This window comes from Lepisma saccharinum, chromosome 17, assembly GCF_977018435.1.
Source record: "Lepisma saccharinum chromosome 17, izLepSacc3.1, whole genome shotgun sequence".
In the NCBI taxonomy this organism is placed as follows: Eukaryota; Metazoa; Arthropoda; class Insecta; order Zygentoma; family Lepismatidae; genus Lepisma; species Lepisma saccharinum.
Window position 1 is genome coordinate 16213044 of NC_139245.1, and position 125404 is coordinate 16338447.

Genomic DNA, 125404 nt, shown 5'->3' on the forward strand with positions numbered 1-125404 from the left:
ACAAGAACATAAATGAAACTGCAAAAGTACATGTATTTTTCACTCCTCACAATATATGGAGACGAATATATTAAGCAATAATGTAATTCTTATAGCTGGAAAGAGGCAAAGGTTGCCTGATAATAATTCTTCCTCATACAGGATGTTCTAACTCATATTAGCAAAGAAAAATAAAATTCCCATCACACTTCAAGTTGAACATTGCATAATGCATTTTCAGGTTATCGTTTTTGCTATTATAAATGCAGCCAGTCTCAAAAATTATGAAGAAGCTATGAAGAGCATGATATAAATGACATATAGCTTCAAATATATATAAAAAAAATCAGAGGACTTGGAACTACAGTTGACTGGTTTTGATTGATAGAGTTGGTGTTGTAAGTCCACTTTAAGCACAGTAAACTCTGAACCACTAATTGCCTCCACCAGGTATCGCACCCAGGACCCTTTGATTACAAGGCGACGACGTGACTACTGCAACATCGGGGAGGCCCTACAGTTGACTGGTGATGATATCATCTCCTCATTTGTAATATATCCATGCCTTGCCCTGGGGTTGAATCAGGGACCTTTGGCTTTGTAGATTGTTACAATGACCACTCTGCCATGGAGGCCTGCTGGACTGTGGTGATTGGCATACTCGCCAGTTTTCACAAAGAATAAAATTGTCGGCAGTGCCAATCTGTAGTTTCATAAAGGTGCCAGAGCAACTAAATTATGTATATGCTCACACATTACTCTTGTGTTACCTTGCAGTCTTATATTTTTTGTTGATTAATTGTATTGAATTCTACATGGCGTACACTTACACTTGGGGAAGTTGCAAAATATTGTTCGTATCTGTGAATGAACACCAGTGTATACTTTAAATACAGATTTATTTAATATGTAATACACTGAAGTTCAAGCATGTGTGTAATAGCATTGCCACCATAACATTCCTAGGTTGTTTGCAGTGGCGTAGCATTATTGAACGCCAATACACCCGGCGTTCTCGGATTTGAAATGGGTAAATAATGTGTGAATGCTGTAAATAAAAGTAAAACATTACTAATTATATGTGTTTGAGCTATATGGCATTATAATAAGATATTTATCACGGTACGCCTACAACGCTCCAATAAACAGCTCTCCTTATTCCATTTTTCTAATGCCGTTGATGGCCGGATGCTGGGGAGGTTTGGCGTACAGGACTCTGCCTGCCTGGAGGGAAGTCTTGGATCTCTACAGCACACGTGAAATGCTCTCTCACAAGGAATACAGGCTCCCTTGTACGCTGGATTGGTTCTAGGGCTCATGTGACCCTCTTCCTGCTCTCCGATGCAGACGACAAACCTATCCGGTTCTTTCTGCTCTTGCTCTGTGATGCTACAATATGCAATATGACTCACACAACTTAACTAAACTCGAATGTATATAACTTATTTGTGCAATTTATCGCACGAACAGCGATGAGCATTAGAAAGTAAAAAAACAACACAGTTTTCATCAGTTTTTTCAGTCCTCGTGGTATGAAAGGTTAGAAACACAATTATTTATTCATGGGTGAAGTTCAGCCTATGGCTGCTTTGTCACTTAACCTGCAAGACTAATGTATCATTAAGAAAGTCTATTTGTTTGTTAATGTCTAAATCCTTTATATTTAATCAATGGAAATGTTTAGCGTTCGTTGCAAAACTCGTAACATCGAATGATCTCTGGACGGAATAATTTTAAAATGGTTACCAGTTTTTATATGTCGCAATGTGATGTATGCCAGACAGCAGTCTGAATTGCTAATCTGCACTGTTATGTCAGTAGAGTGTACTATTGGTGGATCATCCGATGACCTCTCTGGCCGGAGTGTTAGCATGGGTATTCTTTGTGTGTCTCTTCAACTTCATCAATATCACCACTTATAATATTAATCTTCGTGATTAGCCAAAAGTGGCAGAAAAGCGAAGTAAAATAAACCAAATCAATCAATAGTTACATCATCCACAATAATAATGTCCGCAGTATTGTTCTAGAAGCGCTTATGGTTATGGTAGGGTTTTTTTTAATGACTTCCGTCATGCTGAAAAATTTCCTTGGCTAGCAGGATATGCTGAGAGAAACCAAATATAGTTTTGCTACACATGTACAATGTTTTGGGCAAAAGACTCCGAATGGCATAAGGTGTTCTGAGTTGAACAACCTAATTATACAACAGCTATAAAATGCCAGTCTTCCAAACCTTTGTTGCTTAGTGAGTCATCTTATTTGCTAGCTTTTAAATATGCATAGAACATGAAGTCAGCCGACTTCAGGTAACAAAACAAAATCAAATTGTACTTTTAAATAGACAATACTTACATCTAATAATCCCATAAGTAATCTATTAATAAAAAAGGGCAAAGCCTTCCCCTGGACTAGGCGTTCCCACCCAAAATGCCCATGATACGCCACTGGTTGTTTGTAATGTAGACTCCTTCATTGTTTACTAAAGGTTTTGCAACAGTTCTGATTTGTGTGTTGCATAAAAATAGCAGTTGTTTGTTCCTCTTAACATTTAATATTTGCATGTGAACAGCAGTGCAACATATACAGAGCATTCCCTGACATTCGCTACGAGACTCAGCAGCAAGCGGCCCGGAGTCAGCGCTTGTCTTTTCCAGTGAACGGGGTCCACGACAGTTGCTAGAGTCGGCTATTAAAATTACAATTTTCATATTGTGTACTAACCTTGACTACAGGTGTTGAAAATGATGTCCCTCTGCTGCAACACATTCCTGGCATCTCCAAAGGAAATTGGCACTTACACGTGCAAGTCCGTCTACTGTAATTCTCCCAATTTCTCGTACAATACTGTTTTTTAACTCACGGATGGTGGCAGATTGTCTTTGTATACTTTAATTTTTAGATTTCCCCCTAAATAAAAATCGCAGGCTGACAAAGCAGGGGACCTAGAGGGCCATAATCCTCTTATTTCCGAGGGAGGATTATACTGGCATCGGTCTGCAACGTCAACAGAAAGGGAAAGAAAGTGAAGGCAGGGAGAGCGAAAAAACAGACTGTAGCGTGCGGCTGTCTCGGACCTGTTCACCGGGAAGCTTGCTGCCGAGTCTCGTAGTGAATGTCAGGGAATACTCTGTACAAGGGTAGTCTTCTGCAGCAGAACTGGAAGCGTGGAAGTTATTTTTTCAGAAATTATACTGACAGCATGTGGAATTGTAGGCAAATTCTCCATTGCCAATACAGGGTGTCTACCAAAATAACAAATCCAAAATTCTTGACCTTTTCATGACTTGTTCTGAACCTTTCTTTCATTTTTTCTTGAGCTTTATTCTTACTTAGGTAAGAAAATTAGTCTGAAATTAAGAAAATAGATATTTTTATTCAATGAAAAACCACCACCATAAGGCCAGTTAAGATGAATTGATTGATTGATTTGGTGCTTTAAGTCCACTTTATGCACAGTAAGGCTAATTGGGACTGGACCTACAGTTTAAAGTGGGATCCAAACCACTATGAGCCTCCACCAGGTATCAAACCCGTGGCAGTTAAGATGAAAACTGAAGCTGTACTTTAATAAAGACTTAAACCTGGATGGGGAATGGCCACATTACTTTATTTAATATTTTTACAAAACTTTACGCATACAATAATGTGATTCTTAAGAAACAAAGTGAACAAATCTTAACCACAAACAAATGTAATTTCCAAATTTATCAAATCCCAGTACAGCTATATTGTACTTCTTGACTTTCTTCACATTCTTGACTGGTAGACACCCTGCAATAACTTTCTGTTTCTAGTGGTATGTAAGGGCAAGAATTGTACTGATGGTGAAACAGGTTGTTGTCTGTTTCATTAATGCTTTTACTTTATTTCTAAAACTACCAGTGCATGAACCAAAGAAACTAAACTATAGGGGAAATTGCCGATAATGACGTCAACAAATGGTCATAAAATTGTTCTGAGCATCGAAAATTTCCTTATCATTGTTTCATATTACTTATTTTTATGCTGCATCTCTATATTAATTGCAATGATTGATTTGGTTTATTTGCTGTTGCTTTTTGGCCACTTACGCCTACTCCCGAGGATGCAGAACTGCCCCCACCCCGAGGATATGAAGATGATTGTTGATTTTGTACAGCTGATAAAATAAAATAAAAGATGGAAGTTAGTCCTATAAACTTCCATGTCCTTCACAATTTCATGATTTATACTTTGCAATACCATCACCTTTCAAGGTAACAGCCACCTTCATATTAACTGTGGGAAAAGTCTTCGTCAAACAAGATGAATTTGCAACATCTTCACTTTTCTTGTTCTGATCTATTTTTTTACAACCTTGATCTTCAAGATCATACATATTATTCATACATTATCAAATATTTCATGTTTGTACCACAAGAAAAATTACATTTCTTTGTACACATTATTCTTATTGTTCTAGACACATTTGAAAGAACTAGTTCATCAGATTTACAATAAACTCAGTAAATATATATATATGGAGAGCTTTATTAAAAGAAGCTTTACAAACTCGGTCAATGTCTTATTTAAGTACATATGAAACGTTTAATGGCAATCAAAGTAGAATTTTAACATGAGATAAAGCATTTCACCAACTCCAAATTGTCACTATTATGTGATCTTGCAAACAAAGCCTGCAGAAATTATGTAGCTTGTTGAACGTTTGATGATTACCTCAAAATGAATAAGTTAAATAGTTCGATTCTTCCCTACATCCTAAAAAGAAGAAACAATGAAGAAGTCCAGCATGAATAAATAACACCGATCTTTGGTTTTGCTGCAAGGCAATCTCTGGAATATATACACATCACTTGGATATTACTACTCCAAAGGCAAATTACTCGTAGCTACTTCTATGTTGATTTACACTCCAAGAGTTGCAAGGGCTCTCCAGCTTTTATCAGTAAAATTTCTAAAAGCTATGTCATTAAAAGATGGAAACAACGGTAATATCTAATTCAAGAATCCAAAATACTTATCAACTATGAAACTACTTCAAATGTCAAGTTTGAGTACATTCTACATCAAAACCTTTGGTTGCAACTCCATTGCTACGTAACTTGAAGTATGTTTCAAGCAATATGGTGTAGGTGCGAATGCTTGTTATGAAACAGATAACAAATATGCTTCAGCACAAAACCAGTCTTCAGGTTAAAACAGACCATCTGACACATCTGCGTGGTAATATTTATTTATTCCTTGATCTGCTTGAAATGTTTCAGTAAGGTATGAGTTGGGTGGACAACCTGACAAATTTCAGAGCATGCTACCAAGCTTACTACCTTGCAGTGTCTCAGTGTGTAATCTTGTAAACTGACAACATTGTTACGATTTTTTTATACAAACATAATACACATTACATCAATATCTCATGAATAGAAATACATGAATAAAACTTATTACACATAAGAAATTCATCTTAATGAAACTTCTTCTTGATTAGGTTGTGATGACACCAGACTTATCCTAGGGGAAAAGCTATACGCTTATGTAGGTCCTAATCCCAAATGGGTAACCATAATCGCTACAGCTTTTCCCGCCAGGACAAATCCAAATGCTGCTGTTCCTCTAGTTGGATTCTTTCTCTGCCACTTGAATATATCGCATCAACCACATTCTTCCTTTTATGAAGTAAACATTTCTCAAATTATAGATATACAATGGAAGATCTAACTCTGAAAATGTATGTGCGTGTGTATGTATTCTGCAATGATTACAAGTGTAAGGAGACTGACATGTAAAAGGATGTTGCTTCGAAATGCAACAAACTAAAATACAGCACATACTATAAACCTATAATCAGGTATGGAGTATAGGCTTGAACAATGAAGAGAGACAGGATTTAGATGGCAGAAGTGGAAATAACATTCGTAAGGGTTATAGGAGGTAGGATCAATAGAGGCATAATAAGGAATGAGGAGATTCAATGCAAAAGTGAGGGCAGTAAAGCTGCACCATAAATTAGATCAGGCACAGTTAAGATGGAAGACCAGGAGACTGGAAAAAGTGAACGATGATAATAGCCTTGGTCAGCAAATTATTTCCATTACAGAAAAAATTCCAATTATACCATGTTACAACAATATTTGGTAGATTCTCCATACAATTATACCTAGTACGAAGGGCATACCAAAAGTAATGAGCAACAATTTAAAAAAAAAAATCAGAATCCATCAATACATAAAAATGAAGTAAATCATTGTAAAATACAGACTTTATTGAACACGTAGAGATAGTGTGGTGTGATATCATTCATTAGCTTCGATCACGTGATCGCAGGCGGTTGTTTCAAAATGCCTGCAAGTTGTTTTGTATCATCAACATGCTGCGACTGAATTCCTTGTTAAAGAGGAAATTCCTACTGCTGAAATTCACAATATATTTCAGCATGCACATGGAGATGTATGCATGGGTGCTATGTGTTGGAAGATGGTTAAAACATTTTAAAGATGGAAACGTGAGCAATCAAAGATCAGCCTCGGAGCGCAGGACAACATGGAAAGAGTTATCATCATTAAAGAAGACAGACGGGTGGGTCACTGTGGATACAACTGCTGCAAACCTCGAGACAGGACACAGTGCAGAGCAGGAAATGATTGCAAGATGAGGCTATTGATTTTTTTTGATGGCAGACCACAAAGTGCAGCAAAAAATCACCCTCAAGAAATTCTTCAGATATATCGCAATAAAGGCAATGCTTTTTTATTGAGTACTGTGACCGGTGATGAAAGCTGGATCCATCTTTATGAACCAGAAACAAAGCAGCAGAGCATGGAATGGTACCCTTTCACGTCACCGGCAACAAAGAAAGCAAAGACAGTGCCATCTGCTGGCAAAGTTATGGGCACCATCTTCTGGTATGCATATGGGTGCAGTGCATTGTGGATGAATTTCTTGAACCTGGGGTAACCATAAATGCTCTCCGTTATATCGAAACACTTCACAAGATCCATCGTGCATTGCGGGATAAACATCCTGGAAAGAAAATCATCCTTCAACATGATAATGCATGCCTGCAGTCTGCTAATTTCACCATTGATGAACTTGGGAAAAATTGTGTGGGAACTTTTGTTTCACCCTCCAAACAATCACAACATTGCACCTTCTGATTAGGTTTTGCGAGGACATACAAAAAGCAGTGTGTCAGTGTCTGCGAGCAGCTGGAATGGATTTCTACCATTAGGGTATCTTCAAGCTTTCGTAAATGTTGTAAAAATATGTGCCAAGAAGTGGATAATTTGTTGAAAAGTAAAAAAGTCTGTAAATTATGATGTAGTATGCTTTCTTAAATAAAACCAAAACTCATTCCATGAAAAGTTCTTGGGCCCGTTGACCAACTGCAACCCCTCGAGAATCATGACTTTTATTTTTTTTTATTTTAATAAACAGATTTCAATGTTGTATGTAATATAAAAGTGGTTCCAGCATCAAGGAAGCACAAATAATGGAGATATTTGATCCCACAGAATGGCCCACGTAAGTTAAAACCTGAATATCAGAGTACTTTCACCACTTTTTGTTAGTAAAACTGTTTGTATGCACACTAAAACAGAAAAAGAACACGTCGAAAATAACTATCAGTACCAAACCTAGCAATCCTAACCTAACTATGCAAAATTATAGCTGCTATTGCGGAAAGTCGTTTTGGGTGCTATATTCATTTGCACGAAGCCTTCAGGGTGTTCTGCTACACGGTGAAGTAACACGCTGAGCAAAAATCAACTGCAAACTTTCATAAACAACAAATTCTTATAAACCATGCAAAATATTTCACTTTTTCCAGGGGGTCAAGGGTACAAAATTGTTGATCATTACTTTTAGTATGCCCTCGTATATTCTGAGAAATAAATAAATATCATAAATTTGAACATTTTGGTGACACCAACAGTTCTTTTGCATAACTACAAGATTGACCATTTTAAGATTTCATATAAGAATTACTCTCTTAAAATTCAACCATCCAACATTTTGAGCAAAAAAAAAATTGTCAAAGCATTATTGCAAGTCCTCCTCCTCCTACAAGCTACAACAATAACACCAAGAACTATACTATATAATAAAGGTACAAGTTACAAATTCTGAATGGAATTGAATACAATGAAAAAATTTCCTCTACTTACTATGCTATATTATTATGCCTCTTCACGCTACATACTGGTATGCCACATTCTGAGACCTGAAAAGAAAGAACGTATTGATAATGGTCTACTTCGCAGTCCAAAACTATAAGCATCCAAGCACTGATCAGCATAACCTCATTATATTGTACTTTCAGATACTACTTAGTGCACAAAGCAAGACAAATAATTGAAATCACCTCTTGAAGTGACATAGAGGCGACCACACAGAATTAACAATAATGGATATGTGCTTTTAGGGGGCTTTAGAGAAAGTGACTTCCTCTACATCTCAATACATACTTTCTATTTCTTTTTTGGAGAAAAAAAGAGATGTGAGCATGCATTAAAAACGCTTGTTATTAATCACTGTGCCTAGACAGAGAATCTGCCGAGATTTACACAGTAACTAATCAGTAACAGGCTACAATACAAGTTTTAAAAGCTGTTATATAAGTACTTTAACTATGGTTGTTAATAATCATAAATTCATAATTCAATTGTATTATATGTGCTCTTAGATTTTATAATTCCGTTAATGACATGTAACATGAAAAAAAATGATTTTATTAGGAGTAAACTGTTTGTTTGAAAAGGAGAAAAAGTGTTATGTAACATGAATTTGTTTTTCAATTAAACAAAAGATACACTTGCACAGATGGTATTTCTAAACTCTGTATTTCATTATAAATTACTACTCTTCATGGATGCAATAAATACTACTACTGCAAATGCATCTTATTACAATACTTCATACTGTAATTTTACATACATAATATATTTTAACAAAGACTAAGTTTTCTTGCAGTTTAAAACAAACAGTCAGGTAGCTAATTGTTCATATGAAACTAGGACCTCATTTGTTCTAATGATAGGTTAACTCAAAAAAATTTAGGACTCACCAGACAACAAATGTGGATACTACTTACACCACAAGTGAGAAAAATCTGTGTGTGTTCTGGGGAGAGGGGAGCCGGAACTGTAATATGCATGGTTTACCTTAGTTACATAATGTACTTAATAAGATGTGATTTATGATAATCTGAGTGATGAAAAGGAATTATAAAAATGATTAAACAGCCATGCATCAAATCAGCATTAAGGACAAACACTAAAAGTTGACCATCAGTTGATCAGCAATATAGGCCTATTTATGACTAATGAAATACTTGCCTAGTTAAATTACTCAAAGACAAAGTAACCACAGGGTGATACAATGAAGTAAACTACTAAACAAGGCAATTTAACAGCCATTTACAACATACCTGAAAATACACAACTCTAATTTGAACAAAGTATACATAATAAATTGCATACCCCACATTATATGAACAGTAAAAATGTCTTAAATTATACCTATGTGAAAGTGTTTACATATACAAAGTATTTTTCACAATACAAGAACTAAAAGCACCCACTAATATTAAACTCCAGTGCTGTGTTCTCACAAATTGTCCCAAGTAACAGAGTAATTTAAGTAAACAAACAATATCATTAAGCAAATCAACACATTAAAAAAGTGTAAGTCATAACATCTTGTACTTGCTTATGGCATCATACTGAGGGAATTGCAACGTACTTTACATTGGCAGCACCAAATCTCGAAAGGAAAACATTGTGAGCTTTACACCCGATTCATTAGTATAAATTACATTACATATCTGCGTGCAATTCTATTTTGTTCCGTAAAACTTAAATATTTGCATTCACATACAAAAATGCGCTACGTCACATTACCCGTACATAATCGTAACTACAAACTAGTAAATCGTGATAGCAAAAGGGCGATTGTCAAAATCGTACAGCTCGAGAGATATAGACACGGCATCTCGTCACTTTTGTTCCTAGTGCACATCACACTCTACAAAAATGTCGTCTTCTTATTCTACTAACCCATTAACTTCAATAATAGGAGTTAGTACGAACACAATTTCACTCTAACCTCACGCCGTGAAATGTATGTGTATGTGTGTGTGCGTGAAAAAAAATCGCTTCATCGATAAAACTGAACACTAGTATTTCGAGTTGTAATACTTACGAATTAACTACCAACAAATAGTATATATCACACATGCGATACCTCTATACTTCACTGCGAAATATGTTTTGAAGAAAATTATCACTTACAGAAATACTACGGTTGAGAGAACAATGAACTTTGTGAACGCCATTCGAAGTGTCCCCTTTCGGCTTCGTTGCCTCGATGTGTTCTATCACTTGTGCTGTGAACTACCTTCACATAAAGTTGAATATGTCGGAAATTTAGCACTATGCACACGTGCACACAAAGATTATTAATACCTTATGAAATCAATACTCACCTAAATCTATTCCAGACCTTTACAATTCCAAATTTATTGAGATCCTACATCTATCCACATATCGTACGGTATCGTGTAAAATGTTCGAAACCCTTCTGGTTCCAACAATGTAATTGGTTAGAATAATACGTACAGGGCTCACTTACCGAGAAACGGGAACCAATAGAATTTCGTCTTACAACGACACTACAGAAATGTGTCGCAGTCAACAACCAATGGTGCAGTTGCATTTGCCGAAGTACCCGGATAGCAATATTTTCAATCGTATTGTGTTCTTTAATGCCGAAATGAATGTTCCCACAGATAAAAGTAAACCGCAATCTTACTACTATCGTAAAAATGATTTCTCCGCAAAATGATAAATCTCAGTAGATAATGTATTTTCTTCCAAAATATCGGTACTGAGACCAAACTACGAGTAGTAGTCTTAAAAAAAATAACACATAATGGTGCCCCAGCATCCAACTGTGTAATTGAATCCGCGTCGAGCTATGGATTGGGTTGTACATGTGGTCTATTTATCAAGGAGGTAATTTATCGAAGCAATATTATATTCAGAATCAAACTGATTATTACATGAAGTTAAACCAAAATTTTGATTTCTAAAATCCGATTGTGAATCTTTTTTTACCTCTTAATTAATCTTCATCACCACGATTATCATACGAACTAATGAAATTATTAATGGAACAAATGCAATGATACATCCATGCAGGGGGTCCGAAGGGCTGCTTGCGCACCCGTTAGTTTTCTACCGCGGAACCCCTTTCAGCAAGGGTGCCCATCCTCCCCAAGGCCAATGGCGCATCTCCCCAAATCATATCATTCGCGCCCTCAAATCATATCGTATGTAATCCCCACAAAGTATTTAATTACGACAGCGTGTCTACCGAAAGTGACTTTCTTCTTAGCTTTACTGAACACTATACATGATCTGCCCCTCCTCCCTAAGCAGGGGTGCCCATCACACAAGGCCGCCCCTAAAATCGTTCATAACCCCCAAAATAGTTTGGATGAATACATAATTGATGTCTATTCGAATGAAATACCATGTTGAACTGTCCACATTTTTTAATTGTTTGATTTTCGAAAAAACTTAAAACTACACATTTATTGGTTAAATGTAGTAAATTAAATTATGCATATAAATAGTGTGTGTGAGTGGCAGGCGCGGCTCGTGCATAATTTTCCTGGGGTTTCACCAAAATTATGCAAAGTGGACTTATCTAAACCTTTTGAGACACTACACGCTTTTGTTCGTAGAGATAGTACTGGGAAAATTATCAAATTTTGGCCGGTAGATTACTGACAAAGTTAATTTGCTTTATGTTCAGATAACAGTGACAGCACCAAGGAGTGTGTGTGTAGGGGGCGATCATTTTAATTTAAGATTTTCGTATGGTATTGTATTTAGGGGTATCTCAGAATTCAGAAAATATTCTCGCCTCAATTTTGCCTCTTCCACTCTTGCCAACTCTTTTCTGGTCCCACCACTGCCAAATAGACTATATTATTGGAACTGGATCCTGAACCTACAGTTAAAAAATACAAATCTCTGCCTGCTAAAATGAGTATGTATCAGTAATCGAACCCAAGACCCCCTGATTACAAGATAATTCTTATATAACTATTCGAAAGTATATCGCTAAATCAAAGCGATTAGATTCTATTCTATGCAATATGTTAACTTCTCGCACAGCAACAACTACACTCCTTCCAATACACAATCCACCTCACTTCACTCAACGTATCACCAGAGCTCTGGTATCACTATGCCATATATATTTCAATCACCAGCCATGCACTTCAAAACAAACTAACAAGTATGGAGACAATGACACGTAACAAAGTTAAATGCGCGCGTCCCTTCGAACACCCTCTCGCGCTAGAGTATAACTGATCGCACGAAACCCAAACAACTTTTTGGTCGTCTTCTTGTGCGAAATGCCTTCATTGTTAGGTTAGGCTTGAATAAATAGCAAATATTACATTTTTGGTCAAGCACGGTAAGCCCCGAAAATTGAGTGTATATATTCTAAGACAACTAAACCTAAAAAGCCTAACATGTCAACGAAAGCATTTAGTCTGACGTAAGAAGACCAAAAGGTTGTTTAAGTCCTGTCCGATAAGCAACCCCTCGCCCTCGCGCTATTTTTGACTTTTCGGATCCTTCCACCTGAAGTGTTTCCATGATGAAAACTCTGAATGTGTAGGCAAGTTGTTTTCTATCATATTTATCTTATTTGTCCCATCATCTTTACTTCTAGCTTTCGTTCGGTGTTACCTCTATATTTATATTACACCCTCTTCATTAATCTAATAAGTCTTGTAAAATATAAAAATACAAAGAGAATGCCAAATGAATTCAAATTGAAACACATAGTGCAACACTGGAAGAGAGAAGAGCGTGATTCACTCCAGCTCGCTGGTGATCCTACGAACTGCGCATGTCCGTTTTGACGAGACGGCCTTCCTCCAGTCTCAGACTGCATGTATTTTCGCCATATGTACGCGTCGAGCTTCTGCTAGCTCTTTCAGGGGCAAGCATTTGCTCGCAACTGCACCGTTTGAGGGGCAGTGGTTAGTTGCAATAACCACATATATTGGATTTTTGTTCGGCTACATGCAGATGTGGTTAGCTGTGCTGGCCACAGATTTACTTCGTATACTTGCCGGTAGATCGCAGCACAAGAAAGTTATTGCATTCTAAAAAGATTACCGTGAATAGACAGCGGTCTTGTGGCTGGTATTGTTGGCTGTTTTCGCATGTTTGCGCCATTTATTAACTTTGATGAATTGATCAGTGGCAAGGAAAGTTTTGTTGTACATTTAGTGTCCGGTTCGTCTTTCATCACGCACTATTGATGACAGTAATAAGTATATAATGCTTTGTTGCGTGTTGTTTGTTGAAATGCTATATTTTTGCATGTGGTTAGCAGCGATAACCACGGCACATACAAGGTACATTGCTTTGTGGTAGGCAGAAATGGCATCCAGTAATATTAATAAAACTACGATAGAAAATATTCTATTTGAAGACATTCCTTCGGACCCTGAAAGTGAACTGGATGATTGTACAGATTCAGATGACGATCCAACTTATAAACCAAATAACACTACGTGTATGACAGCAGGAGAAAGTGACAGTGATAGTGTGAGTGAGGAGTCCGAGCCTGTTCGGAATCAAAGTGTTCCCGTTCCTTCGTCCCACATTTCAGTTCGTTAGTTGTGCCACAAACTCCGACATGGACTCAGACTGCTTCCGTGCCTGACGATTCTAACTTTATCGGAGATGGAGGAGTTTCGCAACATATTCACGACCTGCAGAATCCTATGCCATATTATTTGTTCCAGAAACTGTTTACGGACGATTTGGTAGATCACATTGCTTCTGCTCCGGATTTGCATATTTACTACATTTCATTCCTTATGACACTCAAATGCTTCAGTTTTTTTTTTTATTGAGCCATTTACATGTAAATAACAACAATTTGAAGAAGGGGAAACACAATTTTGATAAACTGTACAAAGTATGACCTTTGCAAGATTCGATAGAAGAATCATTTGCAAGGTCATACAAACCTCATCAAGAAGTTGATGTAGATGAGTCAATGGTGAAGTGAAATTCAAAGGGAGGAACGTAATGAAACAGTACATGTGTAATAAACTCACTAAAAGAGGGATGCTGTGCGGTGACTTATATTATAATTTGCGATTCCAAGTGTATACTGGAAAAGTAGGCAATAAGCCTGAAAAGGAACTTGGTGCACGCGTAGTTACAGATTTATGTCAAGAATTACATGCCAAGAATCACATTATCTACATGGACAACTACCGTTCCTCCTTCAGTTTATTCGTATTACTGAAAGCACAGCAAATTTATGCAGTGGTACAATAAATCCAAGCAGAAGACATTTACCAGAATTGAAAGCAGAGAGGACAATGAAGAGGGGTGAATTTGATGTGAGAGTAAGTCATGAGGAAATTGCTGTGTATCTTTGGAAGGATAAACGAGCTGTGATCCTCCTCTCATCTGTTCACGGCCCCACCAATGTTATATTCAAAGAAGAGACCTCTGTCAGTGTTTCATGCCCTGCAGTATTGGATGATTACAACAGACTCATGAACTTTGTAGATAACTTCGATCGTCTCAAAGGACACTACGAGACTGACAGAAAGAGCAGAAAATGGTGGCTGTTTTTCCACTTTGTTGATTGCTGTGTTGTGAATGCTTTTATCATTAATAAGGAGTTGGAAATGGAACAGTACAGTCACAAAGACTTCCGAAGAGCAGTTTATCAGGGACGTCTGAGTAGAAAGATAGTGTCATCAAGGAAATCTGATAGTCCACGATCGCAGAACACAGGAATTGTAGCCTTGAAGAAATTCAAGCCATTGGCGGATGCCGCAATCCGATTGACGGAGAATGCTAATCAGCCAAAGAAGTCAACATCAAGAAGATGTGCTTACTGCCACACTAGATAAAACCTGTGCGAAACACCTGGTCGTTTAGTACATGCCAAGTACCCTTATGTATGAACATCAAGACCTGCTTTCAAGATTTTCATTCCAAGTAAGAGATGAGTTCATCAGCAAATATCAGCATATCTCATCATAAGAAAATTTATGTCAAGATTTCATTTCACATGCAAAAGTTCTTACATCTTTTGCTATACAATTTTTTGTATAATTGTCATACAAATTACCTATATTAATTCTTGTGAACTAAGTGAAACAATATTAAAATTCAGAATTTCATCTCCATCTGTGAAGTAATTACCATAATTTGTTTGAGCACTAACTAAATGCTACAAATAAAATACATTTTCTTGTCTCTCTATGCTTTGCTTGCATTTTGTGCATCTCTGTATATGCAAATTTGTGTGCGCAGTGGTTAGCATCAGAAACCACATTTGATGACGTCATATCTAGACAAACAATGATCACAGTTTGATGTTATTTATAGAAATGATATTACAATTAGTATAAGAATTACCATTAGCATTATTTTCAAAATTGAAGTGCAATTTCTATTTGTGCCCCTCAAAGGGTAAGAAAAAACGTGGTTACCACAGGAAACCACCACCCTTCAAAGAGCTAGTCGTCCTAAGCTTTTAGCATGGTAGGTGTTGGCTTGCGGAGGTTCAGCGGAGACTTTGCACGAAACGGAACTAGAGGGGAGCTGAGTGGCTCTGGCCCGCGGTTTCTCCTTCTCACTAAGAGAATTTGCCACTCTACGCTTATGAACTTCTCAGTTATTGTTTATTTTGTATATTACTGGGGGTTCACTGAACATTTGCGATATCCAGCCAACCGCGCCTGGTGAGTGGGTTTATAAAACTCTCAATTTGAGTATTTAACACAAATTGTTACACAACTTAAGATAAAGATAGAAAATTCAACCTTGGCAAACCAAATAACATGCTCCAGCCATATGACCGATTCAATTATTGTTTCACAAGACATTACAGAACCCTAGCTAGAAATTATTTAGCTCAGGCCAATAATTACGGTTTCTCTTTCAATTAACTCATCCTCCTCCGTTTTCTTTGGGGTAAATAAAGGGTGACAAGAAATAACCCGTACTAATGTTTGTGATCATAAATTTATTAAACCGAAACAATTGAGCAAAACAACACTGAAGAACAATAACATGGGACCTTAGGAACAAGATGTTCAGCCGGTTTCGAAGTGCCTCCCTGGGCGGCGATACAGAGGTCCAAACGGGCTTTGAAATTTTGGGCGATGTGCCGCAGATCCTCGGGCGACAATCGGTTCCACTCATGACGCAGCGGTTGCTTCAGTGACTCCAAACTGTGGTGGCGTTTAGCACATACCCTGGCCTCCAAAATCGACCAGACACTTGTAGTCCATTGGGTTGAGATCCGACGAGTAGGGCGGCCTTTCCGTCGATGCGATGAAGTCCGGAAAATGGGTTCTGCACCACGCTTGCGTAATTTTCGCCCTGTGAGCCGTAGAGGAGTCTTGCTGGAATGTCCATTGCGTATCGCCGAAGTGCTGCTGGGCCCACGGAAGGACGACGTTCTCGAGAATGTCGCGGCGGTACACATCTTGGTTGATTTTGACCCCTTGATCCACGAAAACCAGGGGCGTCTTGCCGCTTGCGCAAATTCCGCCCCACACCATGACCGACTGCGGATTTTGGCGGTGTTCGACGATGGCTGAGATACCGGGAGCCTCTGCAGACCAGGTCCTGTCGTTTTGGTGGTTGTGCGCCTGCTCCACGGAGAACAGCTTCTCGTCTGTGAAGAGAATGCGCTCCCATCGCTGACCTGCGGCCCGGCGCTTCAGAGGGCGGCATCTTTTGAGTCGCAGGCGCTTGTTTTCGTACGTGAGAAGCTGAACTTTTTGGAGCTTGTACGCCTTGAGGTTGAGGGTTCTTTTTTCGCCATTTGCCGCACCGATTCGCGGTTGATCCCGATCTCACGGGCGGCTTTTCTCATGGAGACCCTCGGTTTTCGCTGAATGCGCTTTTTGATGATCCTGCGGTTCTGGGACGTGTTGACGGTAGGCTTTCTTCCTCTTCCGGGACGGTCGCCTTCATGGCCGAGCTCCTTGAATCCCCAAACTGCGTCTGAGACTGTCATTTTTGGAACGCCCAGCAAACGAACAATTTCACATTGACGCTTTCCTTGACGCCACAGTTCCAAAATCGCACTGCGTTTGGTTGACATTCTGAAACACAAAGAAAGTAATCGTTATGAAGCCGAAACAACAGGTACAGTTACAAAAGACTAAGGAGAATCCAATAACACAACAATTATTTGGCTACGGTACACTACATTCTTGGCAGGATACGCCAAACTTTGTACGGGTTATTTCTTGTCACCCGATATAATTATTTTAGTAACTCATAACAATAATTACGTGGATTTTATCTTCAGTGCAAATTCAACTTGTTAAAGTAAAATTTTCCTGTGACAAGAAGTTAGAAATGCGTATTCGATATATTTTTGTTCCAAATGATGGACCTACTCTAAATTAAGTAGTAGGCCTACATCAACACTAAGCATTAGAAGAAATGGTGTTATCGAGTTTAATGGTTCATGTCTTGTAATGCAGCTATAGTATAAAACTTCACACTCACCCCTGAAACCCCAAACACGCACTTTTGGAACAAATCAAAGCCAGCGAAGCGAGTAAGAAAATTGTTACATCTATTTCTTTGCACGCTTTCAAGAATATTAATTAGCCTTGTAATCAAGGGGTCCCGGGTTCGATTCCCGGAGGAGGCACATTGTGGTTCGGATCCCACTTTAAACTGTAGGTCCAGTCCCGATTAGCTTTACTGTGCATAAAGTGGACTTAAAACAACAAATCAATCCAATCAATCAAATCAAGAATATTAATTTAAAGGGGTATCAACACTTTCTTAGGATCCCGAGATATTTATACTTTTGCAGCTTCTTTTTTGGCACGTTATAGGGGTCAAAAACGTGTGGATGCCATATCGCTAAATACAGTCTCAAAAATGTAATGTTCGAACTCTCTCTCTAATACAGAAATAACTTAGCCTTCAAATTGAATACTCAATCCTACCACCAAAATTTCCATGCCAATTTTAGACTTACTGTTGATATTGAAGAGTGAATATTGCCTCCTCGAAAAAATTATTTCTCAGTCTCTACACCAGAATTTCCGCAACAGTCTAAGACAATAGTAATACACAAGAATTGGATACTCCCTCAATTTTATGCTCAATCCCCCTCTAACTAAAATACCCACTATAATCTGAGACCTAGAGTTGGATACTGCCCCCCCCCAAACGTTTAATTCAGAATCCCTCCAGAACCGACGTGATAATTAAGGCCTACTATGTAACAGTTGGATATTTCTCCCCCCTCCCCCTTCAATAATACCCTTAAACACTTTATTTTATTCATCTAATGGGTTAAATATATGGTGCCTTTAAGGTGTAAAATTTTTACATATATTTTTGGAGAAATATATAGTAAATGTTGAATTTTATGTTATTTGAATGTAAACAATCCCCCCCCCCAAAATCTCGATGGCGCAACCTGCGCCATAATCCCCGGCACCCCATTTTCAAAACCTTTATTCAGGGTGCGAAATCCCGGGGGGGGGGACGGGGAGGAATTCCCCCACCAACGATCTTATCCTGAAATTTCTCCAGCACCAAATTCTTCCAGGGGGGAGAGTTTTTGTTTTAACAACAAATATGAACAATTAGTTTGAGATTCGAATATACATGACTGGAATAATATCGAGAACATACAAAAAGAACGGACAACAAAGAGCCTCACCTCTAAGGACACTGAACCCAGCAATCTTCAGAAAACAGGAATTGGACCGACTTGTTATTTCTTCTCCATTTCTCATCGCCTTTCGTTAGCATATAGATATATTAATAAAACACGTAATATCATTTATATGTGAATTTTATACAGGAAACTATTATCTTCTTAATATCTCTTCATTTTTGTCCCTCCTCCCTTATGCAAATCCTTGTTCATCAATTTGCAATAAATTTTGAATGAAAGACAGTCGATATAATATATTGTATATTTTATAATATAATTTGATTACTTAATAATTGACACAAGGGATGCAATTGGTTTACTGAGGACCATTGGGGAAAGATATTTAGAGAAAGGAAAGGAGGTGTTTGTAGTATTTGTAGACCTGGAGAAAGCCTTTGATAGAGTGAATTGGGTTAAACTTTTAGAAATTCTGAAGAAAATTGGTGTAGATTGGAAAGAGAGGAGACTTCTAAGCAACTTGCACATGAATCAACGAGTTAAAGTGAGAACAGGAGACGAAATGACAGAAGGCTGTGAAATTGGAAGAGGAGTTGCCTATCGCCTACTTTGTTTAATATCTATTTAGAAGATATAGTGAAAACTTGTTTCCAGGGCACAGAAGGTGTCAAATTGGGAGGAAGAAGAATAAACTGCATAAGATTTGCTGATGACATGGCATTATTCGATGAGGATGAAATAACCATAAATAGTATGTTAGAAGAGTTAAACAGCAGCTGTGAGCAGTATGGGATGAAGATTAATGTAAAGAAGACAAAGGCAATGATTATAGGACGGAAACCAAGGAATATTAATGTGAGAGCAAACAGTGAAAGAATCCAGCAAGTGGATAGCTTCAAGTACCTCGGATGCACTATAAGCAGTGACATGAGCTGCAACCAAGAAGTGAAAATGAGAATCGCAATAGCAAAAGAAGCTTTCAATAGAAGAAAAAATGTTTTTTGTGGACCCATGGACATAGGTCTAAGGAAGAGATTAGTGAAATGTTTTGTGTGGAGTGTAGCACTATATGGTGCAGAAACCTGGACGTTGAGAAGAAATGAAGAGAAACGACTCGAAGCTTTTGAAATGTGGACATGGCGAAAAATGGAGCGTGTAAAATGGACGGACAAGGTAAGAAACGAAACCGTACTGAAAAGAGTTGGTGAAAAAAGATCTATACTAGAGACAGGCACGTATCCAGGAATTCCTTTCGGGGGGGGCTGAACATCATATTTTTAAGGGGTATATATAGAACCTCACAATTGTATGTTTAAGGCCTGCGGTAGCGATTGGGTTCCAAAACGGGGGGGGGGGGGGGGTGCAAGGAAAGTTTACTTTCTCTTGGTAGACAAGGCCTAGGATTAAGAGGCAAAACAATGGGGAGCAACTATCCCCTAAATGGTTGCCACTGTTTAAGGCTGCCATTTTAATCAGAACGTGAAATCGGAACGTTTTTTACCACTCGACTCCCCTGTTTCCATGCATTAACATTGTCTGCCAGAACCATCTGAGTGTGCGTTTGTCCTTTTCTTCTCATCAGGCATCAACACATCTATGGTGTCTGAGTGTTTTTACGAAGCCGTTACACATGCACGGGATGGACAATCCACTCGACAACACGAGATTGAAACTGTGGGCTGCGAGGTGGACGCAGACAATTTTCGAATATTTCTCTGATTCGAGCCTGAACACCACTACTGTGTCTTTTCCTCCCATGTTTGCAGCTCTTGTAAAAGCCGAAACCCACTAAATTGTTCATATTCAGGCCTCTGAAAACCCTTCCGTTCCCAACACATCTAATGTTTCGTATCCCAATATGATCAAATGCTTACTTATTTATTTCTAGTGACGTGCCCAAGGGATGATTGGTGGGGTCACAACCCCATTTGATCCAGTATTCCTTAAAAAAGGAACGTGAACGACAGGAAAAGATGGTAAAATGAGGACTGACTACCAAAAATAGTATTCGTAACCCGTCTCCCTACTGATAATCCTGGGCACTCCATTCTTTATCTCGGACACATTTTTTTTTAAATCAACTCACCAGAAGTTTTTTATCATTTCGTATTCGAGACTTAGGTAAAGTGCGTTCTTCCTGCAGGTTTGGATATTATCCTTTAGGGTGCTTTTGCCTGCCTTCGCACCTAACCTTAACAAAGCCCTAATTTTCCATCCTTGAGACTTGGATCTTCAAGACTTAAGTAGATTTCAGACTGAAGGAATACGCGGTACATGACGTATGGAACGAGCCAATCAACAAAAACGTTTCACACCGTCGCGACACAAAAAGCCTGACAAACCAACGTTCGACTTGTGAAATCCTCAGGCAACACAGTGTGAAATCTCCCTTAGTAGGCCACTGTCATCGGCACCTTGAAGAGGCAGCTCGTATTGACCACCGAAGAAAAATGTCTCCTCAACCGGTGGGAATGCCCCTCAGATTTCTTCTTTCTCCTTTATTTTCTGTGCTTGTTAATAAAACTGGTAACATCTTACAATTTGACATACACAGAACATGTACTATGTAGCCTATACATTTTAGCGCAAACTCAGTCGAAGTCAATGGTGGCTCGGTGGCTCAGTTGGTAGAGCAATGGCATGGTATGCCAGAGCCCTGATTTGGGTCCTGGTAGAACCTGCAATTTCCTTTAAAATAACTACATATGCAACATCTTCTTGCTTTCTCTTCTCGACATTCATAAAATTTTCGACTGTCCCTTCATGGTAGTTAAGTATTTGTGTGTGTGCGAACCTAGTAGGCTTAAACAAAATTATTTCTTTTATGCAATGAAATTCTCGGACTGCATACATGAAATTTTGTTCGGGCACAACTAAATCATCACTTAAAACTTACATTTTCAGTTGATCTGTGAAGCTTATTTCTGTTTTAATAAACCGCTGAAATATTCACTTTAGAGAGAGAGACCTTGGATCTCTTCGGCCCTCGACCTGAACTAGCTGCACTACACTGAGGCTCCGGAAGTTCCACTGTCGTCAATGTCTTCAGCTTTGGACCCGAACTAGTAGACTTCATTACTTTACGATATTCAGTCCATTTTATTTTAGAATCACTAGATCTTACAAAGCAAGCAATGGACACTCACAGATCACTAATCGACTGTAGGAATTGCCATACTCTGAAAATTCTGAAGTCTCAATAACCGATTCTGTTGTACAGATCAATCGGTAAATTGAAGCCGCATATTTATATCCTCATTATATTCTAGAACGTTCCGCAGATAAAACGATTCGTTAATATTGCCAGTAGTTCGACTCCTTCTCTTTTTCAAGAACGTTCCCTCTCGCGCTATCCAGAGATTATAAATTACAAGGAATCGTCCTACTTGTGGCGCTACCTTTGTTGTGCAGTTTCCAAAAAGGTTCGCCGCGACAACACCGAAAGCGCAAGAAAAGTTTACGTGCAATATTATCAACAACAGGGTTAGATAGAACATTCTCCGTCTTTATAATTATGAATCTCCTTAAATTATCGTCACAGTATTCAAGAAGACAAAAACATAATTTTATGTAGTTTAAACTGAAAATTTCCTTATTGTGTGTGTGTGTGTGTGTGTTGGGGGGGGGGCTCAAGCACCCCGATCCCCACCTTGGATACATGATATTGACAATAACAGGGTTATAAAACATTCTCCGTATTCTCTTTATAATTATGTATTTCCTTAAATTATCGTCACATTATTCAAGAAGACAAAAACATAATTTTTTGAAGTGTAAACTAAAAAAATTCCTGAAGGGGGCTCGAGTTTCCTGATCTCCATCTTGGATACGTGCTATTAACAATAACAAGTTTATAGAACATTCTCCGTCTTGCCTTGATAATTATTTTTCTCCTTAAATTATCGTCACATTATTCAAGAAGCCAATAGCCTAATTTTATCTAGTGTAAACTGAAAAATGTCCTGGGGAGGGGGGGGCTCGAACCCCTCATCCCCACCTTGGATACGCGCTATTAACAATAACAGGGTTATAGAACATTCCCCATTTTGCCTCGATAATGATTTCTCTCCTTAAATAATTGTCACATTATGCAAACAGCCCAAAAAATTTAATTTTATCTAGTGTAAACTGAAAAATTTCCTTGGGAAAGGAGCTCGATCCTCCTGATTCCCAACTTGGATACGTGCTATTATCAATAATAGGGTTACAGAACATTCTCCGTCTTTCCTCGATAATTATTGCTCTCCTTAAATTATCCTCATTTTATTTTATTTCACACAACAAGGAACCAAAAACCTCATTTTATCTAGTGTAAACTGAAAACTTTCGGGGGGGGCTCGAGCCCCCTAAGCCCCCCCCCCCTTGGATACGTGCCTGACTAGAGACCATCAAGAAGAGGAAAAGAAACTGGTTAGGACACTGTCTAAGAAGGAACTGCCTGCTAAGAGATGCCTTGGAGGGAATGGTTGAAGGAAGAAAAGTCCGTGGAAGAAAGATATATCAGCTTATGGATGATATTAAATTAACTGGGTTGTATGCTATTACGAAGGGTAAGGCGGAGAATAGGGAAAGCTGGAGATTGCAGTGAAAAACCTGCCAATTAGGCAGAAAACAATGAATGAATAAATGAATGAATATATATATATATATATATATATATATATATATATATATATATATATATATATATATATATATATATATATATATATATATATATATATATTATGTGTGTGTCTGTCTGTTTGTCTGTCTGCTCCTCCCCCCACCAATCTGCAGTGATTTCGCACCCTGCCTTTATTCAACCGAAATGCCATGTCATCATATTCATTGATTTTTAAGAAAAGCTTATATGATTCAGTTAAAAGATATAAATAATATAATATATTAGTCGAGTTCGGAATACCTAAGAAGCTTGTTACAATGATAAAAGTTTGAAATAATCAAACAGAAAATAAAAATCGTGTGGGTATTAATATGTCTGACAAATTTACAATTGATGATAGATTTAAACAAGAAGATGCATTATTTCCATTTATCTTTAAATTTTGCCTTAGAATATGCTGTTAGGAACATAAAATAAACTAATGGACTAAAATAAAACGGTCTGATTCAGTTGTTAGCATTCAGATGATAGACTTACTAGGGGTTAATGTAAATGCAATTAATAATAATGCTAAAATATTTTTAAAAGCAGCCAAAGAGATAGGTTTGGAAGTTAGCAGAGAGAAAACTAAATATATGCTCACAGGCCGAAACTAAGTGTTAAGTAATAATCAAAATGTAATTATTGATAACAACTCGTTTGAATCAGTTTCCAAATTCAAGTACTAACAAATGAAAATGATATTAAAGAGGAAATAAAAAACAAACTTAATTCAGGAAATGCGTGTTATTTTTCTCTTCGTAAACTTTTATCTTCTCGTATACTATGTAAGAAACTAAAAGAAAAAACAAAACAGTAATTTGACCTGTAGTATTATATGGATGTGAATGTGAAACTTGGTCCCTTACATTAAAGGGGAACATAAATTAAGAGTATTTGAAAATAAAATACTTAGGATAATATTTGGACCTAAAAGGGATGAGGAGACAGGTGAGTGGAGAAGGTTACATAATTTAGAATTGCATAATATGTATCCAGATATTATTAGAATGATTAAATCAAGAAGACTTAGGTGTGCAGGCCATGTCGCACGAATGGGAGAGGAAAGAATAGTTTACAACATTCTTGTTGGGAAACCTGATGGTAAGATACCTTTAAGAAGGGGGCCTCCCCGATAGCGCAGTGGTACCCTCATCGCCTTGTAACCAAGGGCTCCCGGGTTCGATACCCGGTGGAGGCACAAAGTCCAGTCCCGATTAGCCTTTCTGTGCATAAAGTGTACTTAAAACAACAATTCAAATCAAACCTTTAGGAAGGCCAAGACGAAGATGGAGGAATAAAGTTGAGATGGACCTAATGGAAATCGGTAAGGATGGAAAAGATTGCCCGGGATAGGGAGAGATGGAAGGCTTGTGTTGTTGCAGCCATAAACCTTCGGGTTTAACAGACTAGAGAGCATAGGCGTGCGCAGATCCTTTGATTACGGGGCAAAAAAGCCTTGATGAAAGTTCAGTCGGAGAAAGAAAATCCTCATCTCATCTCACTGTTTTATTGTATTGATTGGCATGGAACGGTGATGTATGTAGTGTGTGTTTGGACCCGCCGAAAATCACTGTATTAGAGTTGACGAGTTTTATCTTTGCGGGTGAACCTTGACCACGACTGGCTGCGCAGTAGCAAAGGGAGGAGCTACCGGCTGCCTTAGCCTATGGGTGTCATTCTCCTCTAACGTTGTAAGAGCTGTCGACCACTCAACGGCTAGTAAGTAGCATCTACGGACATGTATCTGCGCGAATTTGTCAAGGTCACCCGCAGAGATACAGCTCATCAACTCTAGTAGAATTCAAACGGCCGTGGCACCAATGTTTTTGCCCCTCCCCCTTTATTGCCCCTCTATGTAGTTCAGAGACTAATTTAGCCTACATATAAACATGCACAGCAGATTCAAATCAACTGCACAAAATTTATTCATTTTCACCAGTGATGGATATTAGGGGAAGTGGGGGGTAACCTCTTACTTCTTGCCACTACACTCAATGCTAAGTCTTGTCTACCGAGAAAAAGTAAATTGTCCTTGCCCCTCCCCAGTTTTGGCACCCAATTGTCGCTACTGATTACCAATGTATGAACAATTTATTCTGCAAACACATAGAGCTAACATAACTAACGAATAAAGTGTGTTGGAGTGTTAATAACAAGAAATTTGGTAGAGAATGAGGGTGAATAGTTCAATTAGGCTACTAGGAAATAATGCTTTCCTTCCGTAGTTGGAACTTAATTTTTATGAGAGCATAATATTGTTTAATAACGGTGATAAAATTCCTCTGCACTAAATTTCTAATTGAGGGTATTAGAGAGGGCAACTGTCCTCTCTTGCCCCTCCCCCCGTGCGAACGCCTATGAACCTAAACCTCCCACGAGTCGATCGGGGACCATCTGCACTTATTTTTTTAAGACACAACAAAACACTACAGATCTCAAGAAGCTCTCGAACAGGATTAAAGAACGAAACGACCCAACATACGCATTTTAGTATTCGATACGAAAGTACTTGTGAAACACCAGAAGTCTGAAAAAATACCGAATACATGGCTTCTAAAAGACAGACAGCAAGGTCGCCAATTTTTGAAAAACATTGAATGAGCTCAAAAACACTTGAATTATAAGTTCACAAAAAAAAAACAACATAAATTATTGAATGGGCTCGGTCCCCACGGACCCATATGTCACTGTACACAGTCGACATAATTTGCATAACGAAATTTTTGAGTGTAACTATGGTGCAGTAAATTTAATTGAATTCAATTGGAACACCAAAAGTACGATATAGTTTACTCCGTGGCGGAGTGCTTAGCACATCGCGCTACGACGCCAGGGGTCCCGGGTTCGAATCCTGTCCTTGGCATGGATCTTTCTGTGTGTCCATTCATCAATTTCATCATATCATCACTCCTTCCCATCTTCGCAAATTAGCCAAAAGTGGCACAAAAAAGCGAAGTAAAATAAAACAAATCAGTCAATCAATCAACAAGTGGGTTGTGGAAATAATGATCCCCGGTTGATATGTGTCATTCATAGAGCCCGGAAGTTCAGGCATTTATTTTCGTTAAAATAGGCAGGCAAAAAGGCATTTATAATGTGGAAAATAGGCACTAAAAATGAAAAAAAGGCAAAATAAACCGAAAAAACGCACATTTGGAAGTCGCTTACTTTTATCCATAATTTCTGGCAAAATGTTAAAATCTAAATTGGGAAGAGCATTTGAATTTTTTCCGTCTTGATTGCACATAACTACAAGGTGCTTTTTAAGTTCTCAACATTCATTGCTAGTCGTCTGTCAGAGAGAATGTTTTTCATAATAGAAAATGATCTTTCACGAATTGAAGCCGCTTCATTTTCTGGAAGAGCATCGATCACCTCACTGATTTTTTGAAGGTTGTTAGCATAATATATAGCTGCCCATCTCGTCAAGACTGGTTGTGGAGGTAAACTAAGCTCAATCACAACTTCCTAGAATTTTCGTGTTTGAGAGGGAGATTTCAGAAATATCTTCTTTGTGTTCGAAATCAACCAGTCCACTTCAGCAGTCAATCATGCACAAGAAATGTTAACCGAAAGGCAATATCCTGACTCAGCATGAAATACCTTTTTCTCACACTTTTCTCCTTCAGCAATGTTGAAACATGCGTGAGTTCAATATTACTTAAATAAGGCGAAAATTATTCACATAATAAACGGAAGAAAAATAAATGCCAACAACGTTTTTGGGAGAAAAATAATTTATATACACATTTTTTTAAAAAAAATTGTCATATTTCATTGAAAAAGGCAAAAAAAAGGCATTATAATTAAAAATAGGCAGTGGGGTCCCAAATAGGCAAAATAGGCAAAATGAAAAAGGCTTCCAAAACATTCGAAACAACATAAGAAACGTATATCCAGAAAAATTTTATCAATATATGCAGTAGATAAAAAGAGGCATTTTGCCAAACTTCCGGCTCTAGTCATTCATAACCAGAGATTTGATGGTTCAAAACAGGAAGAGGGGGGGAGGAGAATCTCTCTTATTGCGCCTTCAAAAGTATCCTGCACTGTTTATCCAAGTATCCTGTTTATGCACTATCCAAGTTCCCAGTGATACTCAAGATGGAATTAGTTTTAATATATTTCTTGCATTTTTCTTCCAGACGACCAAGAGCCCCTGCAATTGCTCCCCCCTTCGATTTCAAATATTATGCAAATAAAAATACGTTTCGTATATATATATTTTTTTTTATTATTTTTTTTGCTCGCTTCGCTCACAGTGCTTGCTTTTCTTGCAGTCTCATCAAGTTTCGAGCCGTAGTTAGGGGGTGGCAGAAGTCGGACCGAATTGAACGATCTGAACGAAAAAAGTTGTAAAAGAGAGAATGTCATGGCGCCCCATGAAATTATTTGCGCCCTATAAATCAATATTGTTTTCAGCTTGCAAAAATTGGATCTAAAACTTTTCTTGCTCGCAATATCATTCTTTTCTGCAATGCATACTAAATTACTAGAGAGAGAAGTTGATTGATTGATTGATTTGTAGTTTTAAGTCCACTTTATATACAGTAGGCTAATCGGAACTGGACCTACAGTTTAAAGTGGGATCCGAACAGCCTCCAATGAGGTGGATGAAATTATTATGTAATGTATATATATAATATATATGTAGCCTATTAAAGAAACATTGAATACGTGCGCAATTTAGTGTTAACATGTTGCATATTTATTTTCTTATTTTACGTCGCTCCATGTTGCATATGTGTAAAACATATGTTCTACATGAAAGTGACACATGCCATATGTACAAAAATATTTATATTCATTTTTATCTTTCAAAAATACATTTTGTATGCCTGTTTTCCATTATTAGGTAATGTGAACTTGAACGTGTTGAAAAAAATACCTAGAAAAATGTCAATAATAATAATACCATTATTTTTATTATTTCTATTATTATTATTATTATTGGCATGTTTATCCTCCTGTTACTTGCTCCCCCCGACAAAAAATCGTGGTTGCGCTGCTTTTAGAGCAACAAATGATAAACGAAACTCTCTTTGCACACAACTATGCCGCCACTGGAGACGTTTGGCAAAGAAATGCCCCATTTTTGAAAGAAGTGAGATGAGAAGGGCTCTCAGGAATTTTATTACTATACCTATAAAGATCAAATCATTAACTACCAAAATATTTCTGGTAGATTTCAGTTCATTTGGTGAAGGGAGGAGAGAGAGAGAGAGAGAGTTGCATCATCTACTCAGGCCAACAGTTGTGTAACAGGTAAGACTATATAACTTGCCAATTAGAAGTTGATATAATCGTTTCCAGCGGTTTCCATCTATAATCACATTTCATACTTCACAACTCCGTTGAGAACAGTCTCGTCTCTCGTGAATTGGAAACAAAGTAAGAAATTAATATGAAACATAATAGGGTAGGGTCTACGTAGTAGGAGTGTGCGGAAAAGTGGGTTGGGTACCCGTTCCGATCCCCAGTTCCGGAAATAATTTTCCGACTCTTCGCGATCCGGAATAGGGATGGCCAAACGGATCCGGATCCGAAAATTCCAGATCCGGATCCGGGTCTGAAAGTTTCGGATCTGGATCCGGATCCGAAAGTTCCGGATCTGGATCCGGATCCGGGTCTGAAAGTTTCGGATCTGGATCCGGATCCGAAAGTTCCTGATCTGGATCCGGATCCGATATTTCCGGATCTGGATCCGAATCCGAAAATCCGGATCCGAGAGTTTCGTATCTCAATCCCATTATAATATTACCACACCTTAAAAGGTATTATGATCTTCGATTACAAAGAAATTTTTCGTTAGTCCTACAAGAATTTTTTCAAGTGTTGTTCCTAAAATACTTTGCTACGCATCGGCTAATACTCTCGTGCACATATGTCAGAGGTGAGAGGTGACTTTGTAAATGCCACTGAAACGAATATGTATTCATTCGAATGTATTGGAAATGAAAACACACATAAATGTGAGACATTCCATTCCAGGATGAAACCTTTAACACATAACAAGATAGAAATGTTATACAAAAATTATACAATTGTTCTACAGTTACAGTTCTACAAATTAAAATAAAACATTATAATATATGCAGTGTTAAATAATTACAAAGTGTAAGACTAACAAGGGAGGTTATCTAAGTATCCCCCTCCGATTTCCATGAAACGTGGCAGGTGTATAGAGAGGCCCAAAGGAAGAATTACGTGTTTTTTTGTTTCAGCTAAAAACTGTTTTAGGGGGCAAAATCCCCTCAAATGTCAAGATGAGGACAAATTGAAGTAAGGATCTGACCCCTGTGTCCCCCTCCGATTTTCATGAGAGGTGTTTGCCCCCTAGAACAAATTTTTGCCGAAACAAAAAAAAAAAACACGTGTTTCTTCATTTGGGCCCTGCAAGTTTCATGGAAATCGGAGGGGGAGACTTAGACCTCATTTGTAAGTGTATTAATTAATTACAAATCGCGCACGCGCACACACACACTATATATATATGTGTGTGTATGTATATTATATATATATATGTATATTAGCAGGTAACAATATGTTATAAGCACATTCTTACTTTCCAAAGAAGCGCATGTGGGATGGCAAAACGGATCCGGATCCGAAAATTCCGGATCCGGATTCGGAAGTTCTAGATCCGGATCCGAACGTTCTGGATCCGGATTCGAAAATTCTGGATCCGGATCCGAAAGTTCTGGATCCGGATCCGAAAAATTTTAGGATCCGGAACCAACCGGATCCGGATCTGGCCATCCCTAATCCGGAAGACGCGAGGTGAAAGATTAGTTTGAAGTGGCAAGTGTTTACACTAGTAAATCGAAGTGTATTGAAATTACAGCGTCTTTTTCAGAGGTGAAGAAATCAACACATGGGGGGATTAGTTTTTAGAATGGGAGATTTTTACATTGTCGGAAATCTTCGCACATATCAAAGACGAATTTTCCACGTGCTGAAAGTAAATATTTTGGCCTATCATTCGGAGGGGAAAATAATCGCTATTTCCAGACTATTGGGAATCTTTTGACACGAAGTAGGCCTAGTGCTTTCGGAAGAGAAATTCTCTAAAGGCTGGTTTACATTGGTCGAGTGAGCGGGAGAGTTACTGGCCCGTCTGCTCGACTCGACCCTTCTATGGCGAGTAGCTGTTTACACACTTTCTACTTGACTCCAGCAAAGTGGGATAGTAGCTGCAGCTGTTTGGCGCTCTTTTCACAGAATGAATCCATCGACGTCGTTGCCGATTTAAAAATAAGTTCTGAAACGGTTTACACACTTTTTTCACCAGAAATAAATACAATAATGCACGAGGACATGTCTGGAAAGAAAACTTTATGCTAGGCTATTTCCTCTTCATGTGACTATTTTTACATTTTTTAAAAACAGAAACGGACATTTACAATATATCACATACATTTATAGTGCGGCAAGAATAAGGAATTAACAATCTTAAAATATGTCATTTTGTAATTTTCGAAAGTCGAGTTTTGTACGGGATGACCAGTGCCAGTGCTGACTTTTCGGGATCAGGAATCGGATTAAAGATGGCCGATCCGGCGCAACAGCGTTTGTCAGCGAATCTCAACACAGAATACGCTCAGTGATCAACATTGCTCGAATACCAACGTTTGAGCATGATGTCAGTTACGATTCTGGGACTCTGTTGCAACTCTTTGCGAATGTTGAACTGCATTGGTTATGCTCCGTCTTTCCCTCTTTAGACATCGTGATTGCATTTACAGCCTTGGCCACGGAAGGGACGTTTTGACCAAGGTTATTAGAAGTATAGGTTGGGCCAATCCGTTGTTTACTCGTAATGACGAAACGACGGTAAGAGGTGAATTTATCCATGATATGAATTCCAAATCTATGCGCTAGTGTTGCACTATGCAGATAGGAAACCATGCCAGAAACTGAACACACGAAATCGAGTAAAATGAGCATTTCCACCCATTTACATTTTGTGGCTTCAGACAAATTGAAAATAAATATAGATAGGTATTTATTGTTATGCGGACAGAATATTTTTGATCGGAACGGGATTTTTTTCTAAATCCCGACATTCGGGACGGGAAATATTCGCAATTTCTCGACTAGTCGGAAATCTCAAATTCTCATTTTCACCTTAAGTGATTTTCTTTGCATTTCTGGAATGAAAACTAACAATTTCCGATAAGTTCCAGACACTTGCAATGTAGAAAACGTCAAGAATTAATACCGTTTTAAAATGACCATTCGGTATTTCCCGACTGCTCGGGATCCAGAAATTTAGGGAAGTCATTTGCTGAAGTCGTGATAGGGACGGAATTTTTCTTTCCTATCCCGGTCCCGACTTTCCGAGATACCGCACACCACATGTTATTATTATTTATTTTAGTTCAGCACAAGATACATCTTTCAAGTACGTTGAACATAATATATACGTTATATACGTTTTTCAAAAGGATTCTTCGGTCACCGAGCTTTGGATTCGTGTGGAAACGCTAACGTGAATCATGCTAATGCTAGAATCTGCAGTGCGCATTTCTGCCCAGAAGATTATGTACGTAACCTGAAAAGTCAACTTTTAGGTTTACATCGAAGAAAGATCCTTAAGCAAGATACCTTCGACTCCTTATTATGAGCAGGAATGTAGGGAGTATAATCCTGGTAAATACTTCGCCTACCATTTCTTTGCTATTGGTGTACAATTCTCTCTCGCTTTTTCCCTACATATTCACATAAAGCAATAAAAATACAAACTGCTAACTTTTCATTCCATTTTGGTTATTTATTAAACGCTACGTGTTTGTATTTATATTTGATAAATTTACTTTGCTCTTCCGGCCATTTAAGTCAATTGAGATGATGAAGAAGTGATAAAATAGATGAATGGCCAATCACAGCTCCCCTTACTTACAAGAGCGACCACAAGAAAAAGAACCTTCCTCCTCTTCCGTTCAACTCGGACTATAAGAGAGCATGCTCCACTCTTCCCCTTCCCTCCACACTGGAGTACGGTGCACAGGAGTCGCGAGTCTGCGCAGGTTTCTTTGCTTGTGGTTCCACTATAATAGCAATATAAAATTGTACACTCACCTCACTTAGTTTTCCGGCAGTTTGTTTCTTTATACATCATATTTGGAGAAGATACAATTCAATCTATAGTTGTACGTACACTGTATATAACGCACCTTATTACTGACTTCCTTGACCCTGTACATCCAGGGTCAAGGAAAACAAAGAAATGAGCATAATTTTATCTTCGGTGAAGATGTTGTACCTAAACCAAAAAAAAACAACTCAAATAGTGAATTCGACAATGTAAATTGATGAGATTTAGTAAATCATTTGATGAAGTGAACTAATTCTGAGTGGACTAATCGCAAAGGACATAATCAGCTCAGATCCTATTACTTCTTCATGGTATGTGACGTAAAGTTCCCGCCCTACCGTTTGACGGCGTAAGTGGTTATCGCATCTCCTTTTTCATAGCTTGTAGTACACATCATCATCTAGACATTGTTCTTCTTCTGGTGTTTAATATCTGCATACTGCAACACTGTCGTTTTGTCATTTCACGTGACTTCACATTGAAGTGATGCATTCACTTGGCCGGTCACACGTCATCGCACGCAAAAACTTCAACCGTTACCATGGTTTTGGGCCAGGGCTGGTTTTGACTGCAACGAAACGATAGGCAAGTGTGTGTATGGCAGTTCGCTGTTAATTTTGACGTTATGTGCTTGTTGAGGGTGAAAGGGAGAAGATAAATTATGTTTTGGTTTGTCTAATGTGTAGAAGGTGTGTTTATGCATTAATCACGAACCATACATACAATATATTATTCAAAGTTCATTACGTTAGTGAAGCTTTTTTGGTAATGTTTGTTCATGTGGTTGCTGTAAGAAATTGCAGATTTCCCATTAATGCGAGTTGTGAAACAAAAATAATGCCATCATATAAGAACTGTGCTCTGGATGGGTGAAGCTTTTGATACACGAGTTTATCGGTTGTAGTTTATTAGTACATGTGTCGATATCCCAAAATGACATTCTACCGGCGTTTTTGATATCTTGTATGGGCCTTGATTTTCTGCAGTTTACTGTAAAATTACAATGACTTAATGTTTTCTTCTTATTTCTGATTTTAAATATATGCAAGGTAAAATACGTAAGTTTCAGTACATTACGAATTAAAATTTCGGTAACCACCAAACGTCTCTAATTCCCTTATTTTCGTATTTTTCACATTGATACTTACATATTCTGCATTCGTAAAGATTCTTCTATTTCGCGTTTCGTTTTTTGCACGCAAATAATCTCAATTTTCGAAATATCGAGTATTTTTATTTTGTTCGCTTTCGCTTGCGTTGCACACGATATGGCGGAGAAATCTTGACTAGCGTAGTCCATGATCAGTGGTTATGCAGTGTTGCAACCTCCTTCATAGAAAAATACCTACTTTCGTGTTACTGATTTTGTATTTTATTCCAGGTTCGAAAACTCCACGAACCATGCACGGATAGACCCACGAACCATTCATAAATATTAGCCCCACGAACCATGCACGGCAAGGTTAGGTTAGGAAACATAGCTGAATTTGTTTTTCAATTTTTTTTTTTTTCGGGTTCGAAAACCCCACGAACCATTCACGGATAACCCCACAAACCATTCACGGATAGCCCCACGAACCATTCATGGATAGCCCCACGAACCATTCATGGATAGCCCCACGAACCATTCACGGATAGCCCCACAAACCATTCAGAAATATCCCCACGAACCATTCACGGATAGCCCCACAAACCATTCACGGATAGCCCCACGAACCATTCACGGATAGCCCCACGAACCATTCATAAATAGCCCCACGAACCATGCACGGCAAGGTTAGGTTAGGAAAGATAGTTAAATTTGTTTTTCAAAATTAGAAATTTTTTACGAACCATTCACGGATAGCCCCACGAACCATTCACGGATAGCCCCACGAACCATTCACGTATAGCCCCACGAACCATTCACGTATAGCCCCACGAACCATTCATATATAGCCCCATGAACCATTGACGGATAGCCCCACAAACCATTCATAAATAGGCCCACGAACCATTGACGGATAGCCCCACGAACCATTCATAAATAGCCCCACGAACCATTCACGGGTAGCTCCACAAACCATTCATAAATAGCCCCACGAACCATTCACGGGTAGCTCCACAAACCATTCATAAATAGCCCCACGAACCATTCATAAATAGCCCCACGAACCATTCATAAATAGCCTTAGAGATACTGGGCAAAACGGGGGGGGGTTATAACCCCCATCAACCTCACATTGAGCACGCCACTGATCCTGTGCACGTCATGTTGTCGCAAGTTCGTAATCAGAAATGATGAACAGTAACTCACGTTTATTTACGTTCTAGAACTGTTACACAGTTACAAAACCGCGCATTTGGAAACACTGACCGGTTGTTACGTCATGAAACGCTCGCAAATATTTGGTTCACGTAGTAGACGGACATCAAGGGAACAGCTTTCGTGCATCGGAGTGACATTAATGTCGAAAATTACATGATTTATCGGCAAAAAAATTTCAACGAGGTGAAAGCAAACTTCCAAGACCTTCCTAAAGTATAAATAAACCCATTTCGGTAAGTACTTTATCCTGTAAAATTGAAGAAATACGTTTTGGGGATACGAAAATTTTACCGCTCCTGCTACAAACCGATGTTCTCCGTATATGCTAAATTGAACGAAAGGAGTGCTAATGGAACCTAACCGGTAAATTTCTCGTATCGGACAAACGGCTGAAATTTGCTAGTTCATTTAATTTGAATATTCGTACTTACTTATTCTGCATTGAGAAACATTGCTGAAAGTGGCATTTCGCTTATTTCACGTCAATAAGCTCTATTTGCGACATATCAAGTAAGTTTTCTTCGTTTCTTTTTGCCTTCGGTAACACGCAAAATGGCGGTCACAGTTTCACTACCGTACTCGGCATGCAGTGTTTCCACCCCACTGCACCCAAAAATACCTACGTAGCCCCACAAACCATTCACGCATAGGCCCACGAACCATTCATACATAGCCCCACGAACCATTTCCGGTAAGGTTAGGTTAGGTAGGGTAACTATAGGTTACAATAGTTAAAAATTGGTTTCGAAAAAAATATGCATAGCCCCACACACCATTCTCGCATAGCCCCACGAACCATTGACGCATAGCCCCACAAACCATTGACACATAGCCCCACAAACCATTGACACATAACCCCACAAACCATTTGCGGAAATGTACCTTTTTCAGTTACAAAAACACGTGTTTGGAAACACTGACCGGGATTACGTCATCACACACAGGCTACATCCACCTGGAAGTAAATGGATGCAAGAGCTTTCGTGCATCGGTCACACATTTATATCGAAAAATGGATGATTTACCGGCAAAATTCAATGAACGATGCGAGAAAGCACTTCCCCGAACTTCCACAAGTCTAAAGAAACTGCATTCGGTAAGTAATTTCTCCTGTAAATTTGAAGAAATCTGTTTGTCCGATACGAGAAATTTACCACCTAACATAACAGACCTAACCTAGTAAGCATACCTCATCCCCGTGATGGGTCGTGGGGCTATCGTGAATTTTTGGGCTAACGTCAATGGCTTTTGGGGCTACCCGTGGATGGTTTGTGGGAAATAAGGAACAACAGTAAGTACTCGTTAATGTAAGAAATAGACATTATTTTTGTTAGAAATTCATTATTTCACCTAAATAAGTGTTCCGGAATGCAGAATAGTACGTTAGCAATGTAAAAAAGTGCGAAAGAAATGATTCCCAGGTGTCTCAGGTATAGTAAAGTAGTACCGCAGGAGCAATAGCGCGTCGGAAATAGATTTTCGTAGAAAACAACATGCATTTGCATTAAAATGGATCAAAACTACATCCGAACATCAACAACGGGGCACTTGTTTACTATCCTTCGTACACATTTATTTATTTTTACAGAAGAAACTACTTACCGTAATAAGTGCCTGTAGCATTGTCGAACATCGGGAAGGTGTTTTGTGTGATGTGGGAATGTTTCATAGCTGAAACTCATGTTGTTTGTTGAAAATTAATTCTCCGACGGAGAATAGCTAGCCCCACGAACCATTGGCGCGTTGATAGATTAGTACTGTTAGGTTAGGAAACATAGTTAAAATTTGGTGTCGTGTTAGTATCAGGATCTAGAAATTGGAAATAATGCGAACCATTGGCGCTAGCCCCATGAACCATTGGCACGTGGTTAGGTTAGGAAACATAGTTAAAATTTGGTGTCGTGTTAGTATCAGGATCTAGAAATAGGAAATAATTGCGAACCATTGGCGCTAGCCCCACGAACCATTGGCACGTGGTTAGGTTAGTTCGTCTCAGGCAAGCGAAAAGGGCTATCAGAAAGACGTACTAGTAATGTGAAAAATTGCAATTAATTTCATCAAAACAACGTTGATACACCTTCAGGAATGTTCCGCGAAGCAGATACGTAAGTACAAATGTCAAAAATTGACGAAACGAAAAAATTAGAGGTGTCCGAAGGATAGTAAATTTTTACCACTTACGGAATTGAGTTTCTGTATTTTCGGAAGGTCGTAGAAGTGTTTCAATTTTTTTGGCCGCTAATTCATGTATTTTTCTATAATAATGTCCGTCCGATGCACGAAAGCTGTTGCTTGAACCGGATGTTGCAAGCATCTGATGACGTAATCCCCGGTAAGTGTTTCCAAACACACAGGTTTTTCACTATATTGCCCAACCTAACCTAACCTTACCATGATGGTGCGTGGGGCTATCGTGAATGGTTTTTGGGGCTATTCGTGGATGGTTATAAGATCCAGAATGGTTTTTGGGGCTATGCATGAATGGTTTTTGGGGCTGTGCAGGAATGATTTTCGGGGCTATGCGAAAATGTTTCTGTTAATAAGGTTGAAACACTGCTTTGCCGTTTGAAACACAACGCTAGTCAAGATTTGCCCGCCATTTTGCATGTTCAGGAAGCAAGAAAAGAAGAAACAATAATTACTCGATATTTCGACAATAGATAGTAATTTCGTTAAAAAAAGAGAAATCCCTTGCAGAATAAGTAAGTACGAATGTAAACAATTACAGAATAAATGAGTTACAGACGATTCACGGCTTTAACAGTTTTATCTTTTCTTCTTTTTCACATTGGTACATACGTATTCTGCGTTCCTAAGGATTCTTGAAGGTGCCATTTCGTTGTTTTCACGCAAATAATCTCAATTTTCGACATATCGAGTAATTCTTGTTTGTTCGGGTAACAGTTCCGTATATCGGAGACACATTTCTTAATTTTTACAGAAGAAACCACTTACGGAAATGAATTTCTCTAAGGTTTCAAACGTTTGTGGAAATATTTTCTTTCATCGTGGAATCTATTTGACCGAGAAATCATGTATTTTTGAAGAGAAATATCTCACCGACTCACAAGTGCCATTGCTTTCGCTACGTGAACTCAATGCTGCATACGTTTGATGACGTAACTCCCTGTCAATGTTTCCATCCCCCCCTTTTTTTAACTTTGCTTGCCTAACCAAACCTAACCTAACCTTATTTTAAATGGTTCGTGGGTTTATCTGTCAGCTACCCGTGCATAATGTACAATTTGCACTCGTGACAAACAAGATAGTAGCTATTTTTCGGTGAAGAAGGTTGGAAACACTACATATCCTTTACAGTAGTCAAGATGTGTCTGCCATATTGTGTGTTAAGGAAGCGAGAAAAGGAATAACAAAAACTACTCTCTATGTGAAAATTGGTTTGTTTTTGTGTAAAAAGCATAATGGCACCTTGAACTATGTTCCACAATACACAATTGGTAAGTACGAACCATGCGAAACACAAAATATTCAATTTTAATGTGTCGCCGATATACGGAACTGTTACCCTATGTTTACGATCACCCTTAATTTTAACTATGCTTGCCTAACCTTACCGTGAATGGTAAGTTAGTGGGGCAAACATTATTTTCCACTTTTACGCAAGATGCCATTTACACATGGCAGAGTGGTGCAGCAGAATCGCTCCGTAAACAAGTTAAATTTGTAAATGATTTCAAATGTTATAAATGTCTGAAAGTAGTTAAGAATGGCATATATTTTGTGATTGTGATTCATGGTATCACTTTGACAAGTGTTGTGATATTAATGAAGACAACATTCCAATGAATGATTGGATTTGTGAAAAGTGTACCGCCATTTTGGTGACTGAATCAGACCTATATATTTCGGATCCAACAGGTGGCCTTAATGTAAATCAAATTCCTCCATCTAAGATTAAAGATGAAATAGTCAATCTCAAGAAAATAGTGGAACTTTTAACAGAAGATTTGGAAAATATGAAGGCTGAAAATAATAAACTCAAAATCAAGCTATTAAACCATGAGGACATTGGACACGTAAACGAAAGTAATAACGCAAATGAGTTTACTTGGAGCAAAGTTGTTCAAGGGAGGGCAAATTGACACAAGAAACTAGAAACAAAAAAGGACCTAACTTCAAATAACCTCTTTGATCTCTTGGAAGTGGAAGAAAATAAATTAGATATTTCAAAAACTGATCATGTGCCTTTGATAAATAGGATATCTAAAAATCCTTCATCACGGTCTAGATGTGCAGTGAATGGCAAAAAGTCTAGTGGTAAAGTGAACCTAATTAGTGATGGTCATGGAAAAAACTTAGCAGGTATAATCAAGGACAATCTAAAGGACATGCATGTGACTGGAATGGTAAAATCAGGGACAAACCTAAATCAGGTTATGAAAACATTGACCAATCAAGTAGAAGAATGAACCCGAATGACTTTACAGTGATAATTGGGGGGAGCAATGATGTCTCAAAGAATTTAGGAGATGATGCTACAAAAACTCTCCAAAAAAAATCTGGCAAAGCTAACCAACACAAATATAGTAGTGGTCAACTTACCATACAGATTATATTTACCTGAATGTTCTGTAGTTAATTATGGAATAAGTTGAGTAAATGAGAATTACAAGACCATCTGTAAGCATTTTAAAAATGTATCAGTCATAGATTATAGAACTCCTGACAGCAATATTAATGTCTTTTTTCATAATTTTATAAAAGTCATGGATTATCTGACAAAAAAGAATCATAAATTAATTATATGTGGAAATTTAAATATTGATTTTTTAGTTAAGCATACCCATACTAAAAAAAATGAATAACTTATTAAAACAATTCAATTTAAATGCTATAATTGACAAACCAACGATTACAATTACTTTTCAAACATGTATAGATCAAATAATCACTAATATTACTAAAAGTGATTGCATACGAGGGTCACTATTTATATTTTGAGCCTAACAATGAAAAAAACAGGAATTTGGCATTGAAAACTGCTTTATTGTTTTTTGAAGTATTCTCCTTTATGGTCAATACACTTTTGCATTCGTTCGAACCATTTGTCAAAGCAGTTTTTCCAATCTTCTTGAGACACCCCCATAATATGGTTTTTGAACGCATCAACGGCATCTTCCGCCGACGAAAATCGTTGTCCACGCAATTTATTCTTGACATTCAGGAACAAGAAGTCATTGGGTGCCAAATCAAGTCTGTACAGCGGATGACCCATCAATTCGATTTTTTGACTGTTCATAAACTCTGTTGTTAGACTAGATGTGTGACAGCTGGCATTGTCTTGATGAAGAATGATCCGACGGCGTTTGTTTGTTTTCTGTATTTGACCGAAGACCTCTGGCAAACAAATTGTTGTGTACCATTCAGAGTTGCCCGTTCTACATTCCTCTAAAGGCACAGTTGCCACATGACCAGTTTTCCCGAAAAAACAGGCGACCATTTGTTTCGATGTGCTTCGAGCGCGAACAACTTTTGTTGGATTGGGTTCATCTTGAAACACCCATACAGTCGACTGCTGTTTACGTTCCGGCTCATATGCATTTATCCATGATTCGTCACCTGTTACAATCTTATATACGTCTTTTGAAGCACCACAATTGTATTTATTGAGCATTTGTTTGCACCAATTGACGCGAGCGTCTTTTTGAGTTTTTGTCAAATTGTGTGGGATCCAACGAGAACATGCCTTTCTCACAGCTAAATGATCATGTAATATTTTATATATGCTGGTGGAACTAATGCCTATGGTTGCCTCAATCTCACAGTATGTCACATGACGATCTTGCTGTATTAGGTTTTGCACAGCATCAATGTTTTCTTGAACAACAACTGATTTTGGACGACCTTCGCGAATCTCGTCGGTGAGCGAATGGCGGCCACGATTAAATTTGTTATACCAGCATTTCACAGTGGCAAAGGATGGGACTTCATCGCCAAATGTGGAAGTAAGTTGATCGATGCACTCTTGTCTTGATAATCCACGTCGAAAATCGTAAAAAATCATCACACGAAAATGTTTACGAGTTAATTCCATTTTATTGTTGTCGCACAATCTCCAAGGCAACATAACACAAATGAAGCTATTGACAAAACATTTGAAGTACGTTATGGTCAATAATGCCAGACGATTCCGTGCAAACGTCAAATCGCGCCTAACTTCAATCAGTGTTGCCAAGGCTCAAAATATAAATAGTGACCCTTGTATCAAGTATAGGTGAAGCTGGACTGTCTGACCATTCGTATCAGAAACTTGAAATTAATAATCTTAACTTAAAAACTCACAAAAATAAAATCAATAAGGATGCTATATATACCAATAAAAGAAATTTAGTATAGAATATATTAATTATTTTAACTTAAAATCTGAAACGTGGGAAGATGTGTACAGAGCTCAGTCTGTCAATGACATATTTAATGCCTTCATAAATATATTCCAGCACAACTTTGAATGAGCCTTTCCTGCCAAACCATATAGAAATACAATCTCCAATTAAAAATGGATAACGCAAGGAATTAGAATATCATGTGAAAAGAAAAAAAAATGTTGTATAGGCTTAGTAAAGTAAATGCCGACCCTTATTTTAAAGAGTATTTTAGATCCTATAAGAAAACTTACAAACAGGTAATTGCTGCTGCAAATAAATATGAATATGATAAATTAATTGCAACTTCAAATAATAAAAGTAGAGCTATGTGGAATATTATTAAACAAGAATCTGGAACGATATATGATAAACCTGCAATTAATAAAATACTAGTGGCAAATGAAGAAATAACTCAACCCAAAAAAAAAATAGCCGAAAACTTCAATTCCTTCTTTATAAATCAAATTGATGAATGAATCCAAAAACTCCCTGCACATAAAAATAGATATCAAGAAAATAAAACTAATAATCACTCTATGTTCATATATCCCGTAACTGAACACGAACTTGATTCTCTCATAAATGCCCGCATGAGGAAGAAAAGTGCAGGTTATGATGGGATACCAGATGCTATAATTAAAAAATGTTCCCCCAATATCTTAAAAGTGCTTACCTTTTTATGTAATGAATCTTTTAGAGCTGGAGTTTTCACAGATAAGCTTAAATTATCAAGAGTTATGCCTATTTATAAAAAGGGTAACACCTCAAGTATTGATAATTATAGACCAATATCTCTATTATCATGGTTAGATAAAATCCTAGGAGGACTAATGCATAAAGGATTGAAAGACTTGCTTACAAAATTTAATATAATTACGTCTAGTCAGCATGGATTCATAGAAAATAAGTCTACAGAAACTGCACTTTATGAATTTATTTCTAACATTTTACATTCAATGGATTCAAAATTAAATACTGTAAATATTTTCTGTCAGCTTTCAAAAGCCTTTGACTGTGTTAACCATAAAATACTAATTGAGAAATTATATAAGTTTGGGATTATAGGCATAGCCAATGATTGGTTTAAATCATTTCTATCAAAAGAATGCAGTATGTTGAAGTTACTCATAATTAGAGCCTGGAAGTTTGGCAAAATGCCTCTTTTTATCTACTGCATATATTGATAAAATTTTTCCGGATATACGTTTCTTATGTTGTTTCGAATGTTTTGGAAGCCTTTTAATTTTGCCTATTTGGGACCCCACTGCCTATTTTTAATTATAATGCCTTTTTTTGCCTTTTTCCATGAAATTTGACATTTTTTAAAAAAATAATGTGTATATAAATTATTTTTCTCCCAAAAACGTTGTTGGCATTTATTTTTCTTCCGTTTATTATGTGAATAATTTTCGCCTTATTTAAGTAATATTGAACTCACGCATGTTTCAACATTGCTGAAGGAGAAAAGTGTGAGAAAAAGGTATTTCATGCTGAGTCAGGATATTGCCTTTCGGTTAACATTTCTTGTGCATGATTGACTGCTGGACAGTGGACAGGTTGATTTCGAACACAAAGAAAATATTTCTGAAATCTCCCTCTCGAACCTGAAAATTTCAGGAAGTTGCGATTGAGCTTAGTTTATCTCAGCAACCAGTCTTGACGAGATAGGGAACCTGGATATCAGCAGCTATATATTATGCTAACAACCTTCAAAAAATCAGTGAGGTGATCGATGCCCTTCCAGAAAATGAAGCGGCTTCAATTCGTGAAGTGAAAAAACTCCTGTGCTATTCAAGTTTACTTTTGCACATTATGGTGCATTGCCAGAGACAATTACAATTATAGCATCCATGAAAATCTTCGTGGAATCTATGCAGCAGATGATGAAGTGCCAGGAGAAAAGGGGTGAGCTGTTGCGGAAAAGTGCTAACGGGTAGTGGGTGCAAATGAGGACTTGAAACAATTGAAAACAATTTGTGATATTCTAAAAGGTGAAAATGCTGTTACCAAAATGAGTCCAGCTACATTAGCTTGTTATATGTATGCTCCAATAACTTCTGTCGAAGTAGAAAGATCATTTTCTATTATGAAAAACATTCTCTCTGACAGACTACTATCAATGAATGTTGAGAACTTAAAAAGCACCTTGTAGTTATGGGCAATCAAGACGGAGAAAATTGAAATGCTCTTCCCAATTTAGATTTTAACATTTTGCCAGAAATTATAGATAAAAGTAAGCGACTTCTAAATGTGCCTTTTTTCGGTTTATTTTGCCTTTTTTTTTCATTTTTAGTGCCTATTTACCACATTAGAAATGCCTTTTTGCCTGCCTATTTTAACGAAAATAAATGCCTGAACTTCCGGGCTCTACTCATAATGCTAGTCATTATCATTCAAATGTTTTGCCTTTAAAACATGGTGTACCCCATGGTTCCATTTTGGGACACTTAGTTTTTCTTATCTTTATTAATGATCTTCCAGCTAATATTAACAACTCCAATATAATTCTCTTTGCTGACGATACTAATATCATAACTAAGCATGGTGACATGTGCCAATTGGAAATTATAACTAATAAAGTACTAACCGACTTGACACAATGGTGTATTGAAAATAAGCTAATTTTGAATAGATCAAAAACTGCCTATATACTATTCCACAATCTACAAAAGATAAATTGTCCCAAACCTATACTAAAAATAAATAAATGATATTATTAATTGTGTACAACATACAAAATTTTTAGGTGGTGTTGTTGATGAAAATATGAAATGGAATACTCATACTGATGTATTACTCTCCAAACTAAGCTCAGTCTTTTATGGACTTAAGGTATTAAGCAAAATATGTAGTAAAGAAACCGTTCTAACGGCTTATCATGCAAATTTTCGCTTAAGATTAAGATGTGGGATTATGTTTTGGGGAAATACACCTTGTGCCAAACAGTTGTTTATCTTACAAAAAAGAGTCGTTAGAATAATAATCTGTGCCAATTATCGTGAATCGTGTAGGCAGGGGTTTAGAAGCCTAAAGATTTTAAAATTGCCATGTTTGTATATATATGAAGCATTAATATTTCTGAAGAAAAATATTTTCAACCTTAAACCAAGTAGTAGTGTACATTCGTATGGAATGAGGAAGAAAGATGACATTCATTATGAAAGCCACAGGACATCTAATTTTAATAAGAGTGTTACTTTCATGGATATAAATTGTACAACCATTTGCCTAAGAAATTAAAAGACTGAACATATTTAAAAATCAACTTAAAAGTATGCTTATATATCATTGTTTTTATTCGGCTGTGGAATTTTTTCAAATCAAATTTGATTAATTATCAATTGTTATCTACATTTTGTATTAGTAATGTATAATACATTGAAATGTTATATGACGTTTCCTATACCAATCTTGTAATTAGTGTCACATGTATAGTTCTTACAGGAAATAAATCTATCTAAATCAACGCTCTCACTTATTGCACAACACTTGAGCAACATTGGCAGCAAGACTGTTGTGCGGGAAGGAAGACTTCTTCATATCATTTCCATGTTAGTTTATGGAGAAGCATAGCGATAATTGAGAAGGTGATTTTGCGATTTCTAGACGTGACACCCCAATTTTAACTGCAGATTCGTGATTAAGAGGCCAAAATTAGTGACTATGCCAAATTTGAAAGTAATTGGAGATACTTCTGGTATTGTCAATTTATACCCAAAAGAATGCCCCACGTAAGTTAAAACCTGCAATTTTGGAGTACTTTCACAGCTTTTTGTTAGTAAAAACTATGGTAAGATTTTACAATACCGGATAATTCCCCGATTTAGTTCATATTTCGGATACTCAATAATTTAGGGCTCCTAATCACGAATCTGCACTTATTATTTGGCGGTCATGTGTGGAATTTAAAAAAGAAAGGGGGGGTCCATGATAGCAACCGACAATGCACGATTGTTCATTATTTTGCATAACCTCACAAACCAAACAAAATCTTTCTGTAAATAATGAGCAATCATACATTGTCGGTTGCAATCATGGACCCCCTTGCATTTGACCGTCAAATATTAACTGCAGTTTCGTGATTAGGAACCCTAAATTATTGAGTATACGAAATATGAACGAAATCGGGGAATTATCCGGTATTGTAAAATTGCTCCAAAAAAGGGGGTCCATGATAGCAACCGACAATGCATGATTGTTCATTATTTTGCATAATCTCACAAACCAAACAAAATCTTTCGGTAAATAATGAGCAATCATACATTGTCGGTTGCAAACATGGACCCCCTTGCATTTGACCGTCAAATATTAACTGCAGTTTCGTGATTAGGAACCCTAAATTATTGAGTATACGAAATATGAACGAAATCGGGGAATTATCCGGTATTGTAAAATTGCTCCAAATCTGTTTGTATGTACACTAGAATAGCGAAAAACACGCCGAAAATAACTATCAGTATCAATCCTAACCTAACTACATAAAATTACAGCTGCTGTTGTGGAAAGTCATTGTGGGTGCTTTATTTACTTGTGCAAAGCCTTTGGGCTGTTCCTTCACAGTGAAGTAACATGCTAAGGTAACAGACATACTTTACTTCGCAATAAGACATTTCCGAGAGCCGATATCAACTGTAAACTTTCCTAAATTGGAGGGAGAGAAATAAAAAAGTCTCGAGACTTCGACACAACAGTGCCTTTGTTTCCATTTTCTTTTCTGCAGCTTTTGTGTGGAACAATGTGTTTAAACTTTCTATTTCTCTCTCCTCCCATATACTTAAACAATGAATAGTCTTTAACGAGTCTTCGAAATAATATTGTGAAATTGTTTGGTGTGCAGTAACTATTTTCTTCACTTGGCAAATGAATACTAAAAGATGATGATAAGGAATATTCTGTGAAATAACAAAGTTTGTCTGGGAGACTCCCAGCCGGTGTAATTCTCTGTAGGTCTGTGTTGTGTCCTTATTTGTGCTTGGCACCCCTTTATTGCCTCAGCTTTTAGCCTAGGTAAGAAGATTTTAGTCCTCAAAGACAAATGGTGATTTTAATTTGTGTGTGGACCTTTATGCCATGTAATGCAATGGGTGTAAATAGCCTAACTGCTAATGCACCCACAATTTTAGTTTCAACGTATCATCCTGACATCCTACAAAGTTCGTAATTTTGCCTTTACCAATTAACACACATACTGGCTTTCCTACAAGGATTCTGAAAGAATTTGTGTCAAATGTCTTGACAGGGTACCATTCGAACAAGTGTTCTCGGGTTACCAGCCAGGTTAAATTGGAGTTAGCTTTCAATGTTTCGAGGGTATACATTGCTCTTATCTTCAGGGAATGTAGAAATGGAGACCAGTGTAGGTTAATATACGTGACTATAATGTGAATGAGTTTGGACTCTTCCTATTGGCCACATTCCTCTGCCACATTATAGTCGTGTATATTAACCTACACTGGTCTCCATTTCTACATTCCCTGAAGATGAGAGCAATGTATACCCTCAAAAAGTTGGAAGCTAACTCCAATTTAACCTGGCTGGTAACCTGAGAACACTTGTTCGAATCACGTAGCCAGGAAAGCTACAGTTCCTGCGGTAACATTATTTTTTTTTGGATTGATTTGGTGTTTGAAGTCCACTTTATGTACAGTAAAGCTAATCCGGACTGGACATACAGTTTAAAGTGGGATCCGAACCGCTATGTGCCTGCACTGGGAGGTAACATTATTTTGTTAGTATGTGGAGGTGTCGGTGACGTTCACACTTTCATCCAGTTTGGATGAAGAGGCACACCTAGTATATTTAAGAGTTTAAAAAAAAGGTAAAGTGCTCCCCTGTGCTTAGCACCAAGGCATGAAGGTGTATAGGGGGTGTGGGGGTAACGCCCCACACTTTCTTGATCCGGTCATGAGTGGGGGTGATGTGGTGAGCATCATGCCCCTGACTGCCTTTACCCCCCCTCCCCCCCAGGGTTTCCCCCAGGTACCCATGTCATTCGTCGCTGGTTGGGCGCCGGGGCCACTTCCAACGTTAGAAAAGTTCCCAGATTTGAACCGGTCTGGGATCGAACCCAGGACCTTGAGCATGGTTGTCAGACACGTTACCGACTGAGCCACCGTGACCACTTTATGCACAGAGTGAATATTTAAAATAAGTTTAGATTTGTGAAATTGTTTGTCATGGGTCTGATTGAGTATTGATATTTACAAGTTGTGCAACAGTATAAGGAATGCTTCTAGAACATTGGAAAAGTGAGTTTGAAGTTTGGAGAAAATAATTTGTGCACTTTATATAGAAAGTGTTAATTTGTGAGAAATTATAGAAGAAAAGTATGTTGAGCAAGTTTATACTTGTAGTGTTGTATTTGTAAGTCTGAAGTGTCTGAAGCATCCATTTTCACTTGGAAAATGCTGTACAGACATGAGAGAGGTGAAGGAAATGGAAAAATATTAAGGCAATCTAACTTACTGAAACATAAATGGTAACAACGTATGCATATGTAAGAACATAATTAGATTGCTAGGAACATCAAATGTGACTTTGCTAACTTACTCCCATAAAAATGCAAAAATGTGATTGGAAAAGTATTCTGGACAAAAAGAAGTAAGTACTTAGAACGTCTCTTGAGTATGGGCTTAGACATGTAGGAAGTGCTCTGTATAATTATGATAAGAGTTATGTAATTGATTTAGCTTACCACACCCCCAATGTTGTGTAAAAGCTTTCAGGATTGTAAGAATGAATGAATTAAAATTTTTGTGTGCGTCGGCACTTAACCCATTGACGTCATGTTTAAATACCTTCAGAGTTGACCAAGAAATCGTATTTAAATTCCGTAGTGTGGCAGTTTGGAACACAAAAATAAATTAAAATAAATTGCCTATATAAAATCAACTGATTATTATTCTTACTTTTTTTAAATGTTGCATACATGGTATTGAAAGCCTTATCTTACCAATTTGTTATTCCTAATAGGATTGTTGAGTGTGGTAGACCTCAAAACATTCTTCTAAGTGAAGAGCAACACCACACTTTTTGCACTGCCAAGCATTTTCGCTCCTTTTACCTCTACTGTAGCATACAACAGACCTTTTGGTTACATTTTTTTCTGTGTGTGTGTGTGTGGGGGGGCATTGGAAAGTGGGACCATGCTTTTGCTTGCAATCTCATGGGGGTGTTGCTGGCTGAAGGTCGACCTCGAAGAGCGTACTCTGGCAACTGTACATTCTCCAAGAGCTGCTTTGCAATGCTGATTCTGAATTCACTGTAGCCTGTCTTCTTTGCAGTAATTTTGTGGTACACAATGAAGGAGTTGAAAAGACACATATCTAGAAGGTAGAAAAATATCTTTCTATACCCCTTCACTGTCCTTCTCATGATGGGAAACAAGGCTGTCACTTAGTCTTGCAAATATACAACTCCCATCCCTTTCTGGTATTCAAGGGCACACTTGGATTTTGTGACCTCTTCTCTTGATGTTCGACCCCTAACAATGGTTCACACATGTTAAGTACTACATCGGTACTTGCTGGAAGGCTTGGATCTGTCACATCATCACCCACATACATTTTGAAATACAGGCAATAGCCTGAATTGGATTCACAAAATAATTTGATTCCAAACCTTGAACCTTTAGACCTATTGCACTGTACATACGAAAGACGACCCCTGAATTTAATGAGACTTTCATGGAAAGCTATATCCTCAGAAGGGAAATATAACTCAGAAAATTGGGCAGAGAAGTGTTGTATGATAGGCCTAATTTTTTTTAGTTTGTTATTTTGATCAGTATTTCTGTCATGGGTGATATGTAAGAATCGTGAAATAGTTTGAACCTTTCCCTACTCATTGTTTCCCGAAAAATGGGCATGTCAATACACCTATTTTTGCTGCAATACAACTGAATGTTTGATTTTCTCACCTGAGACATGAGAATAACTAATGCAAAATATGCCTTTATTTCATCTGCTGAAGTGTCAAACCATTTGTCATCATCTTTCAAACTTTTTCTGTTGGGATTGTTCAATTGTTTTCTTGCATAAGTATTTGTCTCGTTGGCAATAATAAAGGTCGAAATAAAGGTTCAATGTATTCCAAAAATATTGAATGTTCAGTTGGCAACTCTGTCTCATATTTCTGCAACAAGTCTTCACAAACTCCAAATAAGTAGACAACAGGATTATCAGTTTTTGCCCAAGTCCAGTCGCTCTGTTTTTTCTGTGTTGTAGCACGAACACGTTTTGATGAAGGGCCGGGCAAGTCACAACTATTCATGTCACATTCTCCACTACTTTCACCATCAGAATTACTAAGATGTAGCACCAAAACTTACTTCAGACTCGGTTCCATCATCACACACATCACTGTCCTCCGAAGAACTATCTAAAACACTGTGTAGAAGGTTTCTAAGTCCCTCTTCATCATCAACAAACGATCGTTTTGATGCTGTAATGGCAGCTGAGGAGAGCTGCATACAATAAAGAAATGTTTTGTTTTTTTTCCTTACTGAACACAAACACACAGAATGGCGCCACACTGAGGGAATTTCAAACATCACATTCATACGACTTATGTGTCATAACAGGTTCATGTGAGTCCTGCTCGTCATATGATGCAAATGGGTTAAGGCTATTTTGCACCCTTCAATATATTCGGTGAAATATCCCCTTACCTAAAAGGTGTTGTAAGAAAAATAGTTGGAAAAAAATTGTCACAATTTTTTGACATTCATGTGTAGCAGATTTGATATTTATCGTAATGATAATATGTTAGGTTTCCATATAGAATATAGAATGATATATGTATATCTTTTTTTCATTACAGGTGGACTTCAGGAACTTAATCATGCAGTCAGTTGGGAAAAATGCTAAACTTGTGCCACATTCCCAAGTACTGTGAGTACGCCTTGCAAGTTTTTGATACTTCTCGTCTGATAATGCCCTTAAAATGTCCACTGCTAATTTTATGTAATATTCATGTGAATCAGTTTATACCAGAAGAAAACAAAAAAGCTGGTGTTCATTTATTGAAGATCAAATGTCTGGCTCTTTCTTAAAATTACAAGGTGTTCTCTATAGAGGTTGATTCATCTGGATTCTGTTATATGGAGACTTCTGACTTTTTGATCTATAACAGTGTTGTAATTGTACCTCTTGGATGCAGTTAAATTACTAATTTTTCTTGGTCAGCCTTAATAGGGGGTTGGGGCCTACTTTGGGACTGTTTCTATCAGATTTGTGAGCCTGCTTCATTTGTTGCCCCACAAAAATTCCAGGGGGGGGGGGCACAAGGGGGTGCTTGCGCACCCATTAATTTTCTTCCGCACCCCCTTCAGCAACCCCTGCGTTCAACTAAAAACACTAACCCTTAGAGTGTAATATTATGTCATGTCGTCATATTGAGCGCCGAATGTTAAGTACTGAAGTAAGACCGTTATTATTGCAACAGGCAAGCACTGAAAGAGATGCCGATACACATACTTTCCTAAACTGGTGGCAACCTCTATAAAGAGCAGCGGCCCTTTCGTCAGCATTATTGTTATGAATATTCCTTCGTTTGTTTCTTCAAGAGGTCTGTTTAGTTTTCGATAATTGTCTATAGCTTAATGTGAGTTGTTTATTTTCCTGCTGCTTGTTCTTCCTCGCACTGAAGCAAAAATTTCAGCTGCTTTCAAAGGTAAGGTATCGGGAAATTGTAGTTAATGCGAGTTGTAATGTGAAGGGTGGTTTTCTTGTTAACACGTTCTATGTATTTGCTCCACGTAACATGTCTAGTAAACGTACCAGTTCAGGCTTTTTTTTATTTTTTTTTTTAACAAAAACTGTTTGGAAGATGCCCAATGTTCACGAAGAAATTTTACAGTTCGTTTTTGGGGGATAGTGCGGCAGAAGGGATTTTAACGAAGAAGAAGTTGCTGTGCACTTCGCGTTTTGTCCTGAAGTAGCAGACGGAAGGTACTATGTATTTTGTAGTATCTCTGTAGTCTCCCAGCTTTTTGCTATTTTTGCCCCCGCACTATGCTAAACCTTATCTACCAAGGGAAAGTAAGCTGTCCTTGCCTCCCATCCCCAGTGTTGGCACCTTGCTTCCCCAGTTTTGAAAGGTTGCATGTGTGTTTCATGTTTTCTTTATTTTCAGCATCGCACCCCCTAAATTTCTTTCCCCACCCCCTCAGCACCCCTAGATGATTAATCCTGGCGCCGCCGCTGCTTCTTGATATGTCAAAGCTAGAGGCAAGTATAGTACACGTGTGACATGTTGGCACAAGGTGTGATGTATGGTCCATAAATTTGGTTTCCCTATGTAATTTGACAGATCTATGTTTAGAATGCACATTTATCTAAACTAAGATTGTGTTACCTTTATTTTGATGCTGTCAGTAATAGTCCAATCTAGTTCACTGCACTTTTTGACACTATGTGTAGTGCAGGTGCATCCTAGTGTCAGAAATTGTGTTATACCAAGTAGACACTGTGCCCAAGATTAGTGATATTCAAGTTCAGAAGATTCTGCAAATGTCTACCTGCTGCTTTCAACGTTCATTGATTGGGTAGGATGCACTACATGACCATACACCACACTGTACATCTCTCCAGAACGTAGTGCAGATACGCTACTTGTTACCAATTCAGTGAAATAGATGACTCATTGCGGCACTTTGTAACAAGCTAGATGTGTGAGTGCAAAGAGAGTCAAAAAGTGCAAACAGTCTGATTCTTTTCACCCTCCTCAGTATGATAATCAATGTTACCTGGGTTTGATTCTCGTTGCTTACACATTTCAGACATTTGTATCGTTCTTTAAACTGCAGGTTCAGTCCATGATCAGGCTCACTGTGGGTTTAAAACAAATGTTGCTATTCTTTCTTTGGTTATACATACACACTGTTGTATAAACATCGTACACCCTCTGATTAACCTTCCTCATTGGCAGGGAACTGATTTATATGTAGTAAAAGTGTGCTAAATATATAAATTAGGGATGGACCGATATGAAATTTTGACCGATACCGATAAAGTACAGATATAAAATTTACCGATAACCGATATTCTACCGATCTGATATAAAATTAGAAATGGTCCTTGAAGAACCTGAAAGGTTCATTGACCTCCTTAATAAATGTGTGTTTCAAGGTGACTGCAGTGAAAAAGAAATTGCATATTTAGACATTTACTTTTTTAGAAAGTACGGCACGGAGATTATCCATAAAAATTACAACAAAAAAGCAGAATTTTGCACTAAATTATCATATATTTATCGATATATCGGATCGGTAAAATAATCGGTAATTTTACCGATAAACTGATACACCGATATGCCTATATCGGCTGATACCGATAGAGTACCGATTAATCTGTCCCATCCCTAATATAAATACATATTTAGTTATTTTCATCAAAATATGGAGTTAAATATGGACTTAAAATTGTAAAGATTTACCTTTTTATTAATGTAAGACTCTACACAAGCTACAGAAACTAGTCTATGCATTGTAACTATTACTATGACTGTCTTGAAGAGAAACCAGAAGCGAATCCGTACGTCTGCTACAAAATTGTTGCTTCTGGCGCTGTTGTCGGATTAGCAACGGCTGCTCAGCGTGGGACTCTCTTCCAATGTTGCCAAAATAACGTAATAACATTTGTAACAAGCAAGAGCTGATGCTTGAGCCCTCAATCTCCATTGACAATTGCAAATAAACAGTTATTTCAAGTATTTTACAATAGCAAAAGCAGACACAGTTGGGGAGTGTAAAATTGAAAAAAAAAATGTTATTGCTCGGATGACAGAAAACTTGTATTTGTTTGTTTAACATCGCTTCAGACTTTGTCAGTTTTTTCGCAAGAAATTAACCAAACTCTTTCGGTCAAACTGGGACGTGTATAGTTATTGCGCGAATGTGGAGTATATGTTGAGAAATATGGAAGTAATATGTAAAACTAATGAAAATATGTAAACTATGAAGCAAAGAAACATAATATGGAAAATAAAACTGAATTTTTGAGTCTACATGCCATGATACGCAAAGATAATACCAAAAATAATTGGTTACTGCTTCACACACAAATATGTATTTACAAATAAATCCGTTCTCTGCTCATTAGATGCATATGCCTTCTACTTTCGTTTCGTTCTTATGCCATTGGGCTTATTACGGTCAAGTACTTCTGGTTTCATGTAATCGGGAACAGAATGTTGAGAAGGTCCACCAGTTGATCAGTTTTAGCCTCAGAAATATGTGGAGATGTGACTGCAAATGCTAATAAATGAAGAGTATATGCAAAACATTCTAGTGACAAATGTGGCGACATAACAAATGAGGCATTTCAGAGTATTTTTCAGTAGACATGTAGAAACGGCCACAGAAGAAAACAATATCGACAAGAAAATAAAATACAATGCTGTACTGTAGCCTCTAAAATACTATTTTATCTTTTACATTTAAATGCAATCATGAAAGTTTCATGGCTTTTATTTTAAAGATAGCGTGTGTAATTGTATCTAAAGATATCCGTTATGCAGAGAGAGGTAGTCCACTACCAGTTTTGAGTATATCATCAGAATTCTATTATCAATGGCTTTTTTTTTTTTGTACAGTTTAAGTGATTATATATTTGATGAACACTATATTCTGTGAAAATTTTGGGACTATAGCATTGTGTATATGTGTGTATGTGTGAATAATGTCTTTTACAAAGCTAAATTACTTACGTAAACATTATTTTATGTGCAGTCAGTTCAGAGATGCTGATGACAATAGCAGTTTCGAGGTTCACTGTACGGATGTGAAAATCCTTCCGAGGTCTGGTAACCACACCACCGGAAGTTCAAAAGTCAAATTGAAGAACATTGTGGACTTCGGCTGGGAGCATAGAGTCTACCTGGGCCATCTTGTTGCTGTGCATATTTCGGGAAAGTATCTTGCCTATGGCATTAAAGGTTAGTGATTACTACAATTTCAGTGTATCCCACATGCATTAACACTTGAGCTGCCATGTATATCAAATTGATACACACCCCTTTTGTGTGTGTGAGCCCCTAGCCTCCCGGAAATGCAAAATTCGGCCTTGCATTTAGTGTTAAAGAAGCTTGTAAGTAATTATGATTTTTAATAACATTTATGTTATTTTACATCAGAGCAGTACAGAAACAATTACTTGTACCACTTAATATTACATCAGTAATATATTATAATTTTGGTCGTTCTCCATGGTGTAGTGATAACATGGTCACCTTGTAATCAATTTTGTCCTGGGTTTGATACCTGCTGGAGGCACATGTCACAGTGGTTTGGATCCAACTTTAAACTGTAGGACCAGATTGTATTAGCCATTCTGTACATTAAGTGCACTTAAACAAGCAATAACTATGTTATATTGTTACATTATTTAATTATTTCTCGTGTAGTTTACGGCTGTTGCAAGCAAAGAAGCATAGTTTGTGTTGTGACATTTCAGAACACGCTCTCTTCATCAGACATTCATTGTTTAGTATTGGCATTTTGTGAATTGTACGAGTATTCTCGACCAGCCTAGCCCTAGTTAATGTACATAGTATTTCTACTCCTCTTGCTTGATCATGAATACGGAGAGATGAATGACGAATTAATGAAGTAGTTGGAGGATACAAACGCTACAAACATTATGCCTTACCCAGGAGGGGTGTGGTAGCGTTGTCGCCTTGTAATCAAGGGGTCTCGGGTTCGATTTCCGGTGGAGGCACATAGTGGTTCGGATCCCACTTTAAACTGTAGGTCCAGTCCCGATTAGCCTTACAGTGCATAAAGTGGACTTAAAATACACCAAATCAAACCAGGAGGGGTGTAAGGACTGACCTTTTTGTTGAAAGCATTCAAATGTCAATCTCTCTTCCACGTAGTACATGCAGGGTTGCATTTTCGCAAGGTAATGTAAAAAGAAACAAAATCAATCAAGGTGTTTACTTGACCCTAGTGACATTGCATTTTTGTGGAACCCGAGAGACAACTGGATTCTTGAATTTGAATATTCTGATTGCGTATCATGTAAGAGAATTTGAGATTCTTCCATATTGCACTTCCATCACTAATTTGTTAAAGTGAAATTTAAACAATGTGTCTTGCTTAACCTTTCAACCAATAAACATTGGTTTTCTTAATTTAGAGTGAAGCTGATTGTCAATAAAACTTTCACTGCAAATGATGGTGACTAACTTTTCTTCTTGTTACTTTTTTAATCTTTACCATGTGATTTTTACCTGTAGAATTTTCTACTACTTCGCAAGACCAATGTTTATTGGTTGAAACAATGAATGATTACAAACACCATTGCAATATATATTACTGTTTGTTTATTTTCACAAATAAGGGAATATAATAATATTTGGAAGCAAGAGCTTGGTGTGTCAAAATGGAATATTTTGCCATGTGGTACATCTTAACATTATATAATAATTTTGAACTACAGTAGTTGCGATGATCTGCCTTTTTACAGCAATGGCTTATACCAGTGAAATTATGATTGTTTCAAATATATGCTTATTTAGTACTTTTTTACATATAAAATATATCTGAATTGGAAATATGTGTTTATTTTTAAACTTAAGGTAAGCATCCTAATCACACTGAGGGTTGCAAGTATTATATAGGCCTACATTATGACTTGGGATCTGCGGGAAAATCTTGAAACACTAAGGGTGGCATGAAACGGACCAGTTTGGGAACTCCTGCTAATACTATTGGTATCAACTAGCTCGTACTTTTTAACAGAATATGAATTGGTTAAAGAAGCAGCAGATACTACTACAGTACCAAATTTGTAGGTTTTTATTTGAAATACATATTTACATTGTGGATGTATTTTTATATAATTTGTTTTTCTCTCTCTGTAATGGACATACTTTCGTGATTATTTAGCTGGGAAGAATCCAGCAGGAATGGTTCGCGTGGTTAACAGGGAGACTGAAGACAGAGCCCTCATTCGTGGGATGCAAGGCATGATTCAAGATTTGGCCTTTGCGCATATACCTACACAGGTGATACTCGCATGTGTGGACGAGTTAGGAAACCTGTTTGTACATGAGGTGGAAGTTGCTGCAAACAAGTTAGTGTATCCTTTCCAGAAGCAGTCTTTCTGTGTGTTTTGCGTTTTATTTACAATGTACTATAGTTTATTTTCTAGTAACATCATTTTGATGGGCACCAAAAGGTACAGATCTTTTTTCGTGTTTATTAGGCCAGTAGCATTGTTACAGTAATTCGAGTAAATGTCTTCAAATTAGACTATTTAAATTACTTATAGAATGGATTTACAGGGATTTTTATACATTGAATTTCATGAACTATTTAAACAAAGAAAGAAAAAAACCAATATGCTGACCAAGGCAGAAATTTATTTTATTCTAAAACAAACTAAAAGTTACGTTTCAACCTTCTAGCAAGGTCTTCTTCAGACTCTGTACCAAATACAAATGAAATAAGGTACGTACAAAACAGGAAGATATATATACACAAAAATAACTCCCCCACACAAGAATATTAGAAAGTTGATTATCTGGAACATTCCTTTCCAGGTGTTCCAGCAGGTGGCCATCTCCTGTCAACTGTTGTTTCACCTGACAGGCGATTTAGATAAACATTTCCTTTCATCTGGAACGTGGTTGGACTCCTTATCTCACGCTCTTTTTTCTTATCCTTCCTTCTCCTCTCCTCCTTCGCTCTTGTTCTTTCCACTCTTTCTAACACCTTCTTCCATTCTTTGTTTAACTTCAGTCCCCCATTGCAGTTCATTGTCTTCTTCCCCTTTCGTCTCTATTTTCTACTTATATATATATATATATATATATATATATATATATATATATAATGGATAAAAGCAAGGAGGGCCAAAAGGGCTAAGTAAAAATCAAATAAGGTAAAAGGAAACACTCACCGGACAGTAGAAAAATTCAAAATTTTCGCTAATTTATAGCATCATCAGTGTGAGAAGAAACAGAAGACTCTGTTTCTTCTCACACCGATGATGCTATAAATTAGCGAAAATTTTGAATTTTTCTACTGTCCGGTGAGTGTTTCCTTTTACCTTATTTGATTTTTATATATATATATATATAGACACGCACGCACGCACACTCACACATATATCACCCCCCTCCAATCGCATATTCAGTGCCAACTTTGCGATTCTGTTTGCCAAAGTATATGGGGAAGGAGTTTATTCATTCTTCAAGTGGTTCGGATCCCAGTTTAAACTGTAGGTCCAGTCCCGATTAGCCTTAATGTGCATAAAGTGGACTTAATACCTAAGATCAGTCAATCCATCAATCAATGAAGCATTCTGCTGGACTAGGATAACACTATTTCCGAAAGATTTTTTTGCATCATTTTCAGTAATTGCAACAGCACTATTTCTGTCTTGCTTATTCTTATTGCGTGTTTTTCCTTCTCGTTATTTAGTGTTGCTTTTCTTCCATTTTCGGGTACTTGCGACTATGAAGAGAGACTCAAAAAGAACACCCATGCTCAGGCTAAATTCAAACTCGGGGCCCTCGCATTCTAACGAATTGTGATAACTACTTTGTCACGAACGTCAAAAACGCATTTGTTTTTAAATTAAATTTCAGGAATATTTCACATTTACATTAATTTTATTGTAGACGTGGAAATTCCAGTTAATTAATATTTACGCTGCAATCTTTCTGTTAGGCCTTTTCTTTGAGTCTGAGAGACACAAAATTCCCTGCATATGGTTAAATTGATTGATAGTAAGCAACACTGCTGCTTTCCGAACACTTACTTCGGCTGTACTTCCGACCACGAATCTGGACTTCAACTCAAACAGGAACGGGAGTGATGTTTAGGTAAAATAATTGTAGTTACTGATTAATTCTGTTTGTGTCTGATAATAACATCTAGAATCTGCGCACATCTTGACTTTACAATTTGGACCAGGCTTTTTTCTTTCCCATCTGAAAATAACTCTTAAGGTGCGAGCATTCATCGAGTGGGTCACTTGTAAATATCTATCTATCTATAAAATGAGGAGAGTGACACGTGAATGACGGAACATCTTAAAATACATCTGCTGATGTTCCTCACAACTTACTCATTTAATTTCAGTGATTTTCTTCTTGAGAATATTTACAGTGTGTTTTATCACACAACAATTTTCAATTTTAGCACTTGTAAATATCGAGGCTTAGCAGCAACAAAAAATCTCAATTTCAAGGAGTCTCGAGTAACAGTCACGTTCTCTGAACGAGTAATAGTTTCAATACATATTTTCTTATTGGCATGCAAAGAATAACAAAGTTTCAGGCTGCAATTGGTTTGACGAGAATTAAATACATTATGTAGCACCCATTTGGTAAGAAAAATATTTTGGAGTCACGGGGATTCGAACCTAGGATTTCAGCTTACAAAGCCACAAGCCACAATGAAGAAACCAAGCTATTTGAATAATTTATCCATAAGATTGAATCTTTTCCTGTCCAGCTCGAAACATTTGATGTCGCTTCTCGCTAATTACATTAATTTGAAAGCAATACGCATCAGATAGGGTTCATATGCTGTACACATTGCTGACAGAATACAAGTGAAGCTTGTGCATGAAAATTAATGAAGACGTTGGGAAGTCTTACTTTTGTGGAAGGTTAGTGTATCCAACCCTAAATCATTACTGTTCTCTAGTTCCCGTCAATATAGCAGATTCTGCTATGTGACGACGAATCTCCTTAACCAACCGCACATAAATTATATTATTTTAAACTATTTATATCAAAATGAAGTCATTATTCTGAAATCTACGGAGGCATTTATTCATTTGGTAAGAATTTTACGAGAGTCACAATTCTATTTTTGTGCTCCATTACGAAACCAATGTGCACGTGTAAAAAAAGTAAAGCCCGACAATTTTTATTTTACAAAAATCCATTTGCTGTTAAAGTTAAATGAAAGGACAACCATTGACTTATTTTTAATAGCTTGGATGACTGATGTGGGGGGTACCTCCTCTATTTCTATTATTTTTCCCATCGCATATTCAGTGCCAACTTTGCGATTCTGTTTGCCAAAGTGTATGGGAAAGGAGTTTATTTATTCAAGCCTTCTCCTGGACTAGGATAACATCATCATTTTCAGGAATTGCAACAGCACCATTTCTGTCTCGCTTATTCTTAACTGCGTTTTTTCCTTTTTGTTATTTAGTGATGCTTTTCTTCCATTTTCGGCTACTCGCGAAGATAAAAACACTAAAGCTCAGGTCAAATTCGTACCCAGGGCTCTCGCATTGTAACAAATTGTGATAACTACTTTGTCACGAACGTCAGAAACGCGGTTCTTTTTAAAATTTCAGGAATATTTCACATTTACATTACTTTGATTGAAAACGTGGAAAATCCAGTTCATTAATATTTACGCTGCAATCTTTCCGTTAGCCCTTTTCTTTGAGTCTGAGAGACATAAAATTCCCTGCATATGGTTAAATTGATTGATAGTAAGCAACACTGCTGCTTTCCGAACACTTACTTCGGCTGTACTTCTGGCCACGAAGCTGGACTTCAACTAAAACGAGTGTGCCACTTTTTGTGAACAGAAGTGTACATTGTAAGATTTGTTACCCCAAATTTCTCCAAGTTTGCTTGGTTTCTTCAGGTATAAATTATGAAACGAAGCATTTTCATGTCTGAGACTGCAGCATGAAAAACATAAAAGTAGGTATCCATAGTCCATGGGAAGGTTAAAATGGTTGTAATGCTGCATGTAGTAGTTGTGCCTACAATTTATGTACATGTTGTCCTGTGAATCTGGAGCGAAAACAAGTCTTCTGTGCAAGCAATGACTTGAGAGGGCTCAAGCAGTGATCGCAAGGAGAATGCTGCAACTGCCAGCAGTTTGCAGCAGCATACACTCCTTTCTCCACTTCTCTACCATCATGTGTAGCCTTGCTTCACATATTCCCTAGACAGAGTGTAGGAACAATATGTTTTAACCTTCACATTGCAAAGAATTGTTGGAATTTTAAATTTAGTGTAGTCAACCAATCAGTTATAAAATAGATGTAGAGTTTTTTTTTCTACACTTTCATGTTGACTCTTTGAGATAAAATTTAGGAGGTTGATTGAAGCACTTGTCTTTCACCAAAAAAGTAAGTTGATGAAAAATAATATATGATATGCAATTGGATCTGAAGTGATTTAGGAATAATTAAATTGATATTACTGTCCTTACTTGAATTACATGAAATATTGTATGTATTTAGAGCATTGCAATAAATATATTTTGTAGTAGTTCCTTGACAGTTGCTACGCTAAATAATATGATTTTTATCATTCATCACAGATCAATTTACATTACACTATTTTACTATATATGAATATATTATGTATTTGATGTGAACTGTTGACATTGCTGAAATTTTGTTGCTGATTATTATTAGAATGGACATAAATTTACATAAAGACCTAAGGTGTGGGAATTGTGCTGAATGCAGTTCAATCCCTGGTTGAATCAAAGTTTTCACATCAGTTTTATAAAAGTGAAAATGACAAAATTTTCCAATGAAATCTGGTTATTTACACATATCGTCATCATCCTTGCCATTTTTTTTGCCTCTGACCGGGTTGGCATAGAAGTGAAGCCTCTCCATTTTTTTCTGGTCTTCCACCACTCCTCTCTTTCCATGGTGTTCCAATCTTGTCCTCTTCTAACATTCTCCACTATCTGCTCTTTCAACCGACATCTTGGTCTCACCTTTGGCCTTATTCCCACTCCTTGTGCATTGTAAGCTCTTACTGGCAGTCTTTCTGCATCCATCCTTTTCATGTGTCTGAGCCATCTCATCTGTGCCTGATTTATCCTGTCTTCACCACCCCCACAGTCTGTCGGATCTCCTCATTCCATATTCTATCCCTTCTAGTCTTCCCCAATATACTCCTTAAAAGTTTCATCTCCACTGCCTGCATCTTTCTTCTGTCTCCCTCTCCATACGTAATTATTGGCACATAGTATGTGTTATATATTACCTTCTTCGATTTCATAGGAAACTGTTCCATATTAATCTCCGAACGCTTTGATATAGTCCACCAACCATTTGTCCTATTCTGTTTACCTCCTCATCTATTCTACTTCTCTCAATTATGCTTCCTAGATATTTGAAACTCTCCACTACCCTCAACTCTTCCATGTCCATCTTTATTCCTGGTACATTACTGGCTCTGTTTCTTGTTGTTATTAGCACCTCGCTCTTTTCTGCACTGAATTTAATTCCTGTTCTTGTAATTTCCTCATTCCAACTATCAAGCTGTGTCTGTACGTCTTCTTCCCTGTTTCCCCATATTACTAAGTCATCAACAAGCAGTTTTTACATTGATTTAAAATGTCCATGTTCCATAAGCTACTACACATATTTGTTTCTTTGCTAAAAAGTGTCTTGCTTTACAATTATATTGTCCTTGATTCAATAAGATATATATTTGAATATTTTTTCCTTAATAACAACCAGCTGTAACTTGCTGCTTCATGTAATGCAAGATACCAATGCAACTCCTAGCACCAACCACAGAGTGATATTTTGCCCTTTTATACCTGAAGACGACAGCGAAAGTGCAGATGCTGCATCCTCCGATGATGTTGCCAAGTTACTAGTTTTAACTCATGACGAAAAGGTAAGTTTCCTTGAAATGTGAGATGCCTTGTACAGAAAAGTACTTAATCTGACAGGTGTTTAAATTAAGGTAAAGGCTGAGTGAATAGAATGGAGACAAATAATCGTATTTTCCTATTTTCTTCAGTACAATTACGTCATCCTTTTTTTGATGAATAATAAACAACACATTCAAAATGTAGAAAAATAAAAGGGTTGAATTTTTATAATTTTTATAATTATTAATCCTTTTTAACTTACTTTCTTATGGCTCTTTCGAAGTTTCTTCATCCCAAAAATGACTAGAGTTTTAAGAAAATCTTTGGCTCTGAAAACAATAAAAATATCTTCATTCACTTTCTTAACGATATCTTAGGCTTTTCTAGTTGTGATCAAATAAAGGAAATTGAATTCCTTGTACTATCATGTCGAGTGCAAGTTCTTCCATGTACCAGACTATGGAGAAAAGAATATGACCAGATTTGAGTCACATGCAAAAGTGTATAATTGACAAACAGATTAACACAATGTGTATAAACAACTTACATCATGGTATAGACACTAGACGTCCTTTCTTTGTCACGAAACAGCATACATGATGGAAACGAGACAATAGACTAACGTTAAACAACATATAATAATGTGGTCTGGCACACTGATGACACAGATCAGGTCTGGCATAGATGTTCAGTTGGTGTACTACAGTACAAGTTCCTTTGAAGATTGTTTATCAACTTAGGTTAAATTACAATTATTTTAAGGTTGGATATTTCTCTGGGTTATTTGTTTATTATTACAATTTGAAATTGTGAAAATATATGTCTGCACCTACCAAAAGTCACTGTATAAGTATTTCCACTTTCTAGGAAATCCTGGAAAAGTCAGGGAAATTAACTGTGTGTGAAAGTCCGGAAATTGTGAAAATGGACCCTAAACCTTGAAAATCAATTTTTCTTATACTTGGTAGGATTTGGTAATAAAGATTTTTTTTTTTTGCACCAGCTTCCCAATGGGAGATATTTGTATTTATATTTTTTGTCTCACCTTGAAACAGGGTACAGCATAAACATAACTAACAACACTAAAACCAAGTGGGTCAAGTTAATCTGCCACTGATTCTCACTGCAGATCTGACTTTTTTCCTATAAATTCATAATTGTACTTCTTTCCTGTTGTTAAATTATTTTTGACACAATGCCCCCCCCCCCCCCCCAGTCAAGAAGTCATTTGTGACTGGCATTGAAGTTTCACCCCTCCCTTATGCTTTTCTGCTTTTTATGTTTCCCACATTTTACGTTTCTTATTTACGGACCCGTAAAATTGTAGTTCTACTTTTTGAATTTTTTTTCCAAATGTTCAACATTAAAAATACAAATGGATGTCTATGTTAATGTGTTAACTTCACAAATATTACAGGCAGAAATGTGGAATGTTGCCATGGTTGCAAAGAGGTACGGCTCTGGTCCATTGCTTGCAGAGACTGTGAAGGAAGGTTATCTGCAAATTTCGGAGCATTCCAAGCCGATAGTGGATGCTGCATTTTCTCCTGATGGGACTGCTTTGGCAACAGCCAGCCTGGATGGGGAGGTCAAGTTTTTCCAGGTCAGTGGTAGCGTCTTGTAATCAAGGGGTTCTGGGTTCGATACCCGCTGTAGGCACAAGTGGTTCGGATCCCACTTTAAACTGTAGGTCCAGTCCCAAATAGCCTTACTGTGCATAAAGTGGACTTAAAACAGCAACTCAAACCAAACCAAGTTTTTCCAGGTATGATTCGAAATGTGAAATTTTCTGTTTTCTAAAAATACACAGTTATACTTTCATTATTTCTTGTTAAATACCATACAAAACAAATAAACAGCATGATAAAAGGCAGTTTGAAAGTCTGTCCCAAGTTTTTGACTCCATGCCAGGGCTGGACGATAGACTGTGAGAAAGAAGCAGCTGGGGATCCAATGATGCTACTTCATAAGAATGTTGCCTGCACATGACGTAAGAAGTTTTTAAATTTCATTACTTCTCTAGTAGTTTTTGGTTCTTACAAGCATATAAACACAACATTTGATGTAACGTTTCATTTGAATGTTATACTTTCAGTGTAATCTCCATTTTTATGCATTCAGTATACATAATTCACTAAATTTTATAGTTGTTTTTTGTGTAATAGCTTACTCTCTCAATACAGGTACATTTATATTACTTGTTTACATATTTAATAATGTTGATGTAATTTCTTTTCTAGGTATACATGCAAAATGAAAGCAAACCACGATGTCTTCATGAATGGAAGCCCCACGATGGAAAACCATTGTCTTCATTATTCTTCCTTGACAATCACAGAAGTTATAATCCAGAGTAAGTGCATATTGTTTCAGTTTCTCTTACCTGTAAATAAAATAATGAAGTTACACATAGTTTGATTTTGAAATGCATTATTATTATTTTAATGTAATGGTTCTGCTACATCTTTAATTTACAAAACATCATATCATTTTTTGTAGTTAAACTCTAATGGGGAAGTTATTGGTTTAGTAGTAAAACTTACAATAGTTGTTTTGTTTATTAATTATATTTGGACTGTCAAACAATTGTCTATGAGTGATTTAAGCAAGAGTAACTGTTCCATGTTATACGTAGGCTACAAGCTTCTTCAGTGTGTTTGAATTTTGTACAGTTTGTGAGCAAGGCTTATATAATTTTCAATGTAAAAGTAAATATTATGCTAGTACATACTTCATTGCTGTTACATCATTTCAGGGTCCAGTTCTGGAAGTTTGCCGTGACTGGTGCTCAAAACAATTCAGAGTTGAAACTGTGGTCGTGTGAATCTTGGACTTGCCTTCAGACCATCCGATTTGAACCTGAAATAGGTAAAATGGAATGTTTCCTTAAAGCTGGTTTGGATCTTGGAGCTGGCTATTTGTTACTGTCAGATATTTACAAAAGGGTAAGTGTTGCATGTGTATGCATTTCTGAGAGATTTCACGTTGAAAACTTACTTCAGCTTCACTTTGCTCCAGACTAGAATAACAATATTTACATGTATAGGATGATCCAGTTACGTTACCTGGCGTTATCACTAAAAAAAAAAAAAAAAAACAAAAAAAAAAAAAAAAAAAACCTTCACTTTTTTGATATAGAACGAGACGTAGCTACCTATTCTGAGGCCACTTAAGATGTGGGACAAGCTATAGGACAGTGAAATATCATAAGCTTCTACACTACTGTATGTACCGGGCATGGCAATGAATATAGGTAGTTGTTGTGTCAGAGGTAACTCAACTAACATAATTTCGCAGGCCCTGCTTTAACATTCAGTTGTGATGGAGTCGTGAAATTGGGAACAATACTCATTCGCTGTAAACATACATTACAAAAACAATGTTAGTTACGTGTTCACGCTGCATGTATTTCGGAAACATTTTAATATTCCACACAATGATTGGGTGCTTCTGCCCATAACATCAAACATGGATTAGGAACTTCGAAGAAATGAGTTCTTCATTGAAGAAAACAGAAGCACACACTGTCATTAGGAATTTTTTTTCCAAATCATGTCATCCCAAAAAACATGGACACATAACTAACATTGTTTTTGTAATACACTTTTACAGTGAATGTGCATTGCGCCCCATTCCACGACTCTTATTGTAACTGAATGGTAAAGCAGGGGCTGCAAGATGGTGGTAGTCATATGACGTATGTGGTCATAATTTGTAAATCCATGTTATAAGTAGATGATACAAGATAACATTCAATACTAGGATAGCTTTTCACAATGTGTACTTACTGGGTGGGAAATAACCTTTTACTAGGGGTCCACAGTAAAAAGTAACAACAATTAAGAAATTATGGTAATACCAAATGTTTACTACGACAATTGTGGTTACAAAAACAAAATTCAAAGTTAGTATGTCCACCGTTTGCTCATCTCACAGCATGAAGACGATCATGGTAGGAGCTCAGAAGATTCGCAAACAAGTCCGTATTCCATGTCACGGAGGACTTGTTCCAGATGTGCAAGGAGTGTTGCCCGGGAATATCAATCATCGTACCCTTTCTTCCAATTGTCAGTTACCCAACGTTCACTTCGATGCAGTTTCTTCGTGACCCATTTGTGGTTGATGAATGCTGCTCCACCTTCCATTGCTTCTCAAAAAGCATTGGCTCTTATCCTATGACAACTCGCTGCCCCTCATTGTCGCACACTAGATTCGCCATCTTGGAATTTATTCCTGAACCACAGAAAAAAGCCTACTTTAACACACCACACTTCAAATGACTCCATGTTAACACAGTTTTCCTGCAGACCCCTAGCAAATGGTTATTTCCCACCCTGTACATGTCGAATAAAAGTAGTTTAATTGTTAGTAGTTTTTCACGTTAGATTGCATGCAACTATAGTTTGGTAATATTTTAATCTTTAAAATTCAGAGATTCTCGTTAGATGCCACTATAATGAATTTCACATATTATTTACGTAATTGCTTTGTTTAAACAAATTTTAATAGTTTAATTAATGGTCAAACCTCACATTTATCTACGATAAATAAAAGGTCCTGAATCTGTGCTTCCTTTGTGATAAAATCTGCTTTGCGAGTTGAGTTTTAATGATTCTCGTAATGCTTTGGTTCGAGATTGTCAGGAGTCATTTTCCCTGCACTGTGTGTTCAATAAATCATGTGTGTTAACAAACACTTCGGGTACGTTAACTTTGAATAGATCTTTTCTAAAGGACTATGGTTGAAGGTAGAGCATTGTTCAGGTATCAAACTTGATAGCAAGATCCTTAGCACATCTCACATGTATGTATTTAATAAGTGGATGTGTGTGCAACGACTTTCAAAGTTGATGAAACAAGTGAATTTTACATTAGTCGAATGGTTGAACGTGCTTCACGCATGTGCCGAGTGAGGAAAAAAAAGAGCAGCGGAAAGAATACGAGCATTGAGATAGTTCGTCGGTGGTAATTGGATGCAGGAAAAAGGATTACAGGCATGGTATCTTATGGAGTACGTGTACATTACTGATCGATTTGAGGTCTACAGATATCAGGAAAGGATTCGGTGATTAATTCCATGAATGATGCAACGTTGTGCAGCGGGAAATGGTAAAGTTTTTCCCCGTCTGTCTTGTCCTTGAACTGACCCCTATCCAAATACGTAAGTACAAAGCTTTGTAATATCTGTCCTTTCGAGAGACCTTTTGCATCACAATGTCGGTAGTACTACTGTATTATAAGCCACGATATAGCTAGCTCTGCGTGTGACTCGTTAAGTGATTATAAGGGTCGAGTTGGTTATGCTCAGTCCTCGTATTGGTGAAAGGAAAAACATAACGCCATATTGAATGGACCTGATTCACAATTTAATTCTCACGAGGACTATTTCGTTGGTGACTTAGAGTGGAATATGCAATGAGTAGTTTGATTGGTTTCTATGCTTGATGGTGTAGAGCAGGGGTTTCCAACTGGTGGCCCGCGGGCCGCATGCGGCGTGCAATGCCTTTTTTTGCGGCCCGCGAAGCCAGTTTGCAAAATACATTAATTTTATGTATTTTTATTAAAATACGTTCTATTTTTACTGAAGGAACAGTTTCAGAGTATGGACTTCCTTAAACAACTGTCGTTTCTAACAGATATCACAGGTCATCTGATCGAACTGAACTTGAAACTGCAGGAAAGAAACCAACTGGTGTCAGATTTAATGGGAGACATAAATGAGTTTCGTAATAAACTGAAGATTTTCAACGTTATTTTGGATAGGAATAAGCTTCTCCATTTTCCAAGCTGTCGGCGGCTAGCAGGAGATGCAAATATTAAGGAAATTACTGATGACTTTGACTCCAGATTTAAAGATTTTGAAGAACTTAAAAGCAGCATCCAGCTATTTAGCAATCCTCTTGGCGTGAACATCGAAGAATAACAAGCTTCTCTCCAACTTGAATTGTGTGATTTGCAAGACGATGTGTTCCTTCAAACTAGCCAAGTAAAGGGGTCAGAGTTTTTCAAATACCTTTCAAAGGAACGCTTTCCAAACCTTCGTAGTTTTGGGCAAAGAATGACATCGATGTTCGTCAGCACATACACGTGTGAAAGTGTTTTTTCTTCAATAAAGTTCCTCAAGAACCGCTACAGAAGTCGATTGGTAGATTCTTCACTGCTTCACCTTCTGAGACTTTCAAATACAGAAATTGAAGTGGACATTCCAACTTTAATAAAAGAAGCAGATCGACCTCAATTTTCACATTGAACACTTACTATGAAAGATTCTTATTTGTATGGTGTGTTTTTCATTTCTTTCAATTCATCCATAAGTATTGGGTTTTTGTAAAATAAATTGTAATTATACAATTTTCATTTGTGATTCCATTGTTTTTAATGCCTCATTTTAGAAATTTAGGTCATGCGAAAGTAAGTACTACATTCTCAGTTCAGTACTTGCAATTTTTGTAATTTTTAATCCCCCCCCCCCAAAAAAAAAAAATGCGGCCTGCCAATCAACTGCTGGATATAATTTTGGCCCTCGGACCTTTTGAAGTTGGAAACCACTGGTGTAGAGAGTAATTGAAGTATTGTTGGGGGTCTTGACACTAAATAATAAAATAAAAGATTCTCAAAATGCAGCTATATTATCTTAATGACTTGTGAATATGGTAATGTGAACATTTTAACATAAGTTAAAATAAGGTCAACAAGTGAATTGAGTTATCTTTCAAGAAAATATGGTACATGTTAAAGCAATCCAATTTTACGCTTGTTTACTTCAAGCATTCTAAAAACATGCACGGTTGAAATAAGTAAACAAACTACAGCGTTGAATTTTGATTTACAGACCTATTCAGTAATCAATAATCTTTCTGTTAAGGTCAGGATATATATACAATGGAAGTTAAAACTGGTGATATCTATGATGTTACGTGCATCATCTATCATTGCGATATATGGATGATCACAGTTATAATTTTTTCTATCCTCTAATCTGTACCAGTTTGTTGTAAGGAGTAGTATTAAACCCACCAGATGTTATTTGTGTTTCAGTTATAGAAGTGAATAAATTTACATCACACAAATAGCCTTTGAGTTACGATATCACCTGATATCAAGGTCTCTTGTGACTAGTGTCGTGTATGACATATAATCATTGTTTAATGTGATGTTCCTTTTCAGCAAGGGGAAACTCATGGTTGTAACTGATTTTTTTTTAGGCTGTATGAGTGTTTCACCTATTTAGGACCCATAAAGGTTAAATGGGCATGGGGGACTAATCCCTTCAAATTGCACTTATTTGATGGGGTGATAACTCCGATAGCTTGTGGGTACCCTTTAGGGGAAGTTAGCCTTTGTCAGTGTATGATAAGAAATTCAATCCTTTGCAGCCCTGTCAGCTGTGCAGTGTGTAGGCTGAGCAAAATTTCTTTCAAGGTCAAGTAATTATTCATCTTTATGTACTGAACCTTTATTTGTAATTAAAAGACCAACCTTAAGAGTTCAGTTAATCGAAATTAAGGGGTGAAAGGATAGGAAGAATTAATAATTGGGAAAAGAGAGACGCGGTAGTATATAAATACGGAGAAAAGTTAGTACTCACTTTTATCCGCGAAGCTGTTTTTTCTTTTTCAATTAATTTCAGTGGCCACTGCCACCATCGAAGTTAGAAATTCTTGAAGGGAGGTTCAAAAAGTAATGTCATACCAGTCTTACAGTTTATCAGTTGCTTTCTTCTTATATGGGCTTTTCTCTACATAAATCATTTAGGGAGTATATTTCGAATTCATCTCCAGCGCACCTCCTATCTGGCTCCTAGCACCTTAGGCGAGACTAGCAAAAACTGGGAAAGTAGGGAGAATAGGGTAGGTGTTGCTTAGGGACATTAGTTGGTCATTAGGTTTGGTGGTCTTTGTTGTGCAGGTGGTTCGCAAGATAGATACACCGTCTCAGTCATGTTTTATCTCGGACACATCACCAAACTATATTCAGTATTGCCAAATCATTGCTACACCCTGTAAGCAGTAGTGTAGATGCTTAATGGTAGTTCACTGTCTTATAGCTTGTCCATGTATTAGATGGCTTCAGAGTAGGTAGTTAATAAGTGTACACAATTGCCCCATTTTGTATAATTTTTATGAATATATACACCAAATTCAGTAACATGTTTCTTGTAAAGTAGATTTCTCAATACGGTACTTAAATTATTTTGTCACTGCCATTAAAGATGTTAGATGTATTCCTTAGATTATTAACAAAACATTTACCATTGGATGATAGCGTACCAGTTTATTTGTATTGGTAAATTTTATATAGGAAATCATTTTTGGTATTGGTAAATATTTCTTTAATTACTCATGCATATTAAGTTGATGTGTATACATGAACTTCGAATTGTTATGTTGCATTATTTTATGTTGTCAATAATTTTACATGGCTCTGGAAGAGAACCATTCTTTTTGGTGCATCAACTCTTGAAGGATCAGGTTTCTGTTGTGGCATTTTCAGTGTGTGTGATGGCATGGAGAGCTCATCCAATTTATTGCTGCAATTATCTGCTGTCCACTGCTGTTCCTTAATAAAATATTTCCTCAGTTATCCTTATGATTGTGGGCTATTGATATTTTGGGGTTATGTCTGGAATCACACTGTATTCTCATACGAAAGTCTAGAGCATCATTTAATTGCACAGGAGCTAAAGACTGAAAAAGTTTTTTAAAAAAAATTTATAGGGTTTTCTCTGTAGGCCTTAAATCATCAAACTGTTTATGTAGGGCTAAGTTGATACCACTTACTGACCTCTGTTGATAACTGTTCCAATTTCTGCTGATTCCTGTACCAAGACTTAACAAATGAGTATACAATATAAATCTAATTATATTCCTGTAGTTTACGGTTATTACAAGCATAAGCATATTATATTCTTTTCAGTTAGGTTGCTATATTACAACGATGTAACATTGACAACATCCATTATATAACAGATTCTTTTTGTTTAAAAAATTGCTAACCATTGTTATAACTGTATCTTTAGTCAAAATGAAAATACATGTCTGATGAAGGGAGCGTGTGTTCTCCTGAAATGTCACAACGAAAAACTGTTTTCTTATGCTTGTAATAACCGTAAACTACAGGAATATAATTCTACAATGCAAGCAATACTAATATAAATCTAACAGGCTTTTGTTAATTTCGTACAAACACCTGTTTGTTTAGATTTAGGGATCATCAACACTCGACCAAGCAAGGGGCTTGCCCCGTGAAATAAGAACTACACTCACGATTAAATTTAAACACTTCAATTGACTGGTCTGGCAGGGGTGTGAGAGAATGATGGACAAGGATTTAGGAACGTTCGTTATCTGTAGATCTTGAAGTAACAACCGACTCGCTGGTTCGTTGATGAAACACAATGAAACTCTCTTGAAATAAAACTTCTTTCCGATAGCGTACTACACCTCGCTGTAACTCCTTTAGCACCAGTCGATAATCTGACTATAAGCCGGAGGCAACAATATTCACGCCATAACTTTCTTAGTTCAACTGTTTGTATAATTCTGAGGCTACGACTGTGCACGCTATAGATTTCAGATACAGACTGGGGAGAAATATTCTTTCGAGCTACTTAAATAACATCCGAACTTTCAGCCGTTGAGAGACCACGTCTCTCGATAACTGCGCTTTCAGCGTAAAGCTGTGTTTGCATTCTTTCCTGCGATTCCGAAAGATCCGCTGAAGATCGCAGGTGTCATTTGCTTGAAAGAAGCTCTTTCCAGCTTCTTTCATACTCCGGCCCTTTTCATGAGGTGATTAGACTATCGGGCTATGGTGCCCGGCGTCCTGGGTTTGAGTCATGCATTTGGCATGATACGATTTATCAGCTAGTCAGAATATTGAAAATAGCTGTCTTCTACTTAGACAACACATTCTTAGTTCAATTGACACAGAATGCTAGGTTCAATCTCGGGTTATATTTTCAGAGTTTTTAGTCTCACTATGTGGCATTAACCATTTCTCATACCTAAATAGTTTAACATTCTGATTGCTCTCAATATGTTAGCGTATTTTATCTGTTACAGGTTCTATATGTGCTGCAGATCCACCAGGAACCTGCAGAAACTACTGCCTTTGTGTGTTCTGTAGCAGAGTTCCCGCTTCCTTGCCCAATGCTTAGCTTTGGTATAGTTGATGCTGGGTTGAGAAAATTCAAGCCTAATACATCATTCAGTATTGAAGATTTGACTGGAGGTTAGTTTTTGTTTTTGGTCTTAAAATTCTCTCCAATCCCCCCATTCAGAGTCTCTTACATTATATTTCACTGTAATGTTAATTGATTACTTTTTTATGATGGTAGAAATACCTCACACATACAAAAGTTAACTGAATTTCAGATCTGACATAAATGAAGTATGGTGGTGAATGCTGAAAAACCTGTTCAATAGACAAAATATTTATGAGACAGTTCCATTTCTTCCATTCTTTAACAACAGAAAATGTTTAAATAGTGCACAGCTCCATTTTTGTGTTTAGTTTAGACACAATTTATTAACTTTTCCCCACAATTTAAAGATACCTCTGGTGAAAACAAGTTGCATCATTTGCAGTGTCCCGGGTTCGAATCCCACTTGGGCTTGGTAGTTTGTGCATGTCCATTCATCAATTTCCTAATTTCATCACTCATCCCCATCTTCGCAAATTAGCCAAGAGGCACAAAACTCGAAGTAAAATAAACTAAATCAATCAATCAATCAATTATTCACAGTGTGTTCACTGTAGCCAATTTGGCTCTTTCAGTGCAAAGTGGCCAAATATGACTGTATCTGAAACTCTTGAGTAAATAAATAAATATGGTTATTTTGTGCTCTTTAGCAACTGACATCATACACAAGGAAGTGGTTAGCATCACGAGGGGGAAAAATCTAGCTCCAAATTTGACCCTTTTTTTTTGTAGACAGGCCATGCATGGTTACCAGTAAATACAAAGCACTTTGATTGATTTGGTTTATCAGTTTTCCTATTAATATACACAGTGTACACAAAGAGTTCGACACATTTCAATTATTAATAAATTTGAAACTAATCCTCATTAGTTTCTAGTTTATTAATAATTTAAATGTGTCTGATACTTTGTGTACACCCTGTATGTTCTATTATTTTCTCCTGCATGTTTTTACTTGGATGAATGTGTAAGTGAAGAGAAGAGATAATTAAGAAAAATGCCCATGACTAGAATTCTCTGTTGAACGTGCGTGACATTCAGGTATAATGTGCCTGTTCATTAAAGTGACTTCTAAAAAGAGAAAGTCATAATCTTGTTAAACTCCTGGACATGCCAGGGGACACTCATGTCTAGAATGTGGGAGGGAAGGGTCAGTAACTTTCCTTTACTCTCACTTTTAATTTGCACCCTGTATGAACTTGCTATGTATTTTCTGAAGGTCAGCCAATCTAATAGGGGTAATCAGCCATTTTTTACAGTGTGCTTTTTACTTTTAATTTTAAATCTTTAAATCAGTAATCAGTAAGGAGAGCAATATGGATATGCATATTTTGATAAGTTTATTTTTATTAAAGCATTGTTCATTTCTTTCAATGCAAATTAAATAGGTAATAAAATACCAGCTCTTAATTTCTTATAAAATCATAGCTGTACTTTATACCTGAAATAAGTCATATTGTGGTGGTGGTTAATGTGTGCCTGCATGACATGATGTTATGCACATATCTACCTTTTACTATTTATGAGGATTGAGTTGGTACTGGATAGATGGGAATACTCTTACACACAAAATAGCATGTCAGTCTAAAGGTAAATAAATGGTAAAGGTACCCATGTGTGTGTGTGCATACATGCCATGGAGGCATATGGGCTGATGTGGAGGTATAGAGCTCCACATATTCTTGATCTAGGCCATAGTTGGGATGATGTGATCAGCATCACACCTGACTGCTTTTACCCCCCAGGTACCCATTTACGAGGCTGGGTGGGCCTCAGTGCATGTCAATCTATCAGTTTTATTTTTAAATATTCATAATTGTACGTGACAATCAATAATACAGGGTGAGGCAAAAAGATGTTAACAATAAATGGGTGTTTAATCACTTTCAATAACAAGCAGGGATTTGGTTACAGGGTTTCAATTTGGCACCCATCCCTATCAATGTACTCATTGAGTCTGTTCATTGTTGTTTGTAAGGCCCTCTTGGCCATTTGGGCAGGAATTTCAGCGATGACATGAGTGATGCGGTGTTTCAGGTCATCTAGGTTGTGAGGTTTGCTGGCGTAGACCCGTTCCTTGACCATGCCCCACAGCCAAAAATCGCATGGCGTCAGGTCGGGTGAACGTGCTGGCCATGGGAGAGGACCACCTCTACCAATCCAGCGTTTACCGAACGTGTCGTTCAGGTAATCCTGAACCAGCAGACTGTAATGGTCAGGGGAGCCGTCTTGCTGAAAGTACCCTCGCTGGAGAATGGCAAGTGGTACGTTCTCCTCCATGAACGTGCTGAGCATGGCAAGGTAATTCTCACCCCTGACGGTCTGTTCTTAAAAAAAGAACGGTCCAATCACTCCAAATTTGCTCATGGAAACGTTCACCTTAGGGGAATCCCGCATGTGCTCTCGAACTTCCTTCGGGTGCTCAGTCGCCCATATGATACAGTTGTGCTTGTTCACACGACCGCTGATGTGGAATGTTGCTTCATCAGAAAACATGAACAGAATGTCAGGCTCAATGTTCACCATTTCCAAGAGAATTTCTGCAGCCTTCACACGTGCTTGCTTGTCCGCGTTTGTGAGCTGCTGCACAATCTGAAAGTGGTATGGCTTCATTCCTAAGTCACGATGCAAAATTCTAATCCGTGACCTTTGCGAAATGTTAGTTTCTAGAGAAAGTCTGCGCGTGGACTTGGTTGGACTGGCTAACATCGCTTCCTGGATGCAGATGATATTCTCTTCCGTTCAGGCAGATCTCTTTCTACCGCTGTTCACCTTGCAATCGTCTTGAACGGACCCCGTTCGGACAAACTTCTCGTAGATCCTACTAATTGTCAGGCGCGATGGTGCATCCCGTCCGGTCCAGGCCTTGAATTTTTCTTGTACGATGCGTGGGGACTGGAAGGCCTCCATCCAGGCAGCTTTCTTCCCTCGTTCCTCAATGGAATATCGGGCCGCCATGGTTTAATCTGCAAAAAACAAAAAAAAATTTAGTCTCCCATACAGTGTTAACATCTTTTTGCCTCACCCTGTATAATAGCTTACCTATGTGCAGTTTTGTGTTTCTGCATTGCACAATTGGATAGTTTTTCCGATTAATTTCGAAGGCTCACTGCCTTCATTCACTTAGGGTATGACATCTGGAGGGGAGATGTCGTATGCTTAGTGAATGAAGGCAGTGAGCATTCGAAATTAATCTGGAAAAAAACTATCCAATTGTACCTAGTCATATCATAAATACTGACACAACATTGAAAGTGAATTATGACGAAAGTGTTAAAGATACTTTAATGTCCTGATTGTATAGGTTACTTACAGGTCTAACGAACACATAACACCAATCATTTTTCAAAATGGCCAACTTTGGCCTTCACACAGGCCTGAAGTGTCTGCGGCCACTCATCTACAGCATTACGCACTGTCTCCGTAGGGAAAGTCGCCACTGCCTTCACCAGGGACCGTTTCAGACTGTCAATATTGGCATGCCTCCTCGTACAGACCATGCCCTCAAGCACTGACCACAATTTGTAGTCTAACGGGTTGAGGTCAGGGCTGCTAGCAGGCCAATCAGCTGGAGCAATGAAGTCCGGGACATTGCTCTTGAGCCACTCCTGGATAGAGTGTGCCTTATGGGCTTGTGCGGAATCCTGTTGGAAGGTCCAATGTTGGTTCCTGAACAAAGTGTCACTCAAAGGCTTCACAACAGAGTTCAACACAGTATTTTTCGTACACTCTGGCTGACGTTTTCACCCCTTTTCACAAAAATGCAGCTTGGTGGTGCCATCATATGCCACGCCCCACCAAACCATGACTGAGGCCGGATGATGAGGCTTTCTCCCGAGCTTCGTGGGATGTTGACGCATACACCCGGTCATTTTGGCGATTGAAAGTTTCCTCAATGTTGAATATCTTTTCATCTGTGAAAAGAATTTTCCTGTGGCCATTGTTGGCGTAACACTGCAGGAGGCATTTTGCTTTTATCACCCTCTGCTCTTTCAGACGTGCATTGAGGAAGTGACCTGTACTTCGCCGGTAAGCCTTCAACCCCAAGTCACTTCTTAACACACGAGACACTGACATTTTGGGAATGTTCAGCTCACGAGCAAGCACTGCCTGCTTTCGTACAGGATTTCTCCGAATACGGGCTGCCACTGCTTGCACTAACTTTTTGGTTCGTACGCTGCGTGGGCGGCCTTGCCTTGGGCGATCATCAACTGTCCCAGTCTCTGTGAATCGCTTGATGGTCCGATACACGAAAGATCTGCTGATATTCAACTTTTTAAGTGTTCTGAATATCATGGGGGCTGTTTGACCCACTTTATGAAGCGCTATTACTGCCACACGATTTTCGTAATCGCCCCACTCCATAGCTACACTTTTACGAACACACTTCCTCTATGACAGCTCAACTCGCAATGGCCCACTCCAGCCTCTTGCACAGGAAGGTTGGCCGCGAACTTGAAAACCGGTTGTACACACTGCCTCAAACTTTGTCAATATTTATGATACGACTAGGTACAATGCGGAAACACGGAACTTCATGTAGGTAATATAATAGCTGTCATTTAATTTAAAAAATCCATTTTTCATGCACTACTAGTGCAGAATTCATAAAAAATTGTGTATTTTTGCCCAACCGGTTCAAATCTGGGAACTTTTCTAATGTTGGAAGCAGCCCCGATGCCCAACCAGTGTCAAATGACATGGGTACCTGGGGGAAACCCTGGTGGTAAAGGCAGTCAGGGTCGTGATGCTGATCACATCACCCCCACTCATGACTGGATCAAGAAAGTGTGGGGCATTATCTCCACACCATCTATATGCCTTCATGGCGTGGTGCTAAACGCAGGGGAGCACTTTACCTTTTTTTACAGGATATTTAGACTTTACAGTAATGTATCACTTGGCATTTTGTTGACCTAAATTCAGGAAAAGTATTGACCGGTACTCCAATGTATACACTCTGGTACCGATACCTCGGATATTGAATAATACTGACACCTGTATTGTTTCAGCCACTTGTAAATAAATCACATCTAAGACTGTTACAAAATATTAATAAATTTGATATAATAGTGTTTTGATGACTGTCATATTTTCTTTCATACAGAGGATGCTGATGAGGATGGACAGCAGTACGTCCCAGCAGTTGTTGTGAGGATGTATCTGGTTCAGCCAAAATCTCTTCAAGAATGCCATATAGCTTTTCAGCCATCGTCATCTGTGCCAATAACCAGCAAGTCACTATCTTCTCTTTCACATGACTCTTTAGGTATGTACAAGTGTGATAGCAAATAGATTATAATTATATGCATATCATTGAAAATACACAGTGCGGCAATTTGAAATCGAGACTGATTTTTTCCCTAGGTAGGTGGTGCCACTGTGCAAGCATTCTGTGGTGCGAACAAGTGAGGGGTATCTCATGAACAGTTGACCTTGAGTGACATTGCCACATGTGGCATTGTCGATTGGGGGCACGTGTCGTGAAAGTGCATCTTCATTTCAACATGGATGGAACAAAGAGCAAACATCATGTTTTGTGTGCACCTGGGTAAAGCTGCTATGGAAACAATTCACATGTTGCAGCCAAGTGTATGGGGACAAGTGTTTAACCTGTATGCATGTATTTCAATGGCACAGGTGTTTCACATGAAGGATGGGAGTCAATTGAAGATAAGTTTCTGGGTGCAGCAAGGATGGTGAGAACACTGGAATTGGTTGAGAAAATGAGGAAATCATTCCTAAAGACGAAATTACAAACAGACTCTTACTGCTGTATTTTATCTTGAGGTTATGAAATGTTTGATGCAAAGAATAACACGTGTGATGTCTGAGTATCGGGATGATGGCAACTAATGTCTGCTTCATGACAATGCCCCAAGTCACAAGGCTGTGATTGAGATGGACTTTTTGACCCAAAAGGGAATCAGTATATTTTTGCATCCTGCCTATTCACCAGATCTGGTCCCATGTGATTATTTTCTATTTCCTAAACTAAAATTTGCACTCAAAGGTTCGTACTTTAATGACGTACCGACCATCAAGAGGGCTATGACAAGGATTTTAAACAGCATTGCACAAAACAAATTCCAGCAATTCTTCCATGCACTGGTAGGCAGGGTGCAATGATGTGTGGATGCAGGAGGGCCCTACTTTAAATGATCCCAGGTAAGTAACTTTCTATGAACACTTGTTTAGTTTTTACAGCACCAGTCTCGATTTAAAATTGCCGCACTGTGTATAAGGTGTACGAGATGCCAAAAAGCAAGAATGAAAAGCACTACAGAAAACCACTAGTTAACGATTAACTGTAATGGGTAAGCCCAGTATATTGAGATGAAAGAAAAATATTTCCATGCTCCTTTCAATTTAGAATCTATTACAAGGTGAGGCATAAATTTGTAGGCTCACGAACAGTTTTCTTGTACAGCATGCACTTTGTTCAAAATAGCCAGCTTTCCAGTATGACAGCCTATTACTGTCAAAAGCGGCGGGATTTGGATTTGTCTCTACCTTGTTCTTAGCTGCAAGTTTTTTGCTCCCAGAGTGTCTCTGCTTTCGAGGCACGAGGGGATGCTGAAAGTTTGTAACCAGACGTAGAAAGAATGCACTTGGAATGATGAAACTTCATAGTTACTCAACATACTTCCCTTGAAGCTCAATGCATTTTTGGCCCAGTGCTCCCAACTTTTACAAACCACTTAAAATAAATTCTGCACTTTGCTCCTCGCACCAATGCTCTGTGGCAGTAATCACCTCCTGATCTGAGCCAAATGGCATCTCTTCAGGTGTTTTTTGAGCTGAAGAAACAGAAAGGAGTCTGATGGAGCCAGATCGGGGAATAGGGTGAATCAAGACACTGAAAGCCCAGGTCTTGCAATTTGGGCTGTGTTGCTGCTGTTTGATGGGCAGGGGCATTGTCTTGCAATTTCGCTTGCTGAGCTGACATGGTCACTTAATAAACCTGAAACAACAAGAAAGCCTGTCAATTATGCAATGCCTTTTGGTAAGAATATGTACTTTCAAGACATAATGTGACCTTCCTCTAAACAGTTTGGGAAGTCTACAAACTTTTCAGCATCCCCTCGTATGTAAAGTCATTATCCTACTGGATCGTATACACCTGTAGGAGAATTTGAGATGGGTTTGAGTGTGTTCATAAAAGAAGTAATGATTCAAGTGACGGATGTGAATAAAATTAATTTGTTCTTTTCGTTCTGTTTACCTATCAAATCACCAACATAAGAGGCACATAATCACATAATTTCTCCTCTCACAATTGTTGTCTTCTGATACAATCTCCAATGTGCTGGGTGTGGCACAGATATGCGTTTCTGGTAGATACACTTTATGTGATTGTGACCAATTTACATTCCACTGTATTGTTTCGAGCCAGCTTATTCCCTAGTTCTCTCTTTCTAACAGCAACAATGATGATTATTATTTATGCAGTATTTCCAACTGCAGCATACAAAGATGTAACCACTTGCTGATAACTGATACAGCTTAATAATATATTTTTTTTATTTGATATATTTTATTTTACTTCGTGTTTTGTGCCTCTTGGCTAATTTGCGAAGATGGGGATGGGTGATGAAATGATGAAATTGATGAATGGACATTCACAAACAACCACGCCCGAGCGGGATTCGAACCCGGGACCCTTGGCATCGCAGCGCGATGTGCTAACCACTCAGCCACAGGGTCCGGCAGTTTAATAATAACATGTAAAATAATAATAATAATAATAATCTGCCAGAATATAAATACACATAAGACTGCTGATACACTCTATTAGGGCTGATCCAATTAGCCACTACCAGTATAATTAGTATCAGAAGTATTACCTGTGCACATTATACAGGGTGACTGGTAATTAGATGTATTCCCTGAAAGGGGTTAAAGTAGAGACAATTTGCAATAAATTTGACCATATGATACCCCATCCGAAAATTAGTAGTTTTCGAGATAATCGAATTTCTATTGTTTTTCTAAAAAATGACAATTTTCCACATAAAAAGATGAATTTAGAAAAACTGCTCATTGTATGGAACTTATTTCAGCGTTTTCTGATAGCTAACAAATAAGTGGTTCATTGAAAAAAAAAAGTTTTTCCCAAATAACAATCACATGTAAGTAACGGGTGGGTCTAAACTTACAAGTGATGATAAAAAAATGCACTCTTAGTTTACTTGGCAACGTATTAATAACAAAAATGGTATGACACGAAGCGTACAAATTACTTAAATTACTTCCTTGTGACATCTGCTATCCAACAAGGTACAAATGTTGCTAACATTCACATTTGTGTACAAGAAATAATACTTCATTCATCTTCATGTGAATGGAATCAATGAACATACGATTAAAGAACATTACACGTCTTGCTCAAAGTGGGCACCTCCATTACGAATGCAGGCACACAGGTTTTTACGGACATTTGTTCTCTTAACTCGTGAAGTGATGGTGTCCTTGATGTGTTGACCAGCTGTTAAGATCCTCTCCCTGAGCTCTTCTTGCGAGTTTACCGGTGTCTTGTCATGTGGCTCCAAATGTAAAAGTAGTAAGGCGTCAAATCGATCAGGGGATCGAGCTGGGCAGTCATCATGGTGATAAATCATGTCACATCTTGTAGCTAGAGGCACATCCTCCAACAACATTGCCATCCCGTTCCTTAAAAAATGTTCATAAGTGATGCCATTTAAGATTTGGGGCAGGAAAAATGGCTCGATCAAATGATTGTTGATGACGCCCATTCATACTTCTGCCTGGGCATGCGACAGTGGCTGGATGAAAACTACCCAAAGAAATTGATTGGCCGAAACTGCTCGATCCCCCGATTTGACGCCTTGCGACTTTTACATTTGGAGCCACATGACAAGACACCGGTAAACTCGCAAGAAGAGCTCAGGGAGAGGATCTTAGCAGCTGGTCAACACATCAAGGACACCATCACTTCACGAGTTAAGAATACAAATGTCCGTAAAAACCTGTGTGCCTGCATTCGTAACGGAGGTGCCCACTTTGAGCAAGACGTGTAATATTCTTTAATTGTATTGTTCATTGATTCCATTCACATGAAGATGAATGAAGTATTATTTCTTGTACACAAATGTGAATGTTAGCAACATTTGTACCTTGTTGGATAGCAGATGACACAAGGAAATAATTTAAGTAATTTGTACGCTTCGTGTCATACCATTTTTGTTATTAATACGTTGCCAAGTAAACTAAGAGTGCATTTTTTTATCATCACTTGTAAGTTTAGACCCACCCGTTACTTACATGTGATTGTTATTTGGGAAAAACGTTTTTTTTTTTCAATGAACCACTTATTTGTAGCTATCAGAAAACGCTGAAATAAGTTCCATACAATGAGCAGTTTTTTCTAAATTCATCTTTTTATCTGGAAAATTGTAACTTTTTAAAGAAACAATAGAAATTTGATTATCTTGAAAACAACTAATTTTCGGACGTGGTATCATATGGTCAAATGTATTGCAAATTGTCTCTACTTTAACCCCTTTCAGGGAATACATCTAATTACAAGTCACCCTGTATATTTGGATGCCAACAAATACTTTCCGGTAGTCTTGATATGTTGCTAGGCCCACAGAATGTCATGTAACGCTGTTACATTATAATGCTGAATATTATGCAAGATGCACAGTTGTCATTAATTTTGCACTGTGGATATTTAAAATAAGGACTGACCAATATAAGATTTTATACCTTAAAATTTTAAAAATGCTAACTAAATGTCAGAATTTTGCATAAATTAACAAGTTTTGTGTGGATATCAGATTAGTAGTTTTACCAATACATCGATGACTCTACTGGCTGAAATTGATAAGAGTTCTGCTTAATTTATCCCATCCGTTATTTTACTATTCCTATTCTCTTGTAAATAAACTTTTACGGATATTCCAAACTATGACTTTGGTAGAGCAGATTGTGTAGTTCCAATTGAATTCTTGATATATATTAACATTTGTAAATATTCCAAACTACTTTACACTATAATGTTCAAGCATTGGTGGTGATGAGCAAGAGTATCACTGTAAATTGTTAGGTGACGTTAGGTTGTATTGTTTCATGTGGCTTTTTAATTGGAGGTCATTATATAGAATAATTTGAATGTGTAACTTCAGTGATAACAGAAATTATCTGCAAGTATGTATAGTAGAATTGCAATAGACCAATTAGCTACTTCAAAATTAATCTAATTTTACAATTGTTGCTCAGTACCAAAGAAACTTGTATTAAGTATGCAAAAGTATAACATATACTGGCTGTGGGGGAATGTGGAAAGGAATGTTCCAGTTGAGCAACTTTCTAATAATCTTGTGTCTGGAGGGGAGTGATTTTTGTGTATATATATCTTTCTGTTTTGTACCTTATTTCATTTGTATTTGGTACAGAGTCTGAAGAAGACCTTGCTAGAAGGTTGAAACGTAACGCGTAGTTTGTTTTACAATAAAGTAAATTCTGCCTTGGTCAGCATATTGAGTTTTTGGTTTTTTTACTTACACATGAATAAAATGTAGTAATGGAAACAGTCATCATTTTAGTTTGTAACAATTTACATGCGGTCTAAGGTGCTGTCCTTTTTGCTGCGGGATGGCATGGGTTTAAGTCTGCCTGGGTTCAATCTCTGGGTTTTCGGCCTGTGTATAGGACCGTTGGCAACCCACCATCGTGAGGAAATTGGGGAGCGTAAACTGAAACCTCCTGTAATGGCTGAGGGTTTGACGTGGTGACCTCACGTGACCCCATTACCGATTGAAGAACTCCACATCTCTAGGATCGTGAGGGTGAGACCGGCAGTTGGGAGATAGGCCGAGGCTCTTCCATGGCTGTCGTGCCATGGATTATTTTATATATTTAGACATTCGAAAAAAGAATAGAATAAATAGTTTTTCTTGTATGTACGTATTGCTTGCATTCTAGAATTATTTCTCTTGTAGTGTACGGTTATTACAAGCATAAAAACACAGTTTTTCGTTGTGACGTTTCAGCAGAACACACGCTCCCTTCATCAGACATTTATTTTTAGTTTGACTAAAGATAAGTTACAACGAAAAACTGTGTTTTTATGCTTGTAATAACCGTAGACTAAAAGAGAAATAATGGAAGAAATAGGCCAATAGAAAGGAAAAGGAATGAGAGAAATGAAGAGAATGGCAAAGGAACAGGAGAGATGGAAGGAGTGGATAGAGGCAACCCCGACACTATAAGGCAAAATGGAAAAGCGGAAGATGAGTATTATACAAGGTTCATTCAATATATAACCGGAAATATGTTGTAACAAGTATTTATTACAAGCTCCAAAAGAAATACAGTACTATGTTTCAACATAGTCCCCCTCCCCCTCAATGCACCTACGCCAGCGCTTGATAAGGACACTCTTTCCACACGGAAAAACATCTTTTGGACATGTGCGGAACCACTCATGCACCGCTGACTGGACTTAGTCATTATTCTGGAACTTCAAGCCACTTAGTCCATCTTTCTGGGCCAAAGGTGTGGAAATCAGAAGGTTCGAGATCGGGCAAAAAGGGGGGTGGGGTAACTCAAACTTTAGGTCCTCGGTGGTAGACAATGTGACACTGGCGGTGTGTGGTCTCGCATTGTCATGGAGCAAAAGCACACCAGACCACATCGTCTCTGCAGAATGGCTGGTTTCAGTTTTTCACGCAAACGGTTGGAGTAGGTGGTACTGGTTACATTGTGCCTCTGGGCATGTAATGTTCAAGAATTGGCCTCTTGTGGTCCCAAAACAAAGTTAACGTGACCTTTCCAGCACTCGGTTGAGCACGGTCTGGGAGACAAAGGATGTTGCCAATCCATTGTTGTCCTGTCACGTTCAGGTTCATAATAGCGCAAAAGCTCCCTGCACACATCAACATGTCTCTTCTTCATTTCCAGTGTCAAACGTTTTGGAACCCACCTTGCACACACTTTCTTGAACCTCAGTATGTCATGACTGATATGGTGGTCTAATCCCACGCTTATTTCCATCTGGGAAGCAATTTCACTGACAGAGTATGGCAGTTCTCCCGTATCGAGTCCTTTACTTGAGCAGTGTTGCTTTCCGTGACTGCAGTGACAGAGCGACCTGGACGCGGAGAATCTTCAACACTGGTTATGCCCTGTTTGAACTTCTCAGCCCACTCGTACACTTGTGATCGACTCATACAGTTGTCACCGTACTGAACTGTCATGCGGCGATCAATTTCTATGGCTTTCACGCCTTCACTCAACAAAAATCTCACGACACTTCGCTGGTCCAGCTTGGAGCACTCCTGTAAGGGTGCTGCCATCTTGTATAACTGTTTCCCAGCATCCCATGCGTGAGGCAGGCGTGCCAGCCCCAGCTATGAATAGCTTGCAGATGCCTTCACAAAATAGCAAACATAACAATCACGGTCTTATATTAGATTTTTTATACTACTTTTCCGGTTATTTATTGAATGCACCTTGTGCCTTATTAAAGCCATGCATATTTCTTTTTTTGGCAGATACAAGATATGTGAAATAACATGCTGTAATGTTCATTTTTCATGTTTTTGAAAGGTGCGAGGTGCATTTTCCTCCCATCTTTTGACACAAAATGGTGCAAATTGCAAAATTTAGAGTTTATTTTCTGACACTACACTTTCTGAATTCAGATTTATCCTGTAGTTCAAAGAATATTTATTCTGCTGTAAATATTTAAAAATAAGACTCCTTTACACAGGAATAAATTTAATAATCTCGTAACTACATAAATGTGATACTGTATTAAAAGAGAAATGTTTTATTTTGTGTAATAAGTATAGTTTTTAAATCAAATTTAGGGTTTTATTCACCATTTTAACACCGAAATGTCATTTTATATACCACTTTTGATCACGAAATATGCTTAGTTTGCGTACCGAAATCTTGATTTTTTTATTCACCATAAACGTTTGGCTCTAAGTGTTAGATGATTTCCCCTTATTTGTAAAATCAACTTTCTTTATTGTGAATTCTATAAATACGATGATGGGCATAATGGACATTATATATGTTTTTCAATAAATAGTTTTCAGAGAAGGATTTTCTGATCTCTCCACAAGCATGGCTGGTGGATCTGTCTCGGACCTGGATAATTCTATGCCTGATCTACCTGCCAATCACTTGTCAGAACAACCTCCAGCAAATCGGAATTCCCAACAGCAGCAGCAACAGTCATCTCAGCTGAATCTTATGACCCCTGATGCATTCAGTTCACCAGCTAAGAAAGATAGCCCCGTGGAAAGGAGTCCACAGTCACTGAGCCAGGTAAGTGTGACTGCATCTTACTTACGCTACTGTTTCCTCATTGGCACATGTTCAGTGAATTTGCAACAATTGTGAAAATATTTTGCAGGAATAACAAAATTTTAGGGTAGTACCAGTTCAGGGTGTCTACCAGTGAAGACTGTCAATAAAAAATAAAGAAATCAACAGGGAAGTTAAAAAGGTCAATAAAAAGTCAAGAAATTATGTTTGTGGTCAAGAATTTTTGCTCTTTCTTTTTACTGTATAAAAAAGGTAAAAAAAGGTAAAGTGTTCCCCTGTGCTTAGCACCACGCCATGAAGGCGTATAGGGGGTGTAGGGGTAACGCCCCACACTTTCTTGATCCGGTCGTGAGTGGGGGTGATGTGATCAGCACCACGCCCCTGACTGCCTTTACCCCCCATGTTCCATATGTTAGCTATATACCTGCACTTGGATTTGATAAAATTGAATATTTGGAAATTTTAAACTTTATTGAGTTGTGGTTAAGATTTGTTCAATTTGTTTCTTAAGAATTATGACGGGCATACTATAATGTTTCTTAAGAATTACGACAGGCGTACTACGAGGGTCACTATTTATATTTTGAGCCTTGGCAACACTGATTGAAGTTAGGCGCGATTTGACGTTTGCACGGAATCGTCTGGCATTATTGACCATAACGTACTTCAAATGTTTTGTCAATAGCTTCATTTGTGTTGTTTATGTTGCCTTGGAGATTGCGCGACAACAATAAAATGGAATTAACTCATGAACATTTTTGTGCGATGATTTTTTACGATTTTTGATGAGGATTATCAAGACAAGAGTGCATCGATCAACTTACTTCCACATTTGGCAATGAAGCCCCATCCTTTGCCACTGTGAAACGCTGCTATAACGAATTTAATCGTGACCGCCATTCGCTCACCTACGAGATTCGCGAAGGTCGTCCAAAATCAGTTGTTGTTCAAGAAAAACATTGATGCTGTGCAAAACCTAATACTGCAAGATCGTCATGTGACATACTGTGAGATTGAGGCAACCATAGGCATTAGTTCCACCAGCATATATAAAATATTACATGATCATTTAGCTGTGAGAAAGGTATGTTCTCGTTGGATCCCACACAATTTGACAAAAACTCAAAAAGACGCTCACGTCAATTGGTGCAAACAAATGCTCAATAAATACAATTGTGGTGCTTCATAAGACGTATATAAGATTGTAACAGGTGACGAGTCATGGATATATGCATATGAGCCGGAACGTAAACAGCAGTCGACTGTATGGGTGTTTCAAGATGAACCCAATCCAACAAAAGTTGTTCGCGTTCGAAGCACATCGAAACAAATGGTCGCCTGTTTTTTCTGGAAAACTGGTCATGTGGCAACTGTGCCTTTAGAGGAACGTAGAACGGTCAACTCTGAATGGTACACAACAATTTGTTTGCCAGAGGTCTTGGGTTAAATACGGAAAACAAACAAACGCCGTCGGATCATTCTTCATCAACACAATGCCAGCTGTCACACATCTCGTCTAACAACCGACTTTATGAACAGTCAAAAAATCGAATTGATGGGTCATCTGCCGTACAGTCCTGATTTGGCACCCAATGACTACTTCTTGTTCCCGAATGTCAAGAATAAATTGCGTGGACAACGATTTTCGTCGGCGGAAGACGCCGTTGATGCGTTCAAAAACCATATTATGGAGGTGTCTCAAGAAGATTGGAAAAACTGCTTTGACAAATGGTTCGAACGAATGCAAAAGTGTATTGACCATAAAGGAGAATACTTCGAAAAACAATAAAGCAGTTTTCAATGCCAAATTCCTGTTTTTTCATTGTTAGGCTCAAAATATAAATAGTGACCCTCGTATAATGATTTACACTTTATTTTTTATCAGGTCCCATGGTCCACCATTCGAGAAGTGAGGACTCGCATATGAAGCTACGAGTGTAGTCTACCGATTGCAGGCAGCAGTGCCCAAAAAGGATTCCCGGTGTTCACACAGCAAGGTGTTCCGTACATCATTGTCAGCGGACTATTGGACAACATGGAAAGCAATTATAATGGTCAGCGTTGGACAAGTTCGTTTCTATGGAGAGAGGGTGTGACCACAGCAGAGATTTACAGCAGTATGTGGTGAACCTGCACCTTCACGGTAAACTGTTTACAATTGGGTGGAAGGCTGTAAAACAGGATGCACGTCAACAGAAAAGGAGACAAGTTCTGTAAGGAAAGTGACTGTGACAACACCAAAAAACATTACACAGGTTTACCAAGTCATTCTTGAGAACAGGTGCATCATGTTTTGTGAAATGGAGGTAACCACGGGCCTGTCCAGAAACACCCTGCAGCGAATCGTGCATGATCACCTTAATATGGGGAAAGTGTTCGCCAGATGGGTTCAGAAAAAACGACCAGGAAAATGGGCAAAAAGAGTGCTCCTGCAACATGACTACGCATGCTCCCACACCAGTCGGGAATGAACCACGGCCATTGCTGAAATGGGGTTTGAGGTCCTGCCACACCCCGCGTACTCTAGTCTGTAATTCTCTGCTGTGATCACACCCTTTCTTCATAGAAACCAACTTGTCCAACTCTGACCATTATAATAGTTTTCCACGTTGTCCAATAATCTGCTGACAATGATGTATGGAACGTGCTGCTGTGTGAACACCGGGAATCCTTTTTGGGCACTGATTCCTGCAATCTGTAGACTAGACTCGTAGCTTCATATGCCAGTCCTCACTTCTCGAATGGTGGACCATGGGACCTGAAGAAAAAAAAAAGTGTAAATCATTATAGTACGCCCCTCGTACATTCTTGAATCCATGGAGTTTTGTAAAAATATTAAATAAAGTAATGAGGCCATTCCCCATCCAAAATGAAGTCTGAAGCATTAATTTTTATGTGCATTAATAATTAAAGCAAGTCTAAATTTCTTGTTAAAGTACAGCTTTTTTCAGTTTTCATCTTAACCGGCCTTGTAGTTATTTTCATTTTCATTTTTAGATATTTTTATTAAATAAAAATATATATTTTGTTAATTTTCAACTATACCTAAGTAGGGGGCAATTAAATAAATGTTAAGAAAAAGATAGGAGAGGTCAAGAAAAAGTCAAGAATTTTGGATTTGTTATTTTTGTAGACACCCTGTAGTTGCTAGAAAATATATTTTTTCTAAATGTACATTTTTTTAAAAAGAAGCATTTGTTAATTATAATATTTTCTTGAAAGTCATGCATATGTATATTATATGAAACTCAGATAAATTAAATTTATAATGACTACAAGTGGGTTATTGTTATTTCTACAATGCCTGTAGCTGCATGAATAATTTACTGGTAAGATTTATTTATACCCTTCGAGATATGTGATATGTATATTTTGCCTTTGTAATAGTACTCTATCATAAATTTTGAGTAGAAGTTGCATTACTAAAAATACAAGCAGAAGAAATACAGTTGGACTAATATTATTCGGTACTCTATTGGTATCGGTTGATATATCCATATCTGTGAAATAACCAATAATTAAACTGATCCAATATCTTATAATTTAGTGCAATATTCTACCAATTTTGTTATTATCTTTATGGATATAAACATGTAATTTACATTCTCTACTTTTCATAAAAAAATAAATGTAAAAATATGCAGCTTCTTTTGCATCTTGTAATATACATTTATTAAAAAAGTTATTGAACTCTTCCGGTTGTTCAAGGACCATTTGAAATTTTATAATGGATCGGTAGAATATATGTTTCAGTAATTTTTGTATCTATTGTTATCGGCCAATATTTCATATCAGTGCATTCCTAATTTTTAATGAACACTATTTTTTGGGGTGTTTAAGTTTGTTTTGGTGATAAAGATGGTGCAGCATATATAAACAGATTATTTTTGTATTTATTCTCTTTATCCTCGTACCTACTTCCCTTTCAGTGTACTGCTGCTCTCTGCATTCCTGTGTGTGTTTGTTAATGCTTGATTTATTCAGGATTACACCTGAAATGTGCATACAAGCGTAAGTGAATGTATTGAAGAGCTTGCAATAGCTGAAAGACAAGTGCAGTGCCCTTTTTTTGTGTGTTCTCCAGCAATGAAACTGGTGGTCTTTCTACCCTCAGGTGTCTCTCCAGCCATCAGATGTTCAAAACTTGTCTTCTCCTCACATACCAAGAATACTAGATACTTCATTGTCTTCATCACCAACATTGTTGCCAGCACGAGTTTCTTCCCCAGAGGACATGATTGCTCTTGGACAGGTTAGGTTTTAGTTAGCTTGCAGTCAATAAATAACCTGTTACTTTTATTTTTATGCTTCAGAAACATAATCATGGTAAATTGATATCGTTAGTACTAGTAGTTATTTAAATATTCAAGGAATGATGATAATGGTACATTAAGTAAGATTTCATTTTCACTACACAGTCAGCGCAACATGATGAAAATTGTTTAGAATATAATTTTTTATCCATTTATAATCATGTTCAAGTAGGGCCTCCCTGATGGTGTAATGTTAACCTTGTCGCCTTGTGATCAAGGAGTCCCGGGTTCGATACCCAGTGGAGGCACATGGCACAGTGGTTTCGTATCCCACTTTAAACTGTAGGTCCAGTCCCATCCCGATTAGCCTTTCTGTGCACAAAGTGGACTTAAAACCATAATTCAATCAACCATGTTCTAGTAATAATAAACTTTTTTTGGTGAAGAAAATTGAGGTCTCTATTTATAGGGATGAAAAGTCAGCTTCCAAATACTGATTAATAGTGTTTCTAGCAATCAGGGATTTTTTTGATTCTGCAAATTTTCAATCAAGGTGAAAAGTCCACATGAATTGAACTTTTGTATTTTTTCAGGTTCTAATAACTTTATAAAAATCAGATATGAGAAATCTGTTTTTTTTTAATAGTTCTTGCAAGAAACTGACGATATATTAGTTCAAGATATCCTCTAGAGGGGAAGGGGTTACTTCATTTTATACAGCCAAAAAAAGAAGTAATATGATGTGTCTGGAGTTATTTGCTATTTATGGATGTCAGGATTAAGGATGATCACTTTTTAACTTTTAATGGTGGCAACCAACTTGTAGCACACATTATCTTTTATTAATCTCAATGACTCAGATGGTGTGATTGTCTAATTTTTGGAGTGAACAAGGAATCTTTTTATATGTCCAATAGGGAGAGAGTCACCAACAGAAATTTACTCTTAGATTAATTGACAACATAAGCTAGTTAGTTTTTCTATGTCCTGGGAGGATCAAATCACACACTTAAGATGTATAAGGAAAATATAAAATTTTCACTTGAAACTTATACTTTTTAAAAATATTAAGTTTGTGTGTATACACAAATTTGAAGTTTACCAAAAAGTAGCAGAAAGTGAATTCTGATTGAGTTTATTTCCTAAAAGCATGCAATGAAAGAGGTAAGTGTAAATATTATTATTTATTTCCGGTTTTAAAATTTGAAGTAACTCAATCAAAACTTATATAAAAAATTGCAAACTTACATGAAAATTTAAAAATGCAGATTGTGGAAGTACTTGTGTTGATATATATATATATATATATGGATATGTTTGTGTATATGTATGTGTGTGTTCCGGCATAACTCGAACACCTGGAGCGATTTCAACCAAACTTGGTACACATATGACTTGCAATCTGGAAAGAAATACTGTGGGGGTAAGACACCTCTGGCACCCCTAAGGGTGGGGGTGGGAAGGGGTGACGTAAAAATAATCGAAAACGACCAATATAAGTGTGGAATCCATAGTTGTTGGGGTTGCTGAGATGAATAGTGATACTCCCAATGCCGTTCAACTCCAAGACACCCCTGGCACCCCTAGGGTGAGGGTGGGAAGGGGGTGACATGTAAAACGACTGATATTAGTGTGGAATCCATAGTTTTCGAGGTCGCTAAGATGAATAGTGGCACTTCCAATGCTTTTCAACTCCAAGACACCCCTGGCACTCCTAGGGGTGGGGGTGGGAAGAGGGTGACATGTAAAACTATCGATATTAGTGGGGAATCCATAGTTTTCGGGGCCGCTGAGATTAATAGTGGCACTCTCAATACTGTTCAACTCCAAGTTCATTTTACACTATAGTTAGAATTAATTATATTCCTGTCTAATAGAAGATTGGGATAAATAAATACCTGGGCAATGACACGCACTCAGCTAGTGTGTAATTAAACACTGCACATCTCACTTGTAAGTACTTAAAAACATTATTATATCACAAGTAAAAATTAATACCAGCAGAATAACATTATGCTATGAATTTGGATCAATTTGTGTTTATTAGGATGTACTGTTTCATTATTAGCTAAATTATAGTTACTGTTAACATGAAATGTGTGTGCTAGTGCCTTCTTGTCAAGGAGTCCTGGCTTTGATCTCCAATCAAGGCACATTGCACGGTGGTTCTTTTTCCATTTAAAACTGTAGAACTAGTCAGTTATCATATCTCATTATAAAGTGGACTTAAATTAACAAAAGCTCCATACATGCGATTGGAACGTCTTAATTTCAGTAGAAATTAAAGGTTGACTCAATATAAAGTATTCAGCACCTTTTCGTTTACTCAATGTGTTTTTAATTAGTATTTGAGAAAAGTGATGTGAAAACTAATTCTCTCTTTTAGGTTTCCAGCAGTTCCCCTTGCGATGATAAGCCACTTGCAACATCAGAATTGCAGGAACCTGTTGAAATCCAAAGGGAAGGGTTCGCAAGCGGCGGGAGTAGCCCAAGTAGGGAGGTTCAAGAAATACTCTCTGTGAAGACAGGTGAGCTTTATTCTATTTGATAAGTGATCAGCCCATTTGGATAAGAAAACAGAATAATAGCTAACGTATCTCTGAAACTAAATTAGTTTTGTTGGACACTGAATTTTCCATAGTGATATATTTTTTTATGTTGCATGCTTTGATGTAATCTAATTTGTAAGGAAAGTACAAAGTAATGAGAAGTGCAAATCTATTAAAGAATCAGTATAATCTGACTCAAGATACTGTCTTAAATATTCTGATGAAAAATACACTTTATTTGTGATGTAATAGGGACAGGAAAAATTAATCGGTAATGTATCAGGATCAGCCAAATTTATCAGTGTACCTGTAAAGTTACAGGTATTTCTTTTCCAATCTGTAAATAACCCCTAATTCATTTCAACATTTTGCCATTTTGTTATTATTTTCACTTTTATATTAGATCAATAGAATATCACATTGGTGTTGGCAAAATTTAGACATTGCACAATTGGTTATTTAATATTAACATTATAATTTAATAAGTTATACTCTGGGAGAAACTTCTTTGGTATTGACAGCCAGCTGGTGCCTGAAAGTCACGTCGGCAGATGAGCCAATGACGAATGAGCTTTGAGAAGGGATAGGGAGCGAGGGCAAAGCTGCGTTGCCGCTGTAAAATAAACATAGCCGCGTGCTTGTATCTCATCGAAGTTGATGTTGTGTTTCGTGTGAGTAAAAGTGTTTTTGTGCTTTCCTGAGCATTTTCATTCATTCCATCATGTCAGGAAGTGAAAGTAGATCGAAAGAACGAAGTCGTCGGAGGGCACACTAAATAATCAAGCACGGGAATTTGTGTGCTCAGTGTGCAAATTCTTCGAGAAAGGAAAGGAAAATGGTACACTTGTGTTTCCTGTGTCACAGGTGATTCACAAGACTGCGACAGCATTAAAAATCAGTAAGTCACTTATAGGAAAAGAGAAATTTCGTTTAGAGGAAGGAATTGAGGCTGGCCCATCAAAATTACGGAGACCAGGAAAGAAACATGTTGGGAAAAAACGTGTGACAGAATTGGACGATTTTCTGAGAGATGCTATTCGTCATCACATTTATTGTTGTTATAGTACAAAGGAGCATCCAAAACTTGCAAAACTGCTAATATCACTGCAGCAAGCCGATCTTTTTAAAGGAAGCAAATTTTCTCTTCGCAAAGTGTTGAAAGATTTCGGATTTTGTTACAGTCGTATGAATGGCTGCAAAGTTTTAATGGAGAAAAACAATATTCTTGCTTGGAGGTGCAGATTTTTGAGGAGTTTAAGTGGTGTGAATTTTGATAATATTGTATGGCTCGACGAAACATGGGTGAATGCAGGCCACACTTTTCCTAAAGGATGGACTGATGATACAGTACAAGGGACAATGGCAGTGCCGGTTGGGAAAGGTAGCAGACTGATTGTGCTACATGCTGGCACATCAAAGGGTTTCGTACCAAATTGCCTGCTAATGTTTGTCAAACAAAACCCTCGATTATCACGAAGAAATGAATCACGGCAAATTCAAACATTGGTTTGAAAATTCATTGTTACAGAATCTTTCAGAACCATCCTTGATTGTTATGGACAATGCCCCTTACCATTCAGTAATTGAAGATAAGGCACTGACTACAGCATCCAGAAAATCCGAAATAATTGAATGGTTGAACAGGCATAACATTCTCATTCATGTCGACATGAAAAAAGCAGAATTACTGGAACTTGTGGCAAGGCACACACCTCAATTTCCAAAGTAAGTTATTGATGAAATTGCCAGAAAGCGAGGCCATACAGTCATAAGACTATTGAAAGCGTCTGTGCACACATGAAGAGATATGTTGCAGAACAAAATAAATCATTTACAATCACGGAAGTACAGAAACTTTTGTTAGAAGCCATAGAACAAATTACAGCTGACAATTGGAAGAAAATTGTGGAGCAGACGGAAAAATCATTTAAGGAGGCAACAATAAATGAAGGAATCAATGAAGCTAACATTGAAGAATTTATAATTTCACTTAATAATTCGAGTGATAGTTCATTTGAAGGTTGATCCGTTAACAATAGTTCTGACTGTGAGAGTGACAGCGATATCAGTGGAGTTTTCAGCCTGTAAAGAGGATTACGAGCTTGGGGGACAACTAACTTGTAAGTAGATATTATAAATATTGTCTTATAGCTTTATATATATTATGTATTTTATTCTCTCTTACGCCCATTTGCACGCGTTCCGAACCCAGAGCCGCAATAAACTGTTCGTGCCCGCCTGCTATCCTATGTGGCAACGTCACAGCGTGTGATCGCGAAATGTCAATACCAAAGAAATTTCTCCCGGACTAATATTATAAACAGCACATTCCTTCTTGTTACAGGTGGAGACATTTTGCGAACTTGTCATTCATATCAGACCCAATGAAGTTTAAAGAAGAAATTGCACATTTTGTTTTTGTTCACTATATACTAATATGAACGGTATGTATGTACTTCAATGTACTGTTTCATCTTTTAGCTTCACTGACCTGATGATATTGGTGACAAGTTCTTGAATTATCTCCACCTGTAACCAGAAGAAATGTGATGGTTTCAAGAGCAAAATAATGAATAAAATGAATATATGTAATATTCATGACTATTGCAAAATCTTCTGATAGCGTAGTGGTCAATGTTGTTACTTTATAATCAAGATATCACAGGTTGAATTTCCACAGTTGGGATCTCTCAAAAATCTTCATGCATAACCCTTAGTTTCGAACAAAATTGACTTAGTTTTAAAGATACTATCTATCCTTAAAATTGCAATAAGTTTTTTTGTTTGTATTCTTTACAGGTATAAAGTGCATCATCATCATCATCATCCTTTGCCGTTCCTTCCTCTGGCTGGGTCGGCATAGAAGTCAAGCCTTTTCATTTTTTCCTGGTCTTCCACCATTCCTCTCTTTCTACAGTGTTCCAATCTTGTCCTCTTCTCCTAACACTCTCCACTCTTTCCACAGACATCTTGGTCTCCCCCTTGGCCTTATTCCCACTCCTTGTGCATTGTAAGCTCTTACTGGTAGTCTCTGCATCCATCCTCTTCATGTGTCCGAACCATCTCATCTGTGCCTGATCTATCTTGTCCTGAATATTCACCACACCCACTGTCTGTTGGATCTCCTCATTCCTTATTCTATCCCTTCTAGTCTTCCCCAATATACTCCACTGCTAGCAGCATTCTTTTTTTTCTCTGTCATTGTCCACGTCTCTGCTCCATACATAATTATTATTGGCACATAGTATGTGTTATATATTACCTTCTTGCATTTCATTGGTACACCCCTGTTCCATATTAATCTTCGAATGCTTTGAATATAGTCCACCACCCATTTGTCCTCTTCTGTTTACCTCCTCATCTCATCTTCCACTTCTCTCAATTATGCTTCCTATATATTTGAAGCTCTCCACTACCCTTAACTCTTCCGTGTCCATCTTTATTCTTGGTTCATTTCTGGCTCTGTTTCTTGTTATTAGCACCTCACTCTTTTCTGCACTGAATTTCATTCCTGCTCTTCTGATTTCCTCATTCCAACTATCAAGCTGTCTCTGTACATCTTCTTCCCTGTTCCCCCATATTACTAAGTCATCAACAAACAACAGGACCTTCATATCTTCCTCTCTTACCTTCTTCTCCACCTCTTCGTTAGTTGCATCCATTGTAATTATGAAGAGCAGTGGGGAAAGAGCACTTCCCTGTTTTGGTCGATTACTTATACTGAACCACTTGGCATAACCCTTAGTTTCGAACAAAATTGACTTAGTTTTAAAGATACTATCTATCCTTAATATTGCAAGATATATATATTTTTTTGTATTTACAGGTATAAAACGCAGCTACTTCAAAAGTGCAAAGCCAACTAGGGAAGAAATAATTGAACCAAGGTAAGCAATTACTTAATTATATTATTTTAATTATGTTAATGTATATTTTAAGAGGAAGAAAAGTACAACTTTAGCAAAGGTGTTTGCAAGAACTGTTAATCTTTGTGGAACTGCTAATTGGACTATTTACAATAGGACGGAAGGTTCCAGAATTCAGTTCCTAGCCTTGGAGTGGGTGTTTCTGTGTGAGATACCTTTAATCAATTTCACCTAATCATCATTCCTCATGATTAGCCTAAGGAAGCAAAATATGATGTAATGTAAGAAAATATAAATACTGCTGGTGTTATCCTGGACACAATGGTTCTCCTTTCCCCCTTTTTACTTGAGTCTTCTGCATTTTTTGGTGTCATTGGGAGCTTATTACGTACTATGCACTGGGTTGGTTTCAGGGGATCACATCTGTAATTCAATTGCCATTTATATATTCTAAAATATTTTGTTCTGTGTTTAATTGGTGGGTTGAATGCCAGATCATCGATACTGCATTCAACAGTATGATCTGTTCAAGGTTACTCTAACTCTGCTTTGAAGATTCTTCAGGGTTTCATGGATTAATACCTTAATGTGTTTTATGCATGTATAATGTATTTACCTTGGGATAGCGTTTATGTCCGTTGCGATGTCTTTGTGGGTGCACTTTTGTGATTTCCCCCCCAAAAATTGTCTTACTAGACAATGCAACTTTTTTTTTCCACAGTTGTTTTTTTTTCAGTAATCAGCAAAATCTGAAAGAAAAAACCCTTACATGATCATGTCTGTCTGTCTGTGTCAAATATCAGTGTCAGCAGTATAAAGATTGCAGTTGCATAATTACTGTTGGACAGGTTATGTTACAGCTAGTTTACCCTTACGGAACATTCATGTCTGTCTGCCTGTCAACTATGAGTATCTCTGAAACTACAAATATATATAAAAACAAAACTTGATGGACTGATAGATGTACCAAATAATAGCTCGATGCAACAGAAATCAACTAGATTAGATTGTCTGTCTCACCATGAGAGACAACCACCAATTAAAAATGACCAGTCAATAACGTGGAAATGAGCAAATGTGAAGATCTAAATTTTCTACAAATAAATACTGAACAAATGGTTGTTTAATGTGATATAAATTATTTTGATTGGCACATCTGTCTATGAGGCTTGACAACTGTAATTCGTATCATTCTACAGAATGATGGGATTGAGCCAACCACTCCCAACAGATTAATGGAAGATGTAGCTAATCACCATTCATCCTCGTTAATGATGAGAGCACTTGTCCTCATGACAATTTGAATGCTTTGCTGCTACGATCACTTCTCGTCCACCTTTGAAACCACTGAAACACTTGTGTGCATGATAAACACTCATCTCCGTACACTTCCTTCAACAAACCATAAGTCTCTGTGGCGGATTTTCCAAGTTTCATAAGAAACTTCACATTGATACGCTGTTCCACTTTCACACTTAACTTTTTTTTCCGACAAAGCACAGATGTACGGTTTACTTCGTCCACAAGCTACAGCATAACTGAGCGCCGTGCACCCTGGGCAATCACACAATCGATAGGCAGGATATCACGTTGCCGTTTTGTCGACAGCAACATCAATCCATTTTTTTTCTAGCCACACTTCATATCAGGAAGTGGAAGTCTGCGTAACATACGACTGGACAGCTGGTGTAAACAAGTGAATGAACTTAGGTGAAATGAAGCTTAGAGAAAGTTAAAATAAAAAATTAAGAATAATACTATGGATTGATTCTAATTCAACAATAGATTATTTTGAATGCTGCAATGTCCAATGTCTCGATCAGCCCATCCATTTACTTGTAGTCAACAATTAAAGCCAATCAGTATGTGTTAATTTTTTGAAACTTCTAAACATGGACACATAAAATTCAGCGGACAGAAGCCTCTACGTAATACTAAACTGATACAAAGGATCTCGACGTAATATCTGTCTATGCCAGGTCAGCAGTCAATATACATCTAATCTTTGATATCTCAGAAGTAAATATAGCTACCTTACAAACATGTAATTTGGTGTACCAAAAGATATATATAAATTGTCAAGTTAGTTCTTACAATTTTCCCGATTGGTCTGTACATTTGTCTGTTCATGTTAACAATTGAACCAATTAATACGTGTTGACTTCCCAAGAACTACTACAGTTGAAAGGATATTTTGTGGACTGAAAGAGATAGCAGGTGCTGGTATACTGATATATTTAATATTCTAAGCGATCTACTCGTCTGTTTGTCAGTGGAGTACAAAAATTGACAACAGTTTGCATTATGGCAACCTACCCGTACAAATAAAGGTACAAATTCATTTCGTAGGTAAAAGTACCGATAATATAATAATTTTAAAACATTAGTTATCTCGAATTGGCCATCTAGGATACTACAAATGCTACAAAGTTATGGATTTTTGTAATGAAATTGGATTCAATATGCTAATTAATGGTTAATAAATTGTTCTCAGCTGCTCGTTAGAAAATCTAGAACCAGTAAAGTGCGAATTATGCCCATGTTCTGATTAGTATTCATTGAGCAAATTACAGTTTAGTAGTAAATGTGGCTACAACCTGTTTAATTTTAATTGTTCTCAATACAGACTCTGTATATTTGCATTGTATTGTGCACAATCTATGCTTGTATTTTGGGAGTGATTGATCGTGGGTTTTGTATCACTTGCATCCCATGGCTGTATACGGGTATATGTGCATGTTGATTTTAGGTGAACAAATTTCAAAATTGTATTCCATTTTGATCGTCTCCAGTGTGCAATAATTGAACTAAAGGGTTGTGATGTTGGCATATATAGTTGTGTGTTTATTCCTAAAATAGAAGGTAAATTTGCTCATCCAATATTTCTATTAATTAGATTTTTATAGTCCAGTGTTTAAAGTGTTTTCTGCCTTTCCCTTCAAGATAGCTAATTGATATAAAATTCATAGTTTTGTCTTTTCCTTAAAATTAATACAAAAAAAATCACAATTCGTATACTTTGGTTTTCCAAAGTAAATGTCTGAATACCCAGTTTATTTTTGCAAGACCAAACCTATTTCAGTCGCACGGTTGCATACATTGGTGCATTTGTAATTTATATCAGATTGTGTAATACCAGTAAATCACTAATTTTATTGTTCACCTCCTTCAGAGTGTTTTCATCAAGCATTTAAAGTGTTTTCTGCCTTTCCCTTCAAGATAGCTAATTGTTGTACATACTCTCTGACAGTGCAGATATTTTTTATGTTGTGCTTTCCAGTGGTCAAAAAACCCCTTCTCCTAGCACAGAAAATGAACAGTACGAAGGCATAGTAAAGGAAAAGGAAAGTTCAAATATAAAGCCTACTCTTGAAACTGATGGATGGTCTCAAATTCCAATTATGCTTGTAGATGAGGTTAGAAAATCTGTTGCTGCAGAGGAAGAACATTCAAGCAAAAGGTATTATTGTGTAATACATGTCTTGCTCATTCAACAGTTTTTTAAAATCCAAAATATTTGATATCTCACATTTCCTTGCATGGCATGTATTCCAGTTAGAAATTAGTGAGCTGGATCATGTAATAATAATCGGTGTTGGATTTGCATGTTTGGTATTTTTATTGGTTGTGAACTTTTGATGCTTTTGTTTTGTTTTTCTCTGCATAAACAAATGAACTACTGTGGAATTTCCCTTCTCTCAACATCATGTGAAAGATTATCTGATGTTCTTTTATCAGGACTAATCCCGTATGCTAATGAAATTGTTGGTGATTAACAATGAGGCTTGAAATGTAACAGATGAAGTACTGATCAAGTATTTCATATTAGACACACTTGAAAAAATGTAGGAATATAATCATAATGTCCATTGATTTAATTAAAGCATACAATTCTGTTAAAATAAGGACATCTTGTAAATATAACAGGACTATGCCTTAATGAAACAGGGTGGATAGTTCGGTGTAAGTGTATTCAGCATATGTGGTCAGAAAAGTACAAGAAACTAAAAGAACTATAATGGTATAACTCAGCTGTTAGCGCATGCACATAATGTTGACATACTAAGGGAATGATGTAAATCCAGTTAAGAATAATGCTAAAATATCTTTAAAGCAGTAAAGGAGTAAGCACAGTAATTTCATGGTCAAAACCTAATTATAGACAACAGTTATTCAAATCGCTTTCTAAATATTTTAGGAGTTACAACTGAAATCAAAATTAAATAGTAGATTAAAAGCAAACTCAGGTAATACATGTTACTTTTCAATTCATAAAGTTTTATGCTCTTGTCCTGCACAAAATAATCTAAAGGTTAAAATATACAAGACTGTAATTAGTTTTGTTTGAATGTGAGATGTGGTCTCTGTAGCTGAGAGAGGAAAGTAAATAGTTTTTGAAAATAAATTCTGAAGAAAGATATTTGGACCTAAAAGAGATGAAAGATCAGGGGGAATGGACAAGGTTACATAATTCTGAACTGCATATCCCTCTATGTTCTTCCTTTGATGTTCTTGGAATAATTGAATCAAGAAGGCTTCATTAGACAGACACGTGGCATGCAGTTCTAGAGTTTTGTTGGAAAACCTGATGGCAAGACACCGTGGGGTGGCCAAGATGGAATGACAATATTAAAATTAACCTAAAGGAAATTGGTAAGTAAGGCTGTTCAAGTGTGGATTGATCTTGCCGAGAGTAGGGACAGTTAAAAGACATATGTTACTGTAGCAATAAACCTTTAGGAAGCCCAGAGTGTTAGTTCATGAACATGTGTGTTCATATTCATCTTCCTTAACCAACTCATGGGGAAAATAAAATATGGTCTATATTCAACCATCATATATTGAGCACTTTTAAGTAAAACTATGCCTTTTATTTCATTAATATGACAGTTAAGGCATACCTATATAACAGTGTCTACTGACTTATTTTAAGCATCATGTGTCTGATTTAGGATTTTGCTACTTTCAATTCACTTAATTTCATTTCAGTATATTTATTACTTTCAGAATAAGTGATAACCTGAACATTAAATGCGTGACTAGCAGAAAGGAACTGTGTATTCACCACATCAAGTTCATTTTTCGGTTCTTTTATATTTGTTGCTTTAGTTTTGAAGATATTGAAAAATTAATTGATTTTACTTTCATATACAGATGTACCAATTGAAATAATTTACATATATTGTATAAATTGGTATTCGCCAGGCCTTTAATCTGAAAATGTTAGACCTTGAAACATATTAGTTTGTGAGGTATTTATTTGTAGGTGACTTAAGATTATTTCTTGGCTCTCACAGCTAGCTACACAAAGTTTAAATTAATGAAAAATGGATTTAAAACCTTATTGTAATTACTAAAACACACATGCTTTTGTGAGCATGTCCTTATAGCATTAACAAAACAAAGTATCATTCATAACTATATCATTATAAGTTTTGGAGGGAAAAAAATTTCAGAGAACTTGCATTGTTGTGCTATATACAAGGTATGTTTTCATACATTCAAAATTGTCTTCTCAAAGGTAAAATAACAAGTGCATGATTCTTTGTAAGAGAGAGAGGCATTTTCTAAAAATACATTTTTTTTGTGACAAACCTGAACAACTGAACAAAATTAGGTATAATTGTAGCTATTATTCTTTCCAAGATATTAAATTTTATTTGAGAAAAGAAAAGTGAACATTGAGGCTAATAATATGACAAATAGCCTGGGCATCTTTTTTAAAGTTGGAATTTGTAATGTGTATCAATTCAGTTCCCTAGGTGGCACTAATCTTGACTGTGTTCAGTCCCATACTGCCACTTTGTACCATACTGTCGTTTTTAATATATTGCATGAATAAAGGACTCCCTTCCCCCCCTTTTTTGAGAGCTTGGAGATTCAGAGACCTTTAGAAAAATTAGGAAAATTTGTTAACCGTGTATGTTGTGAAAGTTGGAGTTGTGAAGTGGTCCTGTATATGTGGCACGTACTACTGTAGAGATGAGTTACTACACATTTTGGTTTCTGATTGTGTGAAGTTAATTTATTGCATTGTGTTGTTATGTTCTGTATAATCTCTCTTTGAATTTGCAGGAATCCTGTTGTGCCTGAAAGTATACCTCCAGCTGCGGACATTGACTTGGAAACTAAAAGCCTCAACATTTGGAAACTTCATCAAAGGGTAGAAGGAACTTATTTAATGTTGAACAACTACCTTCAAATTCTTCAAACTATGCAAAATGAATTAAAGGTAAATTTTGTTCTTGTTATTGTAATGCAATATTATGAATAATAATTAACACAGCCGATATCACTGTCAACCAATACTGGTGCTGATACTCTTACCAGTTTAGGGCCTCCCTGATGGCGCAGTGGTAGTGTTGTTGCCTTGTAATCAAGGGGTCCCGGGATCGATACCCGGTGGAGGCACATAGTGGTTCGGATCCCACTTTAAACTGTAGGTCCAGTCCCAATTAGCCTTACTGTGCATAAAGTGGACTTAAAACACCAAATCAATCAATCAATCAATCTTACCAGTTTACATCAGTACTTGAATGAATTAGAAAGTTGTTCTGAATATTTCTACGATAGTATTCCGTTAGAATTTGGTGTAAAAATAATGCCAATTTCGAATTTTACATCATTTACAGCATACCGTATTTACGCATGTATAATGTGCACTCTGTTTTTTGATGAGGAAAAGCATGAAACAGCATACACAATGCACAGTACAATGCAGGTTGAAGATACGGCTTTCTTAGTTGTAGGTCGTGAAGCTGTTGCTATGCTGATCAAGAGCGAAAGGCATTGTACCTATTCAGTGAGTCACCTGTTGCTATGTGAACCAAGAGGAGAATATCTTGTGTATACAATGAGTCAGCAACCTATGCCATCTTCCTCCACTGTGTTAGCATCCGAAAGTTTTCACTTCTGGAACCACGTCTTTTATTCTGTAGTAGAAGAAAGCGAGATCAAACTGTTATAGATTTGCAGTACTCAGGAAGTTATTTTCTATTATTTCTCGCCTGACAAATACCACTGATACACATCCCATTTGACGAGACGTGCTTGCTCGAAATCTTCTAGAATGGTGCAGCGCTGCTTTTCTCGGTGTCGCAAAATGTTCTGTTACAAAGCAAAAAATCATGGGAAATGGCCATTTCACTTTTATAATGTTTTTTTTAAAAATTATTATTATTAAAAAAATCCAACCTAGTAATTTGTATTTATGCCTGTTGATATGTATGTGCTATATGCAGTGACACAGTGAAAACATGCATAGTTTTAATGTTGGCTGTCTGAATTATTCCGTGCATAAGTGCACTACGGTAATTCAATCCCATAAAAGTGTCCCACTGCATTTATATGGAACCTGAGAGATAACTATCCAGTTGCATAGCTGAAATTGGTCAGGGTTTATTCAAAATGTTATAAATTGAACCCTAGTCTACATTTGACTGTTGCAAATTTACTTTTAAGTATGTGGATGTCCCAGAATGTAGAAGTTTTCACATGTCCAGTGCACATTGTGTACTACTACACTGAAGAATGCTAATAAGCAATTGCTATTTCCTTGCAGGAATTGAAGAATGAAGTACAACTGTTACAGTCGACAAGGTTGGACAGTATACCAGCTCAAAGGCTTGAAGGTCTTGTGAATGTTAATGCTGACAAAATTTTGTCAAAGTACCATCAAGAACAAAGTGCAGTGATACAAGAAATATTACGAACAAGGGAAAACAAGGAGCGTGAAAATCAGGAGACTCTAATGTCTGCCATTTCACAGGCTGTGGGGAATTTAGTGTCTACTAAGTTGGATGAAATAATATCTTTGGAAATAAAGGAAAATATTATGCCAGGTAGGTGTGTAAAGTAGAAACATGATTTGCTTAGTGTGTTCTTTGAAAATCAAAAAAAGAATAATTTTGCAGGCTTTGTTGCATATATGATGATACAGGTTTGAAATATGTTACAGTTTCATTCACAACTCAGAATTTGTCATGCCGAAATAGGCTTTATATGTACTGTAAGATCATAATATTTAAAGTAGGGCCGAGCTGATACCACCATTTGTCGATACCGATACCCTGACTAATTCCAACCCATAGCGATACTTGTATAATTCCAGTTTAAAATAACAAAGGCAAGTTACTATGTCATGAAACTCATCCCATCACATTCTATTAATGACATTAAATAACTCCCAAATTATCCTCATGCAGCTTTATAGCACTTTAAAATAAAATGTCAATAGGAACTTCATTCTTTCCCCAGAGGATGCAAAAGGAGATGTTTTTTAAATGTCGCAAGCTTTTATAAGTGTTAGTTACCCCGAAAAATCTGTGGTGTTGCTTCATTTCATGATCGCCAATTCCATGTAAACAACATTCTTGTTGTTTAGATTAACCTGGAGAGGAAGGAAAACTACGTAAAAATATATACAAAACCAGATATATTTATTAGTGCTCATTTAGCCGGGTCTGTACATGACCTGCTGGCCACTTTTCTTTGTCATTTGGAATGAAAACAAGTCACTGCAGTGTCGGTATCGACCAGCAGTCACACAGAAGGGTAGAGCACAATAAGAAAATCCACAACCGTCACTCCCACAACGACATTCATCCTGTTTCCCAGAACTCCGTAATGAACCCAGCTCGATAATAATGCTGGTTTTAAAAGCATCCACATTCTTACCCCACGAGTTTGCGAACAACTAAGTAAAACTCAACCAAATTTTTAATAAACCCCAAATAAATTATAACAAAATTACAAAAACTAGCAATCTCCAAACCAATAAATATAATACTTTATTATAAAGTTATAACCAATATATTAACCAGGAGCACATCCTGGGTTTATTTTATTTCAATATAATGTTGAAATAAACTGACCAGACCACAAGGCAGTTACATGCCTTCAATGTCATGTTTTGGAATAACATTTTCATGTATGTGCTACCTTTGATCTTGGCATGTGCTTCCCAGGAGGGTGCAGCATTTCTGGTGAATTCCTGTGCGAGACCCCAACGGAAAGATGAACGAACCTTTGACAAGGACAAATCTTGACAAATGAGTTGTTTCTCTTCAGCGCTCTATCGACTCAAATCCTTGATATCGGCAAAGAAAATTCACCCAATACTTACCTATACCAATACCACTGGTATCTGTATCGGCTCAATCGTAATTTAAAGTTTAAATGAAACCTTGCTAACTAACTAACTAACTCTCTAGCCTTCTTAAACCCGAAGGTTCATGGCTGCAGCAACACAGGCCTTCCATCTTTCCCTATCTTGAGCAAGATCTATATACTCTTTTCCATCCCTACCGATTTCCCTTAGGTCCATCTCAACGTTGTCCCTCCATCTTCGTCTTGGCCTTCCTACAGGTCTCTTACCATCAGGTTTCCCAACAAGAATCCTGTAAACTCCTCTTTCCTCTCCCATTCGTGTCACATGACCTGCCCACCTAAGTCTTCTTGATTTAATTATTCTAATAATATCTGGACAAGAATACAAATTATGTAGTTCTAAATTATGTAACCTTCTCCACTCACCTGTCTCCTCATCCCTTTTAGGTCCAAATATTTTCCTAAGGATCTTATTTTCAAATACTCTCAATTTATGTTCCTCTTTCAATGTAAGGGACCAAGTTTCACATCCATATAATACTACAGGCAAAATTACTGTTTTCTATATTTTAACTTTTAGTTTTAGATTTTAAACGAGAAGACAATAGTTTATGAAGAGAGAAGTAACATGCATTTCCTGAATTAAGCCTACTTTTTATTTCCTCTTTAATATAATTTTCATTTGTTAATATTACTCCTAAGTATGAAACCTTGCACATGCTGTATTTTACACTTCTTACAAAATAGCTAAGTGCACAATTGTGAAGTATTTTATCTATGTGAGGTGGAGGGAGGGAGAGAGAGAGAAACTGTAGGTCCAGTTCTCATTAGCCTATCTGTGCATAAAATGGACTTAAAAGAAAACTTGTCTTTCTTCTCTTCCAAAATGAACAGCTGTCATTGGAACAGTGGAGCCCTTGAAACACCAGTTTCATTTAGAACTGACACAGAAGCTAACATCCACGGATCACTTATTAAAGGAAAACATAGCAAAATTGGTTCATAGCAAGGTAAGGTGAGATAAAGTATGGGTTGTTTAAGTTTAAATGAAAGCATTTCGTAGACATAAATGAAAACGTGTTAATGTCAATTGTCCATAATTGATTAAATATACAATTTATGTCCAAATGAATCTGAATGTATTCAATATTTTTCCATCACCAGCTGGATTTTATGTTGCAACCCTGTAGCTATGTACAGACACAGACAGTTCTGGATTGTAATGAATGCATTGACTTTCAATGTAATCGTTACAACCCAGCTGTGTCCATGACTGTACATGCAAGGGTAGAATGGCACCACTTGGATAGAAATGTGGTGTCATTGCAACTGCTTTATAGATGGGGTTGTCATACAAATGTACATCCCCAATTTGCCAATAACCAGCCCATGTGTTAACTTTTTTAGTGTTCATAGGTCAGTTTCTTTTCATGAGGCAGCCAGCTGCCTGTGCTTTCCTTATTTCTGATTTTTTACTTTCCAAACAGAATTTTTCTTGTGTTATTAGCCATAATAGGCACATTATGTGTTTTTTAGTGTTTTGTGATGTGTATTCGGTCGGTCGTGTTACTAATTTCATGGTATCACAAAACACGAAAAACATACAACATTCCTAGAGTGGTTAAAAATGTAAAGCACAATAGTAACACACGACAGTTGTGAAGAACTTTAGTGCAATTATTTTAATTCATCTAATATTTTTGGCAGTATAGAGGGTCATCACGACATCTTGAAATAAAATATATGCTGTGGAATCTGTCAGTAGGAAATGAAATTACTTGGCCCTAATTTTTAATTAAATGGTACATTTCTTTACATACTAAATTAATTTCCAGTAAACTATAATTTGTATAGTTAATAGGAGTAAAAACACCTTAGCGATATTTTGTCATAAGTAATAATTTCATTTGTTTTTTGAATTACAGTCAGTAATGGATGTATTAAGTAACTCCATGGTGTCAGCATTGCAACCTGCTATTCAAGAATGTTACAAAGATGCATTTACAACTATAGTCATTCCTTGCTTTGAGAAAGCGTGCCAAAATATGTTTATCCAAATGAACGAAACTTTTGCACGTGGAACAAGAGAGTGTAAGTATGCTCAAAGTTTCAGTCATTGAATCTGCAATCTGATAGACATTTAGGTGTTGATGTGAGGTACATCCAACGGCAAAAGTAGGCAGATTGTCCATCACCATTTTCATTCACTGTTTTCCAGAATGTGATGATCATGAATTGAAGTAAAAACGTCAATAAGCAGTAGACAACATATGCTTCGCATCAACAGAATACCATTCATTAAAACAATACAGGATAAAGTAAAGCAGTGGTTCTAAAAGTTTTTTTCCCATTGTACCCTTTAGTCATAACTGAACATCTAATGTACCTCTCCCCCACCCACCTAGGTTGTCTCTGAATATTGGGTTTTGTGGAATTTTTTGGGCAACCTGATTGGTGGAAAGTTTTTGATATGTTGGAGGTGTGTATCTGCAATAGTGCAATAGAGCAAAATGGCATATGGAAAGATGGTAAACATGTAAACATTAAAATCTTATGTTTATTATTTTATTTGGTGTTCCTACATTTACAATTTTTATGCTTAGTTACAAAAATTAAAATGTGAAACATGTATGCTAAGAAATACATAAAAAAAAAATCATATTTTTTCCAGAGTTATTGAAGAAAATTAAGAACAAAAATAAGTTTGTAAACAAACTGTCAAGCACAATTTTAGAGTTTTGTTGTAAAGCCTCAGAGTTTCTAGTGAGATGTATGTGCCTGCATAGCCTAACAGTTTCTTGATGTCTGGTAGTGCACTTGAAACTTTCAAGCGGAAATTCGTCTCCAAATGTAATCTATTTCAGTGCTGTTCTCAGTCGTACTAGTGACATTTTTACACTTTAACAGATGTTTTTTTTTTCTGAGTTGAAGAATGAAATGGGTAGAGATTTTGAACTACTACAGGGTGGCCAAAAACAAATGTTACTATTTCAAATGTAAATAATATCTTTATTAATCAATCTGTTTACAAGAAATTTGAATGACTCATAGTATACAAACAGGAGATTCATCATTTAGGTGTGGAATATGATATCCAGTAGGTGGGCTCCATTATTCGCCAGACAGACACTTTGGATCTTTAGAGAATGGATAAAAGATAAAGATAAAAAAAATAAAGTGTTCCCCTGTGCATAGCACCACGCCATTAAGGCGTATAGGGGGTGTGGGGGTAACGCCCCACACTTTCTTGATCCGGTCGTGAGTAGGGGTGATGTGATCAACATCACGCCCCTGACCGCCTTTACCCCCCAGGGTTTCCCCCAGGTACCCATGTTATTCGACGCTGGGTAGGCGCCGTAGTATACAAACAGGAGATTCATCATTTAGGTGTGGAATATGATATCCAGTAGGTGGGCTCCATTATTCGCCAGACAGACACTTTGGATCTTTAGAGAATGGATAAAAGATAAAGTTAAAAAAAATAAAGTGTTCCCCTGTGCATAGCACCACGCCATTAAGGCGTATAGGGGGTGTGGGGGTAACGCCCCACACTTTCTTGATCCGGTCGTGAGTAGAGAATGGATAATCTCTCGATACTCGGACTTTAACTGGCCTCCCAGATCTCCTGATTTAACAGCACCAGACTTTTTCCTATGGGGTTACCTCAAAGACCGGGTGTGTAGAAGTAAGCCGAGGACACTCCCATCTCAAAAACAACATCCAGGAGAAGATTCAAGACACATTAAGAAAAGTCATGGAACAAACCAATGAAAAGGGCACGTGTCTGTCTGGCAAATAATGGAGCCCACCTACAGGATATCATATTTCACACCTAAATAATGAATCTCCTGTTTGTATACTACGTGTCATTCAAATTTCTTGTCAACAGATTGATTAAAAAAGATGTTATTTACATTTGAAATGTCAACATTCATTTTGGGACACCCTGTATTTTATTTTAAAACATGTGAAACAAAGTGTGTCAGTGACAAAAAGAGGAGCCTTATTTTCCTGTTGAGCGTCAAAGCTATGAAGTCTGAAACAATAAAGTCTACTCTACACACCTGCAGCAAAAAAAAAAAAAAAAATATATATTGTGGGTATTCTCAACATTTCTCTTCCGGGCTGATCACGTACTCCCTTCAAGTCATTCATGCACCCCTGGGCGTAAGCGAACCACTGAAGTAAAGTGCTCCCCTGATCCTTGCACCATGCCATGAAGATGTATAGGGAGGGTCTGTGCAGTTAGGGTCTCATACTTTCTTGATCACGGCTGAAGGTGGGTGAAACAATACAGGATGAAGAATGAAAACAATAGTTTGGGTACTATTATCTTTGCCGTTGACTGTACTTATGTAGAGATACAAGTGCTTTAGATCTTTGGGGGAGGATAATTTTGTGGAAGCGGAAAAGTTAATATAGAATGGTTCTTAGGTTTAACCAATGAACACTGGTAAAGAATTCATTAAAAGCTGAAGATCTACCACTGAAGAATCCTTCAAAATTTTGCCAAATGCAATTTAAAATAACACTTCATTCAAGGTGGCAATTAACATTACATGGCTCACACTGACCTGGAAAATATACGGAAGTTAATATTATTGTGCTTCCTAGGATTGACAGTGCATTTCACTTTTTCCTCCCAAAAGATCTCTTTGTCGTTTATTTTAAACAATGCTTAATAAACTTCATTTGTTTGATTAGCATGTAGACCAAACACTATTTATTAGTGTGTTAAATCAGTGTGATATGAAAATTTATTTAAAATTGCTTGGAAAACCTGATGATATCAGGGAATTTGGTTTTACAAAGGGAACCTTGTACATTATGAATATGAAGGAATATTATCCTTTTGTTTGGAAAGAAAAAGAAATTAAATATTTTAGAAATAGTCACAGGCTTTTCATAGAATTATTTGTGACAAATTTACAAGTAACTGATAAGCCATTATCATCATCAAGGAATTAATTGATCTTGTCTCTATTGTAAAAAAAGATGTAAATTAGAAATTGGTTGTTGCAACTGCTGGAATTTGATGGTATTCCATTTAGGAAGAGTGTTTCTCACATGTAAACAGTCATTTGATATTTCAGCCTAGAATGGAATTAGATGATGGTACGGAAAAGAAATGTATAATTCAGCAAGACTTTGAAATAGCACCAGTGTGCTATGTACATATTTCCAGATGTCTTCTTCACCCTTGCCTTATATTTTCTCACTAGTTATTTGGTCTAGGAATTAATTCGTGCAGTTGTTACGCACACATTGAAGCTGTAGTTCAAACATAAAATACATAAATACCTTAAGAAAAATATTGTCCATCGCGAGCCACCACTTTCGCCCATCTGTCAGGCAAGTTACGGATTCCGTGGCGAAAGAAGTCCTCATCCTTTGAAGCGATCCAGTCAGAGACCCATTTTTCGATATCTTCTGAAGAAGTGAACCACTGTCCAATCAAATCGTTATTCATGCAATCGAACAAGTAGTAGTCCGAAGTAGCAACGTCTGGTGAATATGGCGGGTGGGGTAAAACTTCCTATCCGACATTTTCTAAATAGGTTTTGACCGGTTTTGCGACATGTGGGCGAGCGTTATCATGTTGAAAAATAAGTTTATCATGTCTGTTCTCCCATTCTGGTCGTTTCCTGGCCAGAGCTTGCTTCAAACGCATTAATTGTCGTCGATAACGTTCTTCATTAATAGTTTCACCCGGTTGCAGCAGCTCATAGTACACCACACCTTTCATATCCCACCATATGCACAGCATAACCTTTGCACAGTGAATATCTCGTTTCGGTTGTGGACTTGGTTCACCTGGCTTCACCCAGGCCTTTTTTCGTTTCGGGTTCTCGTAATGGATCCACTTCTCATCACCAGTAACAATGCGATGCAAAAACCCCTTTCTTTTCTGTCTTTGAAGCAGCAATTCGAAAATGGTTTTTCGTCTTTTAACGTCTCTGTCTTTCAATTCATGTGGAACCCAATGTGACACCTTTTGAATCATTCCCATAGCTTTGAGGCGTTTGGAAACTGTTGTGTGATCAACACCTAATGCTTCTGCAAGTTCTTCCTGCGTTTGTCACGAATCCTGATCGAGCAATGCTCTCAATTCTTCGTCTTCAAATTTTTTTGGCTGACCAGGTTGCTCTTGGTCTTCTAGGCCGTAATCACCACTTCTAAACCGTGCAAACCACTTCTGACACGTTCGCTCAGCTAGCGCATGGTCACCATACACTTCCACCAAAATACGATGACTTTCTTTAGCACTTTTCTGCATGTTAAAGTAATGAAGCAGAACACCCCGTAAAAACACTTTATCTTGCACGAACTACGCCATGTTCAGTTGACTACAAAATGCTGTTGTTGACGCGTCAATCAACTGCCCTATACTACGAACGATGCGCGCTGACAGGAGTTTTCAACGCATGTGTGAATACACGGAACTGTGGGACGATACGCTCGTTACGCCATCTCTTGTCCAGGTGCACGAATTAATTCCTAGACCAAATACATAGAAGAAAATCGTGCTTATTTGTATTACAAGGAAATTTATAGGACAATGTAGCATAATTTAATTCTTTCCATATATTTTTTTTAGATGTGCAGACTTTGGAAACATACTTTGAAAAGCATAAGCGACAGTCTGAAAAGGGACGAGACTTTGCAACTCAGTTGCAGGGATTGTCTGAAACAGTGCGGAATAATAATGAACAAATATCATCATTAATTCAGAAAGAAGTTCATTCACAAATGCAGAAGGCAATGTCAGGGTAAGTGCAGAGTAACCTTCACGGTATTACATATGAAATTAGAAGTATCGTTTATTGTTTTACATTCATAGTAAGGCTACTAAATTGTGTGATGTACCTGTGGTAGTTGAAAATTAAAAAATGTCAAGTTTCGATCCATAATACCAAGCTTTCGTTAAGTAAGGTCAATTAAGGCAGCTTTCAGACTTCATGAGTTAATATCAAGGCTATGAATGAAGAGTACCAACTGACTCCTCTCGGTACTGAACATTGTATCGTTCCTAAAATTATTGAGAATAGAAAGGATTAGATAGATAATTAACTCTGATAAACTTACTTTTCATTTTTCCGCGTAAATTTTCTCTCGCGATCGATTTCGCCACCAGTCTGGTGGCTTCATCAGGCATGTACTCTGTGTACTCGCGAGAGAAAATTTACGTGGAAAAATGAAAATTAAGTTCATCAGAGTTAATTACCTATCTCCGTGTAACTGCCAAACAGATATCTTTAGATACAATGTAGATTAGATAGATTTTACAATATCAGCTAGTGGTATAATTTCACCACATTTTTTTCTATAAACAAGTTATAACTTTGTACAAAATTCTGTCATTTTTATTATTGTTTTCTTGAAAATAAATGTACACTGTGGGCCAAAAATCATGATTGGATGCTATTTATAGTGCACAAATGTGTTATTCCCAAGCAAAATTGACATTAAAATTTGTCATATGTTAAGAGGAATGTTTCTCTTCATGTACATTGTGCGGTAATAATTTGTCTTGTTTTTTTCGATAAAGGTCTATCTGAATTCTGCATTTAAAAGCCTTGTCATGTGCGTTACTCATGTGTTTGGTTTCCTACCAAAGTGACTGTTGTTTTGTGTTGTACAAATAATGGCAGATACAAGCCCAGCACCACCTCTTGCCTAGTCTTCAATTGAACTGTGGTTAGTTGATCGGTGATTATTCAAATGTCTGTTGTGGGGTGCATGACATTAATATTACGGGTATTCTTGTCCTATTTTACTTTTTAATGTATCTTCCTCAGTTCATTACAATTTCTGCACTAATTACTTTATTTTCTTTCACAATAATATTTTATCAATATCCAATCGTGACTTGTGACCCAACCTGTTTAAATGCTGTGTTTTTGTAATACACAGTTTCCTTTTTCAAAGACAAAAGTAATTGTGATCAACTGGATACATGCATTAAAGAAGGAACCATTCATGTTCTGCAAGAAACATTTATAAGTTATAGCTGAACTCGAGAGCATTGGTTATTGGTTTCAATAAATTTTATCTTTGTTTTATATGTATCATCAAATATTTCATAGTGGTCCATCCATACAAGTATGGTATATAAAACTGCATTGCAACTGTCCATAACAGATTTTTCTTTTAAAATATTTTTACGTACACTTATGGAACAGTCAACATGATAAAATATTTGTTATGTCTGTTATTCTGATGATAGTTTGGCAAAATAATATAATGAAGATTGTGCATTTTCCATAATATCCACAATTTTCCACTTTTCTTTTACATCAGATACAGTGTAAAAAATATGTGATATTGATAGAAAAATGGCTGTGAATCTCCAAAGAAAGGAGTTGCTGGCCAAAGAATAAATGAAAATAAAAACAATATAATATCGAGGATACTTGGTTTCTGCAAGTGATGTCTCCATTTTTGCATACTTCATAGATTCTGGAAAAGTATTGCTTAGCATTGAAAACAGCTCTAGTACAAATATAGTACTTTGGTATAAGAATAGTACAGCTGTAGTACAAATATAGAATTGTAAGGTGAAAATTTTGTGTTTTTTTGTTGCTCTTGTTATTCTTGCAGCTTACTAAGTTTGAAACTCCACTGCATTCATTTTGTGTAATATTAATGGTCACAAGAATGAGAAGGACAATGTGGAAACAAAGCTTTTTCCAAATGACATTTCACTGTGTTACAGCACCATAAACATACAGTGTTCAGTGGATGTTTTCATTGTGTCTTGTGAATACAAGATAACTGGCATTTTGTTCAAGTAAAATTGAATTTTCTTTTCTTTGATAATGGTCATCCTAATTGCAGTTGTTTTCTTCTCCAAACAGGGTTCAAGATTCAATGTTAAAGACTTTGAAAGAAACCGTACGGGATCAAATTGTCAAAGGCTTTAAAGATCAACAGACTGTGATTGAAGATAGTGTCATTACAGCAGTACGTTCCCGAGCAGTTACCCCATCATCTCATATTATTGACGCACAGCTTCAACAGGCACAAATTCTCCAGTTGATTGCCCAGGGTCAAATCAATGCAGCATTCCAACAGGTGAGTTCTTGCTTTTGGCTGTAAATTTTATTACCATAAGGCAATGTGGAGATGATAGTAATTAAGATTGTTAATAAATACTATTGCTTCTTTTTATAGGAAGCAGTAAATGGTACAAATTCATCTCCAATGTAGTAGAATGATACAGCTCTTCTGTGATGTAAGTTGCTTATATTTGTTAAAAACATGAGTGAATAATTGTCAAAGAAAGGTGAAAATGAAATGTAATAATAATGCAAAACGTATGCCTTGTGTCAACATATTTATTATAAAGACATCAACAGTAAATAGATTCTTCCAGTGTCTGTTGGAGTGAAAAGTGTTAACATTTTGTGAAGCCAGGGTTGTAGGTTTGAATCTCAGGCCAGGCATGCATTTTTTGTTATGTTTGTCCTATTGCCTGTTCCATTAGTTCATCATTCATCTTCATTGCTGTTAACTGAAGAAGTAAAATAAGCAAAGTAGAATAGATTGCAGATCCTTGTTTTGATTGCCTGATGAGTCTCTCCGAAACAGTTGAGGTATTGTGTATTATCTGCCTGTAATATTAATAACAAAAAAGTGTTTGTATAGGAGGAACTAAGATGGTTTGTTTCATAGGTTAGAGTACGTGACCACTATGTGGGTGATCCAATACTCCTGTGTAAAGTGACTCCAATGCATGTATAGCCTCTAGCCTGGGAGGTAAAGACAAGTGGAACATGGTGATGATCACATCACCTCTAGTATAACTGAGATTGAAAATGTGGTTAAACCTCATACCTCTCTATGAGCCTTCGTGGCATATGGCAGGGGATAACTGTAACTTTTACCTTTTTATGTGTTTCTACATAACTATTAATTGATTATAATAATTATATTCAGTACCTGATGTGAGAATAGTATATAAACATTTTAATTGAGTAAGTAGGTGGTATAAAATAAATATTTCATAAATTTGCATGCTATGCTTACAAAAACTGTAGACCTAAATATCTTCATAGGAAAGGGACCTTGAAAAGAGAACTATGTGTAATCAAATTGTAATCATATGGATATGTACGTGTGTGCTATAAATAACATTATTTATACAGTCCCTACCAAAACTTTAAGACCACCTTGTCCTGTGTTTTTCAGACAAACAGAAAAAGTACATATGCGAGTACTTTTCATGAAATAAACACTTTAATACAAAATTGGCATTAAAAATAAACACTTTAATACAAAATTGGCATTATTATGTAATGTTATTGAAAGGTACATCAAGATCAAGAAAGTGTAAGGGCATATTAATGTACTTATAACTAATAGATGCAACTAAAGGTACAATTTGTAAAATCATTAAATCTGAACTTTGAAAATATACTTGGAAACAAACGTTTCTCCTAAAATTAGATGAAGTGTGAAATTTTAATAGTCAATAAGTCCACCTTTAAGTTTCAAGCACATTTGCACACGTTTTCTCATGCTGCCGACCAATTTCTGGCATTCTTGGGGCGTAATCTCATTCCATACCTCGGACATCTGTTCAGGAAGTTCCTGGACATTCCTTGGCTGGCGTCTGGCTACACGAAGACCAATGGCATTCCATAGGTTTTCACGATTCAGGTCTGGACTTCGTGCTGGCCAAGGCAACAATGGGATTTCCCTCACTTGAATCCAAGCCATTGTTGCTGCTGACGTGTGGCAAATCACGTTGTCCTGCTGGACCAAAGTATCCATTGTAGAGCTTCTGGGCAGACGGGAGCATGTTATCTTTCATTGTTTCAATGTACTCTCGTGAATCCATGAAGCCAGGAATAAATCTCAAAATCCCGGTTCCTGCAGCAGACATGCATCCCCAGATCATGACTGATTGACCCCCACCCTGAACAGTTTGCACGAGACATTCGGGGAGAAGGTTCTCGGTTGCTGTCCTCCGAACTCTCACTTTTCGGGAGCCGTACAGCACGAATCTCAATTCATCACTGAAAAGGACCTTACCCCAAAGTTCCGTGGACCAGTTTCTTTTATTTTTGCACCACATCACACGATTTCTCTTACGTACATTGTTGAGCAATGGCTTTTTGAGAGGAGCATAAGACGGAAGTCCACATTTCCCCAGATGATGCAAAATGGTCATCTTTGAGACCCTTTTATTAGTGCAATCATCAAATTCCCTCATTATAGCTGGAAGAGGGGTTTTACGGTTATTCTTTGCCACTCTCGCGATAATCCGGTCCTCGTGTACAGACATTACCTTGGGGTGGTCGCAGCATGGTTTATCAACCACTGTACCTTGCTGCTTGAATTTGTTTATTGTGTTTGCCACACAGGTTTTACTCACATTCAATGCGACTGCAATTTCTCTGAGACCTATTGCATCTGTACATACCAATTATTTGCCATTTTACGGCCACGGGCACAGATTTTTTCCCCATTATCACGTAGCTTGTAGAAGACCCTCTCACTCTTCCTGATTAATCACTCTGTGTTCGATTCTTGGCCAGTTCTCGCACCTCCACTGCCTGCTCTTACCTTTGACCATCTTCCCCCACTCCTTGCGGAGTGTGTTCTCTTGCTGGAAGTCTTTCTGCCCCTGCCTTCTTCTTAAATCTGAATCATCTCCACTATGCTTGGTTTACTCTCAGTCAGCTTCTCTATCCCCATTCATAGTGAATTATCTTTATTCCTTATTCTGTCACTTCTGATGTAAACTACTATACTTTGTAGTAATATAAAATATAGAGATGGGACCGATTAATCGGTACTCTATCGGTATCGGCCAATATAGGCATATCGGTGTATCAGTTTATTGGTAAAATTACAGATTATTTTACCGATCCGATATATCGATAAATATCTCATAATTTAGTGCAAAATTATGCCATTTTGTTGTAATTTTTATGGATAATCTCCATGACCTAATTTCTAAAAAAAGTAAATGTCTATATATGCAACTTCTTTTGCACTGCAGTCACCTTGAAACACACATTTATTAAGGAGGTCATTGAACCTTTCAGGTACTTCAAGGACCATTTGGAATTTTATATCGGATCGGTAGAATATCTGTTTTCGGTATCGGTACTTTATCAGTATCGGCCAAAATTTCATATCTGCCCATCCCTAATAAAATATATGAATTTATACAGATTAAATAAAATCATTTGTAATGTGTATTTTGCAGGCTCTTTCAGCATCTGACTTGAACTTGGTTGTCTTCATATGTGAAAAAGTTAATCCCCATCAGGTCTTCAATCAAACCCCATGCCCACTACAGCAGCATGTATTATTGTCCCTTATTCAGCAGTTGTCTGCAGACATGGGAAATCATACTGAAGTTAAGCACAAGTAAGTGGTCATTTTCTTCATTCCATATAATGTAATGCCTTAGTATAATTATCTCTAGTGTGATAGGTTCCAGTGATCAAGTATTACAACTTGACTAGGATGAGTAAAACCCTCAGGTACTGTTGTTGAATTTGGAAATGTTAGCAAACTTGGAGAGCAAGGGCAATGCAAACAGCTGTTTACCATGTAATCCTGCCCTTGCATTGCCAAAGTGTGCTGATTTCTTTCAACACATTGCCATCGCCTTTATTAAACAACATGTACGCTTGCAAGCAAAACATCGTACTAAATTACATTGATAAATTTCATCTACTTTTTTTTTTAATTATTATCAAAGTACAATTTGGAATTAACTTGAACACATAATGAACGCAAGAATAACATTCAAACTTGTACTCTTTGGTATCGATGCACCATACTTACTTAATACTAAATTTATGACACTCTACATAGATGCTCTTCTATGGGGCAAGGATAAATTTTATTATTATTGATTTGGATTTCTAGAGAACTACAGGTTTAATGGAATTTTGTTCAATCGTGAAGTTCATGTACTTTCATCGCGGTTTGCCACAAGTATCTTTTTGTGACTGAGCTTTATATTCACACTTTACTAGTTCGTGTATTTTATGCTTTATCTCTTATTTATCAATTGTCTTGTTTTGCAAACGATAATATGGTGCACACACACACACACTTGATAATTAACAAGCATTATTCAACATTCAGAAGCAAGAAATGAACAGGGGCAAGAATGAACAATTAGGTTGCTTAACAAATAATAGGCTAATCGACCTCAATGTTTAAGCAACCTGGTTTAAACAAATAGAAAGTTATACAATGCAAAAATACGTCTTCACACCCGTGAAAGCACCAATCTCAACAGGGACGTGGGACTCCAGCTCAGTCATACCTGGAACCCACTCCTTTGTAAGAACACTAAAGTGATATTAGCTCTACTTTTAACGTTAATCACTGCTGTAACCAATGTGTGATTGTATGTTCTGTACCAGGTTTTCTTTATCTTCAGATACCTTGAAGAAGCTGTTATGAACTTGGATCCCACCAATCCAGTAACGCGGGAGCACATGCCAGCTGTTATAACCAGTCTACAGAGGCAACTACAGACGTACATAGCAAACAACCCAAACAACAAAGTAACAAGAAGTTTAAAGATGTTAAACATGGCCACACAGGCACTTATGAATACCTAAGGACATATTCTTCCCTTATTTTAGGAATATGTGAACAGTTTTTCTTTCAATACTTTCTTTTTTACCTTTTTTTCCCTCTGACAAGCAGTTAATTGTGAAAACACCATTTGAGTATATTTGGATGGGATTAACAGGATATGCTTGTAGTTGTAAGAAATACTTTGATATAAAGACAAATTTTGTGATTGATAGTTTTTCCACCATCTTGCATTAATGAATGTGCATATTTGATCATGTTAGTTTTGTAAAGTGAAGATAATACAAAAGAGATAAAGGAGGAAAGAATAATCCAACGAGTTCAAAGTAACATCTCTTATGCCTTGCATAATAATATATGCAAGCCTCAAGCAAGACTTATGAAAAAGAAATTTGATATCGTGATTGATTTAAGATGATTTCTTCCATAATGTCTGGTCTCTGACTGGTTGCTTTTTCTTTAATGAGCATATTACATAAAAATTACTAATGCATTAATGTACTTATATTTTTTAAAACTACTTTTTCCATAACCAGGATTTCCATTAGTAGATAAGATGGTCCTGAATTTTGTCTGCATTATTAATCATGTTTTTTTTCTTCAATGAGGTATTTTTAAAATGTAATATTTTTCTTTCAATGAAATACATCACATCCTTAACACACAATGAACAGAAATCATGCTACTTGTATGTATGTATGTAATATGAAAGTGCTGCTGCTATGGTTGCGAATATGTAATTTGAGTTATGTTGTACTTGTGCAACGCAAGCATTTGTAACTAGAATTATACCTCTTTATAATCATTCATTTGTATATATACATATATTGTATTTTGTTAGTATTGGTTGATCATTGTTCTTTTGTTTAGTAAACCATACAGAATTGTGGAAGGTAAATTATCCACACTCTGGAAGCAAATAGATATTATACATATCAAGCCAGCACAAGACTATTCTTTTGAACTCTTGGATTATTCTCAAAAAATTATATTTGGTTGCATATGTAGCGTAAGTGTACAATGTCCGTGAAATCTACACTTTTATATGAGAGAAAGAACAGTGTAGTGGTTACAACTTTTTGAATAGCACTAGAAATAAACCTACTAGAAATTAGCCCTCATCGCTGCATTCAAAATTGTTTCCAAATGTGTTAGTGGTTTAAAACTGCACCAGATCTTCAAATGCCACATCCTGTTGCTGAAAGCGTGGTTGAAGGAGTGCAGCTCTTAACAGGAAAACAGTTCTTATTAATTCCAAATAACTTTGTTGAACAATATTTAAAATATGTGTGCTTACCAGTTTGAAGAAATGAAGCAATTTCAGCCACTACTTTAGTCAACTTGTTCCTAGCTGTTGGATTCAGATGTAGGAATACCAGATGTGATCTTTGTTGCAATCTGTTATTGCCTGTATCTATTAATATTGCTACATCAGCCTTTAGCATAAAACTACTGCTGTTTGGAAAATTTGATGAATTCTTATTCTGCTTCCTTTTGGATGTGGAATTTTGTCTTTCTTGAGGTAGCCTCAGGCCAGCAGTGTATTTCATGAAATTTCACCATTTAAGTCATTATTTTGTAACTTTTTTATTTTATGATGAAGCAGAATGTGATCACTTTTATAGAAAGATATAGGTATTTTAGTTTCCAATTAAACTCAGCACAAGTGCCTGAATCATGGAGTAAGCGTTATACTCAATGTATGTTACATGTGTGTACATGTTATGTCCAAATGTATAATATTTGAATATACATGCTCTTTGTATTATTTTATAATGTAGTTTCTTTTAAATGAAAGAATTGTTAATTTCCTGCCGGTGATGGGGAGATATTAATCAGTATATAGGTGTACTGATATATCTAAGATATCCTGCAAGTTCGTTAGAATTTTTAATGAATACCATATTTACACATGTATAATGCGTAAACATGCACCCAGTTTTGGAACGGAAAAGTAACAAAAAATTACATCTCGTACATAACGTGCACCACAATTCAATTTCAAGAAAAGGTTTTCTTAGATGTGAAGGAATGACACCATGCCTATTCAATGTTGTTGCCTGTTGCTATGAGTCACCAATCTACAGTGCGTCCATTTCGATCTTCAGCCGAGAGATCGGGAGAAGCGTGGCGGGCGGCACTAGCGGAGATGCCGACATTTGCGGCCTGTAATGCCCGCTTATTTTTATGGACATATGCAGACATTTATATAAATATTGCAAAACGAGCACTAACCTGTGTTATAATTTATCATCTGTAATTCATCCAAGTTCTGCCCTTATATGCACAAATAAATACGCTTTAAGAAACAATGTAAAGAGCCACAGATAATAAAACATTTTAATCATAGTTTTGACCAGTAACGTCCTGCTTAAGTTTATATCCTTGAAAGAGTTTTGTGGCGATGGGAATCGTTTGGAGGTTTCAAATGTGCAACACTGTATCAAGATTACGCTGTAGACTAAACCGTTAAAAGTCAATGGTGTGCATGAGCTTCCTTGCAATCCGAAATCTCCGAGCTCGAGTTTTTTGTTCCTTCGCGACAGAGCTGTGAATATAGTGGCGAGCAGATGTAAACCAAGAGCGTCTTAATTTCGTACTGTGCGCAAGAGTGTTATTATTGGTTACTTGCCGTTACTTGTTTGTCTTATTGCAGTGTGTATGTGTGTTGTGTCAGTAAGAGGATTGGAATGCCAGCCGCAAGGTTCACGTTACGAGGGGGGCTGATAAGTTCTCGGCCCGACCCAGAAGGACTTGAGCTACAGGCACGAAAGTTTCAGGCTATTCAACGTATTCTCCCCGAAAGTCTACACACTTGGCACTTGGTGGATATCAGTTTGAACAACTCTTATAACACAGGTTAGTGCAATGCAATGTTTATATAAATGTCTGCATATGTCCATAAAAACAAGCAGGCATTACAGGCCGCAAATTTCGGCATCTCCGTCACCGCCACCCGCCACGCTTCTCCCGATCTCTCGGCTGAAGATCGAAATGGACGCACGGTATGTAGCACCCCCTTCCTCTGCTATGTTTAACATCTCAAATCTTTCATTTTTATAACCACCAGAGGCGAGAAAACACCATGGAAGAAATATTTAATGAAGTTCTTTAAACCTTTTCGAGCAAGGCCTCATCTCCAGGAAGCTATCAACTTGCGGCAAGCCACGGCACCTAGCGACCTGTTGAGTGAGATGAGTCAAGGCAAAATGGATAATAAACCTTTTCCTGCTCCCACAAAAATAGGCAATAGTTAGGCTGGAGAGTTCAATGAACTAACCGATCTCTACCCTTGTGGGTGTAATTTGTAGTTACGCCTGTTCTTATATACATGTGCTATACACAGTGACAGTTAAAACAAATGTTGTTCATGCTATCCATTGGAATTATTCTGTGTATAATTCGTGCTACGGTTTTGTGGATCTCAAAATTTTGGAAAAAAGTGGGCATTGTACATTATAAAATATGGTATTAACATGTAATTCATATGCAAACTATCACTTCAAATCCAGCATTGATGTTGACACCGCTTCCCAGGGTATAAAGGCATTGAAGTGTCAACGTCTCTCCATGTACTCTGGACTGCATTTTTGCAGACTATACCTCGGAAGGTTTATACTGGTACTGCTCCCACCACTCGGTGCCCTGTTGTCTGCTGAAAGAACTTGGCAGTCATCACATAAGTGCTTCCACCCATTAAGATGAGTACTGCATGTGCTTTGTTCTCTGCCAGCCAGAGTTCGCCTTCCCTGCCTGTAAGAGGAATTCGAAGACTTTGTCTGTACTTGCAGGGGAAGGGAAGGCAGTTTGCACACACGGAGCAGGTATTTTGGATGGGGAGGGGGGGAGAGAGAGAGAGAGAGGAAAAAATTTGTCCTCGGAGGGCTTGAATAGCACATTGATATTATTTGCTCGCCCTTTCGAAATACTTAGCAAAATGGCAGCCTGCATATGATGTCACTTCTTGATGGGAGCTGTACTGAATAAACCTTGCGTCACCTGAACCCACAGTCCATGTAATACTTGTATGCATGGGCGTATATATAGTTCGTGTAAGGGGAGGGTTCAACTTTTGGTATGATTTGGGTTTCATTTTTTCATATTGATACTTTTCTGTTCATCTTGTCAAACAACTTGAGAATGTTACGATATTTACGTGGTTTTCTTGCACTGTGTTTTTAAAAACAAATTTTTTTAAAGAATAACTCATTTGACAGTCTCAATGTAGTTTCTTATCGCAGAAATGTTCAGGAAATTGTTGGTCTGCAGTCCCATCTGCTGTATGGAATTATGTAATTTCCTTCCCATCCATATCTCGTCCTATACGTCTCGAATTTAGGAAAATAAAATAAGTCCGAAGAAATTTTTATGAACTAGTGGATAGAACAGGTAATCTGGTAATTTTACTGAACCAAAAGGGGGGTGGTTTGGATCTGTTGAACCTCCCCCCCCCATTGAAAAGGCCATGCTCGTAGGGCTTATTCTGTCCTGGCTTCATGCGTTTGCAATGGTCCTTTCATCTCGCCACCATTTCGCTGTGTGAGGACCAGAGACATGCAACTCTAATTAATCAAATTTAGAGGGGAAAGAAAATAAGCATCCTTAGGAATATGCCTGACTCTTTAAATTGGAGATACACAAGTACCTTACTGCTAATGATTAGAAGTGGAGATACTCTATGTGATCAGAAGTATCCGGACACCCACCTGAAAATAAAGTAGAAGTTTGGGCAACCCTCCATTGGGAACACTGACAGTCAATACAGTGTGAGCCCACCCTTAGCCTTGATGACAGCGTTCACTCTCACAGGCATACTTTCAATCAGGTGCTGGAAGGTTTCCTGAGGAATGGCAGCCCATTCCTCGCAGAGCGCCAAAATGAGAAGATGTATTGATGTGGATCTATGTGGACTAGCACGAAGTCTGCATTCCAAAACTTCCCAGAGATGTTCTATGGGTTTCAAATCAGAACTCTGCGCAGGTCAGTCCATTAGTGGGACGTTGTTGTCGTCAAACCACTCCCCCCACAAGCCCTGCAGTATGGATGGGTGCTCGGTCGTGTTGAAAGACACAATGGTCATCCCCGAACTAGTCTTCGACGGTAGGCAGCATGAAAGCTGTTAAAATGTTAACGTAAGCTTGTGCCGTGACATTGACATGTAAAGCAACAAGGGGGCCAAGCCCCCTCCAGGAGAAACATGACCACACTGTAACCCCACCACCTCCGAATTTCACTGTCGGCACTATACAGGCTGGTAGATGTCGTTCAACAGGCATTCGCCACACCCTACCATCGGATCGCCACATTGTGTACTGTGATTCATCACTCCAACCAACGGTTTTCCACTGTTCTATGGTCCAGTTTCGACGCTCCTTGCACCACACGAGGCGGCGTTTGGGATTTGTCTGTGTGATGTTTGACTTATGGGCAGCTGCTCGGCCATGGAAACCAAGTTGCCGCACCTTGCACCAAACAATAATGGTGCTTGGAGTAGATCCTGATGCAGTTCGGAATTTGTGTGTGACGGTGGCGATGGATGATTGACGATAATGCTGTACGACCCTCTTCAACACTCCATGGACTCTGGAGGTCAACATGGGAGGTTGGCCTGCACACTTTTGAATTGTATACATCCCTTCACTATAACATTGGAAAGAGTGGACAGAGGGATGTTTAGGAGGGTGGAAATCTTACACACAGACTTCCTACCCAAGTGGCACCCAACCAACTGACCACGTTGAAAGTCTGCGAGTTCCTCAGACCATTCCATACTGCTGTCTCACACTGTCTGCAGACTACTGAGTTTGCTGACTATGTGTTCCACGCGGTAGATGGCAGTACTGTGTCGCCCTCTATGATAAACACACGTTTCGCGGTGTGTCCGGATACTTTTGATCACATAGAGTATGTTGATCTGACTCCAAATACAGCTCTTCAGAGTAGTTTATTTAAACAAAACTGAAAACAGCATTTTTGGAGTTGCGTTCCTCTTGTTCTCATGCAATAATTTATCCTCTTTACAATTAGCAAAAAGTGGCAGCCATCAAATCGTTCAATCTTAAATTCCTTCTTATACCAATACCGAATTACAAATTGTGTTCAGAATATTTATAAAAATGTAGAAGCATTCCATTGCAATTAAAACCTCAATTTAACAGTATTTTGATATAAAATATTCAAAGAATTAAACTAGAGATACTTGAAATAGCTATAATTAAGTATGAAATTGACTTTTGCCACACAATGTTGGCACAATATTAAATTAGATTTTGCACAATTTACAGGGTACTTAGACCCAACAAAAGTGTCACTTTTCCTGGACTGGAAGTATTAGTTGGTGTAGGTGATAAAATTTGAATACAGTATGCACTTTAATATCAATATGACTTTATCCATTCAGCCCTAGGTAAAACCCATTGCAACCACCTATTACATATATTAATTAGTGGGTTTGTAATTTTATGTTGAAACTGCAGAATACTTGTTATTGGCGTTAGTTTTATATCAGTACTTATGGTGTTCGCAAAACTTTTGTCAGTCCATCCGTAACTTTTAGAATAAGAAAGGTCAGGCATCTCATCTATGATAAATGAATTAATAAGTCTTCGGCATATGCCTGGAATAAGCCTTTTAGGTCTTCATGGAGCATTTGCCACGTAATATATCTGTATAATGTCTGTTGTCCTTATAGTTAGTTTTATATTCACATTTTTTTTGTACAGTGGGCTCTCTCTAATTCAAACTTTGATAATTTGAATTTTTTTGGTCTCACCAAGTTGAAATTAAAAAAAAAAGTCCCCCTGTATTTGGT

General features: G+C 37.3%; 2 protein-coding genes across 7 annotated transcripts in view; one reads left to right on the plus strand and one right to left on the minus strand.

Annotated features, from left to right (window-relative positions):
- Positions 1-10534, minus strand: part of LOC146001549 (uncharacterized) — a 103535-nt gene extending 93001 nt beyond the window's left edge. For all 5 annotated transcript variants that reach the window (XM_083139012.1, XM_083139013.1, XM_083139011.1 and 2 more), the window contains exons 1-2: positions 10442-10534; positions 8124-8179 (exon numbers count right to left, since the gene is read on the minus strand). The gene's annotated coding sequence lies outside the window, so the exon portion shown is untranslated. The remainder of the gene's footprint in view (positions 1-8123; positions 8180-10441) is intronic.
- A 22456-nt stretch (positions 10535-32990) lies between these two features.
- Ge-1 (Enhancer of mRNA-decapping protein 4 homolog Ge-1) lies at positions 32991-120319 on the plus strand. Of its 2 annotated transcripts, XM_083139014.1 has the most exons (23): positions 32991-33115; positions 49941-50011; positions 53851-54056; positions 56011-56203; positions 61595-61757; positions 63152-63337; positions 63975-64087; positions 64490-64679; positions 71798-71966; positions 77045-77206; positions 85004-85242; positions 89357-89494; positions 91882-92023; positions 95871-95931; positions 99191-99370; positions 101986-102142; positions 103472-103751; positions 105913-106028; positions 106944-107109; positions 111617-111788; positions 113877-114093; positions 117239-117402; positions 118433-120319. In XM_083139014.1, exons 2-23 carry the CDS (start codon positions 49962-49964, stop codon positions 118614-118616), a joined length of 3648 nt encoding a protein of 1215 aa, XP_082995140.1. In that variant the 5' UTR covers positions 32991-33115; positions 49941-49961; the 3' UTR covers positions 118617-120319. The 2 variants fall into 2 exon arrangements, with proteins under 2 accessions (XP_082995140.1, XP_082995142.1); XM_083139016.1 differs by lacking the exon at positions 99191-99370.
- Positions 120320-125404: the final 5085 nt, after the last annotated feature.

What these genes read in the sequence shown, in the direction of transcription:
- Ge-1 (XM_083139014.1), top strand. Translation starts at nt 49,962, where the DNA reads ATGCAGTCAGTTGGGAAAAATGCTAAACTTGTGCCACATTCCCAAGTA. An exon ending in GTCCACAGTCACTGAGCCAG is followed by an intron (nt 85,243 to 89,356) that starts GTAAGTGTGACT and finishes TTCTACCCTCAG; the next exon opens with GTGTCTCTCCAGCCATCAGA. An exon ending in CTATGCAAAATGAATTAAAG is followed by an intron (nt 102,143 to 103,471) that starts GTAAATTTTGTT and finishes ATTTCCTTGCAG; the next exon opens with GAATTGAAGAATGAAGTACA.